Source organism: Acanthochromis polyacanthus, chromosome 12 (assembly GCF_021347895.1).
Source record: "Acanthochromis polyacanthus isolate Apoly-LR-REF ecotype Palm Island chromosome 12, KAUST_Apoly_ChrSc, whole genome shotgun sequence".
Lineage (NCBI taxonomy): Eukaryota > Metazoa > Chordata > Actinopteri > Pomacentridae > Acanthochromis > Acanthochromis polyacanthus.
Genome location: NC_067124.1, coordinates 2,452,401 through 2,596,579, shown reverse-complemented (window position 1 = coordinate 2,596,579; position 144,179 = coordinate 2,452,401). Strand labels below are relative to the sequence as shown.

Genomic DNA, 144,179 nt, shown 5'->3' with positions numbered 1-144,179 from the left:
CTGACAACAGCTCATTCAAGAGACGAACTGCTGGTCTTGAATTAGTTCAAGTATACAATATATACATGGATTTCTTCACATTGCTTTCTAACCAGTGTTTTTCTGCAGCTCTTACCTGACCCCCACCACCTGCACACCCAGCTCCTTTGCACTCTCCAGCAGATGCCTGCAGTCCTTGAGGGAGCAGCCAAACGTCATGCTCATCTCATCATCCGGGTTAGATGCTTCTGTGGACACCTGCAGCAGCAGCCTGAACAAACAAACAACCTGTTACTGTTTTGCTGGGAATGAAAATAATTTAAATGACATTGATTATAAAGCTATTGCACAAAATCACAACCTATTTGCAGCTAAGGCTGAACGTTTTTACAGCTTGATTTGATAGGAGCATTTTTGTCCCTGATGTGAAAAAGTGTAATGACTGAATCGTGAGTAATGACTGATAACGAGGCCAATTACTCGACATTTTTGAAATAGCAGCTTTCAAGTCACGTGATCACTGGTACTAAGACCAAGTACTTATTAGGGACCTACTTGGCATTGGGGTGGCAGCGAGAAATCTTGCGTAGCTCTGCTTCATTATCACACACCAGTAGGTCAATGCCATTCTTAGCCGCGTATTTAATCTGGGAGACTTGTTTGCAAACACCGCTGTAGATGATGTCTTCAGAGGGAATACCATGGTTCTGCAGCAGCTCAAGTTCAGACTGAAATACAAAGACAAGGGCAGAAGTGCATTTTATTGATTATACTACATATGAACAAGTCAACAGATATTGTATTTGCCTATTCAGCGTGTGTTACACAGAAATATTACATTTTAAACAGTATTTATCACATGGCAGTGCCTTTACTACTCTAAAGCTTCTGGACCAAGACTTGTCAATGTTAAACTAAATCAGTGAGCTCGTGTTTCCTCTGGTGAAAACTTTTATTTTCTATGGAGAAACCCTCACTGACAACAGTGCTCTAAAATGAAAGAGTACCTTATTTGTGCATACGAATCCAGTGCCAAGCGCACCAAGAACTTCAATCACAGCTGGACTGCTGTTGCATCTAACAGCATAGTACGGTCGAATTTGTGCCATGTGAGTTCGCCAGCGAACATGCTGCCTCATTATGACTCCCAGGTCTGCCACAAAGAATGCATTCTTCTCAGACTGAGGAAGAAGGAACACAGACAACACACTTAGACCATGTCTAAAGCCAACACCAACATTGTTTGGACATTAGTTCACACTGCAAACTTTCACAAGTGTGCCTGTATGTTATCTTACCAAGACTAATAAATAATGCGTTACAACGGTTTTAAGAAAATTCTCAGTCAGAAACAGGTTTATAAGTAAGTTTACATGATTAGAGTGAAAGCTCATACCAGTGTTTGTTCATAAATGTGATTGTCGATCACGTCACAGAGGGCTGTGCCTCCCTCCAGAAGGCCAACAGAATACTGTGGTTCATCAGCAATTCCTTTCATCCTCTCAACCGTTTTCTTCTAATCCGACAGGCATAAAGAATGTGGCTAGTCCAAAGTGGTCTTGCTCGCTCCCTCTCGAGCCCCTGGGGTCCTAGACTTATGCAACAAACTGTACAAGAAAAAGAAAGAAGTCAACATAACACACAAAGTTGAAGCAGCAAAACAGTTCCATCATAATTGTACAATGCATATTCAGTGATGTTGTCCAGCTTTTCCACAGATGGAGTCGAAACCCCTCTGATGAAATTCAGAATCAAACATCTCATTTTCCGTGAGCGTCCAATCAGAGCAGAGAACAGGTTCCACGTTACAGGGTAGCTTTGTGGAAGAGGTCTATTCTTCTAAAAATCCGCTGTGAAAACACAGAGTCTGGGGCACAGGGTTCATTTACTTTACCATCAATTACTCCCAACAATCACCACAAATCCCTGAGCTGGTGACCCGTAAAGGTTCTTTTTGATGGAATTAACCAATGTACAATACTGGCGGCGTCTGTGTCACAACTTTACTTTCAATAATTTTGCACAATACGTCAGCGAGACACTGGAGTCTGGACTGGAACAGATGTGAAATGATTGTGGGTTTAGAAGGTTACACTATGCTTAAAGAAACTGCTGTGCTGTATGCTACTTTGACAAGGCAAAACAAAATGAGTGAGCTCGCAGGAAAAAAGGGTTAATTTGTAGTTTCTCCTCTGTTTGGTTTCATTTTGAAGGATACTGTTTCTTGCAATTGTAATAAGCCCACTGCTGAACACCAGGTTAAAAATACACTAGGAGATGGCTCAACTCCATCATCTCAGTAAAGATCAACCAAGTTCTTTATATAACTTAGAAAATGCTTAACTGCCACTCATTCCTTCATGAAAAAAGTGATGGCAATAATCAAACATACAGTTTATGAATTATACACACAGTACAATATACTGCAGAAATAAACTCAGAAAATGTACATTTTGCATTTTCTCTGTATTCATATCAACAATCAAATAATTCTGTCTTTTACGGAAAATATCTAAGCAGGAGAAAACTACTGCGGCTAAAAGCAGACCTGAACACAGCGGTTCTGTTGAATACAAGGGCTGAAAATAGATCTGAAACAGCGGATCTAAAATAACAAGAAAGTATGTGATTTATCTGAGACATGCTCCGTATTCATTTACTTATTTATTTTTTATATCAGGAGTCTTAGTGAGACAATTTGATGCGGTGGATTTAAAAAAGATTATTCTTACCGTGCACACAAACACACTTAGTATATACATTAAAAAAAACACACACACACGCCATACAATCAAAGAGTGAGCATGCATTCTTCAGTCCCCAGCTAATTTACTCACATGGATGAGTCCTGGGATGAACTCGTCCACTATCAGCTAGGATCCCAAGGTGGCTCAGCGTTGAAGTCAAATGGCTCTCGGTATAGAGCTGCCCCTAGATCTTCTGGGTAGTTGTTGTACACCTGCAAAGGGGTAGAAAATAATTAATTACTGACGAAGAAACGACTGATGAGGAGGGCAAGTGTTTTCCCTGCTGACACATGCTTCAGTGCAACTTTATTTACATGTAGACAGTGGAAAACTAAAGTGGTACAAAAAAAAACATTACTACGCATCTTAGCAGGTAAAATCTTTAGTCAAGGGAACGGAATTAGGGCATGCAAAAAGCAAAAATGTATGGTGCGTGTGTGTAAATATAACGTCTGTAAAAGCTTTTGTATTGTTGGAGAAGTTATTCTGTGTAAACATATGTATATACGCTGCATAATAAATAAACAACTAGGTTAGCAGTTTTTAATGAATTAACATACATTACTGTGTGTAGTAGAAGCAGTATTTTTGGCATGATCAACCATAAACTAACTTGGCAGGTACAACATCAAAATCACATTCAATACACCTTGGCATCAACTGTGTAACATGTGGAAATTAACTAGCTTGCCATTTAACAGGTCGCTTTGTATTCATTGGTATGGTTAGCATAACATCTTAGCATTAGCTACATAGCAACATACGGTGTGAATACTGTTTTATAGAACAACTGCGTATTTATTCAGCCTTAATGCTACAAACAGTTGCGCTACGCTAAATATGTCATAGATGGCATTTATGTGGTGTAAGCAAAAACATCGCTACGTGGACAAGATAATTGAGCTAACAACATGCTAACAGGAAGCTAACAGCGCGGTTAGCTACTTACGTCTGCTGAAAACCCAAAAGAGGGGACAGAACGCTTTTTCTTTTTAGGCGGAATTTTTAAAGAGTGGTGGGGTTACTAAAAGAGAAAAGGATGACTGCCATGGACGTGGTAGGTTAGTTCGAGTTATTGTCGTTGGAGGTTTTGACAATTTAGGCTAGGACAGATCATTAGCTACTACGACCAAACGGACGACATCAGCGGAGGTCGAGTGAGCGGAGACCGGAGCGTCAAGTACACAACATTTGACAGGGAGAAATCCGGTTAATTATCAACATAAAATCCACAATTAAAAAAGATAATGAATTATACAAATCTCCAGCCGGAAAAAAACAAAACATTAACAGTAGTAGCGATGTGACAAGATATGTTTTTCCCAGATAATGTTCATTCAGCTTTAAATTCATGTAAGAATTAAAAATTATTCAAAGTATTTCCGGTCTCATTCTAATTAAGTATGTGGACATTGACTAATTTTGATGGACTAGAGGAGCTGTCAAAACCAGTTTCACTACATAGTGGAGGACAATTGGGGAAAATGTGGAGCATTTATTGGCAAAACCATCACCTATGACTCTGAGATTAGTGAAGATGATTTTTTTTCTATACAAATTCTAGAATTATTGCGGAAATCTTTAATAAATAACATTGCAATTTTGTTTACCAAAAGCTTTATAGTTCATATAAATGTCTACAAAATTCACAATAATCTGTACAACAGTAAAAATGTATTTTCTATACAATTTCTATAATTATTGAAGAAACATTTAATTGAAAAGCACTACAGCTTTGTTTATTTGAAGTTAGATGTATGATACATATCTTTAATATCTATAATAATCTGTACTGTGTGGTAAATTGGTCAAAGTCAGATTTCCCAAGAATTACCTGTGTTATGTCTTCATTGTATTTCCCATGGCTCAGTAATGAGCATAAAATGTTGTCCAAAGTTGGCACAATTGTCCTTTTTCTCTGTGGCCACAGTCAGCAATTGTAAAGCATCAGTCCCATGTAAATCAGCAGACGTATGCATGCATTTTGTCTTCAAACTCAACCTCAAACTGAACTTCCCTGTCCCTTTGCCTTTGTTGTTTTGACTTTGAGAAGTTGTGCCTGCCTCTGAAAATGCAGGGTCTGAGGCTGTGTTTTCTTTTTTTCCCCCCAAGAAGATAAATTTGCATGTCTCCCTCCTCAACACTGGAGGCGGAGGGTGCCAGGGAAAGCTCAGCTACTGTAGCCAGACAGAAGGCAAGTGTTTTCTCTGGGGCTGTTTTCACTCCATAGCAGTGCTCAAGTAGAAAACACCAAATATCTATCAAATTTTCAATGTGTCCTTTTGCATAGTGTGCAGGGTCTTTTTGCTATTTAAAACAATATAAATTAGTCGTAGTTATGTTCAGAAATATCTAAAATATGTTCATGAAAATGTGTGTCTAGTTTGCTGTTGCTGTTTGCATTTATTAAAATGATCCACTAATATCAGCTTCTGTTTTCAGCAGTGTTTTTGCATCATTTGGCTACTCGATCTTCTTGCAGAGTGACAGGACATAAAGTACTAATGAGCACAAAAATGTTCCTTGGAAAACATTTGCAAGCTGTACTCTGAGTAGACATTACTAAGCTTCCTAGCATCCAGCAAACTGCCCCCCAGTGCATCTAGAAGCCCTATTCCTTCATGGAAATCACGAGTTTACCAAAAACAAAACAATTTCCCTGAAAGTTTTGCCACCCCTATTGACCTACATCATATTTTGGATTATATAGAAGTTCATCATGTGTTGTTTTTTCACAAAACTACAAAATTCTTCAGAGTGTTAGATGAGCTTTGAGCACTCCTTGGGGGGAAATACACAATAGCAGTGTTTGTTTCACTAATAAAACTTGCTTGGAGTCCATTGTAAAGGCTGCAGAGGCAATGTCTTTTCCGTGGACTGCAACACAAAAGCTGTTCCGTGTTTTGTGTCTGTTTTCTCCAACGCTAAACGAGACTATGTATATATAAGGCTAATCACACATAGCATCTAAAGTGGCTTCCAGTAAAGCACAATGTTTGATTTCCATTGTTTGGATCATAATAGCCATCGCAACCGCTGGGTATGCGACAGAGGGACATGTGCACCACCCACTGTGAGGGCAAATACTCCAGTGGCTGCATTGTGCAGCAGGAATTCTTATTTGCAAACAGATTACATCAGCGCACCAACTTAGAAAGAGCCTAAATCAGTTCTCACTGCTCAAAAATCTGCAATTTTTTATGTTGTTTATTGCAAAAAGCAATAAACAACATATTCAAATTATGAAAAGATAAAATAGCAAAACACTTCAAACAAAACTGATTTCCTTCTACATTTTCTTCAATTATATGATACTGCTTGTGCATAGGCGCAATTAATAAATAAAAAACATTATTTTTCATAAAGAGACTTTGGGTCTACAATGCAGACCATCCATCTATCCATATTTATATAATAAGTAATTTATCTGTTAAGTGGACATGAGTAACTGACTAGATAAAAAACTGGTCTTATGCAACAGGCTCTTGTGTTGTTAAGTCACTCAGAAGTGCTTTCACCTCTTTTTTGCCAAAGAATGTTGCTAAGTAAAGAGGAACTCCAAACAAACTTCTCCTCACACTGATCTGAATCTTAAGCAGGGGAAATATAAAGCAACTGGCAGCAGGAATATCACAAATATGCACCAATCTCCTTAGAAATCCTAACACAAGAATGTTGGTGTATTTCTCATCTAACAGTGGCTGATAGATAGATGTGAAATTTTAATGCAGCTAAAAATTTTCTGGAAGAATGCTCAGCTTTTCCTGGACGATATGCCACCAAAAAGGAACAATCTTTATCTGTGGGCTTTCCCAGGACATGTCATGTGTAACAATAGTATCAAAGAGGTGGAGAGACACAGAGAGATATACCATGATGGACAAACAATAACTTAGTCTAAAAAATGATGCACATTTCACCCTCATTTCCTTTTTGCCAAGACAGATTGCCCAGTAATTAACTATATGTGGCTCATGACATAACTCTGTGTCAGTGCATGAGATTAAACTAATGCTGTAAAAGTTCTTGTGATTTTTTTTCAAATGAATTATAGGATATTTTAAATCCACTGGGTTTTGTGTCTGTTTGTGTGTGTGTGTGTTTGTGTGTGTGTGTGTGTGTGTGTGTGTACTTGTTTCTGCTATACCGGTGGGGACTTTGACCTGACTATTTGCTATAAAGGTGGGGACTTGTCTTAAATGAGGTCCCCACGGGTGGCAACACCGTTTTCTTGGCCATATTGTTGTTAATAAAAAATGTAAAAGTGCAAAAACGTTTGTTTAGGGTTAGGCATTGATTTGGTGATGGTTAAGGTTAGGGTTAGGGTAAGGGTTAGGAGTTAGATATGAATGGGAGTCAATGGTAAGTCCCCACCGGTATAGAAAAACAAACATGTGTGTGTGTGTGTGTGTGTGTGTGTGTGTGTGTGTGTGTGTATGTGTTCTTGTACTTGCTACATGGTGAGTACCATTTTCTACATTTAACTATCAAACTGAGGACATTTTTACAAAGTGAGGACATTTTGGCCGGTCCTCACTTTGAAACAGCCATGTTTGAGGGTGAAGACTTGTTTTTAGAGAACAGGTATGAATTGAGGTTTGGTTAGGGTTAGGGTCAGGATTAAGTTTAGGCAATCAGTTGTGATGGTTAAGGTTAGGGTAAGGCTCTAGGAAATGCATTACGCCTATGGATGTCCTCACTAAGATAGAAGTACAAACATGTGTGTGTGTGTGTGTGTGTGTGTGTGTGTGTGTGTGTGTGTGTGTGTGTGTGTGTGTGTGTGTGTGTGTGTGTGTGTGTGTGTGTGTGTGTGTGTGGATGTGCATGCATTGCATAAGTAATGCAGCACATTCAGTCACATTTACACAGATATTGGTCAGTATACCTGGAAACCACAGGTCAGTGTAGTCCAAGCTAGTTTAAAGATTAAACAGGCGATGTGGAGTGAGACAGTGTACACAAAGCATTTGGAAAGACCTTCATTCCTGGAACTCCTGAGTTATCCAACAACATTCTTTTGTTGTGCCTAACAAAGGTATTTTTGTTAATACCTTATTATTACTGTTAAAAAACAATTTTCCAAAGAAATGGAGAAAGAGAAGAGACAACAGAAGTATGTTTGCTCCAGTAGTTATAAGATATGCTACCTATTTTAATGTTTCTTTTCTATTCAAATGTCCAAACACTTTCAGGTCTCATGCACCTCTCATACGTTCAGACCAATCACACGACATGTGTGTGAGAAGCTCTGATGGCTGTAAATGCAAAAACACTATGTTGAGTGATGTGCATGAGAGGGGATGGCTTCAAGCCTGTAAATAGTTATTTAATGCTATTTATTGCTAAAACAACACACTCTCTCTCTTACTGAACCTGTGGAGGTCTCAGCAGTAGCCTGCCTTCTGCAGAAAGCCTGATTGTGGCGTGTGTGTGTCCTGATAACATCCAGCCAGACTGGCCTCCAGCCAGCCATGGGCAAACTCAACCCTACCGTTTGATGTCCAGGGTTGGCTCCAGGCAGACCAAGCATTGTGTCCCAAACAATGAACCCCAGACCCACTGAACTATAAACATGTCCCTTTGGGGGCGTTTTCCTCAGTTTCTGTACAGGAGACACCCAAAGTCAGGAAACCTGACCCGGCTTTTCTAAATTTAGTAACTCTAAAGCCTCAAATGCTGCTGACTTGGCACCCAACATCTGTCAACGTCTGCTTCTCTAATAAGGTAAGAATGCATTTGGAATGAGCCTTAAATCCGGGGTGGAAGTCTTGTCATTCAGGAAATTTGCTGAAATTCCATGTTTAAATAATTTTTTTTAAAGTAATATTTTGTTTAGTTTTCTATGGAATGTAAATGTCAGCTCTATTCTGCAAAATAAAGCCCTAATTCATGGCAATCTGTGAGTTATTCATTGTTACATAACAATAACACAGTCTTTATATAATTTCTCCAGAGTGCGGAAGCATTGCTTCTTCATCTGTAGGCTTCTGTCTTCAGTGGCCCCACTAAAGTATCTTTAAACCTCAGGATTGATAGGTGCAGAGTGTTATTATTGTAAAATGTGACCTGCAGTACCCAGCTGTCTGCCAGCTGTGGTCGCTGCTGTGTTTCCAACAGAGAGTGTGAGCAGCCTTCCTCTTCCTCCAGCAGATCAGCTGACTCTGATGCTGCTGTCAGGAGACCTCACGAACTGCACTTGAATGGCAACAATGAGCATTATCCAGCCATAGAAACACAACAAACAGATATATTGTCACTAATAACAGCCACATTTATAAAATACGGGTGAGTAAACTGCTTAATAAATTCAACAACCCCCTGTGTTGTTGTTGTTGTTGTTGGCAAAGCTAGCTAAGTGGCTAACGGTAGCTAATCCCTGCTAGATGCTGCTTGACCTTAGGAGATTCTTTGCTAGCTACGGTTTGTGTCATTTACGGCGTAATTCTCGTTTCTGCTTTTGTATCGTTAGCTAGCGGGTACGAAGCAAAGTATTGGTGAAACAGATACGTCTGTCAGTAGTGGACTAACATTAAATTAGCTCCTAGTGCTTGTTTAGCGTAATTTCTTTAACCTGCTTAGTAGTAAACACGCCTAGCACGCTTTATTACTCCCAATAGTAGCGAATGCTAAAATGCAGCTACGGACAGATTATATGTAAACACAGTAGTTACCATGTATAGAGGCTATATTGAAGTTAATTACTGTTGATAAAGAAAGCGTTTCTTTATGTTTTATTAAATGTTAAGTCTAATAATAATAACACTGGACACACTAGTCTAAATCCATTTTCCTTTCAGTTTTCTCGAGCTGCCCCAGTGCTGTAAACATGACAGAGTTTTGGTTGATCTCTGCTCCTGGAGAAAAGACCTGCCAGCAAACATGGGACAAAATGATGGCGGCCACCACACGTACCAACAACCTGTCCACCAACCACAAGTTCAACATCCCAGACCTCAAGGTTAGCATGGCTCCTGTCACAGTGGTATACGTTTTCCTCCTCGTTGCAGGACAGAGCCATTATGCTGCCGTATTTCTATAGCAGTCTATGAAAAAGGCCACAGTTTTCTCTCTTGAACAGTTCAGAATTAGCTTTTTATCCATTTCAACGGTAGTTTTAGATGTAACACGTGGCTAATATCAAAGTCGCTCACCTTGTGTATCCACTGTCAAGAATAAGCTGTTTGTGTGTGTGGGAAGCAGTCTCTACTCAGATCCATTGCATTCATGTTGAAGCGGTGGTCAGGTGAAGTTTTCATCCACAGAGCGGTGCAGCTCATCTAGTCGGGTTCCTCTCTGTGCTGAAGGTGATGTAACCCCGCTGACCTTGCTGCGACATGGGGCCATAATGTCCTCCTGGAACTGTTAGAAATGCATGAGCGGCTCTGGACAAAGAGGCGCCATCCTAAGCACATAGGGCCCCTGGGTGTCACTGCAGGCTGTTTGAACCCCTCATGTCGCTGTTTAAACACAACCCTGCTGACCCAACTTAAAACTGGCCCACATCTCAGGACTGATGACTCAAATGTTTCATTTTTTTTTGTTTTTGTGTCCAAAAACAGGTTGGGACATTAGATGTCTTGGTCGGGTTGTCGGATGAACTGGCCAAATTAGATTCCTTTGTTGAAAGGTATGCATCCTGCTGTATTCTGTCTGAACCTAACGTTGCTTTCTTGATGAATATTTTTGCACTGAAGAAAAACAAAAAACAAAAATCTAAGCAGGGTTTCTGATCCTCTGATGTAGCCGGTGTACCATTCCCTAATTCTTTCCTTTACCTTTTAACAATGAGGAATTTCACATGGACTTGAGGTTAGTGAGCCTCACAGTCTAAACTTAGCAATTTACAGTTAGCTGACACACCAGCAGTTCTTTCTTTAGTCATATTTATACCCGATGACTTATTTGCCATGAGTATGTTTGTAATTTATAGTGTTTTGGAAATATTGACATCCAAAACTCACACGCAGTCATCACTGCTTGAACTGGGTTTGCTTCCTCTGTGGATAGTTCCAAGACGGTGAGAAAGACCAACGTTGCAACACGGTTTCACTTGTTTGCCTTCAGCCTGTCTTTAACCCAGTTCCTTTTTGAAGTTTCTGTCCAGCATATCTGCAAAAAATACCGAATTCCTTACAAAAGTGCACTGATTTCTGTGTGTATTCTCTGTATATAAGATGACATGAACAGGATAAATATATTACGGATACCAAAAATTGAACATTAGCGACTGACATACTTTCTTGTGAACTTTTTATGCACCTGATGTGACTTGGCTCTCAGTTTCTCTGTGGCTTCACTGCTGCTTTGATGTGTGGCTGAACAGTGTGGTTAAAAATCTCGAACTCTGAATGTCTGCCGTATTATGAATTGCCTTGTCAGGAGATTACCTTAACGGGAGTGTGTGAAACCTTTTGATGTGTGTGTCTGTTTGTGTTAAATTTGGAGGAGTGGGATGGGTTTGTTTGTGGTGATCATGTGAGCCTGTGTGGTTTACAGAGGCTTTGTGTATGCAGTTTGTGTTGGCCGGGCATGTTTTGATGTCTCCTGGGTGTTCACAGTGTGGTGAAGAAGGTGGCTCAGTACATGGCCGACGTGCTGGAGGACAATCGAGACAAAGTACAAGAGAACCTGCTGGCCAACGGAGGTACGGTGATGGTTACGATGCTGTGCGTCCTGAATATGCTCGTAAAAATGACCTGTGATTATTAAATGGAGTAATGCAAAGCAGTTGGGCAGTGATGGTAACAAGTTGGGGCACACACATACAGATATTGTCTACAATGTTTGAGACATCCATCTCCTAGAAAAAGAAAAAATAATTTATAAACGAACAGAAAGAGCTTTTTCTAGCAGCAGTGCCAGAATAGTCTGGATAATGTAGAGACAATCTAGAGCTGATAGACAATCTAGACATCTACAGATATGCCAAAGGTTTTGTTTTAACAGAAATTATTTAGTTTTTTTCTCTCTCTTTTTTTTTTTAGAAATAGCTTAGCCTGCAGCTATAACTTTAGACATAAAACTAAACAGGGACCAGCCTGAAGGGTTAGTAAAGCTGGGCTATTTAGCATATAGCAATCTGCCACTGCCTAGCTTACTGCACAAATGTTAGATGGATATATATACAGCACTGGCAGTGTCTTTTAGAATATGAGGGTGCAGGTGAAATTGTTTTCATTCTAGATGCACATTGAGGATCAGTTAGTGAGGAGCAGCACCTGTGAGTGTCTGAACCAGCAGAGACAATTACTGCAATATGGCGTCTTTATTTAGGATGGAATTTATGGAATGCTGCATTCCTGTAAAAGGAATCAAAAGAATCTAAATCACATGTAAGATTTAAAACGTATTTAAAATCAGCACATTATTAAAATACAAAGAAATTAAGTAAGAGTTTCATCGTGTTTCTTATATTAGTGAGGGTGGCTGTGCAGACCTGTCAGGCATTATAGTTATGTAGTTTGTTTTTAATGCTCATTGTACACTGATTGTTTGTTATAAAGGGGAAGATTACAGAAGTTTTTTTTCTTCTGTCTGCTCCCTTTCATTCAGAAATTTGGAAAATTTTGTTTTTGTATATTTATATAATTGTTTTTTTCTTTTGTCTATAAATGAAATGGAAACTAACTTTATTTTTTTGGGAGGAGAAAGTGGAATTCAGGACTAACTGTTCTGACAGTGACAAAGCATTGTGGCACATTTAAAGATGAGAGCGTCAGTCAGGGCAGTAGAGAAGAAGGTTGATACGCCACATCATAACAAGCAGACAGGACCCATGTGTTTAGGCGCTCTAATATATGCTGTAACTACCCCGTTAGCTTTACCTGAAATCACTGCAATAAAATTGTAGCTTTACCCACCTTCTATCTTAGCATCAATTGATAATTAGCAAATAAAAGCCTAAAAGGTCTTTTGTTGTCTTTTTCCAGTTGATCTTGTCACCTATATCACAAGATTCCAGTGGGATATGGCAAAATATCCCATAAAACAGTCACTTAAAAACATCTCTGAAATCATCTCAAAGGTAGGTCCATCAGACCAGTAAATTCATCATGTAGGTATGTCAAAATCTGGGAAGATAAGATAAGATAAGATATGTAGAACTGGATATTTTGTTAATACATTGTCGTAGGGCTCAACACTGTGTTCCAGTTGCGCCCATCCATTCGTTGCCTCCATGCACTTGTGTTACTCTTAAGTATTTTTTTAATGTGTCAGAAAGGCCTTGCTGCACAGTTCTTTATTTGTCAGGCATAAATATGGCCAGCCATGTGTTTCATGTCTTACAGCAAGTAACCCAGATTGACAATGACTTGAAGACCAGAGCTTCAGCTTACAATAACCTGAAGGGAAACCTGCAGAACTTAGAGAGGAAGAATGTGTAAGTAATCCATGAGGACAAATAAGCACATCTAGCTTTACATTTAGGGGCTTTCAGTGTGGTGTTTTGTTTGTCTTTGGCCTGTATTTATTTGTAAGTCCTGCTTCAAAGAACACTGACTGGTTCCATTAATTTGTCCGCTTTAAAAAGTTACCATGACTCTGAAATGTTCAACACCAATCACCTGTTATTGTAACACTGCTGTGTGCCACCAGGGGGAGCCTGCTGACCAGGAGCTTGGCTGACATCGTAAAGAAGGACGACTTTGTGCTTGATTCTGAGTACCTCATCACTCTGCTGGTAGTTGTACCAAAGTGAGTGTTGATTCTGCAGTCGGTCACGATTAACAAACATGTGCTGACTGATTGAGAGCATTTAGATATCCAACACGTGGCTGTTCTGATCTTTCAGGACAGGCTACCCAGACTGGCAGAAAACATATGAAACACTTGCTGAGATGGTGGTGCCTCGATCCTCAAAGTAAGTCACGTCATTCACGTCAAAGCAATGAGATGAAAGGTTTTGCAAACACCAGTGTGACGTATCTGTATTTTTAAGGGTTTGTTTGTGATCCATGATTTTGATTTCTTACATATTTTTAAAAATAATTTCTGCTAATAAACATCTACAATTGCATTATGCTGAGTTGTTGATTTCTAGTTTGCTTGACCGTCACTAAAACAGGTACCTGTCCTTTTTTACAGCCTGCTATATGAGGACAGTGACAGTGGGCTGTTCAGTGTCACTCTGTTCAGGAAAGCAATTGATGACTTCAAACACAAAGCCAGAGAGAACAAGTAAGAGTTGTGTTTTTTGTTTTTATTTTACTGTGTAATGACTTTCTATTATTACACACCACTGTGTGAATGACAAAAAGAAGTGTGGGAAGTAGCTATGTGAGAAAATTAGATTTCAGAAGAAGCCAGTCTGCAGGGTGAATATAAATAACTATGAATATCCCAAGAGCAAGCTACAGGCTGCAGAACACACTTTATTTGTGTTCTCACATCTTAAATATGTGAGGAACCTAAAGTTGTTTAGAATATTTACTTCTTCATGCCAACAAATGTATCAGTGGTCAAATGAAGTCTGTATTTTATTCATAGGTTCACAGTGAGAGACTTCCAGTACAATGAAGAGGAGATGAAGGCAGACAAAGAGGAGATGACGCGGCTCTCCACAGATAAAAAGAAGCAGTTTGTAAGTAAAATGGATGCCATGGAAGTTTTCTTTGCATGTAGATCCATAGATTTCTTCTAGAGAATTGTTTTTCTGTCATTTTCATGAATGTTCTATGCTGATTGTGCTTGGAATGTCAATAGTAGTTTTAGACTTTAATCGAATAAAGCAAAAAAAAAAAAAAAACACATCCAAGTGGTTTGACATGTTGTATTGCATTTTCTACTGTGTAAATGTATGTACATTACTGATTCATTTTCCCTAGTATCATGTCTACTTTGATTTCTCACATTCTACACAGTTCAGGTTTAGTACATTACACAAATAAACTCACATCTTAGCCGTGTTTTCAGAAAAGCTAGTCCAGAGCACATAGAAAAAGCAATCATCTGTGTTGTAGAATGTGTTTAACACTTAAAACTCAGAAAACAAAGCATGAGCACGTCAGTAAACCGCTAAACAATCTCTGCTTACAACTAAATGATCTCACATTAATGACACCAACAGCACTGTGACAGAAAATACCAAAAACACTGTTTCCTTTGATCAATTAGCCACTTCTGACACGTTTCATTTATTGGCTGTCCTGAAATAAATACTAAATCTATAAACCCGTAGTATGCTCAGAAAATAGTTTACAGTAATGTGAAATACAAAGTTACTGTTTTGTGGATTGTTTATAAAAAATGAGAGGAATGTTTAATGTGTATTGAAAAAAATAAGTCACAACTAAAGGAGGGGCTCATAGGATTCTACTTTACTTTATTAATGTCTGTATTGTGTTGTTTTTGCTTCAGTGGAGAGCCTGATTGTGGATTTTTTTTTTTACTGTGTTCTGTGAAAAAATGTGTTTGCTTGTATCAGAAAACAACCTATTAGAGCTTGAAGCAATCTGAACGGTAGCTCCTGGGCAGGCTGCCATCGGTAGAGAACGCTGACCACACAAATCCACTGCAGGAAACAAACTGTTTCTTACTTTCCAGTGCTGTTGCATACAATGCTGTGTCTTAGGACAGAAAGACAAATGGTGCCGTCCTCTTCTACAGGACCCATTTGCCAGGTTTTAACAAGCCGATTTTGATAAAGCAGACATTTTGAGGCCCTTATTGCACATTAATTTAAGTTTGATATGTAATTCAGGATAGCCACATCCAATATAAATGACTACTGTTTCCCTTCTCTGCAGGGTCCACTCGTCCGATGGCTGAAAGTGAACTTCAGTGAAGCCTTCATTGCATGGATTCACATTAAAGCTCTGAGGGTCTTTGTGGAATCTGTTTTAAGGTACTGATATGACGGTGAAATCCTAACATCACCCATACATGAAGCTCTATTAAAGCTAAAGCATGACCTGATGCTGCTCGCCTTTTTTTCAGTGACCCCAAATGTTTAACCCTCCCATGGTGCTGAACCTAATCATGCCATGTTGCTTCTCCAGATATGGGCTGCCAGTGAACTTTCAGGCCATGCTCCTGCAGCCCAACAAGAAGACCCTGAAGAAGCTGAGGGAGGTGCTAAATGATCTGTACAAACATCTGGACAGCAGCGCAGCAGCAATCATTGATGTGAGTAATCCACTGCACTTACTACAAGTTCATAGCATTAAGAAATACTCTTTAACTTCATGTTCCAATATAAAAATGTGCCTGTGTTGCTTCAAATGTCAAACATTATCTCAGTACTCAGCCCAATATTGAGGTGTTAAGACAAACGGTGTTAAATGATTGAACCACAAAGCATCTCCTTAAGAAACAACTTCTCCTTTATTCTAAATTTCATTTTAAACATTTGCATTTGAAATAACTGCTAAAATGTACACAGTGTAGTCCATTGCTAAAGAAGAAATGAAGCATTAATTTCAGGAACAGGACATGTGGTGTTCCATAAATCCACACTGCATGCTAATACTGAACAGGGTTGAGTCTGTGGTGTGTTCACACTGCAGAAGTGACAAAATCCAGACTAAATGCAGTCAATTTTTGAGAGTTCTTCCATGATGCATCGCTCAAAAAAAACTAAGAAGCTCATGACAACCTGGAAAAAAATAATCACTGTTGGAAAAGTATTTTGTTTCCTGTCTTTCTATTTCATGGTTTGACCCACACTGCATCATAACATTAAATAATAAATGGTTGTATTTATATAGCGCTTTTATCCAAAGCGCTTTACATGATACATCACATTCACACACTGATGGTGGAAGCTGCCATGCAAGACGCTAACCATGACCCATCAGGAGCAATTAGGGGTTTGGTGTCTTGCTCAGGGACACCTCGACATGAGCTCGACGGGCCGAGGATCAAACCAGCAACCTTCCAGTTACAAGACGGCCGCTCTACCCACTGAGCCATGCTGCCTCTATTAATAATTACAATAATTAAAATAGTTTACTGTGATAGCAGTGGAGTCTCTACTGCAGCAGTCTCTGACTGTGCTCCTTCAACTCAATTAAATTCAGTTTTATTTATATAGCACCAATTCACAACATATGTCATCTCATAGCACTTCACATAGTAAAGTGAAGTGAAAACCTTGCAGGTTCTAATCAGAGAACCCAACAATCCAAAGTTTCTTTTGGATTCTATATGAGCAAGAAGTCAGAGACGGTGGAAAGGAACCAAAAAAACAAAACAAAAAAACCCACTTATTATTGAGGAGAAAGGGGGGGAAACCTCTGACAACCAGGCTCAAGGAAGGCGACCGTTGACAGAGGTGATGAGGAGGTGGGGATAGCAGGAAAGGTTTTCCTTTATAATGTCAAAATAAAACAGGTGCTCCCTCCCATGGCAGCTGCTGGTTACTGCAAAAGGGACATATCAGCTAGATATAAAGTACAGATTTACACATGAAATGATAATAAACTTCTTACAACAAATAGTTTTAGAAGCATTCAGAAAAGTTTTTTTTTTACAAGTTTACATTTCACAATTTGAAGTATAAAGGGGGGGGGACTGGTACGTTTAGATTATTTATATATTCCATCCATACAAGCTTGCAGGGATTCAGTGAAAACGGGCCCTGATGTTTCAAGATAAACCTCCTTTAGATATTCAAATGGCTGCTTCCTCACGCTGACACTGCTGCTTTTTAAAACACTTCTTGTCTTCTCCAGTCTGCGATGGACATCCCAGGCCTGAACCTGAGCCAGCAGGAGTACTATCCTTACGTCTACTACAAGATCGACTGCAACCTGTTGGATTTCAAACTGTAACACTGTGCTTTGTTTTTGTCCTGGCATTGAGTGTTGATTAAGTTATGTTTCTTCCTGGGTCAAACCTCTCCCTCCTCCACATCAGCTGCTTGAATGACAGTGCTGCATGTTCATTCCTCATGGTGAAAACTCATCAACAAGCTTCTACCACTTTTACAACCAAGGGACAAAAAAAAATACTTTTTTTTGTTTACAGTTTATTTTTCCTTTAAAGCCACACAGAAAATTAGCTTTTTTGTTGTGAAATGAATAAATAAATCATAATGGAGAGCTGTATATTTACTGTGTCATTCCACATGTGCTGGTGTGTATTGATAGCTGCATCTTCTGTATCGATGTTCACACATTCATGTTTACATATGGGCGATTTCATCATGGTACCCATGGCAACCACATCTGGTATGTGTTTCTGAGATTGCGGGTGACCCTAGCTGACATTGTGAATCAAAGATGTTATTTGAGTGTATGTTGTCATCTCATGTTGTGTGTGCATTTGCTGTCCACAAGAGATCTATATCTGAGTATTGTGTAAGCCATTGATTGATTGTTGAAATCATATGAAATGGGTGTGAATTGATTAATAAATATGGAAAAACTACAGCATCTGCAGTGATTCTTCTATTTGATTTGACAGAAAACCTTAGAAGACTGCATGTGACATGTTGCTGACATCACATGGTGATGTGCATGTGAGAGAAATAAATGAGGCTCATAATCAGTGTCTGCTTATGTGTAGTGAACACAGAAAGAACCTCTGTGAAACCTTGGAGTGACTCATGGTCTTGTGCAGAGCTGAAGGCAATTTCAAGGAGACTGTCTTTGAGCAGACATTGTTTGGAGTGTGTGTAGCTGCAAGGAAAATACTTAAATTTCACCATGAGGACAGCTGGTGCCAACAGCAGAGGGCAGTAAACACACTTGTGTCCATGCACAGTGGTGGAGAAAACACCCCATGCTTTTGTGAAATATTACATTAAGAATCACTCTTTGATCTTCAAGTGTAATTTGTTTTAGTATAGTCACAGCCAAAATACTAAAATCCTAAAAACCATTAAAAACTTAAAATTGATTGATTCCATAAAAATACATGAGAAATTTTGAGTATTGGGTCATTTCAGTGGCAGTGATCCACTGATGAAGGTCGTGCTTTTTATTAAAAGACTGTTTTTGTTGTTGTGCTTTGTGTCTATACAAAGCAGCACATTTTAAAGTCCTTCAGAGACTAAAAATTGATAAAACAAGGAACCTAACGCAGGAAACATGCCTGAAGATATCCAGATTCTCAGCCAGGAAGTGCAGATGCAGTCCTTCAGCAGTTGGATAAACTCTGCAGAAATACAGATAAACCAACAGCTTGGAAGACAAACCAAGATCTGGGCGTCCAAAGGTTTCTTCAGCAAGAAATGACCACATCCTGATCTCAATGTTCAGGAAAACCACTGAATGACATCACAGGAGCTTCAGCAGTAGCGGTCATAGATATACTAGATGCCTCACGCCAGGGCCGGACTGGGAAAGAAATTCAGGCCGGTAGATTTACAATCAGTCAGGCCACTTCCGCCACCACAAGGGTTGTGTCACGTGGGATAATGCACCAAAATTTTGTTTTTTTTCCTTCCAAAAATATGCCTTTTACAGTTGTTATAGCAGTTACATCACTACTAAACAGACAGTAAGTCTATTAAACACAACCATAACGACAGCTCAGTCCAGTACTTTTCTCTTCTGTAATCTCTTCACTACCTTCACCAATTTTTCCAATGTTTTCCTTTTCCTATTATTTATATAACATGTGGAATTAAAAAAACATATTATTTTGTCAGCAAATCATTTAGATGTCAGCTGGTCATAGCTAATAGTATATGCAAACATCAATGTTCATTTTATAACTGAAAATTGTAAGTCAACTGCCTATCCTACCTGAAGAGGGGGTCTCAAACGTTTTCAGGCTTCCTGCAACCCACCTGACACCTGTGGAGCTTATTTGGGCCAGACATTTTTTATTATATTTTGGCCTTTGAAGTCTGATGATTCATTTGTGAGAAGAACCGACCGTTTGTAAACTTACTTGAAGTAGCAGCATCATTTATTTTCAACTGTATGCTGCTGGACCTGGGCGGGGGTTGATGAAACGTGTGTTATTTTATAACACTTTGCCCCTTCCTCCTCGAGCAACTTTTTTTTTCTTCTCCATCTCCCTCTCATGTCCACCTTTTCTCTTCGTCTTTTCACGTTTTTTGCCGCCAGCTTTCTCAGGGTGCTCCATAATCTTCGCACCTTTCACTCTCTCCTGTCGCCTCACTCTCATATCACCGCTCTGCAGTGCATGCAAGTAGATGTGGCTGGGCCAAAATGTTTGTAAACAATCGAACAGCGGGCCAACCTGCGGGGGGCGGCGCTCCGATTCCGCGAGCGGGGGCGGGGGCGATACTGCGAGCAGCGGAGCCTCGACAGCTGTTCGCCGCTGCTTGGGACACACGTCTCAATTCTGATCACAGATGTATTAAAAATGAAGTGGTTTCAGAGTGGAACGCCAGCACGGTATGTGACTTTGTGTTTCGTTATTTACCAAGGTACAGTAAATTTCTGTGTTGGAATCAAGTCACAATGCTTGAAATACGTTGAGAACACCAGACCAGGAGGCCCTAGACCAGCACTGGCAGGGTTTTTCAGTGACTGCAGCTGAGCAGACTCTCCTCAGGAGAGCGCCCAGTTCGCTGTCATACTCATGGCTCGACATTCCCCCTGTGCCTGTGGTCTCACTCTGACCTGTGACGGGTGACAAGGCTATTTTTGTCATCAGAAAATATGTGTTAATGAACTAGAAATCTGTTTGAGAAGGTGAGCAGCACGGCATGATCATATCCGACACTGACAAGTGCATACGTCATTACATAGCACTTACCAGTTAACACTTCTGCTAGCTCCTTCAGTGCCACCAGTTTTGTGATTCCTTCTCTGGAATGTAAGTGAAAGGAAACGTGCTGACACTCACCTTGCAATCATCACATCATGAACCTGTTAATTTAAGTGTCTCTGTTGTTATGGTTTCAGGTGGATGTGGCTAATATCTGACCATGGTGAAGTCGTGTGCTGCCATCTCCTGCACCAGTCGATTTGTGCGTGGCTGTAATATTTCCTTTCATAAGTAAGTGGCTCTTTTATTTGGGACATTCTGCCTCAAATTTGCTCTGCTTCTTTGTTTGCAAACAGAAACTCCTTCTGACCTTGACTTGAGTGCTGCACTCAGCCAGTTTAGCTGAATCACTAACTGTACAGTGTAAGCTGGTGTGACTATCAGTATTCAATGACAGTCACAGTACATCATTGTCTATGGATGTATTATAATATGCCACACATTTCAGGTTTCCCAAGCAGTCCAAGGACAGCACACTGAGAGATCAATGGATACAGGCCATCAGTAGAGAAGCGGTGGGGACCAAAAGGAGATGGATCATAATTGTGTATGCAGCAACCATTTCAGGGAGGAGGACTTCATCCTCTCAAAACATGTGCAACACAAGCTTCTCAGGCCAGGGGCTGTACAATCCCTCAATTTGGGGAAACCAGAGAAAAAGGTTATGTTCTTGAATTGTTAATGGTTGCTCATTATTTCAATTTAGTTCTTTTCGGTAACACTTTCTATGAAGCCCACATTTATAATGCATTATAATGGCATCCATAATGCCTCATAACTACACTTATAAGCAAACATAATGCTTCCTGATGCTTTATATTAACGGTCATAAAACATTATAATGTCATTTATAATGAATTATAATGACTTGTTCTATGGATGCTCATGAATACTCATGAACACTATATCCATAATGCTTTATGAGGTATGAAGCCCCGACAATCACAATGCATTATGAGGGCATTCATAATGCTTCATAACTACACTCATAATGCTTTATGATGCACTATATCAACAGTCATAAAACATTATATCACTTATAATGAATTATAATGGCTAGTTATATAGATGCTCTTGAGTACTTATGAACACCTATATTATGCTTCATGAGGGTACTCACAGTGCATTATAATGCACTCTTCACTGACTGCTCAGAATACATTATGATTACCTATACACACAACTCAAGTCAACTGTAGTGACAACTCATAGTATGTAATAATAGCCTATGAAGTATCATTAGTCATCATTGTATGCATTAAGTGACATACATATGGATGCATTTATAATAATGCATAATCCATCATAACGCTTCATTGTAGGGGCTAAGTAAAGTGTGATGCATTTGGATGCATTTATAAGAATATATGTTGCATCTTAAGTGATTAGTATGCAAGACATAACACAGTAAATGCAGGTTCTGTAGAAATGGAAACTCAAGATATTCAAAATACATATTCAAAGTAAGAAAAAGACCAAATATATTTTTACAGTTTATTCAGGGTGTCAAACAAACTAGCCACTATTATAAGAGATATAAAATACAAAATTTAACCGAGGAACGCCCTCCCCCCAGAGGGACATTAAAGGACGTTTGCTTGAAGCAGCTTTTTAAAGTGCATCTTAACACTTACAGGTAAACAGTATACATATGTAAACACTTGGCCCATAAGGGCACGATCACACTAAAGTATGTTTGCCAGCTGGGATATGACCATGCCCTAATAGTACAAACAAATAAATTTATTTACAAATACAAGTTTATTCAGGGTGCTCGAACAAATAAGCAACTATTTAAAAAGAGGTATAAAACAATACAAAGAACCTTTCATAAATCCATATCAGCACTCATGAACATTAAATTTTCTAATATCATGAAAAAGGCACCCGAGAATGCCATTTCTATGCGATCTCCCAAGCCAGTACTAACACTCAATTACTCTTAAATGCTCTTTTAACAGCTTGGTCGTTTTGATTGCCTCCATGACGCCAAATCTCACATTTAAATGTTTGCCAGGCCCTCTCTAAGTTTTGTGTATGGGCTCTGGTTACAGAATCTACAAAGTGTCTCCTGTGGCAGACAGTATGGTGATCATAACCTTCCTCTGACAGAGCTTTCCACTCATCGGTCACAATGCTGGATCCCCTCCTAATATAACCCGGTCTCAGGGGGATTCGTGAAACTGTCACGTAAATTTTTGTTTCGGTTTCGTGCGCACTAACACGATTTCGTCATGTTTTTCGTGCCGCTCACCACGAAATGTTTTTCACAACGAAACCCGCTGTGGTAATCACATCTGAAAGTGGTTTATACCGGCGGATTCATGACGATCTAAGCTGTCCATCGGCGTATACTGTTTGTGTGATCACGTTTGCGGCCGTCGGACATTCTTTAAATTCCTATGCAAATTGGTAAGTGTACCACCGAGTTATGGTTAGGGTTATGGTTAGGGACGATGTCATGCAAAATATAGCATTGGATTCGCCACGGTTTTACTTTAAAAATATAATATACCCATTCGTTTGGAATACGTTCTGAGTGGCACGAAAAGTCCGCCGTTTAAAATACACTGGTGTGCATTTTGTGGTGAGCGGCACGAAAAACATGACGAAATCGTGTTGGTGCGCATGAAACCGAAACAAAAAATTACGTGACAGTTTCACGAATCCTCGTGAGATCGGGCTGTAATATGGCGGTGTATGATGGGAAGAAACTGCTCTTTGGAACGCTTTGCGACGATCTTGAAAATCGGTCTCCTGGTGGTCTGCGCTACTTCCAGCATACCAAATACCCATTTTTTATTCCGTCTTCATGCTGGTCCCATTCTTCCCCGGTTGTACTGTCAAACATATTTTTTGTAATTTTCGGATTAAGCGGCTTTGTTAAGGTGTATTACTATATCCAGCCTCAACTATGGTACTCAAAAACTAACTGTAAAGCCATGGTAGGTTTTGACAAAATTTCAAATCATGCAGCCCATCAGCATGATTTGAAATTCTGTTCCTATTAACAAAGGCTTCAATCATATTCCACTTTGGAAATTTAATTTGAGATGTTATTCTCCTTTTCACGTTATACAAATTCAATTTTGAATGGCCTGATTATGGTCCCCGCACATTTGATTCAAGTAGGTTAAATAAAAGCAAAAATGTGGTCTGTTTTTATACTTTTCTCAGAGATTAAGCCATCTTGGTTAAGGTCCTGCTACTGCCTGCAACACCATCTTCAAAAAGATCTGTCTGCTTCAGACGTAATCCTTGGGAGAACCTACAAAGAGATGAAAACAACTTCAAAACCACTTGCCCAATGGACAAAATATTCCATTAACAAAAGGTGGCTCATTGTTATTCTTATGAGTGAGCCACAGTGGCTTTTCATTTCAAATTCCTAGTGCAAGCATAGCTTCCCTGTAGTTGAATGAGAAACATTTAGTTATAAAGTAGGTAATCATTTTTTTCATAGAACACAAATACCCTTTTGATATTGACAGAACTTGCTAAAATGTGTTAGCCTAGCCATGCTACACCCATGTTTCTGACGGCACAAGGGTCTAGGGAAGCTCGACAGGGATTGAGGCGGGCTAAAAGGTTGTCTATCAAATCCCTCTGCAGCAATTGGGTAGGTATACAACCAATCAAGGCAATGAATAGGCTGACGTAGTTCCGAGAGCACCGGCGGATTGTGGCTAAGTCCCATTAGCTTCCCAACCAGCGGAGCCAACTGGTATATTAAGGATTTGCCATATCCCGTCGGCATAAGTCCCAATACGTCTTTCTTCTCAATGAAACACTTAAGTGCCGTCCTTTGTTTATCTTTCAAGTTGAATTTTAGCTTCAAATCTTTAAGGGCTGTGGCCAAAGCTGAGTCGAAAGATAACTGTTTATTGTGCTCTGGTTGTTTCTGTCAGAATCGTCACGCCTCTGTCGTCACTTCGTTACGCCCACCTTCTGACTCTACACTTCATGGTGATTGGTCCGGCCAGTTTTAGGAGAATCCAGCCTCAAGCCTTATGGAGGGTAACTAGACCCTCCCTGGCAGAGAATTAAATTCGTTGCCGTGGGTTGTGTAGCGCGGCTAGGCTAAAAATGTGTAGCTTTAGGAGTCCTTCATGATTCCATTTTAAACCAGCCAAAATAATTATTGCATAAAATAATTGTTTTCCTAATATCACATTTGCTAATGCTTCCCAAAAATGTGTAATATTGTGGCAACTTCAATATTAATCATAATTCAAGGAAATTCAAGTAAACTGAAAAATGCTTGGAAAAAATAATTTCAGCAATGAATCTAGAAATAATCCAAATTTTACATTTTCACATCAAATATTGTAAATGCAATTGCCACCTATTTTATACACCTGACTTGAAAACCTTAAAGCAGAAGAACAGTAAGATCAAAATAAAATATTGAGACTTAACCACCTCTAGTTTTTTATACTGTGTTTGTTCAGCATATGGCTAAAACACAAAACTTCATAGAAACTCTTCTCAAACAGAATAACATTAAGCAATGGTCGATACCACCAGCAACTGGACTGCTTGAACGACCACTGAGCCATCTTCTGTTGTTTTTTTTAATACCGTGAGACCGATATCGACCCTCCCCCACCCCCTGCACCTGCGATTTCAGCACAGAAATGATTCCCGGTTGAACTCCGGTCACCGTAGGAAAACGCTATGAGCCGCGGTTGACACCGCCCTGCCCGCAACAGCTATTTTCTAAATGTGCCCGCTTCAGCCCCGGTCGCCGGTCCGCCGCCGGACAACACAATAAGCCCCGGGAGTCGCCGGCGGTCGGGGCAAATGTCAACCGGGCTCATTATGTCGTCCGGCGACAGACCGCCTCCGCCAACAGCCGCGACGTAAGGCGGCGGTGGCTGTGACCGTGGCTACTTTGACATAATGAGCCCCAGAAACCGTCACAGCGACTTCTAGCTGAGAAACGTTGTCACCGTTAACTACTAACGAATATCAGGTTCAGTTAGCCAGGTACTTGCTAGCTAAGGTTAGAACAATGTATGCTAACATTAGCGCTAGCTAAAACATGCTATCACACACACGCTCTCGATCGTAAAGCCAATGTAAAAAATACTAGATTCAAACCTAAAAAAACATTTGATTCAGTGATCAACCAAATAATTTTCAGTTATTCGAATGTGAAAATATACATTAAATGTACAATAGCTTTGTTTTACTTTTTCAGTGCATAAAGCATTATGAGTGTAGTTATGAAGCATTATGAATGCCCTCATAATGCATTGTGATTGTCGGGGCTTCAAACCTCATAAAGCATTATGGATGTAGTGTTCATGAGTATTCATGAGCATCCATGGAACAAGTCATTATAATTCATTATAAATGACATTATAATGTTTTATGACCGTTGATATAAAGCATCATGAAGCATTATGTTTGCTTATAAGTGTAGTTATGAGGCATTATGAATGCATTATAATGCATTATGGATGCCATTATAATGCATTATAAATGTGGGCTGAATAGAAAGTGTTACCTTCTTTTCTTGTTAATTTGTGTGGCTATGAAATTGATTCAGGATCGGTTTTTGGCTTTCATAGTGATTTGCAGCCATTCATTGTGATAATGTTTTCTTTCAGGTATTGGTGAAACAGAAACAAATCTTTTGGGAATTTGCCATGTTAATTCTTTTATCGAATGTTGTAGATCGCAGTGAGGACAACCCAAACCAGCCAGGCAGCAATGGCATTCGATCAGCACATCGACATGGAGGCTGAAGAGGGCAGTGCTGCTGTTACTGAAGACCATGCATACTGTACAGACATCGACAACCTGAAGAGGAAATATGACGATCTAATTGTACTTGTTTAGAAGTACATATGAGTGACATGCAGCATATTTAAATATAATTGTGTAACTGCACATTGCTCACCCACACAGTGCACTAGAATTGAGATCAGTGTTTGTTAATGCTTCATGAGATGATGACTGGTTCACAGATAACTGTACTTTTGCCTTCCACAACATTATCTAAACAATTTTGCGGCTGTGATACCCAACATTCATGTGGAAACTATCTAAGCTATTAACTATGTTTGACCACACTTAATTTTCAAGTACAGGTAAATTGATGTTGATAGACCCTGTTTCTTTACCAGAATAAAGTCATTTGTTTGTACAGTGCCTGGTGAAAGTATTCGGCCCCCTTGAACTTTTCAACCTTTCGCCATATTTCAGGCTTCAAACATAAAGATATAAAATTTTAATTTTTTGTCAAGAACCAACAACAAGTGGGACACAATCATGAAGTGGAACGAAATTTATTGGATATTTTAAACTTTTTTAACAAATAAAAACCTGAAAAGTGGGGCATGCAATATTATTGGGCCCCCTTGCATTAATACTTTGTAGCGCCACCTTTTGCTGCAATTACAGCTGCAAGTCGCTTGGGGTATGTCTCTATCAGTTTTGCACATCGAGAGACTGAAATTCTTGCCCATTCTTCCTTGCAAAACAGCTCGAGCTCAGTGAGGTTGGATGGAGAGCGTTTGTGAACAGCAGTCTTCAGCTCTGCCCACAGATTCTCGATTGGATTCAGGTCTGGACTTTGACTTGGCCATTCTAACACCTGGATACGTTTATTTGTCAACCATTCCATTGTAGATTTGGCTTTATGTTTTGGATCATTGTCCTGTTGGAAGATAAATCTCCGTCCCAGTCTCAGGTCTTTTGCAGACTCCAACAGGTTTTCTTCCAGAATGCTCCTGTATTTGGCTCCATTCATCTTCCCATCAATTTTAACCATCTTCCCTGTCCCTGCTGAAGAAAAGCAGGCCCAAACCATGAGGCTGCCACCACCATGTTTGACAGTGGGGATGGTGTGTTCAGGGTGATGAGCTGTGTTGCTTTTACGCCAAACATATCGTTTTGCATTGTGGCCAAAAAGTTCCATTTTGGTTTCATCTGACCAGAGCACCTTCTTCCACATGTTTGGTGTGTCTCCCAGGTGGCTTGTGGCAAACTTTAAACGAGACTTTTTATGGATATCTTTGAGAAATGGCTTTCTTCTTGCCACTCTTCCATAAAGGCCAGATTTGTGCAGTGTACGACTGATTGTTGTCCTATGGACAGACTCTCCCACCTCAGCTGTAGATCTCTGCAGTTCATCCAGAGTGATCATGGGCCTCTTGGCTGCATCTCTGATCAGTCTTCTCCTTGTTCGAGGTTAAAGTTTAGAGGGACGGCCGGGTCTTGGTAGATTTGCAGTGGTCCGATACTCCTTCCATTTCAATATGATTGCTTGCACAGTGCTCCTTGAGATGTTTAAAGCTTGGGAAATCTTTTTGTATCCAAATCCGGCTTTAAACTTCTCCACAACAGTATCTGGGACCTGCCTGGTGTGTTCCTTGGTCTTCATGATGCTCTCTGCACTTTAAACAGAACCCTGAGACTATCACAGAGCAGGTGCATTTATACGGAGACTTGATTACACACAGGTGGATTCTATTTATCATCATCAGTCATTTAGGACAACATTGGATCATTCAGAGATCCTCACTGAACTTCTGGAGTGAGTTTGCTGCACTGAAAGTAAAGGGGCCGAATAATATTGCACACCCCACTTTTCAGTTTTTTATTTGTTAAAAAAGTATAAAATATCCAATAAATTTCGTTCCACTTCATGATTGTGTCCCAATTGTTGTTGATTCTTGACAAAAAATTAAAATTTTATATCTTTATGTTTGAAGCCTGAAATGTGGCGAAAGGTTGAAAAGTTCAAGGGGGCCGAATACTTTCACAAGACACTGTATCTGTAGCAAAGAGCACAGCGATAATGTGAAGTTAATATAAGCTGACCTTCATCAGAAGTTTAAATCCTCGGTTCTCTACAACGGAGAATGGCCGTAGATCTGCTGCTATGAAAACACCACGGACTTGGTTATTGCTTTAGACCGTTCTGAATTGCTAGGCAGGGTTTGATGAAATGATGTTGAGAGCATCGTTTGTACGGTTCGCCGTATTTTCCTAGCAGTGGGGATAGCTACGCTTGGATGGAGCTTTTTCTAATGTGTGTCTAACTTTGATGTGTTGCTGGATGCATAGCTGAGGACCGCTTCACAGTGTCGGCATACAGCTGTCGTCTTGTCCACTTGTTTTTCTACTTTTTAGTACTTCACTGGGAAACTGAAGTGATCCCAAACGGGTGATTTTAATGACGCTGGAGCGTCTTCCAGCTCTAGCTTCTTCTCGTTGTTGCTAGCATTAGCCATGAAGCACCGGTGTTGTGCTAAATCGTGCCTGCCCATCGAGATCTGCATGTAGATCCAAGCTTTCATGTAGTATCTTTTCATTATCAAGAAGTACTGTGCCGTAGAAAACAGTTTGGCGTCTCATAGTTTCCGCTTTAGCGGAGCGGGCCTGCATGCAGATCTTAGCGGGCAGGCACAACACTGGCAGGAGAATAAACGGTCCCTCACATCCTGTGGTTCCCTGGAAACTTCTACTTGTTTTTAGTTCTGCAATACTGCGCGACTGTGAGCCGGAGAACATCCACCGCAGCTGTGGGCACTACGGAGTTTTAGGTTTCGCAATTAAAACAATTCTGTATGTTCTTAATAGTCTTAAAATTTTCAGACCACGGTACACCTCTGTACCGAACGGTTCGGTACGAATAAGTGTACCGTTACACCCCTAGTAAGCACTGTGAGAACCTGAAAACTATTCAAAAGAAGCCCATTCCCAATTAGACCACATAGTCTTCTTTATTATGTATTAAATGTAAAACATATTTCAACATGTTTTAACATATTTAACGTGCAGGACCATTTCAGTAAAACCATCTGCGAAATAGCAGCAGTATCAAATGTAATGGAAATAGGCCCTGACTATATTTTAAGAAGGGATGTGCAAATTTTGTGCTACAGTCTGTGCACATTTCTCAAGATGCATAGGCCTAACATTGTCAAACTACTGGACATGTCCCAAACACTGAAACAGTTATACTTCTCCCTACTGTAAGGGGCCTACTTAATCTTGGCCTACTTAAGGAGAGGTAGGGTTTTCTTAATGAAGAGCAACATTTCAGCTTTCTCGCTTGTGATCCTATTTCTTTTTTCATCTACGACATTTGACGCAGCAGAGAAGAGGCGTTCGCTGTCCACACTTGTACATGGAGCTGAGAGGTAGTTGCATGCTGCCTGGGCCAGAGAAGGGAAGCGGAACATGTTGACCCTCCAGTATTGCAGTGGGCTCTCAGTTCTAGTGATGGGGCGCTCACTCAGATAACTGTGCACCTATTGAGATGTATATAACTATACAGATCATGAAGATGATGTCATTAGGACATTATAACATTAAAGACAATAAATCTAGAGGATGAATGGTTCACACACAGAATTTAAAGACTTGATTATTTTAATACAAATTTGGGTATTAACATACTTGTACAACTGTTGGGCTGGTCAGGCCTACCTGTCCTCCTGTATCTTCCTCCTCCTCCTCCAGAGTTTCATCAAACATGTCCAGCAGCGAATGCTCACCCCCATCACTTTTCTGCACGCATCTTCTTTTGTTGTGGCTGTTCACCTGTGTCTTCCTGTTCAGGTTTCTCTGTGGCAGTGTCACTGTTGCTGCACATCATCCTCTCTACTTCCTTCTGTAGCATGTTTATTGCCACCTGCTTGGTGTTTGTGTCAAAATAGTGGTCTTTGTACCTTGGGTCCAGTATTGTTGCCAAGTAGTAAAGCGGTTCAGAGAAGGCATTTTCAAAGCGGTCATTCAGTTTCGAGCAGAGTAGGTTTTGCAGTGAGGACCTGACTGTCTGTTTCAGCTTCCCTGCTTAGCAGCTGCTTCAGAGCCACAACAGAGGGAATCATGTCGGCAGCAGAAGCCCGATGAGAACTTATTTCTCTCATCAACTGTTCAAAAGGTGTGACCATATTTTCAGCGAGGCCCCACTGGTGTGTGGTGAAAGACGACGGGAGCTTGTGTTCTGCTCCATACTCGCTAAGTGCACGCTTCTGGTCCAGCAGACTTCTCATCATATAAAAAGTACTATTCCACCTGTATAATTATTGGTTGGCAATTTTTGAAACTCTATCAGAAGTAACTGGGACACTTTTACAACCTAACGCAATGACTGCCTTGTTTGGAATATCTTCGGTGCCCTTACCTAAATTGCAACTAGATATAATCGCCTTTGCCACTTTATTGGCTCGACGCCTCATTCTTTTAAGGTGGAAATCAACATCACCCCCTTCTCACACAATGTGGGTTAAAGAGATTTTTAATAATTTAAAACTGGAAAAAATTCGGTATACATTAAGAGGATCCTCACGTAAATTTAAAGACGTGTGAGGCCCTTTTCTTGTTTACTCAGAAAAGATTGTCTTCCCAGTTGTTCCTGAATAGGATTCTGCTTTAACCCGCTGTAAGCCTCTGCTTGTTTACCTAACCTCTCATTATTGTTAAACTATAATAATGTCACCTTTTCTTTTTTTAAGTTTGAGATTATTATTAGTATTATATATACTAGCATGGCCTTGATCCACTGTAAGACCAGACCAACCACCCTGTTTTAGTGTTGCTGTTTCTGTTTGTTTTTGTATGATTGATGAAAAGCCGTAAACACTGTCACTTACAAATACTGTGAACCTCTGACCTTTTTGTGTAAAAAATTTAATTAACAAAACTGTGAAAAAAAAAGTACTATTCCACCGCATCGCGACGTCTTGTTGAAGCATCTTGGTAGTCATGCCCAGCTCTTTCTGTATGTCTTCGAGCCTGGAGGTAGCAAGAGAGGAGTGCTTGAAGTGCCCGATTACTCTCCCTCCGATAGAAACACAGAGATGCTTCGCTAGTTAAATACTCCGTCATGTATCACTAGCTCTAACGTGTGAGCCATGCAGCCCAAGCTCGTCCAAAGCCTTCTTCATATTCTGTGCATTGTCACGAAGCACTACGTGCACGTTCTCTTTCGGCATTTTCCATTGTGCTAACATACTGTCAAATGCATTAGCGATGGCAGTCCCTCTGTGTGAACCAGGGAATTCTTTTGCATTCATCACAACTCTTTTTATTCCAAAGTTGTCATTGATCCATTGAGCAGTGAGGCTTAACATACTCATCTGACTGACGTCGCAGCTCCAGATGTCCGTAGTAAAGCTTATGTGATCCAACATCTCGTGGATGTGTGTGGCTACCACGTCATGCAGAGCAGGGAGAGCGACATCCGAAAAGTACCGCCGGCTTGGAAGGTCGTAGCGGCGTTCAATGTGCTCCGTTAACGGTGGAAAGCCTTGATTTTCCACGATTGTAAACAGCTGGTCGTCCAGAGCAATCATCTCCATTACTTTGTTTGGCATGTCCTTAGATTTTGTACTGTCCTTGGCAAATTCCCGTGTTTTGTTCAGAGTTTGCTGTATGGACGTACCATCCGTGGCGCTTGTTTTTTGTAGCTTCTGAGAGTTAGCAGCTAACGCTCGCTCTCTGTACTGTGCGTGTACACCTGGGTGGTTGTTTTTTAAATGGGTAATTAAATTGTTGGTATTAAACGATGTGGCATGGCATCCTCCTCTCATAACGTCACTTTTGCAAGTATTGCATTTTGAGAAGGAGGAAAAGGAAAGGGGAAGAGGGAATGAATGAATGAATAAATAAATAAAATAAAAAATATATAAAGGGGAAAAGGAGGAAGGGAAATAAAGGGGGGGAAAAAAGAAAAAAAAATAGGTGCTGGGTTTGGGCACGGCCTTGCGGTGGGGTGGTCGTGCCCCTCTGCCCTGCCCCCCCGTGTGGTTTCTGTGTGTGGGGATTGTCCGGTTTCAATCACTTGTTTTGACAATTGTTATGTTTTCTATTATTATTGTAATGAGGTAAATAACTGTTATTATTCATTGATCTCCTTATTTATATCACTATCATTATCAGCATATATATTATACATCATATATGGAATATGCGCGAACACACTCGCACACACACACACATACACACACTCCCTCCTTCATACACGCAGAGAACAGCTATTTCTGCTTTCATTTCCATTTATTTTTTACCTTTCTTTTCTCCCTGTTTCGTCTTTGTTGCATATATAATCGTTATTACTCATTATTATTGTTTGCTCTCTACTTTGTTTAACACTATCTTCTATATTGTAAAAGTGACCTGTTTGTATGTCTTTAATGTTCACTGTTGTAATAATAATAAAAAAAAAAAAAGGGTAATTAAATTGTTGGTATTAAACGATGTGGCATGGCATCCTCCTCTCATAACGTCACTTTTGCAAGTATTGCATTTTGCAATTCGTGCATCTTCCTTGGACAAAGTTTAATACTCCCAGACTGCAGACATGTCTTCCTGTTTACATGTAATCAATCTTCCCACAATACTTTGCTGTATGACTTAACTCACTTCTGTGCAACTCAAACAAACTCAGAGCGGTAGAGAGAGAGAGAGAGAGAGAGAGAGACACGAAGGCACTAATAATAGAGAAAATCATCGGTTTTTCACATTGGCTAATTTTTCTCATGGGTCTGATACACGGGGAAAAACCCTGATATCGGCTGATGCCATCGCCAATATATCGTGCATCCCTAGTTGATACGTTTAGTTGATAGGGTAAGGTGAAAAGCCTTTAAACAAAACACAAAAGAACAATGTTCACATTATTGCATTCAGCAAATAGTAACAGCCATTCCTTCTGTACATTTTCACCACATTGGCAAATGTTATTCCACTCAATTTATGTTTGTCAACCTCAACAGCACATAAACTGAAGCAACAAACCATGGCATGAGCAATATTCAACCCAAACCTGTACCACACATGAATTTACCTGCATTTTAAAGAGTTGATTTTAAGTCACATTTTAACAGATTTACTCTTAACATTTTAACAAAAAAGTAACTGTTTTTATACTTTTTAATTCATATTTTTGAAATTATTTAAAGTGCATAAAGTGACTTTTAAAGTGCAATCCTTTCCAGATCCAATAAAGAAATAAAGTGCATAGTACAAACCCACATTACAACAGAATTAACTGATCTTTTAATCTTAGCTGGAAATCCTCTAATTAGCACCATATAGCCTGCAATTTTATTTTCAACTGAGCAATTACAAACCACATGGCAATTATTGGCATATAGACATAAGAAAGTTGACAGCAAGTCGCTCGTGGCCGATGCCAATCTCTGTGGCTAATGCTAATGTTAACACATACTGCAGTGGCACACACCGGCAGCTTAAACGGTCTCTTAGAGTCTTCATAATTCTGCTCTTACCGGCTGCAACCCGGATTTTGTAGATGAAAGCAGTTGCAGATCTTGACGCTTTTCCCAACAGAAGTTCACGGCCACTTTGTTTGAGCGAGGTCATTCATTCTCAGTTCCTCCTCCGTGCTGTGTGTCCCCTTTTATGCCGCAGGTGGCAAACCTGCAGCCGTAGATTGGTCCCGCCCCAGCTGAGTGTAGCACCTGTGTGTAAACGCTTCTCTTTCTTTGAGTTTTCAGCTCCTTCCTGTTTGATTTCAGTTTTTAGCTCCTTCCTGTTTGATTTGACAGTGAGCCTCAAGTAAGTCTCTGTCACAGCGCTCCTTTGTTAGCTAAGGTTCCACAATGCTCTGTGCTTTCCAACACAGAACAGTCTTGAGGGTTTGGCAAGAAGCTCCACCCTATGGTGCAACTAGGTACTGCAGCTCATCTACAATAGCTGATGTGTGTATTATGGAGGCATGAGCAGATGCTAAGTATTTAGTGACTCACCTTGAATGGTGAGCCAAGTACTTTATGGATGGGTCCTTACTTTAAACTTCTGCAGCCATTTTCTTTCTGTATGAGTGTTAAAGGGATAGTTCGGGATTTTTGACATGAATCTGTATGGCATCCCTGTCAGCAGTGTTGTTCATTCACACAGACTTACTGCCGACAGCGTCCAGTGAGCAGAGCTCCTGTCTGGTTTTGGTCCAGACGAAGGTAGTCTGGCAAGTTTGCTGGGGTCACGAAAATAAAGGGTTTTCTTCTCAAACCAATATGTGTTCAAAAGAGTGATATATTTGCATTACAAAACCGTTGTCCACGAAAAAGTCAGACCTCGTAAACGCTTGGCACTATTTTCTCTCCCTTCATATCACTGCCTCCAGCTGGCAGCCGCGCAGGTTTCACTTTGTTTACTGCTCGTAAAGTTAACAACATGTCTGACTAGGACAGCGACGATGAATTTTGGCTTCAGTATATTCGGGTTCATAAAGATATCCCCTTGGCTGAATGCTGAAGTCAAAATATTCATCGTTGCTGTCATAGTCAGACATGTTGTTGTTAACTTTACGAGCAGTAAACAAAGTGAAACCTGCGCGGCTGCCAGCTGGAGGCAGCGCGGAGTGATATGAAGGGAGAGAAAATAGTGCCAAGTGTTTACGAGGTCTGACTTTTTCATGGACAACGGTTTTGTAATGCAAATATATCACTCTTTCGAACACATATTGGTTTGAGAAGAAAACGCTTTATTTTTGTGACCCCAGCAAACTTGCCGGACTACCTTCATCTGGACCAAAACCGGACCGGATCTCTGCTCACTAGACGCTGTCGGGGGTAAGTCTGTGTGAATGAACAACACTGCTGACGGGGATGCCATACAGATTCATGTCAAAAATCCCAAACTATCCCTTTAATCTTTGTGGAAGCTCAGACAACTGAATGTTAAATTACAAGAGGTCAGAGTGTCTTCAGATGTCAGCAGTGTTGCTCTGTATTTCAGGCAAGGCATCAGTTGTTCAATGCTGCAGGAAAGCTGGACTTCCACTGTGTTTGTTTTCCAAGCAGAGCGGCACAGATCTGCACACTGGACACAACCTGAACGCCATGCTGAGAAGACTTCCCTATGCCGAGTTCAGTCCAAGTTCCTGATGTCGTCCACAAACTTTAAAGGATCAGCTCCTCCTTTGGCCTGAAGTGAAAATAGTTTTGATAAAATTGTTGTTTTTTTGTGCAATTTTAGTTCAATTTTAATAGTTTTTTGGGGTTTAATGTTGAAAGAATGTTTAAAGATGTCAACTTTTATGTAATTTTACAGCTTTTTTTTAATGTTTAAATGTTTTATTAACGAGAACTAAATGTTAAAATACTGTTCGTTGTTTGACCAATCAGTTTGTGGAAAAAAAAACAAAAGTTGGGGATTATAGCTGCAACTGAGACACAAAAAAATGTTTTAAAGTCTGTTGTTGAGTTTCACAGGCCTGTTTTGTGTTTATTTGTATGTTTTTTTAAATGCCATCAAATCTGGAAAATCACTGGATTTCCAACTCTCTGACAGTAGCTGAACAATACGTGTGATATTTAGTTCCCTTTAGACAAATTAACCAAATTGAAGCTCAAATTTTTATATTTTTTATCAAATTCATATAATTCTACACAAGTCTTTTAATAATCCTCCAAATATAAACCATTTGCACCAACCAGATTCTGTAAAAAAACAAACAAACTTTTAGGCATGTTGTGTTTTTTTTGTGTCTGTTTTGCAAAAAAAATCCCCAAATTGCACCATATATCAGAGCCAGAAGTTGTAACAACAAATAAATATTTAGATTTTCAGCTCTCCAATGGTCCTCGAACAAAACGTGACGTTTAGTTCCATCAGGAAAATTCACCAAATTTAAGCGTAAAATTTTTATATTCACTTAATTCTACCTGACTCCTTTCAAAATCCTCCAAATATAAACCATTTGCTGTCATAAGATTCTGTAATAGACTAATAGTAATAGTGTTGGGTTCAAAACCTGAAAAACAGAAACAGCACAGAGAAGGAGAGACAGAACTCGAGCTTTTGTATTTTACTTGCTGCAAGGGGAGAGACACCAGCTGTACACACCGGAGCATCAGCCACCCAACTCCAAAGAGCCTGTGTCTCCCCTGAGTCTTTTTATTTGCTTCAGACAGGAATGTAACATAGAGGGTGGTACCATGACTCAGCATGAGATGACAATGGAAGAAACCTTCTTCACAAGCAGTAAGATATTAACAGAAAGACCTTCAGAGGCAGACATGTGATATTTGTGTCTGCTTTCTTTATCTTCATCACCTAGAAGGCCTAGTTCTGGTCGCCTCTCGGTATGTGCTGTGTCTACATGTTCCTGCCATAAAGTACACGTAGAATCACGGTTCAAAAGGCACATATGTTTCACACACACTCAATGATAAATAAATGATAATCTAAAAGCAAGTATTCTATTCTAAGTATCTTAAGTGTATTTCTTCTAACATAAGTACTATAAGTATTCTAAACATAATTCTTCTAACAAATAGCAATAGTTTTGAACTCCTCCAGACTGGTTGTTGGGTTGTTGTGACGGCGTCCGGTCATTTGGGGGCGCTGTTGAGCTGCAGAGGGACGAGTCTAACCTCTGGAATATTCAGACAGCTGCAGAAAGGAAACTCTGACGACTTCTAACTGATCCTGACACTGGAATGAGCCTCTCCACCGCCAGCTCCTCCTCCTCACCTGATCCTCTTATTGCCTCCTTTTGTTGCCCTCCTCCCCTTTCTCACAACAGAACCTGCCCCGGCTCAAGAACACCAACATAAAGGAGTTAGTTAAAGGCATTATGGAGGATGTTTTTGTTGTTTAATTTGTCTGATTCATATAAAATGAATATACTGACCTTTAGTGGACTTGTATGTATGGTCTCTAAAAGAATAAAAAATTTAAAAAAAATAGCTGTGGACATGGCAGGACCTGAAAAACATCAGCCAATCAACGCGCTCGGACCGAGGAGTTTGGTTTGCTCCCTTTCCTGTCAATCAAAAATCTTCCGGCTCAGGCCTAGTTACGTAGATTACGTACGCCTTGGACTTACGTGTTTTGTGTATGTGTTGCTTTGGTATGGGAGACGCCAGTATTTACAAACAGTGACGTCACGAAGTCACGTGATTACGGCGCTGGTTGGCAAGAGGAACCAGAGAAACAATGGCTGATGATAACAATGCGAACTATCCTTCCGTGAAATTGTCCGATTATGCTCAATCCTTATCACCTGAGGCCCGACAAAGATACGTGAGTAAGCTGAGATATCAGGGAAACAGTAAAACCTTGCCAGATCCCTACAATTTGAAGACTGGGTGGATTGATGATCCTTCATTCACCGCTGGGCAGTTCACCCACCCAAAAATATATAATTATGAATTAAAAATAATATATCTTCTGTTAATCTTCAACAAGATGTCAAAGAAACGTCAAGAAGTTGCTGTATTTTTTGTCTGCAGTATGGCTTCTACAGTAGTGTAGTGGTCCCTGGAGAAGTGGGTATACTCTTAATTTTCACCTTTTTTTTTAATTAGTCCAGAAAAACGCCCAGTTTTAGAAACCGTGACATAGAAGACTACTCTATTCAATTTATTCAGTCATTTCTACTTGCCCACTATTATAAAATTATCATGACTTGATTAGGAGCAGTTTGTAGTTATTACTGGTCACACAAGCAAACTGGATTAATGTAACATGTATTTATCATGAGGCAAACATGGTGTTTCAGTTACTTTTGAACATTTATTTAAATAAAATACTTCAAATATGAAGTTGACAGTGCATCCTTGTTCATATTTCATCATGAATAAAACCTCAATATTGTTTTAGGTCGAATCTTAAACTACCTGTCCCCATTCTTGTGTTTTTACTTACTTCAATCAATCATCTACCAGCCTAGAGGTTTTCCCACATTATCCCAATGTAGCTAGCTTCAGAGTTACGTTAGCCTTTCAAAACGTTAGTCAGACTCGCCCGACACTCAGTTTAACCCGTTGCGCTTCAGTTACGCTTCAGTGTCCCGCCCGCGATACACTTTGAGATCTGCATAAGCAATTTGCTAAATGTCTGAAACCGCAAACGCGATTATACAAACACTATACGCCGATGGAAAGCTTAGATTCTCATGAATCCGCCGGTATAAACCACTTTCAGATGTGATTACCACAACGGGTAATATAAACACATTTGTCCGACAAACAACGAATATCCATCCATCCGTTCTCTATACACGGCTTCAACGTACACAGCGCGACTCACATTTCCGGGTTCATTATTACACACAGATGAAAATATTCCACAAAAAACGGCCATAATCCAACCTTGGACATCCAGACGAAACAAGCCAGTAAACTATTTTGTCCAAAACATGTCTTGAAGACGGTATATGATCCACGAATAGGTCGTTTTCGAGGAAATGCACCTCGCAATGCATGTCCAATATTCCTGTATTTCTCGTCATATTTTTATTTACAAATAGAATATTAGCGATTTTTTGTACTGAAAATGGCTGGAATTGAATGCAGCTTTAACCACTGGCGACAAAATATCCTCTCCTTGAAATGTGCAGTCATGTTGCCAGTAGTTTAAAACAAAGATTCATTTGGAAACCATCTTAAAACTTACCTGAGAATTATATCGTCCATGAAAGTCGGTTCGCTCAATACGTGCCACTCACTTGAAATGTGTTTATTCTGACTTTCTCGCATTTCCGCGCATCTTTCAAGCAGACCTGTCAATCAACTGGAGTGCCACAGAGGTGTAGAAAAATTTTCCTCTGTATGACCCGCCCTACTCTGCCTCTGATTGGCTCATCCCTAAAGTTAACCAATCGAATCAGTGAAGGTAGCATGTACCAGCCAATTACAGGCAGAGGAGGGTTGTTCATGGCTTCATCATCCTTAAGGAAAAGAGGACTACCTGGCACACAGATATTACTGAATGATGCGCACCAGAAGTGGGTATACGCAATGCTAACTGAAAAATAAGTGGGTATACGCCGTATACCGCCGTATACCCTGGACTACACCACTGGGCTTCTATGTAAGAGTAACAGACCCACAGCATTGGTAATCGAAAATAGGACAATTCTAAAAAAACGATCGCTAGACGCATACAGAAACAAATATGGTTATAAATATGAGGCTGCTGGCTTAAGGAGATGTTATTGAATATGCTTCATTCGACTTTAGTATACTTTCATCGCCTAAAAAGCGATCGGTAACACATGACAACACTGAACCAAACCGAAAGTGTAGAGATCGCTTCACGCGAAGGATGCGACACTAAATCAATATCTTTTGGTAAATAAGCTCAAAGTTGGACATACTAAACATGCTAAACTGTTGAATAGTTTACCTGAAGAAAAGTGGGAGCCACAAACATGATCTCTGCTGCTTACTGGGGTACAATTTGTCCTGTTGATGGCTGAAGCCACCGCCATCTTCTCTCTCCTGAAATCAGTATTCGATGAAATTTCAAGCCTGATCCCTTCTCAAAACGCTTCGTACAACCAACAACTACACACGCTATTACCATTGTGGTAAATACATGTGCAATTTCGTTCATGAAAAGCGATAACTTTACGTATTTGTTTCAAACCCGATACCGTTCTCGTAGCAAGCCGTTATGTTACTGCCGGTGTTCTTGCCAACCAGCAGCGGTCTTGTACCACGTGACCGTAACAAATGACGACACGCTGGCGTCTCCCATAGCTTCGTAGTTAGCTGGCGACTTGTTTTGCTCATCTTTTTTTACATAATGGCAGATAAAGATCCAGGGGGACCCAGCCGTAAAAGAAAGTCATTTTTTGAGGTCAGAGAAAATAAAAGAAAACTGGATCGCAAAAATGCAAAAACAAAAGGGATTATTGGCGAGTCATTTGGGCGATGGCGTCAGCTCAAGCGACAAATGGACCTAAAGACAGATGCCTTGGTTGCTAAATTCCTTCTGGACAGGTAAAATGTATTATTGTATTATACTGCGGCTGTAGGCAACTTCATGAGTCCTAGGATAATTTCTGGAGGGGGGGCGTTTCTTCGTAAATGTTAAGAGGGGGGAGGTTAGAGGGGGGTGAGGGAGAGGTTGTATGTGCGCATGCGCATGCGCATGCTATGTTCAAAGTCGTAGGAAATTAAATCTCCTCCAATGCCTTTAAATGTGGGTAATGAAGAGTTCACTGATGGAACCTCTCAGCTCCACAAAGCGTTTCAGGAACGGTCACTGCTGGAGGACGGCGTTAAAAACACACTTCACACACTGGCATTTTAGTGTCTTTAAGTGACATTTTTGTATCTTTTTGTGTCATATTTGCATCTTTTTGTGTTATTTTTGTGTCATTTCTTTGTCGTTTTTGCTTCTTTTTGTGTCATATTTGTGTCTTTTGTGTTGTTTTTGCTCTTTTTTGTGTCTTTTAGTCATTTTTGCTTCTTTTTGTGTCATTTTTGCTTCTTTTGTATCTGTCTTTCTCAGGCTGTTTGTTAAAACAGAAACTATGTATTTTCACCCTCGTTGAAATCACAAGGGCTCATGCTTGTATTTTTTCCTTGGCTTCCTTATAAATTGTCTCAAAGTCAATTTAAACACAGAATCTGTGAAAAGAACTCAACTCCAGTTTGACCTTCATTACATAAACGAAGCGTAAAAGCAAGTCCAAATGAACTGTGGGGTATTTTTTTACTCAAAGACGCACACAATAACATGATCATACAACAGAAATCAGCCTTGCTGTGCGACTGGATGGCCAAACATTCTCAGTTTGGTTTTGGTTTGACGCTTTTCCAGTTTCCTCTCCTGGTGCGGCTCTTTCTTATTTGAGTTATCGCCGTCAGCCATCTTGTGCTAGGTCAAAATGGCTATTACCCCAATCACCAGGTGAAGCAGGTACAGGGCGACACGGAGACGAGTTAGCAGCAAGGAGATGCTTATGGAAGCAACACACCGAGGCAAAGCCAAGAGCAGCAGCAGGGAGGAGAAGATGGACAGGACCAACCTGAACAGCACGGAGGACAACCAGGAGATCGGAGGAAAGATGGCTCATGCCTGAAAGAGAAAAATGTGAGGACAAAGGGTGATTTATAACAGCAATAAACAGGAACTGATGTCTGTTGCAGCAACCAGAGGCACAAAACAGCAATATTATTGATTTGTAGTGTTTCCATTCATCATACGAGCTTTCTTTTTGCTCTGTTTTTGGTCTCCTCCACCTCTTTGTGGGCTTCTTAGCTGCTAAATCCAATTAGTTTCTTACTGTGTCTGAGCAGGTAGTGTGCAGTCAGCTGCTGTCCGTTGTAACACAGTGAATATTAACCAAAACAGTGATATTGTAAGCTGGACCCCTAAACAATGAGGGGAGCTGCAGGGTCAGATTATAAGGGTTTGTTTCAGTCATTGTGAGCGTTCACATACAGGTTATCTTGTCATTTAGTCTTAATAAGAACTACTGAGTGCAGCAGTTTAAAATTAAGTTGTTTACACTTTTTTTTGCCACTAGTTAGTTAGACAGACAGGAAACAGGTATAAAAATGCTTCCATCTGAACCAAAATGAAATGCTCATCTTTCAGTTATGTGGCAAAATCTGCAACTTATTTAATTTAAAGGATTTTTTGTGGTGCAAAGAGGCAAATGTCCAGTATTTTTTATTTTTATATAAAATGTTGGAGAAAAAGTTTTAAAAACTCAGATTTTTCTGAAACTCACTCAAATGTAGTATCATGGAAAAAATGATCAGACCACCCTTGTTTTCTTCAATTTCTTGTTCATTTTAATACCTGGTACCACTAAAGGTTTATTACCTGAAGAATACAATGAACAGGACTTTAAATGCAGCTGATTCCATAATACTTTATGTCCGACTGACCATCTTCATTATCCAATCTATGGTTTGACATTGAACCTCATGTGTGTCGAATTTAAGAATGATAAAAGAAATTCTATATCTGTGTATCAAAGCTTAAATGACACTACAGAGCCTGTGAGCATATGCAGTGGCTGTTTTTGTGATGATGACTTCAGCGTTTCATACTTGTAGGGGATCTAATTCACAACGAGAAAACGCAGTTCATGGAAAGATGAGGACGTTTCCAGCTTCCCTGCTAACACAGAGGTGAATGCTAACCATGCTAACAGGGAGGTGAATGCTAACCATGCAACAAGAAATGTGAATGCTAAAAGGGAGGTGAATGCTAATCATGCTAACTGTACCAACCATGTTAACTATGCTAGCATTCACCTCCCTGTTAGCATGATTAGCATTCACATTTCTTTTTGCATGGTTAGCATTCACATTCCATTTAGCATGATCGGCATTCACGTCCCTGTCAGCATGGTTAGAATTCACGTTTCTGTTAGCATGGTTAGTATTCACCTCCCTGTTAACATGCTTAGCAACCCAATTTCTATTGACAGTGAGGTGAATGCTAACCATGCAAAGGAGAGGAGAGAGTAAAAAAATACAAGGATGGGATAAGAAGAGCATGACAAGAAGACTGAAGGAAAGGAAGGAAGACAAGAGGACGAGAAAAAAATAATTAGGGAGAGAGTGAGGGTAACAGAAGAAGAGATGAAAAAGAACAAGTAGAAGAGGACAGAAAACAATGAATGGACTTGCTCTTATATAGCGCTTCACTACTCATCAGAGTACTCACACAACAATTGCTTCCATTCAACCATACTCTCACACTCTAGGGCGGACGGAAGCGTGACTGCCAATCCGCGCCTACAGCCCCTCCGACCACCACCAACATTCACACACCAGTGAAGAGCACTGGAGGCAAGGTGGGTTAAGTGTCTCACCCGAGGACACAACAGAACATGACTAGGTGAGAGCGGGAATCGAACCGCCGACCCTTCGATCATTGGACGACCCGCTCTACCACCTGATCCACAGCCACCCCCAAACAAACAAGAGTAGAGGAAAAAGAAGGAAGATGAGAAGAAAAGAGTGACAAATAGCGGGTTCATTCTTCCTCTATTTGTGCTAGGCATGGTCTGACCCAGTGCAAAGTCTCACGTCAGATACATGTCACTCGAGTCAGACTCTCAAAAATTTATGATGTTGACCCCACTTGTGATAGAGGTCACCAGGCTCCAGCTACTCATCTTCATATGTTTTGGTCATGCCTGTTATCTTCTTATTGGTCACCAGTATTTGAATCCATTTCAATTTGTACCATGACACAATTTGAACCGACAGCACTCACATTATTATTTAGGTTTTGCCCCCTGCTCTGTCACTCCCGAAATATGAGGCGGACTTTGTAGCATTTGTCACCCTGTTAGCTAGATGCCTGATTTTGTTGAAGTGAAAGTCTCCTATTCCTCTCTCTCATGCTTTATGGATCAAAGACATTCTTTACTTTATTAAGATGGAAAAGATAAGGAATGTTTCTCTTGACAAATTCAACAAAAGCTGGAGGCCTTTCCTCAAATACGTAGAGGTACTGGTGTTTACTGTTGTTCCGAGCTGACTGCTTTTACTATATGTCCGGGACTGTGTGTATGGTGCCCACTTGTGTGCATGGGGTGGCGATGGAATGCTTTTCAATTTCAAAATTATTTTTCAACTCTGTGCATTTTACATTTAACTCAATCATTGTGTGGTGACCGGGTGGGTTGTTTTGTTGTTGTTGTTTTGTTTGTGGTACATGCTTTTTTATTCTTGTCACAATTTTGGAATCTGTGATAATACCACTTGCAATGATTATGTGATAAAAACTCAATAAACAAACTTGAGCAAAAAAAGATATCATAGAAGGAGAAGAACAAAAGAATGAAGGAGATTGAAGATGGACAGAAAGAATACACAAGAAAATGGAGTAAAAGAAGTTGTGCAAGGAGACAATGAAGAGAGGAGAATAAACGAATGAGAAAAGGAGGAAGACAAGAAAGACAAAGAAATAAGACAGTGGAGGAGAAGAACGGAGGCAAAGACAAGGAAGAGGGGAAAGAAGACAAAGATGGAAGGAGTAGAAAGGCTAAGAAGAAGACAGACTACGAAGAGGAGAAAAAGGGAAAAGAAAGGAGGAAAGAATAAGAAAGTGAAGGAGGTGGAGGAAAGGACAGAAAGAAAAGGGAAGTGATGATTAAGAAGATGACAGGAGGAAGAGAAAGAAAAGATGGAGCTAAAGAAAAACAAGAAGTGGAATGAGAGAAGAAGGTGACGAAGAAAAAGTAGTGGAGAGAAAAGAGAACATGAAGAAAAAAGTAGAATGAGGCAAAGAAATGGGAGAAAAAGAAGAGGAGAAAATGGAGTGTAGGTTTCAATTAAAGAAGCAGATAGCTTGACGCTGTGAACATTCCTCTCTTTCCAGAAAAAATCCACAGGGCCACTCTTAAACGTTTCACTGTTTACTGAAATCTTTACTGAAATTACAGTGTGCAAGGTAATTCTTCTGTTTCTTAAATCCAAAAAATGAGAAAAACAGAGGTCAAAAAACTGTTGTTCCCCTCTCTGTGCATGACAATAGAATACCTAGCCACACCCACGTTTCCCAAAACTGAAGTTACTGCACTTTAATCATCACACGTTAACGCATTTAGGCTCCTACATGGAGAAAAAAATGGAGGCAGTAGAAGCAGTACAAAGGGGGGAAAAGAAGAGGACAAAATAAATGGAAGGAAAGGCATGAGATGACAAGAGAGGAGAAGGAAGAGGAGGAGGAAGAGAAGAAGGATTAAACGACAGACAAGAAGAAGAGTATTAGGAGAGGATGAATGTGGAAAGCATGATGGAAAAAGAACACGAGAAGAGGAGGCAAAGAATAAGGACAAAAAAATAATGCATTTAAAGAGACCTGAGGATGGAAAACAAGGGTCAACAACACCCTTATCTAATGTGTGCATGACAGCTCTGCTTCAGCAGCTTGGAGGACTCAAAGCCGTTCAGTTTAAGGTCTGTTTATTGATTCACCAAAAAGATGACAATGTGCTTTCATATTTGCATGAATGATGCCAACATTCATCAGTCTGGATGGTTGTGAGCAGCGAAAGGGACAGAAAGTTAAAAAAAATAAAAACCCCACTAGAAAAGGTTGAAAGAAAAACACAGGTTTCCACACCATTCAACACAAGAACAAAATCTTCAGTCAGACATTTAAAACACTTAAAAGTCATGTAGTGTGTAATGATGTCTTATATCTGAATAAAAACTGTCCTGAAAGCTCTGATGGAGTTCAGGATTCATCCAGAATCAGAACATTATTTACTATCAGGTCCAGTGTTAAAGTGTGTAAACACAATCATCACTTTCAGTTTGAAGAAGCACTAATAGTTTCTGCTGCTGAGTAAAGCTGAAGGTATTTAATAATCAAAAGAAAAAAATGTCATCCAGTCAGCTTCAGGTAGTAAATATGATATCTGTAGGTCGAATGATGTTTCTGATAAATCCACAATATGTCGCAGTTCCGCTCCTCTGTCCTGTCTGTCTGTCTCTGTCTGGTTGTCTCCCATCCGCTCCTCTGCCCTGTCTCTCCCCTACAGCTCGGTGCCTGAGTGGAGTCTAGCTCCTCAGCTGACTCCACTCAGGTAATCAACTACCTGCACGGCTCCCGGACAGCTGATGATCATTCACTAACGACTCACCTCTGCAATAAAGACCGGCTCAGCCTTCCACTCCCTGTCAGAGCGTTAAACAAGAACCACGCAGTTCGGTTTGCTCTCTAGCCACATACACGATCTGTTTTTTGAGTTTCTGCCACAACTTCTGACCTTGTTTTCTCCTGCCTCCCTCAGTTCAGCTGTCTGGGATCCCTCGCCATCCTCCTTCCCCTCCGGCTCTCCCCGACAAACCTTCACCTGTTTCTCCTGCCTGGACCCCCCACTCCTGCCTGGACCCCCCACTCCTGCCTGGACCCCCCACTCCTGCCTGGACCCCCCACTCCTGCCTGGACCCCCCACTCCTGCCTGGACCCAAACTCCTGCCTGGACCCCCACTCTTGCCTGGAACCTCCCGCTCCTACACCCTGGTTTTCCCCCACCTAGCCACCATTTTCACCCCCAACAATAAACCACTCGCATTCAGCCAGCCCTGGTAGTGTGGCTTTCTGCTCGGGTCCACCTGCTCAGTCCGTGACAGAACGCTCTGGCCAACAAACGGACCCGGAAAGCACTACCAGGGTTTGGACCAACCCTCTCCTCTCACAGTCGCTGCCAACCCTGCAACCGGATTCCTTCTGCTCTGCCCCTCACCTCATCTCCGGATCCTACAGTTCCCATGGCAGGTTATGATACATCCTCTCCCTTCTGGGGAACCCGTTGGGCAATAAAACTGCCTTCCAAGAGGCACCATGGTTCCCTGGGTTCTGCCTCAGCGAGACCGCACTCCGGCCCTCCGTCTCCAGTCCACACGGGAGCCATCTTTTTGACCTCTGCTCCCCAGAACCGGACCCCGACCTCTGCTCCCCAGAACCGGACCCCGACCTCTGCTCCCCAGAACCGGACCCCGACCTCTGCTCCCCAGAACCGGACCCCGACCCAGACCTCTGTTTCTCAGAACCAGACCCAGACCCCAATTCCACCAACTGAGGACCCTGACTCCCTGCCCTGGACCCAGGGCTCCTCCCTTGTAGTTCTCTTCTCCTGTTTGGAGAACAGCATATACTTTTATGCATTACGCAATCTACACGACGAGTGGAGGAAAGAACCCAGGGAGGAGACTGTGGCCCAGGGCCTTCGACTGGCGGTTCAGCGACCTGGTCTGATTAATTATCTACCCGACTACATTCAGCAGTTCCTGGACAGCCCCGTCACACTTCCCCATGGCAGCCACTCGCCTCCAGTTCCCGCGGTGGTCGACGCACCGCCTCCAGTTCCCGCGGTGGTCGACGCACCGCCTCCAGTTCCCGCGGTGGTCGACGCACCGCCTCCAGTTCCCGCGGTGGTCGACGCACCGCCTCCGGCCCCCAGGGCTTCAGCGGCCTTCGAAAGGCTTAAGGCCTTCCCTCCAGCTCCGCCCCCGGAGGACCCACCGGACCCGGCTCCGCCCCCCGGGCCGTCCGCCGGAGCGGCCCCGCCTGTCTGTCCGGGCCGTCCGCCGGAGCGGCCCCGCCTGTCTGTCAATCCCCAGGACCGTCCTCTGGAGCAGCCTATACGGGCTTTACCGCCCCCGGGCCGTTCCCCTGAACGATCCACCCTGAACGATCCACCCTGTCTGTCAAGTCCTGGCCCGTCTGGCCTCCAGGCCACCCTCTGAAGCGGGCCCTCCGCCCGGTCCGGTCTCGGCCTGTCCCGCCTTCGGGCCGTCCCCCGGAGCAGTCCCTCCGGCCCACTCATCCCCAGCCAGTCCGACCTACGGTCCGCCCGCCGGAACGAACCCTCCGCCTACCGGAACGGACTCACCGGCCCACTCATCCCCAGCCAGTCCGACCTACGGTCCGCCCGCCAGAACGGACCCTCCGCCCTGTCCATCCCCGGCCTGTCCAGCCTACGGTCCGTCCTCCGGAGCGGACCCTCCGCCCTGTCCATCCCCGGCCTGTCCATCCCCGGCCTGTCCGTCCTCCGGAGCGGACCCTCCGCCCTGTCCATCCCCGGCCTGTCCGTCCTCCGGAGCGGACCCTCCGCCCTGTCCATCCCCGGCCTGTCCGTCCTCCGGAGCGGACCCTCCGCCCTGTCCATCCCCGGCCTGTCCGTCCTCCGGAGCGGACCCTCCGCCCTGTCCATCCCCGGCCTGTCCGTCCTCCGGAGCGGACCCTCCGCCCTGTCCATCCCCGGCCTGTCCGTCCTCCGGAGCGGACCCTCCGCCCTGTCCATCCCCGGCCTGTCCGTCCTCCGGAGCGGACCCTCCGCCCTGTCCATCCCCGGCCTGTCCGTCCCTCAGCTCAGTCCAGTCCGGTCCTCAGCTTCGCTCAGCTCAGTCCAGTCCAGTCCGATCCGGTCCTTTCCTTCGCTCAGTCCAGTCCGGTCCGGTCCTTTCCTTCGCTCAGTCCAGTCCGGTCCGGTCCTTTCCTTCGCTCAGTCCAGTCCGGTCCGGTCCTTTCCTTCGCCCAGTCCAGTCCGGTCCTCAGCTTCGCTCAGTCCAGTCCGGTCTTAGTTCAGTCCCTCTCCCATTTCTCTCCCTCCCGTCCCTCCTGTCGTTTCGGTCCCTCCCGTCCTTCCCTCCTGTCTGTTCCCCTTGTTTTCTGCCCTTCCTGTCCTTTTGGTTCCGTCTGGTCCCTGTGTCTGTATGCGTGTCTCTGTCTGCTCCTTGGTTGCCCCGGTGGGTTTGGTTGGGTCCATGGGGCGCCGGGAGGCGCCCGTTGAGGGGGGGGTACTGTCACAGTTCCGCTCCTGTCCTGTCTCTCCCCTACAGCTCGGTGCCTGAGTGGAGTCTAGCTCCTCAGCTGACTCCACTCAGGTAATCAACTACCTGCACGGCTCCCGGACAGCTGATGATCATTCACTAATGACTCACCTCTGCAATAAAGACCGGCTCAGCCTTCCACTCCCTGCCAGAGCGTTAAACAAGAACCACGCAGTTCGGTTTGCTCTCTAGCCACATACACGATCTGTTTTTTGAGTTTCTGCCACAACTTCTGACCTTGTTTTCTCCTGCCTCCCTCAGTTCAGCTGTCCGGGATCCCTCGCCATCCTCCTTCCCCTCCGGCTCTCCCCGACAAACCTTCACCTGTTTCTCCTGCCTGGACCCCCCCCACTCCTGCCTGGACCCCCCCACTCCTACACCCTGGTTTTCCCCCACCTAGCCACCATTTTCACCCCCAACAATAAACCACTCGCATTCAGCCAGCCCTGGTAGTGTGGCTTTCTGCTCGGGTCCACCTGCTCAGTCCGTGACACAATATCTGTGAAATTAAAACATTATTGTTTTACAAATTAATTTGAAATCACAGAGTTTGAAAAGAGGGTCAGCTTATTTTCATGACACTATGTGTACTGTGTTTACAAGCTGAGGACACATCCTCCATCAGCTCTACAACCCTGATGCAGTCAATCAGCTGCAGTGTCCAAAACCACTCAGAATAACTCTGAACTTTGTTGACATTATCAGCACTCAGCAACAGGCCTCACTCGAAATAAGCAATGAGTTCACCACACAAATCTGACGGTGTGTTCTAAACAACATCGTAACATCTGTTAACAAACAGGATCAGCCCTGAACTTATTTCCAACCAGCTAAACTCAGCTACCGTCTCTGAGCCTGGACCCTGTGACGTCATAAAGCATAACCGTTTCCATGGATTCCACTAATAAACACTTGGAGCATTTTTTGAAAAATGGCCTAGATTCCATTTTGTTTCCAAAAGTTTCAACACCAAATTCTAGAAAAATCCGTGTCCTCAAACCAAAATATTTTTTTTTTGAACCGCTACATCTTTATTAACACATTGCACATATTTCCTACAACTTTCCATACAAAATAAATACTGAGTGTACTCCACGAAAACGTCCATATCACCCAAACTGTTTTTCAAACAGTCAAACATTCTGTTACTTAACAAATTTGAAATTCAACAATTTATTATTTTATACTATTTATTTTTTTCCTCTGAAACTGCGTCCAAAGTGTTTCTGGAGGTCAGATAAGGAGTCGTGCTCAGCAGAAACACAACTTTTATTTTCTTACCTGTGTGCTGACTGTCCAGGTCTGTCTGTCAGGCCTCCAAACAGCAGCTGCTCTTCTGTCCGATCCGTTTGTCCAGCGGGTTAATTTTCTACTTCTTCTGTCAGTAATCCACTGTGTTTGTTCTTCAACAAGGTCCATCCTTCAGATGCTTTCCAGCGCTCAGTTCCTCCTGCAGGTTTGCTCCAAGTCCAAGCACAAAATGATAGTGGAAAGATCTGCAGGTCTTTTATAGGAGGTTGGCTGCGTGTCATCGTTCTGTTTCCATAGCGTCAAGGTGACGTACACATGCGCATGTGCGTGACAGACGTTGACATGAAATTAAACCTATGATCTACTGTCAGATTATTTGTTTCTAAACGATATTTTCCACCTATATGCACGAATATAAAAAAAACTACAGGGCACAAACTTATCTTAAACAACCAGTGAATTATATTTTTCCAACAAGATCAGACTGAACGACAATGTATTGATATACAAACCATCTGCTTGTTTGGGTTCACCTTCAAAATAAGAGCCTATGGCTAGTAACAAAGCTTAGCAAGAGGCTCTACTTTAACCTTGAACATTATGTTTTTTCTTAGTTCCTTTCTTTTCATGACCAAGAAAAAAAATGGTAGTGACAGAGAGCTACCAAGACTTGTTGAAGTATGCCAGAAAGAAAAAGAGATGAAAAAGGAAATTACCAGGGTATGTGAAATATCCTGACTTTTGAAAATAAAATGCATTGTTTTTTTAGCATTTCAAATGATATCTGCCATCACGTGGCATCTTGACACGGATTCTCGGACATGTAGGCTTTGCCAGATTTGGAGTAAGAAAAATCTAATTATATTCTTCCAGCAAAAATCTCTCCAGAAGAAAGAGTTTGTGGAAGTGAACTGTATTTCCCAGATTTGAAACCAGGCATCCTCTGAAATGTTGATATTTGCTTCGTTTTCCCAGCCTTGTCTAATATACTCTGTTGAATTCTTGTTAATCAAAATAAGGATTTTGTAAAGTTTGCCAATTATACCTTTAGAGGTTTTTGAATTATAAATATCAATAAATATCTGTATGATTCTGGGGGGTTCAAGTAAATCAGGGGTCTGTATACTGTTTTCAAAAAAATGGCGGATCTGTAAATAGCGGTAGAAGTCCTCTTTGTCTAACCCAGGGGTCGGCAACCCGCCGCTCCGGAGCCTGTAACATCAAAATAAAACGTCTTAATTTTTGTCTGTCAAAATATGTGTCCCAGCCGTCAATCTCTGACTCATTTGGAGTCCTGTTGATCTTTGGATCCCAGTGTTTGCTCTGCATTCATTCAGCAGTGACGGGGCTCCATTCCTAAATCCTAGCCGTCGCTCCTTCAAATTTCTTTCTTTTTCTTATTGTCACAAATACACCACCGCTGCACGTCTCCACCTTCACAGCAGAGTCCTGCATTGTGTCGGGTACTCATGAGTACTAAGGTAAACTACGGATAACTGTCTTGCTCAGTATCTACTCTTTTATATGTCAGGTTAATACAACGTTACTCGCGAGAGCACGGCTCGATGTGACATCCAGCATCCAGGCAGCAGGTCAGAGAGTCAGAGGAGTGTCGTCTTGGAAAATAGGGCAGAGACTTACCGGAGAAAAGTTATTAGCTTAAGATGAATAGATTTTACAAGTTAAATAGACATTCGCAAAGTAATGATTTCCAGCTAACATTACGTAACATATGAGGTCCAGGAGCAAAAATGACATTAACCAGGTAAGATAAATATTAGTGGTAGGACACAATTTAAAAAATGAATAATTAGAGGCTTTGTAATTAATTAATCACAACTGATTAACAAGGGCATAGAGGTAAAAAAGCGATATATGCAGTGTTGTCTTCATTTTAAATGCCAAAAGGATTTTGCGGCTCCCAGTGTTTTCTTTTCTGTGGGAAACGGGTCGAAATGGCTCTTTGGGTGTTAAAGGTTGCCGACCCCTGGTCTAACCCATAAGATTGACGTAGGTCTTCAAAACTTAAAAGGTTTCTGTTTTTTATAATCTTACAGAAAGAAGTGATTCCCGCCTTAGCCCATAGTTTGAACCTATAGTCCCCTGATGCTGGAGTGAAGTGTGGATGGAAAGCAGGCCAACTCAGAATTCTGACCTCTCTGTGTAATTGAAATCTCTTAATCATTTCTGACCACATTTTTAAAGCAAAACGTATTCAATGATTTTGTAATTGGTTTACTTCAATAAGACTGCCAGGGCAGCCCAAAACTGACTGAATGGGGATGTCCATTAAAGATAACTCAATGTCTTTCCATTTTGCTTCATAGGCCCGATTACACCAATATACCAGAGGCCTCAACTGGGCGGACAAGTAATATTCTTTAAGACAGGGCAGGGCCATGCCCCCCCTCTCCCCCGACAGCTGTAATGTTGAGTATCTCACTCTTGGATGATTATTGTTCTAAATGAATCTTGAAAAGTGTTTATCCCACTCCCTAAATTGTTTAGCAGGAATTTCTACTGGAAGGGCTGTAAATAAATATAGCAATCTTGGGAGAATGTTCATCTTAATTATTCGAATTCTGCTGCCGAGGTCAAGGGGAAGTAGGCCCCATCCATCTAGATCATCATAGATTTTCTTATTTATGTGTTCATAGTTCACCTTAAACAGCTGTGAAAAGTTTCTTGTTAATAAGACACCCAAATATTTAATTTGCTGTTGCTGCCAGTGGGCCTGCACAGTGGCGTAGTGGTTAGCACTTTTGCCTTGCAGCAAGAAGATCCCTGGTTCAAATCCCGGGGTGGGATCTTTCTGCATGGAGTTTGCATGTTCTCCCTGTACATGCGTGGGTTTTCTCCGGGTACTCCGGCTTCCTCCCACAGTCCAAAAATATGCTGAGGTTAACTGGTTACTCTAAATTGTCTGTAGGTGTGATTGTTTGTCTGTATATGTAGCCCTGTGACAGACTGGTGACCTGTCCAGGGTGTCCCCTGCCTTCACCCGAGTCAGCTGGGATAGACTCCAGCACCCCCCGCGACCCTAGTGAGGATATAGCGGTATAGAGAATGGATGGATGGATGTTGCTGCCAGTTAAATTGGTGTCTATCCATCAATTGTTTTGAAGGAGCAAAATGAAAGGACAGGACTTGGGTTTTTTGAATGTTTAGGGTATACCCTGATTATTTTCCATACTTTTCCAGGATGTTCATTAGCAATTGAATACCAGAGTCAGGGTTTTTAATTGTTACAAGAACATCATCTGCGTATAGGGAGATTTTATTTTCAACACCTCCTATTGTAATGCCCTCCAGGGCAGTTTCTTCTCTGACAGTTTGGGCAAGTGGTTCAATAAAAAGATTAAAAAGCAATGTGTCACGGCGAGCTGGTGGACCCGAGCAGAGAACCACACTACCAGGGCTGGCTGAATGCAAGTGATTTATTGTTTGGAGGTGAAAATGGTGGCTAGGTGGGGGAAAACCAGGGTGTAGGAGCGGGGGGTTCCGGGCAGGAGTGGGGGTCCAGGCAAGAGTGGGGGTCCAGGCAAGGGAAACCGGTGAGGACTTGTCGGGAGAGCCGGAGGGGAAGGAGGATGGCGGGGGATCCCGGACAGCTGAACTGAGCAGAAGCAGGAGAAAACAACGTTAGAAACACGGCGGAAACTTAAAACAGATCTTGAAGAGGCTAGAGAGCAAACTGAACTGAGTAGTTCTTGTTCAATACTCTGGCAGGGAGTGGAAGGCTGAGCCGGTACTTATTGTAGAGGTGAGTCATTAGTATGATGATTGTCAGCTGCCCGGGAGCCGTGGAGGTGGTTGATTGCCTGAGTGGAGTCAGCTGAGAAGCTAGACTCCACTCAGGCACCGAGCTGCAGGGGGAGAGACAGGGCAGAGGAGCGGATGGGAAACAGGCAAGACAGGCAGGGCAGAGGAACAGGAGAGGGGGAGAGAAGCATGAAAGGGAGGAAACAGATGGGGAAAAGGGGTATTTGGGGATGTCAGGTGGGAAGGACGGGGGTGAGGAGGGAGCCCTGACACAATGGGCTTAATGGGCAGCCTTGCCTACATCCTCTCTGAAGCTTTACTTAATTTGAGAGGCATCCATTAATTTTTATCCTTGCTGTTGGAGATGAATAGATCGCTTTTATACTTTGTATGAATATGTCGCTAAAACCAAATCTTTCTATGACTTAAAATAAGAAGTCCCATCCCACTGAATCAAACGCCTTCTCAGCATCAAGGCTGAGAAGCACTACACTCAAGGTTTCTTTAGAGATATGATTTATAATATGGAGGGCTCTTCTTATGCTGTCATGTGTTTGTCTATCACTTATGAATCCTGTCTGGTCTTCGTCTATCAGGGAGGGCATTACAGTGTTTAGTCTTTTAACTAATATGGCTGCGTATCATTTATAATCAGTATTTAAAACACTAATTGGTCTATACCCTTTACAGTCCATTTTATCCTTACCCTCCTTCGGTATGACTGAGATAAATGCCTCGTTCCATGAAGGTGGGATGATCCACTCCCTTAAAGTGTAATTAAAAGAGGTCTCCAACAAAGGGAGCAATGATTCTCTCATACACTTAAACCCCTCTGGAGGGAATCTATCGCAGCCTGGAGATTTATTGATGCTAACATTTGAGATTCCAGAATCATTTTTTTATCATTTTGAATTTTGCCTATAGAGGGAAGGTCTAATGAGTTAAGATATGCAAGGATTGTGGATCTGTCTGCTTTATCTGGCTGGGTGTACAGTAGTGTATAATATTTTTCGAAGACGTTTTGAATTTCATCTGGTTTTGTAGTCGTCCTGTTTGTTGCTGGATCCTTAATTTTATGAACTGTATTTGCCACTTGTTGTTTTCTAAGTCTCCAAGCAAGTAGCCTGGAAGCTTTAGGTCCTGCTTCATAATATCGCTGTTTCATCAACCTTAATTTTTTCTCAACTTCTTCACTAAGGATGTTATCTATCTCCTGCTTAACAGGTCTCATTTGTTCTAGTATTGAGGAATTATTAGTAGCAGAATGAAGTTTCTCCAGATCTTTTAATTGTTCCTGTAATCTGAATAGTTTTTTAGCTCTCGTTTTTTAGACTGGGACATTTAGCAATAATTTTTCCCCTAAGAAATGCTTTTGCTGCATCCCATAAAATAACCGGACTAACCATTCCATTATCATTGTGTTCTAAATAAACTTTTAGTTCCTTTGTCATTTCAGTTTTAAATGCATTGCTATTTAATAAACTTGTATTCAGCCTCCATAAAGTCTTTTTAGAATTTGTATGAAGATTAAATGTCATAGTCAATCTGGAGTGATCAGAAATGTCTTTCTGACCAATTTTGCAATCCTTCACTGTGTGGTAATCTCTATTAAACATAAAAACATAATCAATTCTGGAATAGGTGTTATGCCTTGCGGAGTAAAAAGTGAATTCTCTGTCAGATTTGTGTAGGTATCTTAATATATCGATAAGTCCTAATTCTTGCAGGATTTTATTCACTTGTTTTTCCATGAGACTCTTTCTTCTCCCTTGACTGGTTGTATCTAATCTAGGTTTAAGAACAATATTAAAGTCTCCTGCACATATACAGGGACCATATGTTTCTGCTGCAATTAGGCTGAATATTTCCCTAAAAAAATGTGATATTGCTACCAGGAGGGGCATATATGTTGCACAGAGTAAGTTCTTTATGTTCAAGTTTTCCTTTAATAAGGATGAATCTCCCCTTTTTATCTTTAAGTTCTGAAATAAACTCAAAGCACACAGCATTTGATATAAGGATAGCTACTCCTCTTTTCTTTCCTGTTCTATGGGAGGAAAAGAAAATGTTTCTAAAGCCCATTTTCTTTCATTTTTCATGTTCTGTCAGACAGATGTGTTTCTTGAAAGAACGAAACATTGATTTTTTTTCTCGTTTTAACTTTGCAATTATTTTGCTCCTTTTAATGGGGTTGTTTATACCATTCACATTTAAAGACTGTATGTTATAGTACTGCATGTACATTAGTCATCCTAAGCATGCTTTCCTGTACCTGTGGGAATCTGGTCCTCATCCTCAGAACATACACAGAACAAAGTAGAACATTCATTGAACTTGTGATAGCAATAGAGAACAGGCCTTCCAGTTCAGAGGGTCTAATGTTATCCCTTTTGTGGAGGGGAAGAAGCCACTAAGTGGGGCCCCTCCACAGTAAAGAAAAGGTGAAAAAAACTCGGGAAAAAGGGGGAGCGAAAAGAATAAAAGTGTGGTGGCTTAATGAGAGTCACCTGCATCGAAGCTTTGCTGTAATTTAAATAAAAAGGGAGGTCACTGTGTAACATTCTTAACTATGGCTCTTAATATCCATAAGTAATTAGGACATTTGAGTGTGTGAATTCAAGAGTCATTCATCTTACAAGGTAGAGAGAAATAAGCATGTCTCTGTTAGGAGAGAGTAAAAACCTTCACTTGTCCATTGTGACGTCCCCTCTGTCTGGCCTCTGGAACACCTTCAGCCTTTCCCGTGCGCTCTCCTGATAGTCGTGCGTTCTGCCCGCACGTCGAGGCCCCGCCGTGCTCCAGGGTAGAAGGTTGTTGATGGTCTCCACAGTGATGTCCTCGGGTTTTCGCGAAGATAACAGCCCCACTGTGAAACCATGTCTCCTTAAATCCTCCGCGGCGTCCTCGGCGTTGTTGTACTTGACCGGACCAGAGTCGAAGTGCACGCGCATCTTTGTAAGAGGAGTTTGAGTTTGAAAACGAATCCTCTTTTCCTTGAGTACTTTCTTAATGGGGTTGTACTCCTTCCTCCTTTGCTGTACCTTCTCGGCATAATCGTGGTCAAAAAACACACGTTTTTCTTGGATGTAGATGGGTTTCTTCCATGCAGCTCGGAGGATTTTCTCCTTGATGTTAAACTGGAGGAAACGGACCACTGTTGAGCGTGGAGCTGTGCCCACAGGTGGCTGCGGTCCCAGCGCCCTGTGCGCTCTCTCGATTCCCAAACTTTGCTCTCTGCCCAGGTCCGCGGTGTCTCCCAGCTCCATCAGCATCATATTTTCCACATATTTTAACATGGAGGAGTCCTCTGCATTTTTGGGGATGCCGTAAATCCTTATGTTATTTTGGCGAGAGCGCCCTTCTAAGTCTGTTACCTTCTCTTGAAGTAGCTTTTGGTTATTAATCAATTGAAATAGAGTATCTTTAACTCCTATGTCCCATTTCTCCTTCCCAGCCATGCTCCTCTCCATTTCTCCCAGTTGTGCAGCCACCTCCTCTATCTTCCCGGTAGCGGCGCTAACTTGTTGGTCGATTTCGGTAGTTAGCTCATCGAGCTGTATTTTCATATCCTCTTTAAAACTCACTCGCATCTGTGACTTTTTTTTTCATCTCTGATTTAAGATCTTGCATGCCCTCCGCTACGACTTCGCTCACTACCTTTCTCAGTGAGCCAAGGGCAGCAGATGAGTTCTCCTCCATCCCGTCGCCATTTTCACCCGTTCGTGCTTTGTTAGCAGCGCCATCACCTCGACTTTCCAGGTCGGTTTGACTCCGAGATGTGACTCTCACCTTTTTGTTTTTGTCCCCGCTCATTGTTCTTCTGGTATAGAATACATATATAGGATTAAGTACTCGAATTACGGGGTATCATTTCTTTCGATGCGAGAGCTCCTTTCTATGCTGCCATCTTAGTTGCCTGGCCACCGGAAGCCCTCAACAAAGAGTTTTCTTATCACCTTTATCACCTTACAGATTACTGTGGACTAGGCTTGTCAAAAATATCGATACTTCGGTACTTACTCGATCCTGAACATTGTAAACGGATACGATACTAGCTTGCCGTAGTATCAATACTATCGATACTCTGCTCCTATGGTCTGCTCCTCTCGCTACAGTCCACGCCCCCCCCCGCATGTCCAGGCTTGTTAATGTCTGGCTACTACCGGCAAAACATGATGGAATGAAGAAATATAACCATGGCAAGTGTCGCAGCAGAGCCTCCGCGGCCAGTCCTGGTCGACAGGGAAAAGAGTAGAAGTGCTTTTTGGAGGTATTTTGCCTACGAAGCAGGTGAACGCGGAAAGGCAAAGGATATAGACAAACCGATATCCAAACACTGCTATTGAGTTGTGCCAACCAAGAGTAGCAGCACGTCAAACTTGTCTAAGCACCTTAAAGACCGACATCCCAGTCTATTTAAGGATTTTCGTGAGGTAAGCTCCCGTTTGATCATGATTGAACTGAGTTGTATTTACATCCTAAACGGCAACGTAACGTTGCTAGGGCATTAGCTGACTAAGCTAGCTAGCTAGCGCTAGTCCAAAACATAATGTTACATGGGGCTTTTTGCTAATGTTAGCAGGCATGCCCGCAGCCCGCGTAATCCTAATTGACTGCTTTAATTTAACAAGATACAAACGTATTTGTGTCTGCTAAGTGTGATGTTTCTCTTACAGCTCCAGAGTGGCGCTGAGAGTGGACAGACACTGAAACACCAACAGCCTTCGCTAACAGCAGTGTTTGACCAGCAAAGACATTATGATCCAAAGTCACGAGAAGCAAAGAAAATAAACAGGGCTGTGACAGAGTATTTGTGCATGGATATGGTCCCCATTTACACAGTAGAGAAATCTGGGTTCAAACAACTTCTTAAACAGCTAAATCCTAGGTATGACCTTCCCTCACGTAATCATTTCATGAGCACTGAAATGCCTACATTATACGATGCAACAAAACAACTCATCATGGGTCAGCTTTCAGAAAAACCATACTTTTCATGCACAACAGACCTTTGGACCAGAAGAGCAGCAACTTCATACATGGCAGTAACTTTACAGTTTATAACTGAGTCCTGGGACTTACAGAGCTGGTGTTTGGGTTGTGTAGGGCTGCAAACAGATCACTCAGGGTTGTCAGTGTCATTGAGGTTAAATGCTCCCCACCATAGCTCCTTCTTCTCCTCTGTCTCCTACACCTCTCCACAGCTGCAGCCACTTCCCTTCTAGCACCTGTACCTTCTCTGTCACAGAGACAGGGGTGATGTTGGAGCTTCAGAGACTTTGCTCTGGGAAGGCAGCTGGTCCAGATGGTGTATGTCCAAGACTGCTTAAAGACTGTGCTGCACAACTGTGTCAACCTCTCCACAGGATCTTCAACCTAAGTCTACAGCTGGGGCAGGTGCCTGCTGTACAGAAAACATCCTGTATTGTACTGGTACTAAAAATCAAATGTCCGGCTGAACTAAATGACTACAGACCGATTGGCCTGACCTCACACATCATGAAAACTCTGGAGCGGCTGATTCTACACCTACTGAGGCTTGAGGTCAAAGACAAACTGGATTCCCTGCAGTTTGCATACAAAAACACAAATGATGCCATCCTCTTCATGCTTCACCGTGCCCTGTCTCATCTGGAGGAACCTGGAGTTTACTGTATGTGAGAATCATGTTCTTTGATTTTTCAAATACATTCAACTCCATCCAACCCACCATACTCAAAGACAAACTCACAGTGATGGGAGTGGATCCTTCCTGTGTTTCTTGGTTCATAGATTACCTGACAGGAAGGCCACAGTTTGTGTTTCTGGGACATTACTGAGCAGTACTGTAGTACAGCAGTCCAATCCGCAGAGTGACAGTTGATTCAGCCATTTGGCTCTTTGACCTTAACTGGACCAACTAACAAGTAAACAGTCAGGAGGCAGGCTGAAGCCTCTGATTGGACAAAGTACATTTATACTACTTTGTTTATTGGCTCTTTGCCACACTCATCACAGGAACTTTTTTTGAAATCAGATACTGTAATGTGTAATAAGAACCTATTTACTTTTTGGTTAACATCAATAAAATACTAATTTATTCATTTTACTTTTGCTTATCCAACCGATCGCTACAGCTATTTCATCTATCTACATGATTATCACATCTCCTTCAACTCCTACCAGCTAAGTAGTGGCTCACTGTGCTTTGTTAAGACATTTTTAGCATCTATAACATGTGTTCTGATTTCTGACAGCAAAACTGAGTCTTTGGTAGCATTTAAACCTCTATGTATTTATTTTATTATTTCAGTAAGATTCAATTTTTCATTTACAGGGTTGATAGAATTATTAATGTTTAAATCAGTTTGTCTGTCTGGTTATGCTGGGTAGTTTATTCTTTCCATCATCAGTAATACCAAGAAAAGTGTAAGTGTGTGTGTGTGTGTGTGTGTGTGTGTGTGTGTGTGTGTGTGTGTGTGTGTGTGTGTGTGTGTGTGTGTGTGTGTGTGTGTGTGTGTGTGTGAGGGGCAGAGGGAGGGATCATGTGATGGAGGAGTGAGCTGTGCTGTGTCGGGATGTGAGACAAACACACACTCCGTTCATTCCACGCTCGCATCCACGCACCGTCTTGTGACTGCTGCTGCCAGAACCTGAGCGTCGGGCGGAGAAGCTGCAGCCACCACAGAGCTGCTTTCTCCTCCTCCAATCTGCTGCTGCTGCTTCCAGCCGGACCATCAATGCCTCCAGATTGCTTCTCGCCCATCGGCCTGGACCTGTTCTCGACATCGGGCCTCCTGCGCTGAGAGAATGAAAGGATGGCCGAGCCGCGGTGCGGCGGGGACCACGGAGGTCTGACGGATGCTGCTGCAGCGACTCGCCGGGATGAGCAGCAGCATCACAGCGCGATGAATTCACCGGAGGAAGCCGGAGCGGAGGACCTGTCTTTGGAGGAGATACTGAGGCTTTACAACCAGCCCATCAACGAGGAACAGGCATGGGCGGTGTGTTACCAGAGCTGCAGGACGCTGGCCAAGAAGCACCGGGGCAGAAGGAGCTCTTCTGCCGCCGCAGCCGCCGTCGGAGCCTCGTCACCGGCGGGTCCGAGGAAGATATCTGGATCTGGGGATGTTAGGATACAGAAAGACGGGTCTGTGAGGGTGGAACACCAGGACTGTGAAGGTAAAACATTATGTAAGAGTGAGTGTGCTTAAAGCTGCTCAGATCTGGGCCAAGCCATCACTTGCATTTCAAATAAGGATGTTGTGATTGTTCTCAGTGTTAAAGCTGTACCTAAAATACACCCCAGGAAAGCAGGACATCCTATAAAACTGCATTACGAATAATAGCATATCATGGTGATACAGTGCAATGTCCTACTATAAATAAATGCAGATTTTTAGCTCGCATGCCAAGCCTGCTAGATGCTTTTCGTGATTAGGTGCTTAATTTGCATCTCAGGATTAGCCTCCTCTGTAATCTGTGGCCGGATAACAACAACCATTAGGGCTCCATTACACATGACCAGATCACTGACACACAAAGGAATGCCATCACAGACCCCTGCTGCCTCTGGTGTTTCCACTGATTTGCCCTGTTTCCTTACCACCAGAGGCACATGTTCCTGGGCATCATGTGGTTTCATCTTCTAGCTGCCACTTCATCTCAGATCAGGGTGTTCATTCCACTTCACCCCATTAAAGCATGTGATTACAGGCTGAGATGTGGGCACTGATCGGATCGAGGTGTGGACCGATGCCCACGGTGAATGGAAGAGGATGGGCACAGTGTTTTGCGTTGTTGCTCCCTGTCACATGTGAGCCCCGATTAATAAGTATAATTAATGAAGTGCAATGAAAATGAAGAGTTGGAGCCCTGCTAGTATCACAGAGCTTCTATTGTCAGGCTGAAAATATCCAGGAAAGTCAGAGGAGACAGTGTGGCAGCAATGTGTGCCAAATGAAAAACCTGTGCAATATTCTTAAGATGTCCCTTTAGGCATTCACAGTGTGTCTGTGGTGCTTTAACGTCCACTTTGTCGTGCTTTATGGTAATTTGCCTCTCTCATGGGGCAGAGCTACAGTGCTTCAAGGTAATTTTTCTTGTAGAGTAGATTTTTCTAAGTAAGAAAGAAACCAGGATTCAAATGAGAACACAGCAGATGGCACTGCGATGTGTATATCTGGCATGTGTTGTGCATGTCTGGCCTCCGTGGATGGGCGTTTCTGTGGATGTCAACATGTTCTTAAACCAAACGCTTCATGGGTCTTGTCAGATGAAGGCTTGACATGTTCATCGCCTGCTCTAATTACATTTGCAGAGTGCAGGGCAGACTGACTAAATGCCTACTATCTATCTTTCTCCGCCTGTAATGGACTACCTGAGGGCCTGGGGGATGCGCTCTTAACTCAGCTACAATTTACTCACTCGGTATGCAACACTGCTGAGTCAATGCATTGGCCTTTGATTCAATAAATGCACAGCAGGCTTCGTCCAATCACGTTGTATGAGCAAATCTGAGAGACACAGCTGGGATGATGATGGTTGCGGCCTGTATGTCTATATGGCTAGAATGAATGGGCTATTTTTAGGAGCATGGAAGCAACCATTGGAGAGGGGAGGCTGGGCTTTTATTCCTCTGCTGCCCGTTTAACGTCACATCATGAGAAATGTTTTCAGAATGTCTTTAACTGCACTGCTTTTAGATCTTTTTGGGCGTTTTTTTCATGCAGGCTTTTAATGTTTGATGCTTGTTTTTGTTTGCTGTGTACTGCTTTAGTAATCTGTAACGGTGCTATTCCACAAATGAACGTGCTGGTAGTGTCTGACCATTTGAGTGGGTGATGTAGGTTAATGTCAGTTAACTGTGAGGAAGTGGAATATAGAGAGGTGGATTGTTTTTCAGTAGAAGGTAAAATTGTACATTAGGGTAGCGTTTTCCAATTCCTTTCAGTCTCATGTATCAGCAAGGCCCCATTAGATGAGTTCAAGCATTCCTTCACCTGCCATTTCCCAAATGTGTTCATTTCAGCAGATTTTATCACTGTTGATAAAAGGGATTAGTCCATAGAACAGTTGCTATCACATTTTTGGAAGTAAAAGAGTTTGAGTTGAAATTTCATGTCTGTCAACAACATTTAGTTACTTTCAGTATTGTATTTTAGACATTTATATCTGTCACTATTAGCTTGTTTATAAATGTTGGTCCATTGCATTTAGCTAATACTAGCAATTCATTACTTGTCTTTCAACTGTGTACCCATTATATTTACTATACATTTTAGCCATTCGTTTGGAGTGTTCTTCTCTTTTTCCCCACGAGACTTCATTTAGTTACTTTTATCCTTTACTTTTACAAATCTCGTTTAAATCTGTTCGTTCATTACATTTGGCTACTTTTAGCTAGTAGACTCACCCATGAGTTGACTTTTTAATCTGTGATAATTAACTATTTTTTGGTACAAATTTAAACATTTTTATCCTCTAGTTTATTTTTTCCAGTGGTTATACACGTCATTTACTTTTGCCTACACATTTTTGTCAGTTTAGCCTTTTAGCCTACATTTGGCTGCACATCTTGAGCATTTTCTCCGTTACTTTGAGTTTTTTCATCTGTTTCACTGAGCTGCTTTTAGTGACTTTAGTTGTATTCAATTGTTTATCCATTGCATTTAGCTACTTTTGGCTACATATTGTAGCCATTTTATTGGTTGCTTTAGCTTTTTCATCTCTTTATTCACCATATTCAGCTACTTTTACAATCATATTTTAACTGTTTTCAGAGTTTTTCTTTTTATCTGTTATGTTAAGCTACTTTTAGCGGTTCATTTGATCTTTTTAAAAATACATTTAGGTTTTTCAACTGTTTGTCAATTACATTTAGCTAGTTTTAGTGACCATTAAACTTCTTCCACTATTATCTACACCTTTAGCTAATTATTTCAGGGGTTTATCCATTTATTTTAGCCAGTCTATCTACAGTATTCCAGTCATTTCTATTTCTTCAAGCGCTTGTATATTACTTTTACCTCGGTGTTTTTCAACTGTTTAACCATTACTTTTTAGCATTTCTCCACATTGGGTAATCACACACTTGTGATCACAAATGATCTTTTCTTCAGTTTACTTGAGCACACACTTTTTCCACGCACCAGCTGATCGCTTTAGAGCTACTCCTCTGCTGGGAATCACATCACACCATGGCTTTAGGCAGTTCTAAGTAATTGTTGAAGCATTTTCTGGGTATATTGATCAGTGAAAACACGCAGTTAGTTTCAGTTTTCAAAGTAGTTTGTTGGTCTAATTGCCATTTATCTGTGCTGCTCAGCACACACTCTGTTTCCAGGATGCATAAGCTTAGCAAAGCAGCCAGAGCCATTCATGTAAATAATGAGAGAAATCTGTGGCAATCGTAAGGCTTCTGAAGCTCTCATCTGCTAAATTGACTTCAAGTTAAATCCAGAGGAAGTTAGTTTCAGACCCTGTTGTCAGTCAGATCCATGTCTGCCCTAGCCTAGCCGCGCTAGACCCATGTTTCTGAAGGCACAAGGGTCTAGGAACGCTTGACAGGGAGGGAGGCGGGCTAAAAGGTTGTCTATCAAATCCCTCTGCAGCAATTGGGTAGGTATACAACTAATCAGCGCAACGAATAGGCTGACGTAGTTCCTAGAGCGCCGGCGGATTGTGGCTAAGTCCCATTAGCTTCCCAACCAGCGGAGCCAACTGGTATATTAAGGATTTGCCATATCCCATCGGCATAAGTCCAAATATGTCTTTCTTCTCAATGAAACACTTCAGTGCCGTCCTTTGTTTATCTTTCAAGTTGAATTTTAGCTTCAAATCTTTAAGGGCTGTGGCCAAAGCCGAGTCGAAAGATAACTGTTTATTGTGCGCCGGTTGTTTCTGTCAGAATCGTCGCGCCTCTGTTGTCACTTTGTTACGCCCGCCTTCTGACTCTACACTTCATGGTGATTGGTCCGGCCAGTTTTAGGAGAATCCAGCCTCGAGCCTTATGGAGGGTAACTAGACCCACCCTGGCAGAGAATTAAATTCGTTGCCGTGGGTTGTCTAGCGCGGCTAGGCTATGTCTGCCCAGTACTCCTTTATTCAGCTGTTTATCTGGAGAACCCGACACTTTCTATCACGTCTGACTCCATCATGAAAGCAAGGCCCTTCAGTAAATGCTTTTATGTTACACTTGTGATAAATAGATTTAATTTCATGCTGGTGTCCATTATGTTTTAGGACCATAAAAAAGGCACATTTGATTATCAGCTCACCCTATTTGCAGTACACACAAACACACACATTATGCATCCTACTGTTGCAGATGGCATTTACCTCTGCTGATGCAAGTTGAGGTCATGAGATGATGACTGAGCGGTTGTGATGTTGCATTGCTACGTATCACAAAACAAAAAAGACATTTGTTAAGAGGGTCATCTGTGATCATGCTGTTTGTTCATGAAGTAAAAGCTGAGCTGATGTAGCCTGAGGAGACAGTAAAGTGGATCTTCAGTCTGAAGGGAGCACATTGATGAAACACAGCTGCTCGGAAAGAGTTTTGTCGTCACCGGTCACATGCTACTACAAATAATAAATTAGAAACAGAACAGAACATTTAAAAACAACATTCTCTGTTTTTTAAATATTATATCTTGTACAACGCATACTCTGTACATTATCCTGTTGTAAATAGTCAGCAGAGCATCAAATTTGTGTTAAGCAGGAGCTGGAAATAGTCACTAACACATCCACTGTTTCTTCCTGTTTGAGTCTTGGTTATCATTAAACATTTTTTGTCTATTCAAGAGCCTTTTAAGATATCAAATATTACATTTCAGTGTATTTATAAGTAGTTGGTAAAGATTTATGCTCCTTTATGCTGGATTAGAAGAAGTAAACTGACTTCGGGCTGTGAGCCACAGACAGTGTGCAATACTCAGAAAATATTGTCAAGCTGACTAACCTTTGTTGTTTTTGGTATTTTAGTGGAATTGTGTTGCTGGTAGGACTAGTATTGTCCTTTAAAGTCTCACTTTGAGGTTTAGAATTGGTATGTTAGCATTTTGTGGACATGTTTTTCTCCTATTTAATGAGATTTAGATTTAGTGGATCAAAATCTTTAAAAAAAGTGCTGGACTGCAGATTCTTGAATCCTGATTTATCTCAGTAAAGTCCTCACTCAGTCTTTATGCACAACTTCCTGCATCCTGAGTTTTATTATTCATGATAATAAACATGTCACATCTTAGTTCACAGCGGGTCCTCAGTTAATGCATATCAATAATGCACACATGTGCTTAAAGCTCTTCAAGTCATATATACAGTATTTATACAAAGCAGCTGAACCAGGTTGTGTAAGTTGTCATGCATCTGTGTGTATGAGCTTTTGGTTTAGTCTTGTTTACTGCTTATTGTAACACTGTTTTCCTGTTTCCCTGCAGATAAATACAGTCCTTGCACAACGACAGAGGTGAGTATCTCCACTGTAATCCTATTGTACCAGTTTTATTTCATCATCACACGGTTACAGAGGTTTGAGTATGTGGATATTTTTACTTGTGTGTAGTGTCAAAAACACACATACCTGCTGTTTGTGAGAAAGAAGTACATGCTGCTGGATGGGAAAAAAGGGAAATGTTTTGGCCAAACAAAAAGATTACTTTGCCTGTAATTGGTTCTGAATATTGTTTGCTTTGCTTTTACTGCTCAAAGACTTCAGCAAATTCAGTGTTTCTGGAAAGGAACCAACAAGGCAATTAACAAAATATTTATGAGGGGAAATATGTGGCAGTGCAGAGATAAGAGGTGGCTTTATCACAATAACGACTTGATTTCCTTTTTAATTATTTACCCTCCATGGGTGGTTTCCCTGCATTAGCTAGCTGCAGCAACAACAACACTGAATTTAGAATAGAGTGGGCACCCCTGCAGGATTACCGGTATTTCAAATGCAACCGGTGTCAGATAGTGCTGTGGTTAAAACTGTCATAAGCTCTGGGTGTGTTAATCCTGATGCCTGCATTGCAGCTGTTGCGGCTTGCCTGCTGCCTAAAATATATTGCATTTTCTTCCAGTAGGCAAGATGGAAGTTGTACATGCACAAAAAATAAACATCACAGCAGTAAAAACAAATACCAGGCAGTAAATCTCCTGTGCAAGGTGTTGTTGTAGAGTTTGTGGCTTTCAGCAGCAGCAGCAACAGCTGATGTCATGATTGGCTAGGCTAGGCAATTAGCGTAGCTTAGCTTAAACACTGATATCAGGTGGAAACAGCTAACCTGTCTCCCTCAGATGTTATCGTTTTAGATGGACTTGTTGTTGAGATGTAGTAATTAGTCTGTACTTGTACAAATCAATCGTTTGTTGAGGTGCTAGTAGATGTATGTCTTAAACTTACTGTGCAGGTCTCGGCTGGCAGTTAAGCTAATATAAGCTAGTTTGAAGAGAAAAGTAAAAAAAAACACTAAAGTACCTACCACAACTTTGAACTATTCCTTTAAAGAGATACTTTATTAATATATAATTCCCTCAATAAAGTTGGGCTAATTGCAAGAGATTCAGCAAGATAATGTGACTTTTAGCCTCTTTGGCTCAAGTGTAACCATGCACAGCAACACTCTGTCACTGGCTGGTCCAAACCCCTCGACTCTGCGTTGTGTATGTTTAATAAAGGAGTCAAAAAGGCTGCGCTGTGCCGTTTAATGCTGGTAAAACAAAGGAACCACTGGTCAGCAGGTCAGTTGTCTCAAGCACGGTACACTAAAGAAAAAGAGCACATTCATTCAGTTAATGATCGCTACATAGCTAGCTCACCGTGTGTCTCATGTCCAAACACATATAAGAGAACACATAAAAACATAAAACATATGAAAACACTCTCCACTTGTTATCCGGATGATCATATTTAACACATACTCAAAAAACAAATAAAATAACAACACGAAAGACAAAATTTGTGATCCCGTGCTGTGCTCTGACCTACCTCATTGACGTCTCTCTGGAACTGACGGCGTGCCCCCAAGACCAGCCACACAACAACAGCTCCAGAGAGGGCACCACTGAGCCAAAAACAACAAACAGAAGCAGCTTTCTGCAAGTGGAATTATCAGGCGTGAACTAACTGTGACATCACCCGTTGAAAAGTCCGGATTTTGCTACTTCCTGGTCGCCATTTTGGATTTTTTGGAGCCAGTGACGTAAAAAGCGTCATCAAACAGACTGGACCAGAGAGCAACTAGGGGCAGGACCAGTCTATGGGCGGGCCAGACTGAAGCCAGACTGCTGAAAGCATCGCTCTAAAGGATCTGTCAATCATTCCAGACAAGACTGTCTATCAAGTATAGCCACGCCCCCTGGCTCCGCCAACTTTAACGATTTATTTAAAATTCAGTATTGATTTATTTTAAGATCGGCCACCTGATCTCTCATTTTGACCATGAAAACTAACGGGAAAAAAATCCTGAGCTGTAGAAAATCAGTCTATCAGATTTTATTTTTTCTGGTGATGAATTGGGGTCTATGGAGCAAAAGCCAACCCTATCGGACGTTTTTGACACTTCCGGGTGGGCTTATTTTTTGGAGCCAGATGCTACGTCCATCTTTATATACAGTCTACGGGAATTATATATCACATGTACACTGTTACAACCTGTCCAGGGTGTCCCCTGCATTCACTGAGTCAGCTGGGATAGACTCCAGCACCCCCCATGACCCTAGTGAGGATAAAGCGGTGTATAGAGAATGGATGGATGAATGTACACTGTTACACAAGCTCAATCAACACAGCATCCTACACTTCCCACAATGCAACATATATTGTTAAACCTTCTTTGCTGAGACTTTCTAAACTCTCAATTTCTTGCACAATTTCTGTTCTAAAGCTGTAGCCTTTAATACGAAGCCAATCGGGGATATTTTCTCAAGTCTTGACAAATCTCCTTCAGAGTCTCAGAACATATTATACAACTGTTTTCACTGGTTGAGCAAGACTGATTGACAATGCAATTAATGGGCTGCTGCTTTAAAACACAGAACATCTAGATCAGCTATAGTACTTGCTCTGTTTGCCACAAGTTAGATCATTTGAATGTACATATCTGTGAATAGTTTATGTCTATATGGAGAACTGGTTGTTTCCTCCTTCAGCCCCCCAGCTGCAGTGTCTGATTGACTGGTTGGAAATGTCAACCAGCGAGGCCTCTTGTTTGATGTGGGCTCTGCGAGAAGTTTCAGACCTAATTAAAGGGCTTCGTAAAGTCGGCCTTCCTCCACAGCACACGCTGTCTCTGCACTGTCCTCAGCTGCTGTTAATGATTATGATAAATGCTTGTGAAAAGACATCTTACAGTATGTGGGGGTTAGCTGCTCTGCTTTTGTGTTTTAGGAATATTTTGCTCGGCTTGTACACGGAATAATTTTACTCCTGCTGTAATCTCTTTGGTGTATTTTGTGCATGATGCTGCACACTGACTGAGGATTTCCTCAGGGTTAATTAGAGACAGTGTGCAGTACTTTTCAGGGAGTTCTGGACTTGGATTACTGTGTAATAGACAGATGGACAGTCAGTGAATAACTCAAGCACATACACATACAGTCAACTGTTGAAGCAGTGAATGTGAAACTGTATAGACAAATCCCTACTAAGCAGCTTTGCACCAGAAATGAGTTCTCACAATGCTGTGTGTGGCAGAATGGCTGACAAATCTACAGGCAAGTTGGTAGAGTTTGATGCTTGACAGAATTGAAGGCGTTCTGCTAGCGTACAGCGTGGAATTAGCCCAGAGCTGGATGAACAGCAACACACGTGTAGCCGTAGCTGACACACATCATGTGCACATAGATGCAAACAGTGTGAACTCCTGCAAATGATGCGGCTGTACATGTGAGATGATGCTGTTTTCTTCATAGCCAATGATCCGAGTTGACTGGCACAGCATGCTGCAGCATACGGTTCTTTGTGCATTAATCGCTACAGTTAAGATCACTGAAAATGGATGAAATTCGTTAGAACTTTTATATGCAATCAGTGAAATGTAATAATTTGGTATGCTGGTTTTAACAAGGAATTTGTTGATGAATCTTCATCCTGTGATCCCGTGCTTTATCACGATCCCTCCTGTCAAAGTTTAACTATGTATGCCCCGTGCTCCCTTCATGCTGGAGCTTTAAAGTCTGGAAAAGGATTAGAGTTTCATGTCACATTCAGCGTTTAATGCAAACAGAAAATTCAGTCAGGAGTCAGTTCTCAGCAGGTTTAATGTTCAGTAGCATTTCTGCTCTCTACAGGGTTTTTGCATGCATGAAAAACAGAGTAATTTAGAATATAAAAAAATAAGGCAGATTATGTATGTTTTTTGCTCCAAAGCTCTCTGTTTTGAACGTGAACACATGTGGATCCTACATCTGCTAGAAAAAGCAGAGCAACCCTGCCCAGTCATATAACAGTCAGAGGTCACAGCAGAAGAACCTCAGAAAACATTTATTTGACTGTTTTCATTATTTAGAAAAGCTGCTCGGTTATAGCAAAAGGTTATATTTTTAATTACATCGGTCAATATTGGGATCACGACTATTTACCACGATTACTCGCTGACTTTTGGAACATAATGCAGTTTCAGAATTCTAGACAGAAAAGTCTTTTTTTTCCAAACAGTTGAACTGGTTTTATCTTTCTTGGTAACGAAAGGCTTTCTTTCTTTCTTTCTTTCTTACTACCATCTTGGCTCAAACTGAACAAAAGATATCACAGTCTGGACTTTTAGAGAGGGAGAGAATACGTACCGTTCTAAAGGAGACTTGTGCACTGCATTTATAACGCCAAACAAACCAACATGAGAAACAAGAATTTGATGTAACGCCTTTGTTTTTTATTCAAAACTTTGCCTCCTGGTGAACACTAATGAAGTCACGTATAACAGCGTGAACAGTGGACTGATTCTAAAATCACGTTAGAGACTTGTTAGATGAGGAATCATGAATGCCTGATAGTTTCCTGTTGTTGCTTTGGTTGTTTAAAATCTCCCTTAATATGTCCAGTCTGGACTATTTATATTGTAAAGACGCACTCTTTATCCAAAATAAAGAATGTTACTTTAATTTTATTTCTTTGACCCAGAGAGTTAAGTAGCTGAGATTTTTGTATCATTGCAGTTAATGATTATTTTTCTATGTTGATTTTTGGTAGTGCTCTTTACAAATCTACAGTCCATCTGTCTTTTCCATGAGCAAAAATTTATTATAATGTCCAATTTAATCCATTTACATCTTAGAGACACATGTCAGTGGGATGAAAAAACATGACAATGCAAATGATTTTTATGCACACTAGCATCTGTAAGGATGTGATTTTGTTCAGTCCCCCCGTTCGTGAGTGAAATAATTCAGTGTCTGTTTGATATATCACCACTAACGTTTAGTGACACATTCATAGTCCTTGTAAGATGAATCTTCATGACTTTACTGAACCTCTGACCTTTTAAATGTTTGACTTTAAAAAACTTAGTTGAATGTTTTGTTTTTTTGTCCTGCAAAATGAATGACGTTCCCTGAGCCTCAGTTGTACTTCATGTTATTTTGTGAACATTAGCGCGCTAACATGCTAAGCTAACTAATAGTGAGCATGATAGCCTGACTCACCAGATGTAAACTGTAGGGATAAGTCGGACATTTCCACAACACATTTCATGTAACATTCTCCTCATGTTGTGTAATTTGCATATTACCCTTTTCAAAATCCCCTTCCTTATGGGAAACAACAACAACAACCTCTGAGCAGCCATCTACACGCTGGGAAAGACAGGTTTAACCAGAGATTTGGATTGTGCAATAAGGCCGGCCTGTTTGGTTCTTTTGGTGGATTAACTGTTTTAATGGAAGTGTTTGCATTCCTGAGTGCAAGGATGGTGGTTTGGTGGAACATCAGCTCCCCCAACACTATTTTGCAGGCTCAACTTTGCTGTATCCTGGGCTTAGCGCCACATAGAATGATTGTGGTTTATTTAAAGAAACACAGAAGAGGGTTTTTTTCCCCTGTAATGGAATGAGTGTAGCCAGACCATTCTTCAGCGATGTGGATCTAAGTCTGGTTATATGAGGCTAGGAACATGGTCAACATTAAACATGTGGCATGCTCGTGCTGGGGCTGTGTTTTCCTGCTGATGTCTACATTTAGTGTAACTCAAACCATCACCTTTAATGTCTTCAGTTTCAGCTGAGCAGTTTGTTTTCTCTCTGGTTAAACATGCTTTACACATGTCAACTGGATTAAAAATTAGGGTACTCTTTGTTTCACATTTTGTTACAGTGCATCTTTATTTATGGCGCTAACCTTCATCTTTATAATTGAATAAAAAGAAACACTAAACTGTTCATTAGTGTCACTGATAAAAAGAAAAGGCCATCATGTGTTTTGGCACTGATCCTAGATCTGTGCTATTGTCATCAGAAAAGTGTACAAAAATAATCAGTTATAACTTAGTTTGTGAGACAAATGCTTTAAGTGACTACAGTCTGCTGTAGAGTGGTTGTTCGTTTGTCGGCATCAGTTCCTGTTTACTTTCACTGTGTGACCTAATTTCTCTGGACTGACTAATGAGGAAATATAAATGCCTTTAATCCCATCTTTGTTTCCACAATCCTTTAATTCAAACTGGTTTACCAGGTAATTATAGCAGTTCTCTGCTGCCTGGCTTGCAGTCATACATGGCTTTTGCATATGAGAGAGTAGATCTCTTAGATTTCAGGTGTTTAATTGGAAAAGTTCTTGTTTGGCCACACAAAGCTGCATATCTAAAAATAAAATATTTCCCAGATTCTTAATGAGTGTCTATTTCCATGTTCAAAGAGATCTCCTCAGTAAAACTGTGTCGTCATGAGGTTGGTTTGTCTCAACATATTTCAAAGCTGGATTACATGATGTGCATGAATAGACTGAAATGATTTCTGTACTGATTGTTTAGACATCAGAAAATAAATCACGAACAGTTGGATAACAGATTCCTACTGTGTCTTTTCTGTATCTGTAGCTTCATATTTTTATGATACTTCTCAATATCAATAAGATAAATTAGCTTTGGTCCTATCATAGACACAGACTGTTGATGTTTAAATCATTTGAAGCAGTTAGCTCACATCGCCTGGTCTTTGCTTGGATTAAATGTTATATTGGACTTCTGACTGCAGGAAAATGTACATTCTAAACACTGAATGTATGGAAGGAAACACCTGGCTGTATTCACCCAAACGGCCCTGTTACATCATGTGTAGCATACTTTAACTAGGACAACGTCTAGATGTTACTTGTACTCTTAGAAACACAAAGCTCTGTGGTCATATCATCTTGCTGGGTGTTAACATTTACAGCTGAGGTCATGCTGCTTTGCAAAGCTGTAGTGAAATCTGACCTTGACTGAAGTGAAATCTGACACCTGAACATAACATTCAAGTGCTTCTTAATGAATAACTTCAGTCTTCTAGGTCAGAACCGTCATTGCTTGTGAGTGGTAGTGTTAGTTATGTAGCTGGATGGTGGATGGATATGAGCTGTATGTTGGACAGAAGGGCACTAAAAAAACTTCTGTCTTTCACCATCACAATTTCAATATTTGTTGACTTCATGGGGAAATTTGAATACCATTAGCCTCTTAAGACCTGCCGTCCACATATGTGGACATGTTTTTGTTTTTTGATTTATTTTTTTCCAAAAGGATATATTGTTAATACTAATAATAATGCTAATGTTACTGCTTCTACTACTACTACTACTGCTTATAATAATAATAGTAATAACAATGTAAATCTTGTAAAAAATAAAAAATAAATATATATATATATATATATATATATATATATATATATATATATAATGTAAATGTAATACACATAATAATCAGATATTAGATATTATCCAGTTATTATATTTATTGGTTACTCCTTATCCCAAGTAAGTAGGAAAAAACTGAAATACAAACCAAAGCTTGGGTCTTAGGAGGTTAAACATGAAATAAGAAGAGTAAAACTTTAGTTTCATCCAGTCTGTTCTATCATGGGGTCTGATGAAAGGTTCAGGTGAGGTTACGAGGTATTTGCTGGACAACAGTGATTCAGTGGCCTCAGGAAAACCAATGTGACGCACATTACCCTGTGCTCTAAATGTTTTGGATTTTGTCCCTTTGGTGCCTTTGCTGAACCTCTACGTGACAGGAATCCTGGAATTTAAGCCCAAACGGTTTGATGCTGCTCTTGCCTTAGATGATGGCTGCTGCTGTGACTCCGCAGCCCCGTTAAATCTCCTTTAGTTGACATCTTCATCCTTCTCCTACTCTTTCTCCTTGTCCTGTTCTTTTTGTTTTATCCTCACCCTTTCCTTCTTTCCATCCCATCATTCCGCTTGGTCGCCTGGGAACCAGTCGGGGAGACTTTAAAGTAGAATGGAGACATGTTTGCTTTAGCCTCACAGTCACGGGAACTGCTCTTATTTCCTACAGTTAGTTGCATGTTGCACTTAATTATTTGTGAAGAAATTACTTTATTAAACTTGTGTGACAGCTGCAATGTGGCCAGGGCACAGTTTCACACACTTTTGTAATGAAAAAATAGACAAATGAACCCACCGTGCATATTTTTTAGTGGCACACTTACATCGATACAAACAGGAGGGAAATGGAGGCCCACTAAATGTGAAAATCTGACACATTTTTGTGATATATTTTCATTATTTTGTTTTAAAATCTCTTTTTGCTGTTGCATCACAAAACAAAATGGACCATGAGTCAACAACATTTTCATGTGAGGTGCACGTGAAACACATTGTTGTGCTTTGATCTGTTCTGTTCTGATGATTTTATGCCTGCATTTTAAAAAGTGCTACATAAATAAAGATTTTAATTATTATTATTGCATACTATGAAACAAAAATGCAATGTAACTGCAAGTGGACACAAGCCAGTGTCTTATTGTGCCGGTCCCAAGCCCGGATAAATACAGAGGGTTGTGTCAGGAAGGGCATCCGACGTAAAACTTTGGCCAAATCAATCATGCAAATCAAATGTATGACTTCCATACCGGATCGGTCGAGGCCCGGCTTAACAACGACTGCCATCGGTGCTATCGACAGGGTGCCGGTGGAAAATGGACGACTGTTGGTCGAAGAAGGAGGGGAGGAAGGAGTGTTCGTTGGAAGAGAGAGAAGAGGAACATCAAGAGTCTAGGACTGAGAGTAGGGACTTTGAATGTTGGAACTATGACAGGAAAAGGTAGAGAGCTGGTTGACATGATGCAGAGGAGGAAGGTGGACATACTGTGTGTCCAGGAGACCAGGTGGAAAGGTAGTAAAGCTAGAAGTTTAGGAGCAGGCTTCAAGTTGTTCTATCATGGTGTAGATAGGAAGAGAAATTGAGTAGGAGTTATCTTGAAGGAGGAGTTTGTTAGGAATGTCCTGGAGGTAAAAAGAGTGACAGATCGAGTGATGAGCCTGAAGCTAGAAATCGAAGGTGTGATGTTCAATGTTGTTAGTGGATATGCTCCACAGGTAGGATGTGAGCTGGAGGAGAAGCAGAAATTCTGGTCGGACCTTGATGAAGTGATGCAGAGCATCCCTAGAAGTGAGAGAGTTGTCATTGGTGCAGACTTCAATGGACATGTTGGTGCAGGAAACAGAGATGATGAGGAGGTCATGGGCAGGTTTGGTATCCAGGAGAGGAACGCAGAAGGACAGATGGTGGTTGACTTTGCAAAAAGGATGGAAATGGCTGTAGTGAATACTTTCTTCCAGAAGAGGCAGGAACATAGGGTGACCTATAAGAGTGGAGGTAGGAGCACACAGGTAGACTACATCTTGTGTAGACGGTGTAATCTGAAGGAGATCAGTGACTGCAAAGTAGTGGTAGGTGAGAGTGTAGCCAGACAGCATGGGATGGTGGTGTGTAGGATGACCCTGGTGGTGAAGAAGATGAAGAGGGCAAAGGTAGAGCAGAGGACCAAATGGTGGAAGCTGAAAAAGGAAGAGTGTTGTATGACTTTCAGGAAAGAGTTGAGGCAGGCTTTGGATGGCCAGGAGGTGCTTCCAGATGACTGGACAACTACAGCAAATGTGATCAGGGAGACAGGTCGGAGAGTACTTGGTGTGTCATCTGGAAGGAAAGGAGATAAGGAGACTTGGCGGTGGAATGAGGAGGTGCAGGAATGGATACAGAGAAAGAGGTTAGCTAAGAAGAAGTGGGACACTGAGAGGACTGAAGAGAGTAGACAGGAGTACAGGGAGATGCAGCGTAAGGTGAAAGTAGAGGTGGCAAAGGCCAAACAAGGGGCTTATGATGACTTGTATTCTAGGTTGGACAGTAAGGATGGAGAGACTGATCTGTACAGGTTGGCAAGACAGAGAGACAGAGATGGGAAGGACGTGCAGCAGGTTAGGGTGATAAAGGATAAGGATGGAAGTGTGTTGACAGGTGCCAATAGTGTGATGGGAAGATGGAAAGAGTACTTTGAAGAGTTGATGAATGAGGAAAATGAGAGAGAACTAAGAGTAGAAGAGGTGACTGTTGTGGACCAGGAAGTAGCAAAGATTAGTAAGGATGAAGTGAGGAGGGCATTGAAGAGGATGAAGAGTGGAAAGGCACTTGGTCCTCATGATATACCTGTGCAGGTATGGAAGTGTCTCGGAGAGGTAGCAGTAGAAGCGTGTACAGGCAGGCTGGAACGGCTGGAGAAAAGTGTCAGGTGTGATGTGTGATAGAAGAGTGTCAGCTAAAATGAAAGGAAAGGTTTACAAAACTGTGGTGAGACCAGCCATGTTGTTTGGTCTGGAGACAGTGTCCCTGAGGAAAAGACAGGAGGCAGAGCTGGAGGTAGCAGAACTGAAGATGCTGAGGTTCTCTTTGGGAGTGACCAGGATGGATAAGATCAGGAATGAGAACATCAGAGGGACAGCACATGTTAGAGGCTTTGGAGATAAAGTCAGAGAGGCCAGACTGAGATGGTTCAGACATGTCCAGAGGAGAGAGAGTGAATATATTGGTAGAAGGATGCTGAGTTTACCACTGCTAGGCAGAAGGCCTAGAGGAAGACCAAAGAGGAGGTTTATGGATGTGGTTAAAGAGGACATGAAGGTAGTTGGTGTGAGAGAAGAAGATGCAGAAGACAGGGTTAGATGGAGGCAATTGATTCACTGTGGCGACCCCTGAAGAGAAAAGCCGAAAGGAAAAGATGATGAAGAAGAAGACTATGAAACAAAAATGCGAAATTGAATTGATTTAAATGTGCAACAAACCAGTGTTTGAACAACACTAGTGTTTTTGTTTTAAATAATCTAAGTTTAAGTAAAATCTTCTGATTCCTAGATTAATGTCTAATATTTAACCACACTGCATGTCTGCTGACACAAATTGCAACCTTAATATTTTTAAAGTCCAAAATGTCAGTGTTCTAATAAAAACTTGTAAAGACGAGACACCATGACCAGATTAATCTGAAATTTTCTGTTGGGCTCCAGGGTCCAGAACAAAAGAAGCAGAACACTGTGGAGAAGGAAGCAGTTCTATTATATTTTGTTATTTGATGAAACGTAACTTGATTTAAGAAAAATGCATCATGTGAACAAAATATAAACAATTTTTAGGAATCAGATTACAAAAAGCATTTGATCTAAGCTGGTGCTATACTTGCATGAGGGTCACATCTCCATCATCAGAGGGTGTACATAAGGGTCTGTACAGATTTATGTGCACCTTTTAATTTTTAATGACTTTTAATGTGCACATTGCGGCCACTGTGCTGGAGGGGCATCAGCTGTGCATGTGCTAAGCAGCCAAAATGGGCTATGATCTGATTTGTGGTGCGTGTGCTCAGAATACTTAAACGCTGATCTCCCTATTCTGTATGAAACAAACAGAATCCAGATGGACTAGAAAGTAGTGCATTAGGAACAACTATGCATCCTGGTGTCTGCAGCTGTCAGTTAGCAGACCTTTACAGTGGATCCTTCAGTCGCTGATGTTTCAGACTATCACTGTTTTATTTTAGTAAAGAAATAAGAGACCCAGCTACACTCTGTTAACCATAAACATGTCATTCAGCCTGCAGTCTCAAAAGGGAAGAAACAGAATTGGTTTAAAAAAAAATGAAGGATATGGAATGTAGGAAGATCCATCCATCATCTATACACCGTTTAATCCTCATTAGAGTCATGGGGGGCTGGAGTCTATCCAGCTGACTGAGGGTGAAGGCAGGGGACACCTGGACAGGTAACAGTCTATCACAGGGCTACACATAGAGACAAACAATGATGGCCCCTCAGATAAACCTCAGCATGTTTTTGGACCGTGGGAGGAAGCTGGAGAAGCTGTAGGAAACCCACATATACACGTGGAGAACATGGAGACTCCATGCAGAAAGATCCCAGGAAGGTCGGGATGCAAACCAGGGATCTTCTAGCTGTCAGGCGATGGCGCTAACCACCAAATCCACTGTGCAGCCCAATATAGGAAGATGTATAATGTATTTTTAAAGCTAGGAAGTCATAGTTATAAAATCTATATGTTATTTACTGTCAGTTTTAAGTTTTTGATGTACAAAGCGCAGGCTACAAAACTTGTGCTAACAATGAGCTAAAACCTAAATCTCCTTGATTTCAAAAGAATGCTGGTGTCATGACAAGGCTGGTCCATTTCTTTCTTTAACAGAGCAATGAACATGCCCTGACGCTGGGTTAAACACCAGGGGCACTAACATAAAGGACCATAACATAATACAAAAGGAGCATCTTTTTAATCTTTGCTGTGAGAAAACTGAGTGAAAGGTTTTCAGGTAATTTTTTTCTATTTAATCTCTTTGCAGGTCAAGTTCTGTTTCAACCCTTGACTGAATTCTTGAAAGGGAGTTTTTATGATAGCTAAGAAAACTGTAGATAGGAAATAGAGGCCCCAAAATCCACATACTTATCACATAAATCCATTCACTGTACTGGGCAGGTGGGGATAATCCACATCTGTCATATTGTCTACTACATGCTGTGTCTGCTGAAGGGGAATTCTCTGTGATTGCCTGAGGTTAAAGCAGGTCCCTGGAGGAATACATGGATGTGTGTGTGGTTGCAAGGTGTCATGTATCACTGAGTGTGTGGATCCGGGTGGAGCTCAGACAAAGAGGCTGCATTCAGCCGTTCCCCCCCTGAGGAAGCCCAGCTCTAATGGGGGGATCTCTCATATGACTCCTCCCCCCTCCATCATTGATCTGTCCTGGAGCTTCATGTCTGCACACACACCCTTTACGGCCCCCTTTCTCTCGATTTTGCCCCTTTGTTTGCCCTCCTTGACCTCTCTTATCCCTCCAGTGACTCGCATCATGTCGTTCACTGCTTCCCCCACGTTTCCTGATATATTTATCCCTCTGATCTGTGTCTTTCTCCCCCCTTCCATCCCCCATCGTATCATTCAGTCCCTTTTCCTCACAATCTCTTTTCTCTCGGTGGTTTGTATGTTGTCTCGCTCCCTCTCTGCCTTTTCTGAGTGCTCAGGGCTGCAGAATAATCCCCTCTGTGATTTCCCACTCTTGCCTTTTGTCTTGGCTTTGGCAGCACCAGCTTTATCCACCATGACTTTCACAATTCCAGAAGAGTGGTACAATCAAACGCTCCATCTCCTGACCCACATACATCCACCCCTGAAATAAGAAATAGTGTTTGCTTTCTTAGTATATTCAAGAAAGCATTTTCTACCGTCCAGACAGCCATTACCTGAACATAATGTCTCTTACTTGCAGTATTGAGCCTTGCTTGGCATACTTACTCATTCACTATGAATTTAGTTGTTGCTTTTTGTCAAATCTGTGGTGTTGTTGAGTAGTGTTGCCGTTAAAATGATACGTTATCGTTCAAAAGCTTGGCATCACCCAGGTAATTTCATGTTTTCCATGAAAACGCCCACTTTTATCCAATCAGCCGTTTCCATCTAGAATTTACCACATTAACAAAGTCTGCACTGGATTTATCATTCATTTAATGTTATCTTCATTGAAAGAAAACTGCTTTTCTTTCAAAATAAAAGGACATTTCTACAGTAAGTGACCCCAAACTTTTGAATGGTAGTGTAATATTAATAATAATTAGAATCTTTATTTATATAGCACATTTTTTAAACCAGCTTCAAAATTCTTCACAAAGCAAAAAAAAAAAAGACGGACTCGCAAAAAATCTGGAGAATTTAAAAACAGATGGAAGCACAACAATTTGTTTTACGTGCCCCTCACATGAAAAGGTGATATGCTGTGGACTTATTTCTGTTTTGTTTTGTGCTGCAACAGCAAAAAGACATTTTAAAGCAAAAATAATAAAAATATATCACAAAAATGTGTCCAGTTTTCACATTTCATGGGCCTCTGTAAGTGTGACACTACAACCTATGCACCATGGTTTAACTTGTCTGTTCATTCACAACAAAACTGTGTGAAACGGAGTCCGGCCACATTGCAGCTGTCACCCATGTTTTAATAAAGTCATTTCTTACACATTCGTCACAAATAACATTTTGAGCGGTAGTGTAGGTTCTACAAGATACTAATGCTTATTTATTGACTGTCCCTTATGTAATTATTGTATAGCCAGCTATAGCTCACACTCTTTTATAACTGGTTAACAGCATTAATGGTCTTAGAGAGGAACAACTTCCTGTGAATGAAAAAAAAAAATTATTGTTTACGTTTACATTCTGCTATTAAATATATTTTGGGCATTTTTTGTTTAAAAGATGAGTTAAAACTACATGTATCTATGCATTTTTAGGATGATTCCTGCAGTAGTAGTAAAAGGTTGTAGCTGCCTGATTACTCCTGAGTAGTATGGAAGGTTTTAAGTTTTTACACCTCTTTGGTTTGCGGTTACAGCCTTACTATTTTGGTTCATTTGCTCTGCTCTCAACAGATGGAGAGTTAAACCAATATAAAGCAAAACTGTATTTTAGAATGTCAGAAAAATGACCCTGATTGACTTTCTGATGCTGAAAGCTCGGTGGATTATGATTTTAAGTTGTTATATTTAAAGTCAAACAAACAGCAGATGATACTTTCCTCTGTAATAGCTAAAAGCACTGACTTGCTTGAGAACTTGTATGGCATGAGGATGGTCTTTTTCCTCATATGTCACTTGATCACAAGATCAACAGTAATCTGCTCCCAGGGTCGACCTGTCAAAGGCCAGCCAGTGTGTTTGTGTGAATGCTGGAGGAGAGTCACGAGGTCAGAATATTACAGATATTCAGCTTAGGCTTGACACACAAAAGAGGATCATATTACATAACAAAGGCTCAATCCATTTTTTTAATCATGCGGCAGATGAACAACAGAACATACAAAGCAAAACAAAAGGCACGTAGACAATAAATAATATGTAATATTAGTTTCTGTATAATACATTTTAAATAATAAGATACTTGTCAGGGACGAGCGGGTGGACCCAAGCAGAGAGCCACACTACCAAGGCTGGCTGGAATGATAGTGTTTATTGTTGGAGGTGAAATGGTGGCTCGATGGGGGGAAAATCCAGGGTACAGGAGCGGCTGGTGTAGTGGGGGGTCTTGGCCAGAAACAGGGGGGTCCAGGCAGGGGCAGAAGGGGTCCAGGCAGGAATGGGGGTCCAGGCAGGAGTGGGGAGGTCCAGGCAGGGAAAAACCGACGATGACTGGGCTGGGGAGAGCCGGAGGGGAAGGAGGACGGCAGGGATCCCGGACAGCTGACCTAGGTGAGGAGGCAGGAGAAAACAGCGTAAGAAAACAAAGACAGGAACTCAACAGAAAATGCAGAAGGCTAGAGAGTGAACTGAACTGCGTGGTCTTAGTTCAACAATCTGGCAGGGAGTGGAAGGATGAGCCGGTTCTTATTGCAGGGGTGATAATCAGCGTGATGTCTCTCAGCTGTCCGGGAGCCGTGGAGGTGGTTGATTGCCTGAGTGGAGTCAGCTGAGAAGCTAAACTCCACTCAGGCACCGAGCTGTAGGGGAAGATACAGGGCAGAGGAGTGGATGGGAGACAGGCAAGACAGACAGGGCAGAGGAGTGGATGGGAGACAGGCAAGACAGACAGGGCAGAGGAGTGGATGGGAGACAGGCAAGACAGACAGGGCAGGGGAACAGGAGAGGGAGGAAGAACCAGATGGGAAAAGGGTATTGGGGAGGTCAGGTGGGAAGGACGGGGGTGAGAAGGGAGCTGTGACAATACTGATTTAACTTGCAGTGTGTGGCACATTTGTACACTGTAGGCTTTTCACAATGTTAGATCAACAGATGAAAGTAAACATCTATTTATACTCAAAGCTAGCTGTGGCATAAAAGCCTGGTTGTCTCCTGGCCTCCTGCAGGTGATCGAGTCTCTGGGCATCATGATCTACAAGGCTCTGGACTACGGGCTGAAGGAGAATGAGGAGAGGGAGCTCAGCCCTCCTCTGGAGCAGCTCATCGACCTCATGACCAACATGGCCGAAGTCGAGAAGGACGCCTGCCCTGACGAAGGCTACGAGGCCATCGAGGAAGAGGACGAGGCAGAGGATGATAACATCTCCACTGCTCACGGCTACAGAGATATCCTAAAGGTAAGTAGTTCTGAGAAGTGATTGCGTTTTTTTTTAATGTGATGTTGTGGCTTAAGCTTTAGCTTACCAGCCCCTCATTTGTCTGATTCCAAACCTTTTTAGTTATTAGTGGAAATGCAAAACTGAAAACTGTATATAGAAGATGGGGATAAGATCCTCTTTTGAAAATGAAGCCAGTAAGGAAAAACTTAGACTGTGTCCGAAATCGCATACTAACGTACTACATACTACATTCTCAATGAGTATATACTGTATACTACGTACTATAAGTATGATTAGAATGCCGACCGTTCACACTGTAGTATACTACTACGTTTCCCATAATGCATTTCAAATCTCCGACGACAAAAACTGGAAGTACGGCTATCAAATATCTTCAGGTCCGGCTTCAGGTCGATTTTACGCTAACAAACAGTCGCATAATTAATGTGGCAATTTCAAGCCGGCACTCCTCATGCAGTTATTAGCCAGATTATGTGAATCATTTCAATTGTAGCTGCAGACTACTGGAGGTAGCTGCTACTTGTTCTGTATGCAAAGCGAGCTGCTGCAACTAGCTGCTAGCATTCAGTAGCACGTTGTGAGGCGTCTGACAAATTTAAAACGTTGGTCAGAAAACGCCTATTTCTCACATCTGTGGGGTGATTAGGATGACTACTTAACCACATAAAATAAAATAAGATCCTGCGGAGGCTTCCATTTCGGTGGGTAGCTCGCAAAGCATTATTGGGCGGTTGAGTATGACTAGTGTGGTCACTGCGCATACTTAAAAATTTTCCGGATATAGTATACATCCGGGTATTTCTCGCGTACTCAATCTTTTCATACTATCTAATGTGAACGCACTACATACTTATTTTGACATCACACTTAGAATGAGTACTACGTTAGTATGCCATTTCGGACACAGCCTTAGACTTTCTTTCTTTCTAATGGACAGCAGAGGGCGACTTCTCTGGTTGCACAAAGATGTCTGATTGTATAGAAGTCCATGAGAAAATGACCTGACTTCTCCTATGATCTGTTACTTAAGTAAACATTTTCCTAATGAGTTTGTGATCTCAATTGCTAGTTTCAAGACTATTTTAATACAGCATCATGTTTATTTTGCTTTCAGTGAAAAATAGGTAAAATACAGTGCAGAGGTTGTCTATTTAGTCTTGCAGTATTTGATATACTGTAGGCCAGGGGTGTCAAACTCAGTTCCTGGAGGGCCACTATCCTGCATGTTTTAGATGTTTCCCTCTTCCAACACCTGATTCAAATGATCAGCTTATCATCAAGCTCAGCAGAAGCCTGATAACAAGCCTGATCATTTGAATCAGGTGTGTTGGAAGAGGGAAACATCTAAAACATGCAGGATAGTGGCCCTCCAGGAACGGATCTTGACACCCCTGCTGTAGGCTAACTACGAGCTGGGAGGAGAATCATGAACTCATGACTTCACTGGCTCCAGTAATGGAAGATGTGGCTATATAAGTTGGTAAACTGCTCTAAGTAATAGTGTCAGTAAAATTTAATTTACTCCTTTGCTGTTTAACATCCTGCGTTTAAAATTCACAAGTAATTACAGAGGTATTATCAGAAAATTATTCTGATTTGTACTGTTAGATGCTAACTGAACATTTAGATGTTTTACCTGGTTGAGGAGGAACTATTTCTAGATATTGGGATGTTTGTGCTTGTCGAGTACAGTGTTCAATTTTTTCTATGCAATATTACAAAGTTAAGTTCTTAATGTTCCATAATCTGTGAAGGGATTCTAGGAACGCTAAAATCAGAGTAGTAACTGTTCAGGATAAGGTGTGTGTCAGAGGGAAATGAAAATGTTAAACATGACTCTGAACACAGAGATTACAACCACAGCCTGCCAGCCTCATCCATGCTGGGAGTCATGTATGTCTGATGACCAGCGGAGCAACACACACACACACACACACACACACACACAGTGCTCTCCAAGGAGATGTATTTGAGCGGTTTGGCAGCCCGGCTGACCCAGTCTGCTCCCTCCGTTTATCTTTTGTCCTTCAGTCCTGACCCTTAATAACACTATTTACTACTTTAGCCCTCAGAGCCACATTTATCAGTTGGCACTACTGCATTTTCATGTGAACATAACAAATTTATTGTGAATTAACTGAATCCGTCTTTCTGTTAATCTCACACTTGGAGCAGGATGTGAGCAGGATTACATTCACAGGAGGCAGTTGACTGGTTTTATCTGTGGCTAGAAACATTTTTACAGTCTGGACAGACGGATGCCAGGAGCTTGCTGGGCATTGACCAAAGATACCTTCTGTTGCTCAGAGAGAAACAAGGACATATTCTGTTGTCACTGTTGGTGTGTGTGTGTGTGTGTGTGTGTGTGTGTGTGTGTGTGTATGTGTATGTGTATGTGTGTGTACGTGTTTATCTATACCGGTGGGGACTTCAACCTGACTATTGCGATATAGATGGGGACTCGTCTCACGGTGGGGACCTAAAATGAGGTCCCCATGGGGGGAAACAGTGTTTTCTTGGCCATGTTGTTGTTACTAAAAAAGTAAAAGTGCAAAAAAGTTTCTTTAGGGTTATGCATTGTTTTGGTGAAGGTTAAAGGTCCCATATTATGCTATTTTTCAGTCATGTCATATGGGTCTCAGAAGCCCCAAAACATAGTATTTAAGTTTGTTCGCAGTCAGGGGGAGGAGTTAAATCCGCTTATTTCGTCATAAGCGGACCCAAATCAAAATCGGACGTTTGAGCAGACATTTTCACAAAATGTGGTGTAGCAAGGCAGGGAGGAAACAGACAGTTTTCAAATTCAAACCTCATAATGAGGCTACTGTAACACACACTACTATAAGAACACTTTCACAAAGTGAGGTTTGCATAATATGTCCCCTTTAAGGTTCGGGTTAGGGTAAGGGTTAGGGGTTAGATATGAATGGGAGTCAATGGTATGTCCCCACAATGATAGAAAAACGCAGTATGTGTGTGTGTGTGTGTGTGTGTGTGTGTGTGTGTGCGCGTAGCAAGGCTTCAGACAGTTTGATTTTACTGCCTCATTGTTTAAAACCTGGATACAGACAGATATGTTCCCTGAAACTGTTGTGCTGTTGGTAAAGCTAACAAGAAAACAGTCAAAATATGCAAATTAGGCCTACATCATGACATCTGACATACCATTCTAACTTCTACTAGTCTGATTAACAGTTATCTATGCAAATGCTATCGTTTGTCAGCTATAAAGGAGTCATTGTTTATGAACTAAAGTATTTAATGGTGTAATATATGACATAAAACCTGATATGATTGTCTTTTTTATCCCTTCAATGACATAAACAGTCTAACATAGTGAGTACTTTACATTGAACAGTTAATTTTTTCTCTCTTTTTTTTTTTTTGTCATTTTCATGATAAATGCAGTTGTGTGAAGTATGTGGAGTAAATACTTTACTTTCTCTGTTTCAGCTGTGTACAGCTCATCTACCCAGTCTGTCAGATGCCCCCAGTCACTACCAGGCAGTGTGCCGGGCTCTGTACACAGAAACCAGGGAACTACGCACCTTCCTGGAGAAGATCAAGAGTGCCAAAGAGGTGGGTCCTTATTATCATCGTCCTTATAGCTGTGAGCTCTGGAAACTCCCTCCTCATGGACATTAGTTGCAGTTTAGACCATCAGATATGTATTTTATTACACATTATACAAAGTAAATTATTTTGTAGATTTGGTGAATGCATTCTGTTTTTACGTTACATTAGACTAAACAAAGCCTAAACTTCCTACGTCTAATAAATCTTAGAGGGTGATCACAGACCTTTACAAAGGACACAGTCAGACATCCCATCAGTGGGTGTGGGGCTGTGACCTTACATGCCCCGTGCATCCAAATAACCAGCATGACCCTGACTGTCTGTGGGTTCCACTGATGGAGCTGCCAGGGGCCATGTTTGTGTTGGAGAGCAGCTGATACCTCTTGGAAAAAATAATCTTTCATATAACATTGTTATATAACAGGACACGTGATTATGTGGGGTTTCAATCCAAGACACTGCATTTATAATATAATTTATGTAAATTTAAATGCTGTTGCTATTTTGTTAATATATAATTTACAGTATTATAAAATGTTCCAATTCTGTTAACTGAAGCCAAAACAGTACGTACAATATTATTCAAGCTATGGATACAGAAAACAACTTTCATGTAACAAACAGAGTGACCACAGCAGCATGATTCTCTCATCTTGTGTATTAAAGGTTCAAATGAGCAAACCAGTGGAGCGTAGCAGTCCTATCTGAGTGATCTATCCTTTCTGTCTCAGTTATGAGCCGTAGCTTATGCTGGATTGTAGCATGTGATATGCGTGGACATAATATAAAGACACACGGAGGAACGACCACAGCGTTCGTATTTGTTTCCCGTGTGACAGAGCAGCGGCAGTCAGCTGATACAGCGAAGCATCGGTGATAATGGCTGTGGATAAAGAAACTAATGGAATGTACACATGAGCGCACACCCTTTATTACTCATCCTATGACATAACATCCCATAAAACACAGCTTTCACTAGCAGTTTATCCTCATCACTTTCAACCATAATTAATTGATTTTAACATACTGGGATAAATGGATAAAACCAGAGATGTTTTATCAACTCACTTTTACCTAAAAGCCTAAAATCATGTCCACAGTTTAACAGATTACAATAAAATACACCTAAAGCTTCAAATTTCCATTATTAAGCACTAAAATGAGCTATTGGAGGCCTTAAAGGGGAATAAGTAACAAGTAAAGGGATTTCTTTGGTCTTTTACTCTGTTGTTTTACTCCTTTAACTTAGTTAACACATGCCACTCCTACCTTAACATTAAAAGGTCAGAAAAATGTGTGTGAATAACAACCAAATATAAGCATGAGTTAAACCATGTTCAAGATGCGTTTTAATGGGATTTTGTTGAAAAATGCTGTTGCTATCTGTCTAGTGCGTAGTGCGTATAGGGACTGTATGACAGTTGCATAAATGTGGAGATTTTTGCTATTTGTTTCTATAGGTAAGAAAAACACAATCAGTTGATGATACAATAATGAAAGGAAGTGTCTACAGATACGGACCCGTACCCGTAGCCTGTGGCCTACGGATACGGCAGCTTCCATTTGCCAGACAGATACGGACCCGTACGTGAGTCTCGCGAGTCAAGAAGCTGCTAACCACTGCAAACTGTTGAAAGGTAAGCAAAGGTTAAGGTTAGGGTTAGTTTTCGGGTCAGGTTTAGGGTCCGTACCTGTAGTACCGATGCTACGGGTCCGTACCGCTAGCATCTACCGGGAGTCACGTGACCAGATCTCGCGTATCTGATTGGCAAATGGAAAGTGCCGTATCCGTAGTCCACAGGCTACGGGTACGGGTCCGTACCTCTAGCAATAACCATAATGAAAACATAATTGTAAATATTGCATTCCATTCCTGTTCTGATCCTCCTAAATCCTCCACACTAGAGCTTTAAGATAAGGTTTAAACTAGGGTACCTGATAAAACAACTTCAACCATTATTACTTTTTCTAGGTCAAAAAGCCAGTCTAAAGACACCTTACTTTAAAGTGAAATATAAGGTCCACCCGCCTTACCTGTCATAGTAGTTTTTGCAGAGTCACTTCCAAGAACTGATTTCATTTAGATTTATTAATGTGAGGCTGCACAGTGGATCAGTGGTTAGTACTGTCGCCTCGCACCTGGAGGATCCCCAGTTCACGTCCCAACCTGCGCCTGGGATCTTGAGGACTTAGCGGTGTATAATAATAGATGTTAAAATGAGAAAAGGTTTAGTTTTGAATCAAAAAAGTCAGGCAAATGATTTTAAATGTTGGGTATAATTTAACTAATGCTGTCTAATTTAAGCTTCTCTCTGATTACACCAGTGTCTTATTTAAAGAAACTATAACTCCAAAGGTTTTCCTATTCCATTTAAAAATACGACGATTTCACGTGAGGATGTAGAAACTGTTTAACCCTCGTGTCATCCTGCGGGTCAAATTGACTCGTTTTATAGTTTGAAAATGTGGAGAAAACAAAATGTTTCACAGTGAAACTTCTGATGTCCACATTTTCAACATGTTTGGGAAATATTTGAACATTTTATGGAAGAAAAAAAGAAATATTAAAAATGTTTAAGAACATTAACAAAAAATCAACCAAAATCCAGCGAATTTCCTTGGATTTTGGTTGATTTTTTTGTGAATGTTCTTGAATATTAGAAGTTTTACTGATACATATGTAATCACTTTAGATATTTTTAGGAATTTTTTTGCAAGGTTTTTACTCAGTTTTTGACAATATTCACAACAATTTTCTTGCCAAATTTGGGGGATTTCTTATAATAAAACTTTTAAGGGAAGCTTTTAAGGAATAATTGGAATTTTCTTCCTGAAAATTTTGCAAATTTTCAGAAATTTGGGGACTTTTTTACTGAATTTATGGATTTTTTTCAGACAAGGAAACAATATTTTTTGGTGCTCGTAAATGAAGACAGCAGGAGGGTTAAGAGGATTTTCCAACCTGGCATGTGTACATTTTCAGCATGTCGGTGGTAAAGCTTGAAGAAAACGATGACTATAAGGCTAAAAACACCAGCTATCGTCAGCTTTGATGCAAACTGGCCCAGCGTTCGTCATCAGTGTTAGAATATGGTCACAGTGCGAGGCGGCCGTGCAGGGTTTGGATGACAGCTGACAGGTTGAAATGGGCCGCTGTGGAGGCATTGTGACGTGTTTGTCGTGCATGTCAGACATAGATGACAGTATCTGCAGACATGCTGACTCTCCTTCTGCCAAAACTGCTGAGTTCAGGCTCTCATGTCAGTCATTCAGACAGAAGTGATTAAAATAATCATGCATGAGGGTCCTGTTCTGGTGATTGGTGAGTCTGTGACATTACAACTCAGTATTAAGGCTTCCCTCAGTGTAACATGGGTTTGGTAGCTGCTACAGGTCAGGAGTCTATTCAAGAAGAGGGAGGCGGCAGGTTATTACTATTATCTTCCCAAGTGATCTGTGATTAGCAGCTCTGCAGACTCGCCATGAAATGCTTTCCACTTGATGAAAAGGCTTGACAAGTGTCCTAGGGAGAAAATGAATGTGAGTTGATAGTCTGATTATTTCATCACAGGTACATTATCGACTTACTCCTCATTTCTCCCAAGTTCACATTCAGGCTGTTCTCTCTAAACTCAAAGCCCGTCTTGTTGCTGCACATTTTTTACTCTTCCGGCCGTTCATTAAGATCCAGCAAAGGACTCATTTTGGACTTTGTTTCTCCTCAGGAGCATTTTGGAGCTCAGCTGTGTGTTGGAATATTTCCCTGTGAGGAGTGGTGTGCGTGTGTGCGTGTGTGCGTGCGTGCATGCGTGCGTGCGTGCGTGCGTGTGTGTGTGTGCGTGCTCCACCTCAGGGGTCCTTCCTGCTATGCACTACTGCCACTGCCCTTTTAGTGCGTAATGCATCTGCATGAATAGAGGGGATTTGGTTGGTTACATAACTCGCTGGTAGGGGAGAGAGGACTCTTATTACACGGTGGAGAAGGCTGAGAAAGATGCTCTAAACCGAGGAAAGTTTGGGACTGCAGTAATTTGTAATCTGAAGTGTCTCAACATCTCCATTTACCATTTTATGTAACACTTCATATGCAGGTAGCGCAAATAGCTTGTTCAGTAATCTAAAGAAAATAGACTATACTACAGTCTATACTGAGGTATAGTATATGACTTTGGTATCATATAAACCATAGTATAAAGTCTAGAATATGCAATATCAAATACTTAAAAAAATAGTCATCTTCCCATCAGCCCCAGCTGCTCTTTGTGTTGTATGCAGGAGTCAGCATGCTAAAATGCTAAATTGGGACATGTTGCACACTGTGTAATAATACATGTAGATTATACCTGCTATATCCATCCATCCATCCATTATCTATGCTCCGTATAATCCTTATCAGGGTCATGGGGGGCTGGAGTCTATCCCAGCTGACTGGTGGGGGGAGGCAGGGGACACCTGGACAGGTAACAGTCTGTCACAGGAATACACATAGAGATAAACAATCACACTCACATTCACACCTACAGACAATTTAGAATAATGAATTAACCTCAGCATGTTTCTGGACTGTGAGAGGAAACTGGAGTGAATGCAGAAAACGCACACATGTACAAGAGAACATGCAGACTCCATGCAGAGAGATCAGGGATCTTCTAGCTGCAAAGCGATGGTGCTAACCACTGAGTCACTATGCAGTTCTATCTGCTAAATGTCATGTAAATGTTGTTTTTATGATCATTTTTGCATGTTTACATTTGCCATGTCTACATAATATCAACATAATTACTTTCCCACTTGTCAAAAGAATTCATGTCAGCATCCAAGTAGTAATTATGTTTTGTTTCTGAAAGATCCAATATAATCTGACAAGGCACTAACAAGCATAAACTGGTGTGACATATCTTTTAATGTCCAATGGAAAAGTATAGAGGAGAAAATCTTTCCTTTCCCAATACAAGCAACTTTGGCTGATGCAAATATTCAAAAATATATTGACACTACTGATAACCTTTGGGTTCAATGCACTCCCTCTATATGGAAAAATGTGATTGAAGAATACAACCTGACAAAAGAGATTGTAATATTAAAATGGTATGCTTATGATTCTGACTTTCCACCAAACAAATTGGACTCAAGATTCAATTTTTGGACCTATAAAGGGATAACAACTCTAAGTAAGTTGATTAAGGATGGTGAAGTTATCAGCTTCGATACACTTAAGCAAAAATATGGACTGGAAAAACAAGAGTTTTATCGTTATTTACAATTACGTCATTATATAGAAAAAAAAGTAGGTACAGTGTCAGAGAGTAACATGGATTTACTGAAATTGTTTAGAGACTCATATGAAGGGAAAACGAATAAGAAGCTAATTTCAATTCTGTATAAATGTCTGATGAATCATAAGTGTCATTCCACTGAACATGTAAAGACAATGTGGGAGAAAGAAGGAGAGATGACTATATCAGAGGAGGAATGGACTGCAAAATGGAAACTCCAGTGGAAATGCACAAACTCACAGAGATGTAAGGAATATGGATAGAAAGCCTTAATAAGATACTTCATCACTCCATGTCAAAGAACACATTATGATGGAACTCCTCCTGTGTGTGGAGACCAACGTGCAAACCATTTTCACATCCTATGGGACTGCCCACTTATTAGACAGTACTGGAAGGATGTTCATGGAGCACTACAAGACATTTTTAAATGTATAATTCTATTTGGAATAAAAACTGTTTATTTTGGATGTTAGAGAACTGGAGAAAAAAGGATAAATATCTATTGAGCGTTTTGTTGGTTGCAAGTAAGAAATTGATAACTAAGAAATGGCTATTGCAGGATATTCCTACCATGTCAGCCTGATGGGATATAACACTGGATATTTATAAAATGGAAGAGATGACAGCATTTGTAAATCAAAAACAAGACTGGTTTGTATCATGTTGGGAAAAATGGGTTGCTTATATATAAATTAAAAAGCCCAAATTAATTTTGAGTCTAAAAGCTTAATGTAATGGTCACTCCTTAATGTTCACAAAGATGTTCATATTTCCATTTATTTTATTGTATTTTATTTTCCTCTTTTGGGAAATTGTTTTCTGAAAAATAACAGTGATATTGTGCACAAGCAGGCACATGTGAATTGTACCCATCAGTAAAAATTTGATAAAACTGAAAAATAAAGAATTATAGAAAAAAAGATTATTTATTTTATTTATTATGAAACAACCTAAAGTGGTAACTTGAATCACTGACAAATGGCCACAAATCATCTCTTTATGATGTAATTGCAGCATTTAGTCTATGTTGTTAGTTGGTTGTAGACTGTAAATATATAAAAAATACATTTCTACATTCATATTCATTTTCCATCAAGTAAGACAAAAATGCAATAGACACAAGGAGAAAATGGCATTAGAAAAGGAATGAATTGTCTTTGTGTCAACCTGTGACTGTCTCTGCATATTAATGCCCACATGGATGAATTTACACACACGTATGATCAGGATGTGTGGGAGGGTATCTGTGTATGTCTCTTGGTCCGTGTTTTTGTCTGAGATTCTGCATGTGTCCCTGTGTGTGAGTGTTTGTGTGTCTCCTGCATACAGTTTGTGTGAGACACTCCCTCCCTCATCCTGGCCTCGAGCTGTGTTGTCCCAGAAGGTCTTTATCCACCCACTGCAACCAGCCACTGCTGCCAAAGAGTTCTTTTGTCTCACCGCAAAGACGTCTCCTGCTGCTGCAGATTCACAGAAAAGCAGCGAGATTAGCGGTGATTCACAGAAAAAACTCTGGCTCCTATTTGCTCACGGATAAGTGCTTCTTGTCAGCAGCTGAGAAGGAAAATGAATGAAATGAGCAGACAGAGAGCAGAATTAGTGAGTTTGTAAGGGCAGTTGGCAGTTGCCCTCATTATTTGTGTGGCTGTACAGCAGCACAAATGTCGGTTTTGTCCACATGAGGGTCACTCTGCATGATTTACTGAAAGTACAGATAATGGTCTATGCCCAATCAAGCTTTTGAAATGGAAATATGTGGCTTTGATGCGATCTAGAGCCATGCTGCTCATCCAAATGAGATAATGGTGTTTAGAAGTGATTGAACTGAACTGTCTTTATGTTCTTCACTAGCTAGATTAGCAGTGTTTTAATTTGATGGGCTGTTATAAACCAATAATCACTGCAGCATGGCCTTGTGACACCAGAGTGCTGTATATACTGTAGATACGCTGACCTGTGAGGCAGCAAAATGCATCATGTTGTGAGTGGTATTATGTAAGCAGTCAGTGGTGACAGCTGTTCCCTGGTAGAATGATGGTGAATTGTGATTTCCCTCTGGGTTGAGGTTTTAACTCTGCAGACTCCCGTGGTTGTCTTATCACAGTTTCCTCCGCTGCGATGTGACGAGAGCAGTCTCACCGCAAATATTAACCCGAGGGAACATATTTTCTGTCTGCCTGCTGTTTCAAAATACACTTTTTGTTACATTTTGCTGCCTTATCTCTTCACACACAAATACAGACACATACACAATGGTGCTGTCGCCTAGAAAGCAACAAAGGAACGCAGGTTTGGCTCCTTGTTTCCCACAGATTGGCTGTCAGTCGGGCTGACAGTGTGTTACAACACTCTAATGGCTTCACGTTGTGCAGGTTCACACAGGTGTCAGGATGGAAGAGCTGCACTTACAACTGACTGCCTGAGCTTCATGTCTTACCTCTCTATATTTCTACCTTAAGTACAAAGGTTAGACAGAGTTTTCTGTGTGGTGCTTGTTTTTCAAGAACAAGCTAGCAGTTTTTTTAGACTGTAGCATAACACAAAATATAATAAAAAAGAAAAACAGTCCTGTGAGAAAGTTTAAAGACGAACTTTTATTAGTCATTGGCGTAAACTTAACAATTCTCAGCCAAAGGTACAAATGGTACCTAAATGGTAGTACTTGGTTAGTGGCGTTATGCTAAAATTCTCACAGGGACAATGCTAACGTGCTACTGTTTAGTGGCTAATGTGCACTTTTACCTTAGCATTTTAGCATGATAGCATTCAGTGACAAACACTAGGTGTTGCTGACAGTGAATATTTTCACTAACATGTTAGAAAAGATGCTACTCTGGAGTTGTTTATAGCATTACTCCAGTATGCCAGCATGCACGACACCAGGACACCACAATGAAAGCAGGAATTCAGCCATTATCAGTGTTTTTAATTTACATCTGAGCTTTTCCCACTCTGACATATCCAAATGTCTTCAATAAAAGATGTCATGTGAAGCTTTACAGCCATGCTAGCTGCTTAATGACGATACAGAACTCATTGTAAGAAAGCAATTACTGAAAAAAATAGTAATGAAGTCCCATATAAACTGCTACTTCTTGTCATGTGAACCTGCTAATGTTAAGTGTTTAACTCTTTTGGTTATTGTTTAGCTTAGTTTTGCATGTTAGCATGCTAACATCTGTTACCATGCTAAGCACACAGTACAGAAGAGACAAGCTGTAGGTGAAAGGACAGTAAAGCTGGAGGAGCCAGTGTTTTTTGGGGGACAAAAATTCCTTAATAACCTTTCAGCATATACTCAAATAGTGTGATTAGAAATTAAACTCCTGTACCTCCTCTTCACTTCGTTTTTAGGCTTTAGAAAATCCAGCTCATTACGAGAGATTTCAGCCAATTACAAGTCTTTTCAGCCAGAACAGATGAGATAGTGTAAAAGGAACACAGTCAGCAGTGAGGGTGTGTGGTGGTAGAACAGGCTAGATGGTGGATCATCATTCAGGAGAGCCTCAAAGTCACAAAGAAATGCTAACTTTTATCTTCCCTGTCTTTGAGTGTTTGTGAGCTCATCTGATGGAAGAGCTTGGAACAGTGAGGGGAGGGTTTGTTTGTTTTTTGCCTTCTGCTGCCTATTGCAGATTTATTCAGGGCATAAGAAGAGAATCTGGTCTGACGATGGTGTAAAAGAAGATTAAAAAAACAGGAGATAGCTAAAGTTAGTTTTGTTTATTGCATGGGAAGAAGAGTTTCTGTGCCTAATTTCATGCCATTCCAACCAAATGTTGAATACAAAAACAAATACTTCATGTTGCCCAGAGTTGTCTTTTCTGCATGTCTACAAGCTCTGACTACCCTGTCGTCCAAGATTATACATCAGCCAGCAATATCAGAGTTATAATTATTCAGTTTGGTTTTATAGCCTCTGAACGCTATTTTTAGCTGCCATGATTCATATGACAATGCAGTTTTTAGGGGATGATTGTGACTGGCACCACACACTAAAAGCTTGTTTTAGTTTCGTGTAAGCTGAAATATAATGACTATGGTGTCTCCAGAGTCAGAGAAACATTTTTCAGGTTTAACTGGAGACAAACCTGTGACTTTACCGATCAACATGCACTGCCTTTACATCTCTTTTGTTTTTCTTCTCGATACAGGATAGTTTTTCAGAATTCTTACATCTCTTTTTCCATCAGAACCTCCGTAAGATGGAGGAGGAGACGTCAGAGGAGCCTGGCCGAGATCTGAATGAGCTCCAGAATGCTGACTGGGTAAGTAGCCAGACGTCTGACCTCCCACCCCCAGCCTCAGCTCATTTGTTCTTATTAAAGTCTAACTGACTAATCTGCACTACAGGCAAAAATCAGAGCTCTTTTAATGTACTAACAGAGGTTCTCCAAGAATGTATGTTCCACATAAACAAATCTATGTTAATGCATGTACTACTCTAAATAGGCATTGATTAAAGAACTTCTCAGGATCCATGTTTAGATGGACAGAACCACTTACCTTCATAAATCCCTCCTATACTGTCAGCACAGAGAGCTCACAGATGATACTGTTCAAAATGAAATGAGGATTAAAGAGGTTGTGGTATTTTCTGCTTCTACATCGTGGTCCCGTTTTAAACTCTGCCCTTTGCATCTTCTGTCAGGCTCGATTCTGGGTTCAGGTGATGAGGGACCTGCGTGAAGGAGTCAAGCTGAAGAAGGTGCAGGAACGTCAGTACAACCCTCTGCCCATCGAGTACCAGCTCACTCCTTATGAGATGCTCATGGACGACATCAGGTCCAAGCGATACAAACTGCGCAAAGTCATGGTCAGTGCCCAGAAATTTTTTACAGATTATTGTATGATTAAGTACAACGGTAGTCATTAGCCTCATTGAATCAGACTGTTTTCCCAGTGTGAGAATGTGCTGCTTTTTACTGTTTTATGCCATTGCTAGCTGAATATGACAGGGTTGTGGACTGTTGGTTTATCAAACATGACATTTGAAAATGTCAGTTTAGAGACTTTATAGTGAGCACTGACAGACTAATTCATAATGAAAACAACCATTAGTCACAGCAGCAGCTAAAAGTTTTGTTTATAGTGCTGGATGATGTTTTCCTGCAACAGACAATTTTAACATCTTATGAAACTTAAAATTTATGTTTTGTTTATTTCAAGCAGCATAATTGACCTTTTGATGTAACATTAGATCCATTTAGTACATGACCTCCTGAAACAAGCAGGTTTTATCATGAAGTAATTAAGGAATCAATCCATTTTCTGTGGATGTGTGCATTTTGTGTACTTTGTTTGCTCTTTCAGGTCAATGGAGACATCCCACCAAGGTTAAAGAAAAGTGCTCATGAAGTCATCCTAGAGTTTATCAGGTCCAGACCACCTCTCAATCCTGTGAGTACAACTAATTAAATAAACTTATTTACAGTTTGTTTAAGGCAGTAAAAGATATGGGTCCTAAATAGCTCCACCACAGCTGTGTTAATATCCACCCAGAGCAATTTGAATTGAATCTGCTTAAAATGTTCCCACTGAAGATGCTGACTGATAGCTTAGACACCATCCTAATTTTTTTCCCCAGTTTTTATTTTAGTAACATGAGAACATAGAGAACATAAACAACATTTCCCACACAGACATCAAGGTATTAAGAATGAAACACAGACACGTGCAAACATGCAGATGGCATACAACATAGGCACAAAAGGCATTGTGCAGAGTAATACCTCAAGGGACATCAGATACATTAACCAGACAGTGGCAAGCTAAAAGTGAATGTGCTCAGATATTTCAGTCCATGCTAGTCCATATAGACCCCTCCGTAAAATCTGGGCCCCATCCTCGCCAATATAGTCGGACACCATCCTAATTTAACTTTATTAACTAAAAAACTCACCTCGGTTCATTTTAGCTGAAACAAACAGATTAGATGGGAAATTCAAATGGAAAACTGCTGGTTTTCCTTACCCCACTATAAATCAAACCATCAGAATTATAAACACTACTGTTCAAAAATTTGGGGTCTTCCAGACAATTCCATGTTTTCCATGAAAACTCCCACTTCTATCCATGTGCTAGCGTAACTGCACAAGGGTTTTCTAGTCATCAATGAGCCTTTCAACACCATTAGCTAACACAATGTAGCATTAGAACACAGGAGTGATGGTTGCTGGAAATGTTCCTCTGTACCCCTATGGAGATATTCCATTAAAAATCAGTTGTTTACAGATAGAATAGTCATTTACCACATTAACTATGTCTACACTGGATTTATCATTCAGTTAATGTTATCTTCATTTAAAAAAGTATTTTCTTTCAAAAATGAGGACATTTCTAAGTGACCCCAAACTTATGAACGGTAGTGTATGAAACCAGGGTCTGTAAAGTATAAAAGTTGCAGCTGTCTAATTTAACTTCTACTCCAGGCTGAATTCAGTAAAAATGCAGCCTTCATCAGTTCTCTGTTGATATAAATCTTGCAGCAGGATTAGCAGGGAGCTGCTTCAGCAGAGTTCACCTCTCGGAAATCAGGAGAACAATTAGTCAAAGAGACAAGTAGAGTTGGAGAGGAGTGGGCCTGCTGGCTCTACCTCTGTTTGTATGAGTTTCTGTTCAGCCTTAGTTGACTCTCTGGCGTTTATCATCACCCCGTGCAGGTGTCAGCTCGTAAGCTGAAGCCACAGCAGCAGCCTCCTCCCACCCTGCATGAACGGATCCTGGAGGAGATCAAAGCAGAGAGGAAGCTTCGCCCGGTGTCGCCTGACATGGTCCGCCGGGGAAGGCTGGGTAAGAAAACTCCCCCCTCTGTCGGCCCATCTTTTCTTATTTTGTTGAACACACACACACACTCTGCTGCACACGCAACCATACTTCACTCTGAAATGTAACGTTTAAGCTGAAGTATGGAGCTGATGCTTGCAACTCAGAACTCACATGAGAAATTTGCAGTAGCTTCACTATTTTGAACCATGTTTCAGTTCTTTTTTTTACACTGTACTGCACTATTATTTGTGTCTCTGCTCTTTGCTACTGTAGCTGATGCTTTCTAACCTTTCATATTTATGTTGCAACTAATGCCTATTATTGTTTTGTTGACTTTTGCAGTGAAGTAAAAGTACACAATAATAACGCTAAGTGTCTGCAATTCTATTAACACTAATAGCAGTAAAAACAATAGTGTTTTTGAATGTCAGTAATCTCTCGCCATTGGCTGTGGCTTATTTTAAATCCTATTATCTCCCATCATGTAACTGGTGAAACTTTGTGATGTGAAACCAGACAATCAGCATGCTAATTTCCTGTGTTATTTGCTAAATACAAGCAGATTCCTTCCTCTTGTATGTGTTAAGTCTTGCCTTAATCTACCAATAACCGTGCCATGCCGTTACTGTCTCTCGTTGCAGTAATTCGGCCACTTAGCATGTCTTTCAGTTTTGATGCGTCAGGTAAAGTCTCCCTTGCTGCTTACCTGGCTTTTTATCTCTTTCTGTTACCCTCCTAGTTGTGGCTGCTCATCTGCTCTATCGACTCACACACAGACACACACACACACACACACATGAACACACTGCACACATTTCATACCATGCTTCAGTGTTTGGTGGTGGTTGGCTGTGACCTGTGGAAGTGAAACATGGTGATGTGGGACACTGGTTAGTAGGAGGAAGCAGCTGAGAGCAAACTTATGGATCAGTCCAGAACTGGAGGACATTTGGGCTTCAAACGTATTGAAAAATAAACCTTCTCTTTTATAGTTTCTGCTCCACATTCATCATTAATAGGTAATAAACTATCAAAGGCTGGATTGGCTCAGCTTACACATCAATGGTAGCATTTTTATTCCATGTTTTCTGTGTTGTTTGCTAACCCTACTCTAATCACAGTAACAGAGTTGCTAATCCATGCTAATGTGATCTTTTTCTCAGCAGTAGAAGCTAGATATTTAGCTAGCTGTTACTGCTGACCAAGAGGACAAACTGACTGATGGAAAACAGTCCAAAGAATGAGTCTGATCCTGATAATATGAGGTAGAGTGAGACATTCAATCAAGGCTGACAATGGATGAAAACATGAAAAACAGAAGAGAGGACAGCTTTGCTCTACCCATTCTTTAGGAAAACTGTTGAATGAAGTTAATTCCAGCATTTCATGTGACTCACTGTTTTCTTCTTCTTCTACCAGCTAAAAGATTACGCTAACAGGGTTGTTGTGGGACACACATTCCATGCATTAAAATTATTATTTAAAATATTATGTTGATTAAAAAAAAATGTTTCCACAATTACTAGACACAATGAAAAAAATAATACCAAAAACAGGATATTTAAATTTCTCTTCACAGTTTTTTTAGATTGAATTTGGTCATCAGGGGGTGGGACAAGAGAAAAATGTCATCTTAGGGGGAACTCCAGACTTATCTAGTATTTTAAAAAATATTTTCAAACATTCTTTTCTCCTAATTTTTTTGGATATGGTCTCAGGACAAGTACATTTACACAACTGCATGTTTTAGTATTTTGTATATGGATTATTTAAAATTTGACGTAAAATATCCTCCAATTCTGCAACAGCCCTCATGAGTCACATGCTGAGCAGTTAACAGTAAAAATGGAAAATGTGCTTATGGTGGGTATTTTATATGCTGCTCAATTTACTCATATTTGACAACTTTATTGATTTACAGTGTAATGTGGGAATTGGAAATTCACAGAAAATACAAATTTTAATAGGTAGAATCCAAACAAAACCATTTACTTGTCTGGTTTAGGTTGATTAAAGCTCTGCGATTGAACTTTTTATATTAGCAGTGGTTCAGGTGAGCATAAGTGGTATGAAAAGTGTCACCTATAGTGACAATCACATGGACAATCTGACATTTTAGTGTCTTTCAGCTCATTTGTTTTGGATTTTTGACCCCCACATTCTCGCTTCAGTGTTTTTCCAGCAGCAACAGGCAGATGTTTGCAGTGGAAAACTCCTAATAAACCCGCTGATGCTGCCTTCCCAGCATCAGCAGACAACTTTAGTGACTAACTAGTGAACGTGTGAATTGCTTAGCAGCTAAAGGTCAGACATTTCTCTCAGAAGCTAAAAAAAACAGGCAAACACAGAGTGGCTATTAGACTTTTAGACGTCAGATGTCCGGAAACATGACTCCAGATAAATCTGCCAAAATGTTAACAGCTTTATGTAGTGATCATGCTGTATGGTGGTTTGTTGCCCCAAGTAGCCTAGAAACCAACTGAGATCTCCCTTCAATCTTAGAAAGTTTATAATTTTGTTAAAAACATCTTGTGTTGTGGCCTTCAAAAACAAGCTGCAATCACAAGACTGGTGTTAAATGTTATTCTGTCTGTTTTAAAGTGTTTAATAGAGTCACATTTTGTCAACTTTAGCTTCTGCTCAGTTTGCTTTGTTCATTCTCAACAGATGCAACTCAAAAAGACATGTAAGTTAAAAAAAGAGTAATCATGAACAGTGGTGAATCCAAAAACAACAGCAGGCTAGAGCATTAGCTTTACATCCCTTGTTTTTGTGTTAAATTGACTTCTATGTGCACTGAAAAGGTTACTGGAGTTGTTCCTCCTGTCAGTTCTGACTGAAAATAAATCCAGTTGTCATATAGGAGCAGACAGATCCTCAAAGTCAGTTCTGTCTAAGTGCAGCTTAAGTGTGAAGCTGCACCAGTGTTTGTTAGACCAATGAGATGAATGTTTTATGTAGAAAAATCTGGCTTTGTGTTTCCTTTCCTTTGCTATGACTGTAGTTTTTGTGTCTCATCATTTAAATAAAATTGACATATAAAGGCAATTTATATGTAAATCCTTAAATGCCAAATCTAACTTTAAAACAGCAATTAAATCCTGTGACGGTATGAAAGATGTTGACTTTTTTTTCGATAAAAATGCATCGCTGTTGATGTGTTTTTTGAATGAATAAGAGCTAGTCTTCATTTTATATTTTGCAGACCAACAGAGGTCGAGCTGATGGTTATTTTTGTAGTAGCTGGGATCAGGTTCATCGCATGCAGCCTACTCACTGTCGGTGGTTTTTGTCACAAGAGGGAATCCTGCCTTCCCATTAGCATCTGGCCGTACTAAAGGGAAAAATGAAACTCAGCTCTGTGGCTTGTTGGAACAGATCACATTGCTTCACAGCCAGATTGAGACATTAAATGGTTTTACTGCTCTTGAAGTGTTTAGATACTGAAGTAGTGGCCAGGAACAGTTTAAATTGTGAAAAAATATCCAGCTTACCTTTTATTTTTTTCCAATATTGTTTACTGTTGAGTGCAGTTTACATAGAAATCTGAACAAGGTGTTGCAAAATTGCATAACCGTCTCCTTAGTAAAGTAGAAATCTTTCTTTTCCTACTGACTGATAACAATTGCAGTTTTAAGAGGACAGTTCACGTAATCAGTCTTATGTATTTTCTATCTTACATAACAAAAATGTTCCTTGTTGTTGCTTCTGATCTAAACACTTAAGAAAAGCATCACCTTTGCTAAGTATGTAATCTCCTGTAACGTGAATCTTAAATAGAAGTGAGCTGCCAGCCGTCTCATCAAGCGATGAACAGAAGCAGCTAAAAGAGTAACCGCCACCTCAGTGCCGCCAAAAGAGTCTTTCGTGTGCCACCGTGACTTTGCAGAATTGAATCGGGGTGCAGGTGGATCAGCGTGCTGCTTCAAAACGCTGCACAATTCAGCTTCAAAACGCTGCCCAGTCCATCAGGATGAGCTACAGCCTTCTTTACCAGCACTAGCCTGTGATTAGCATTAAATAAAATGATGCGATTTTTATTGAAGTGACAAAGAAACACTGCTTATGCTGTGTTCCACTCTCCCTCCTACTGAAGCCAGTGTCTCTCATCACACCACCAGCTTTGCTCCCTTCATTCATGCTGTCTGATAAGTTGTATCTATGTGTGTGTACAAACTTCCCCCTCCGATGGATCATTCCCATACGATGTGAGGAGTTTGATTGCTTTGTACTTTATGTGGAGATGGTACATTTACACTAACACGACTAAGATTTTAATCAGGAACCACAAAATCCTGTTTCAAGGAGAGAAACATTTCAGAAGACTGAAAACAACATTGTGTTGGCAATGTATTGTGTACATCTGGTGCAGTTTTGCCATGTGGTGGTGTTTTCTCCAGCCAAATTGAAATGGTGCTGTGTCTCGTTTGTATATTTATAATACTTAATCAGTTTAAAAGAGAAATATTTCTCCTTTGACTCCAACTAAATTGCATCAAAACCTTTCAAAAAATGGTTTGACGTTCTGTTTTTTTTTGTTTTAGTTGCTTTTTTGTTTTAGACTAGACAATGAATACCGCTTTGTACTTGTGTTGAGTTCAAAGCCACTTTCAGCAGGTGATTAGCTTAGCTTAGCTAAACTGGAAGTTGGAGAAAACAGGCTTTCCAGACTCTCTTCAAAGTTTAAGAATCCAAAGAGCAGCTCTAAAGGTCTAAAAGCTTTCTTGTTTGTTTAATTCATACAAAGACAGAAATGCTTGATGTGACTTGTTTGCTTCGTATTTCAAGGTAATGATGAGTCTCCAGCACATCACTACTCCTGGCTGTTGTTTCTAAAAATTATGTAGCTTTAGTAGTGTTGATAGGTGGGTTTTTACAATTTAGACAGAACCAGGCTACATGTTTCTACCTGTTTTACCCTGGAAAAAGTGCCCCTCTCAAAACAAGAAAAAAACACTTTTTTCACGGAACTTTTACCTTGAAACAAGTGAAAAAAATCTGCCAATAGAAGAAGTGAAAAATGGCTTGGTAAGATTTCTTGAAGTAAGATAAGATATTTAGAATATTGAGATCTTAAAATTAGACGGGAAAACTTATTTTAAGCTATATTTTACTAGGATTGTCAAGATTAGGTGTCTTAAAATAAGCCAGACATGCTAAACAATTGTAGTTTTCTATTTAAAAATAGATTTTTGCTTTCATGCAACTTCCTAATTTGAGATGTATTAAACTTATTTTGAGTTTTCTTGTAAAATACAACTCAAAACAAGATAATTTCAAGATTGTTTGACTTAAGATATTTATGTCGTAAAACAAGTCCCTACATCTTGCTGAAATGTCCCTTGTTAAGTGATAAAGATACTTTATTAATTCCCAGAGGGTAAATTCAGGTGTCCAGCAGCCCACAGTGTGTGACTACAATCACATTCATCCATACACAGTTTAAAAAAAAGATAAATAGTACAAAACGATGAATAACAGGTTAAAAACTACTGTCTGCAGTAATAACAACACATTAACAAGATCTGTTGTATAGCCTTATTGCGGCTGTTACAAATGACCTCCTGAACCTCTCAGACCTGCAGCGCATACAAAGGAGATGTGCACTGTGGCTGCTTTATGTTAAATCAGCTGTGATGATAGCCTAGCCGCGCTAGACAACCCATGGCAACGAATTTAATTCTCTGCCAGGGTGGGTCTAGTTACCCTCCATAAGGCTCGAGGCTGGATTCTCCTAAAACTGGCCGGACCAATCAGCATGAAGTGTAGAGTCAGAAGGCGGGCGTAACTAAGTGACGACAGAGGCGCGACGATTCTGACAGAAACAACCGGAAACAACTAGCCTAGCCGCGCTAGACAACCCACGGCAACGAATTTAATTCTCTGCCAGGGTCGACAACAAAAACGACAACAGTCGTTGAGCTCCATTAGCACCGACTCTGAATAATCTTTCTGTTAACATGTCTGTAATATACTTGAGCTTCACCCATTGACTGTATAAATAAGGCTTCACCAAACTCCCGCATCCTCTGATTTCCGGCGCTCTAGGAGCCTATTCGTTGCGCTGATTGGTTGTATACCTACCCAATTGCTGCAGAGTGATTTGATAGACAACCTTTTAGCCCGCCTCCCTCCCTGTCGAGCGTGCCTAGATCCTTGTGTCTTCAGAGCATGGGTCTAGCGCGGCTAGGCTACTGTGATGAGACATTTTGACTAAAAATAAGACAAAAAGAATTGGTAATATTTTGAGTTTTTGCAGTGTAGTACTTAGACTGAAGCTAAGCTGATCACCTCCTGGCTCCACTTTCAAACTTGACAGACGTGTGAGCGATATCGATCATCTCATCTCATCGCTACGAGAATGAATAAGAGCATTTTGCAGTAAAACTATTTCTCTAAAATCCAATAAAATCTGAATACTTTATGTCAGGTTTTGACAGCAGTTCCTTCAGAATCAGAAATCAGTGACTTCTTCTTTGCAGAGCCTCATTTGACATTCAACAGTCACACCGTACACAAAGAAATCTAGAAGAAGAAACCTTTTCCTCCAGCAACAGAATGCAGTGAAGCAACAAGTAGAATTTTAATAAAATTGTTTGAACTCAAACAGTGTAAGAACACACTCTCAGACTGTTGATAAGCTCGTGCAGCCTCCTGCATGTGAAGGCAAGCTCGACACCAGTTAAAAAGCATGATAAAAATGTACAGTAAATGGACAACAGGTTAAAGAAGGATTAAAAGTAAATTATTATTACATTTTTCAGACACACACTAATGTGTTTACTTCCACATTCAACACTGAATATCTGGATATAAAGTGCAGGCTTACAGAGTGGTGGAATCTCCATGTAGCCATCCTAATGAAGGAAGTGTCCCCTTTTAGGTTTTGGCAAAACTCGCAGTATGCCACAGGATTTGTTCCGTACAGGAATAGGTAACGTATGAGCATCACTGTGGACTGGAAGGCCTCGATGCCTTTAACCTGCTGGCCTTGTCTGTCTCCCTCCCTGGCTGTAAACTAATATCTCCTCTAGTAGAATACATGAAACTGAGTAGAACAAGGCTAGAGCGATGGCTGAATGGTTAAACGAATGCCTGGTGATGTGTTCTCTCAGGAATCTCAGTTAGTTCTGTTCAGCAGTAGGAACAGAGCTCCTGTTGAGGCGATGAGCTCATGTGGATGTTTTTCCCACAGACAAGAGACTGAAAGGAGAATAGAGAGAAGTTTCAGGATCCTCATAGATCCTATCAGCTGTCTCCTGCAGCATTGCTTCTTCCCTCCTCTCACAATCCCTCCCTCCTTTCAAACCCTCTTTTCAGGTTGTCTTTTTGCTTTACCTACTCCTTCCCTCCCACAAATTGCAGCTGGAATCAGGCAGCTTAGCAGGTAGTTAGTCATCGTAGACAGTGTGACAGAGTTACCTTTTTAGTGAAGTGGTGCATTTGGTTTCAGGGCCAAATATTTAAATATTTCAGAAAAGACTCATCCATGATCTGTGTGTAACACTGGCCTGCTCCTTTACCTCCCCTCAGACCGACTCAGCTCCCCTTTCCTGACCTCTTTCACCTCCAGATGGAGCTCAGAACTGTGCATTCATTGCATCCTTTCACTTTACCTCCCCTGTGATTCCAACAAGTCTGTTTGAGATAATAAATAAAACTCAGCAAGGATGCAAGGAATTGCAAGAGGAAGTGTTTTGGGATTCATCTCAATTGTTTTTTCCTCCTTATGTGTGAATGATGGGCTCATATGCGGCTCTGTGCAGATGAGTTTAGTCCGTACATGGGCAGGAGGGCGTCCAGCACTCTGTCTCTGATCAACGGATCGGCTTCTCCCAGAGTGGAACCATCCGGATCTCAGTCGGTACCTCAGAGGAAGAGACTCCTGAAGGCTCCCAGCCTCGCTGAGCTGGACAGCTCCGACTCAGATGTAAGTGTGTGTCTGGATTGTTTTTTAGGAATTCTATCTGTCATGTGCTCAGTAAATAGTGACTGATGTGCTTCTGTATTTCCTACATTCAGGATGAGATTGTTGGGCGCACATCAGCCAGCAGCTCCAGTGTGGCGACGTCTGTGATGGATGATACATCCCCAGAGTCTGCGCTGGGGAAGAAAAGTGAGTCAGGAAATAGTTCTGCACCTTTGCCACAGTTCACTTCCCTCCTCTAACCTGGCAGTGATTGATGAGTTTTAATCCCTCAACCTGTTCTCCTGACTCCTTTTTTTCTGACTGTTTATGATCATTAGTTTTTGAGCCCTGAAATAATCAGTTAATCTGCCTTTTTATTCTCTTTTCTCCTCCATCTCTGAACACCAGCTCCACCCATGTTCCTCCCCATCTCCTCTACACCTCAGCCAGAGAGGCGTCAGACCCCCCAGAGGAGACACTCCATCGAGAAAGAAACACCGACCAACGTCCGACAGTTTCTACCACCCTGCAAACAGAACTCCAAGTCTCTGGTGAGGGAGATTTTTGTGCATCATTCAGCCCCATGAAGTGTCCTAGCAAAAAGTAATAGAAGTTTGAACTGTAATCTGAACAATCTCATAATGCCTTAGTTTTTAAGAAAATGGCATGTGTCAGTGTTTTTCTGTGGCCTGTGTTGGCTGGGGAAGCCTGATTTGGTCACTGTAGTCCAGTACCTTAACATACAGACGCAGAGAACATGGCGAGATAAGAAGAGCGAGATCTGTACAGAAAATGATGCGAGAAGGGATTGAAACTAAACACACAGTACCATCTGTCTCAGCCTTTTGTTTGCATTACACGGCTCTTTCTCTGGATCTCGTCCCTCGTTCTGTTCTTCCTCTCTCCAACACACTTTTCTCGTTCAGGTTGGGGTGATAGCCTCATTTCACTCCTGGATTCCCTTCTTCCTCCTCCTCCGCCCCTCTCCCTCCACTCTCCAGCCTTTGTGGAGCTGCCACCCTGTCGAGGCGTTTGTGTTGGGGTTGGTGAAGGCAGTCTGTGCTCTGTGCAGAGGCGTTTATATGAGACGGAGACAGTCAGCCAAGGTTTGCCAGTCACCCTCAGTCAGTCCTGGCATAATAATAACTGTAGCTGCCCATCCTGCCTTAATGCTCCACTAGAGGTCCTTCCTTTTAGGACAGGCTGCTGCCATTAGAGACTGAGCACAAATATGTAATCAGCTAGTGGCTCTCATAATTTCATTGCTGTGGATAACAGTTTAACACTCATACATGTAGGTAGATGTGACTAAACTCCAGCTTAACCTGCTTTAATTTGCTAATTAGCCCTTGCATTGCATTAACTATTATTTGAATCCATTGTCTGATCTGTTATATTTTGACCTCTGTACATTATTTTTCTGCCTTTATTAAGCTTGATGGGACAGAGAAAACAGAAAATGACAGGAAGTAGTGACGGGCAACACCAGGCCTCGATTTCTTGGTCAATGGTTTCATCGATTCAAAACACTATGACCTTTTTTATTTGTTTTCGAATACAGAAAACTCAGTTTGAAGTTGTCTGATGTTTCCGATCCTTGTGTTTGCTCACAAAGCAGTGTACTGTAGCCGTCAAGAGTCACAAGATCCGCAGGAATCACAAGGCATTAACTCACACTACAACAGTCAGCGGCTCATGATGAACGCCTGTTCAAAGGCCTGTTGTCTCCTGTACTTCCTTCTTCCTTTTTTTTGATCCAGTAATTTCACTGTAATTTTTTCAAAATAACCAGACTGCTCTAAAGTTCACCTAAAGTCTTCAGCATCAGAGAAGTTACAGTTTTCTAGACAAACTTTTGCTTAGCTTGTCAAACTTTCACACTCCTGCCAACGACACGATGCAATACAAGCTTTGTCAACTCAGAATGAGCTGAATTAGTTCTGGATCATGAGTTACCTGCAATATAAAGCTATAAAACACCCGAGAGACTAAAGACAGCAAATGTAGAAGCAGGAACACTTAGTAAACCATTTTGGCAAACAATTAGTGTATGAAATGCAGAGGCAGACAGGTGGACCAGAGCAGGAGTGAGTGAAAGGTCCAGAGAAATGCAGGAACAAAGCAGGAAACCAGTCAAAGAGTGTGTAGAAGTTGAGTCTGAGCTGGAGTTTTATTGAGAGTGTTGACTGCTGTGGGAACTTGCTGCTGATTAGACAGCAGCTACTTAGACGGGACGAGAGGGAAAGGAGGAGCAGAGACTGTAGGAAATAAGAGGCTGAGGCGCTGAGAATAAGATCAATTATAAGTCATTAATTTATTTGTAGGGACCAGACTGATGCTGTACTGTAACTGTAGTTAAAGTGCCCCTCCTGCTTGATTATGTCTTCATTTATGTTTTATTTATGAACAATAAGTGAAACTCACGCAGACCTAGTGCAATTAAACAATGAATGTATTAATATAACAGGGAAAAAATATGAAGCAAAAATGTTTGTAGACCAAAAAAAAGCCCTGTATTCCCACTTCAGACTTGATCAATGCGTCGTTCGCAGTTCTCAGCAGTGGAGTTTAGCACCGCGGCTATGAAGCAGTTGTGTCTCTCCATCTGGGCATCTTCAGTGTAGCTCTGTCTAACCTTTTCCTGAATAGACAGGACTGTGTTGTTTCTGACAGAGCAGCAGAGACCTGGTCCTGAACTGCTTTCATTACCCAGCAGCCATTTCACTGAGCTGCAGGCAGGCCTGTTGAAGGAGGCTCTTTGATATTTTTCATCCTGGCTCATGATCTTGGGATGCCCGTAGGTTACAGCCATTCATAATTTGACTGTGCTTTTACTGCTATTGAATGTGTCAACTATAACTCACTCCAGCTGAGGAGGTGGGGCCTCTGGTGAGTTGAGCTGCCTTCTGATGTTCTCCTCCCACACCTGAAACAAGGAGTCAGATATGGTAGTGGAAATCAAATGGTATGTAACAAATTCCAAACTAGTGTTGAGTCTTTTTAGGATTGTGTCTTACTAGCCTGAGAAGTGATCTGGCATCAGCCTCATAGCAGAACAGCAACACAGTACAAACCTGCACTCTGTTCAGAAGTTTGGGGTCACTTAGAAATGTCCTTATTTTTGAAAGAAAATATTTTTTGAATGAAGATAGCATTAAAGGAATCATAAATCCAGTGCAGACATAGTTAATGTGGTAAATGACTATTGTAGCTGTAAACAGCTGATTTTTAATGGAATATCTCCATAGGGGTACAGAGGAACATTTCCAGCAACCATCACTCCTGTGTTCTAATGCTACATTGTGTTAGCTAATGGTGCTGAAAGGCTCATTGATGATTAGAAAACCCTTGTGCAGTTATGTTAGCACATGGATAAAAGTGGGAGTTTTCATGGAAAACATGAAATTACCTGTGTGACCCAAACTTTTGAATATTTAACTTTTTGTATATTTAACATATTCCACAACAACCAACAGTATCTTTTAGTGACCCCTTACTGTCTATTAAATACATGTCTATAAAACAATCTGATAACATTAGCATGACCTGGATGACTGAGAATCTTCACAGACAGTTTGATGACATCATCATGATTAACCACGACAGTTTGACTTTATTTAGTTTTGTCCCTCTGTAGTACGAGATTTAGAAAAGAAAAAAAATATTTTAAAGCAGCATGTGTTTCTCAGTATTTGCCCTAGATAAGAAAGAAAGTAAGATGATGTACCACATGAGACAACAGCAAAATTGTGAGGCGATACACATGAATGTAAATTGCTACAGAAATGTGAAATAAACAAAACCAAGAGTCCAGTACTCAGCTGCACAGTTTGGGAAGCACGGCTGCAGGATTCCAGTGTTCTCTCCTGTTGTTTCCACATCATGAACGCTCTCTGATCTGCTTGTTTCTTCACTGAACTATGAGGACAGCTTCATGATGCAGCCTGGACACACTCAGGCTGCTCTGACGTGCACAGGAAGGCCTGTCTGAACTGAACGAGACTCTGAGTCCTGTGTGCTGAACCTGCCACCATCACTCACCTCTGTGTGTGTGTGTGTGTGTGTGTGTGTGTGTGTGTGTGTGTGTGTGTGTGTGTGTGTGTGTGTGTGTGTGTGTGTGTGTGTGTGTGTGTGTGTGTGTGTCCGTGTGTGTGTGTTTGTTATGGCAGGAGGAGTTCTGCTTCCCTGTGGAGTGTCTGTCTCTGACGGTGGAGGAGGTGATGCACATCAGACAGGTGCTGGTGAAGGCAGAGCTGGAGAAGTTCCAGCAGTACAAAGACGTCTACACCGCTATGAAGAAGGGAAAGGTAACACATTTTTTTCTTTACACACATTGCTTGTATCATGTACAGTATGCAGCTGCTTTTTGACACTGTTTGTGAATGAGTAAGGCTGAGTCGACTACACCGTGACAAAAACAGTAGATCTATCTTTCTCCTGAGGATTTCTGATGCCTACGTGTGTTTGCAGGAGTTCATTTTTATTCTGATGTCTTGTTTCTCTTTTTATTGCAGCTTTGCTTCTGTTGTCGAACCAAAAGGTTTTCCTTTTTCACCTGGTCCTACATCTGCCAGTTCTGCAAAAAGTAAAACATCTCGAGGATTATCTGTCTTATTTTACATGGAATATTACTCTGTATTTTGGAAAGTGTAGCTGATTTCACTCATGTCTTCCTCTGTTTCCTCTCCCAATCTTCTGTTTGTAGACCTGTGTGTTCACAGTGCTGCAAAAAGGTAAGTCATGGAAGAAACATTCATCAGCCAATCAGCCAATCAGCTGCCCGTGCTGCTGCTTTACATCTAGTCTGATTAAAACAGTGTGGTCCCATTCAAAGAGTATTGCTTCCTTTTTTGGAAGCAAGGTTGAAATATAATAATTTAGTTTAAAAATCTCTCCTGCTTAGTATCTTTAACATATTTCCAGATGTGAGAATTAAAATTGTTATGGTCAAAATTGCTCTTGAGTTATTATGTACGAACAGAAGTGGTCATAATACCGTCATGTTCCTCAGTATTGTTCCTCAGTATTAACATTCATGCCTTCCATCTCTACCAGATGCGGCTGCCCTCCAAACCCTATTCCAGTTTGCCCATCTACTCCATTGGCTCGACCAACACTCTCCCCAGGCAGAGAATAACTGCCATGGCTGCTGTGGGACAAGGACTCTCTGTGGCTGAGGGACCGTCAGCAGTGGAAGGAGCCGCTGCACCTCCCGCTCTGAAAGGAGCAACTAAAGCAGCATCTAAAGGAGCTGCTAAAGCTTCTGGAGCAGCAGAAGCAGCAGCAGGGGCAGCAGCTGCTAAATCAGATAAATCCTCCAGTAGCCCGCAGCGCCACAGCATCCAGAAGACCATGTCCAAGTAAGAGCAACAAACGGCATTATCTGCTCTGACAGGGGTGTGTGTTCATCCTCATTTCGACAGAACAGTTTAGAAACAAAAGCACAAATATCAAAGGAAACCTACTCCAAATGCTGCAAAACTAAACTCCAGAAGTTAAGAATCACAAACAGCACATGCTCCTCATCACAGACTGCAATACTGAAACATAAACATAAAGCACAAAACAAAGGCCTCACTGATTGTTTTTGCTGAATTCGATCACATGATACGTCCAGCTTGCTTCTTTGGACTGTCAGTCACTGACATCTAGTGGATAAAAATAAGACTACTACACTTGCAAGTACCTGACTATAGACACTGATTAGCATTTCACCAAGACACCCCCGTCTCCTCATCATATGACCAACAAGAACATGTATATATATGTGTATGTGCACTGCCATAGATATTCCATTAAAAATCAGCTGTTTCCAGCTACAATAGTCATTTACCACATTAACAATGTCTACACTGGGTTTATCATTTATCTTTCAATTAATGTTATCTTCATTGAAAAAACTGCTTTTCTTTCAAAAGTAAGGTCATTTCTAAGTGACCCCAAACTTTTGAATGGTAGTGTATGCATGTATTAATGTTAGTTATGTATGAATTTGTTTAGTCATATGATTACCCCTGCATCTAAAATCACAGAGCATTCATTGTATATTTTCTATTCCTTTTATGTACATTCTAAACAAAAAAAAATATTATACCACAGTCACAGTTTAACTTCTACATGATGAAAAAAAATTGAATTTTCAGTCTTTGCAGTTCTGGGTGAACTGACCCTTTCAATAATCCATAAAATTCATAAATTAGAACAGTAATGTAAACTGTCAGTACCTTAAAACAACACTAGGCTCTGATCCTGTTTAAACCCAGTTCCCTTGTTTCTCCTCCATGTAGGTTTTCGAAGCACGGCTCTCTAAAGTCTCACGAAGAGCTGGAGCTTCCCCCTGAGATGACGGAGGACTGGGCCTCCATGGAGGTGTGTGTGGACTGCAAGAAGTTCATCTCTGACATTATCGCCTCCAGCAAGCACAGCCTGTCCCTGGCCACCAAGAGGGCTCGCTTAAAACGCAAGACGCAGTCCTTCTACCTGTCCTCCCCTAAAGGAAGGGAGGATTACCGGCCCTCCGAACGAACAATCAAAGAAATCTAAAACTCTGTATCTCTCTGTCTGGCTGCTTCCAGCTACAGCGGCACAATAATAAAAACTCAGCACTGGGTTTGATCTTAGTGTCGTCTGAGAAAACAGTCAGAATGGCTGATGGTGGTTTTTGTTGCTGTGTCCTGATCATCGTGTAAAGCTCCTCCAGAGAACAGCATACTGTAGATCAGCCAGTCTTTTTGCTGTTTTACAATTTCATCTTGAAGAATATCAACGAAGATCCTTTAATCCCTGACCACAGACATTTGACTGATCAGAGAAGCAGAACTCAAAGTGGACAGACTTCCCTCCCCTCTGATCCCTCTGATAGCTCGGCAGTGTGGTCCTCCCCAACTCACGTTCAACTCAAAGCACAAAGCAGAAGAGAGATCATGTTGTGAACTGAGAGTGAAAATACAGAATATTAAACTGTACGTTTTGTATGGGTTATACTTTAGTTTTTTACATATGTGTGTACAGTAAATGATTGTTCGATAAAATGTCACCTGCTCTTTTTAGTTTGGATTTCTCCTCTCTGATGCTGTCAGCACTCTTCAAAGCATGTTTATGTTTTTCATGAGGAACGCTCTCCATGTTTGATTTCAAATCACCAAATGATAGTGCCAAATGATACCTTTATTCTCATTTCTCACTGTGTCATGGAAGGAAAGGTTTTTTCCCCTTGATGGACATGCAAAGTGATCTTACAACAAAATTGGCCAACACCTGCTCGTTAAACCTCCTCTTCACAGCATTCTTGCTATTTAATGCTCATGAACTTAGTTAATTTGTTTCATTAGAACTGTGTAGATGTGGTTTGGTTTGATTTAACTGATGGCATTCTGCTGCGCCACTGATTTAGTGTTGCAAAAAATTTAGTTTTTTTTAAAAGAAAGGCCAAATTAACACCACTAAAGAGATATTGCTGAGATATTGTCCTTTAAGCCCCCCTAAAAGTGTAGCTGTCTTTAGTTTAATCATCCCTGACTGGTAAATGTGCATGTTATACCACAGTTTTTCTGTAGTGAACTCATCTGAGTCTCAATCTTAGTATGAAACGACCCAGATTTTATGATACGACTGTTTTCAGAGGTTGTGAAGATTTTATGTGTACAATCAGTGCAGTGCTTCTATGAGCGAACCTCCCCAAAGCACAAAGAAAGCATCTTTCATGTGAAAGACCTAACACTTCAATGGAGCTGATGCAGAAGCAGGTTGCTCATACTTAGAGGGTTTTTGAGGAAATTTAGTTTTAGGGCCTTTAAAGCACATTGCTTAACCTGTATTTACTCGTACGCACAGCTGAAATTAAACATTATCACCTACAGTATCATGTGTAGGATTTTCAACTTGCCTTTTAGGAATTTACATGAAAAATGTATGTATTTTTTCATTTTTTAAAATGTACCTTTACATGGATCAATATGAAACCTATGTTAAATCCTTCACTTTTCTTTATGTTAGCTTTTCCTGTTGTGTTTGTGCTGTGTAACTATGACTCATAATTAAATGCCTCATGTACAAATGATAAATCCAAGTTCACTGTAAAGGCAGCAAAAAATGATAACGCTGTCCTGCTTTTTAACACATAAAGCAAGTATTAATATAATGCCTTTATGATTTCCCTTTTGCCATTCAGATTCTCACAGGCAGGAGTTAACATCTGCACTGTGGGCTCGGTGTTTGTTTTATGCTTCATCCCATTCCTCATCTTCCTCCTGACATGTTTCTGCCTTAAAAGTTGCCTTTTATTGTCATTCTCACACGTTGAACAGTCATCTACTGTTACTGTACATACTTTGTTTCTACTGGTTTGTTTGTAGATCAGGTGTGTGTTGCCTTGACGATGACGTCTCTGAGAGGGAGTCGTTCCCAGTACAGCGTGTTCAGGTCGTAGTTGAGGGGAGGCGTGGGAAGGAACCTCACAGTGTGACAGACAACATCATGCATGTACTACAGTGTAGCTTGTACCTTCAATCTGTATTACCTTCAAGCTGTAACTTCCTGCAGAGAGTGCAACAAATGATGACTACAACAATAAACTGTAATGCAATACCTGAAAACAGTCTCTCTGTCTTGGATTTAAAACAAACAGGAAAAAAAATCATTTAAATGTCAATAATTAAAATCTGCATCACCTTAATGTAACTGCAGTGCTTCTATGTTGACCAAACTTTTCATCACTGAGTTTCAAGCTGGAATATTCTTCTGCTAAGCCTCTGTAGACCAGAATCGTCTTGTCAGCTGGTATTTTGGTATTTCCACCACAGACATGGTGCTACACTGTTGCTCCAGAGTTTGGGGTCACATAGAAATGTCCTTATTTTTGAAGGGAAAGAACTTTTTAAAATGTAGATAACATTATATGAATGATAAATCCAGTGTAGACATAGTTAATGTGGTAAATGACTATTGTAGCTGGAAACGGCTGATTTTTAATGGAATATCTCCATAGGGGTACAGAGGAACATTTCCAGCAACCATCACTTCTGTGTTCTAATGCTACATTGTGTTAGCTAATGGTGCTGAAAGGCTCATTGATGATTAGAAAACCCTTGTGCAGTTATGTTAGCACATGGATAAAAGTGTGAGTTTTCATGGAAAGCATGAAATTGTCTGGGTGACCCCAAGCTTTTGAATGGTCCTCAACATCTTGTACACTCCTGCAGCCCCATATCACTACACTGTTCTTCACTGTCAGGACTATGCCTACACTGGCAACCGTATTCGTCCTGATGTCAGTTGACCAAAAAATGCACTCCCAGTGCTGATCAGGCTTCTTGTTGTGTTCTTTAGGAAAGTTTCAGTTAGCGTGTTTGTGCTAAAGAAGTCTGCAGCACTTTCCCATCTGTTTTTAAACCTTACTATTGCAAGTAATATGCAGTGTGAGCGTGTGAGTGTTGAAATATGTGACTTGTAGAGAAGGATTTGTGCACCTGTAAATATGATTTGTGCACCTGTAATTACGATTTTGTGAATGTGTATTTTTGTGTTGTATTTGTGGGAAGAAAAAAAATCGACACACACAAGAAATTATTTTACAAGTACACAACTCATAGAGTGTGGGAATTCTGATTTGCTGATACACATACAAATTCAATGTACACAACTACAAATTCAATGTTACAGGTGCTCAAACATTTTGCACCTGAAATACCTTCATAAGTTATCTGTGCTTTCTGATTACCGCTTCAGCTATGTTTCAATGATTTTTAGTTGGTCACTGATTTTCCTGTGTCCTTATCCATCTTATTAAAGCTCAAAGTCTTATTTTTCAGCTCTTCTGGCAACTCTTTCCCATGTAGATGTGTGATGCAGACATGCAGAGATAGACACAGTCCTTCGATTTAAAATTAAGAAAGTTCTGGCATTTACAGCTAATTTTAAAAAGATGTCCATGGAATTGGGGTATTTGGAAATTACAAATGTACTCAGTTTGGTTTCAGTGACCTTGTTTTTTTTTGTTGTTGTTTTTTTTACTTGTGTCAGTGATATCAAGTGTATTCACTTATGTTGCATTAGGTTTCTACTTTGTAGCCTGTATTTTCAAAATAGTCTAACATATTTGTTTTCTTTTAGCTAAAACTTACTGGTGTCTGGTTTGATCGTAATATAAGTTTTGAGCAACAAACCACAAAGCTTCAGTGTTTTTCATTAATTTAGAAAAGATAATACCATCTCAGCTGTCAAATCAATAGATAAATAAATAAATCAGGTCGGCTGGGTCAGTGGATAGTTTTAGGTCCATTTCCTTGACTTTTAATCTATTTTGAATTGTTTTGTTTTCTTTCAGTAACACTAAAACTAACACTGTGGTATTTCTCACAGACCTTGTTATGTTTTATCTGTTATTTAATATGATGATTTTAAGATTTTTCTGTTTTATTTTATCACCACTTACTAAGAAACTTGTTATTTTAGCTTTTTACGTTTGTATTTTATTTTATTTTGAATATTAAGGCACCTTTAGCTGCATGTGTTCCATGAACGGTGCTAAACATATACATCCTTATTATTATTTAATACTACTAAACCATTATTCATCCAGACAGAGCAGCTGCAGGTCTACTCAGCCACATTATACATTACATAAAATAAATAATGAGCACAAAACGCACTATGTAGCACCACACCATGTCTTTTTTCTATTATTAGCAGCATAAAACACTAATGTTGTATTTGATTGGATCAATAAAGTTATGAGGGAAAAAAACGGCGCCCTGTTACCATAGTAACACGTAAACTTTGCGGTTAACAGCGTTAGTAAGTTAAAGTGATTTCTCTACAGGATAAACTGTTACTAACCCACACTGAGAGTTGGAGTAACAGGGGAAATTTAAGTAAGTGACTGTTTTTACTTGTTACAACTAATTAAACAGCTTAATTAACCGCGTTTTTCCATGACAGGAAACGGAACGTTAGCTAGCACCTTAGGAGCGTTCAGAAGGGTTAGCTAACAGACACCACAGTAAATATATAGTTAAATAATATAAAAATACATGTCCTGTGAACAAGAACTCTCTTTTTGTAAATTTTGCTCATTAAAGAGCACCATGCTATCACCAGCTTAAAGAAAAAATAGCATATAGTTGACTCTACATGTCTACATAAACTCTTAGAGCAGCTCAGACTCGTCTCCTGTGTTTTCCACAGAATGTCTTTATCCAGGACTCAGAGCCTCAGAATGACCGCTGCACTAGAGGACTGTTCAACCAAGATGGACATAGTGAGACATTTACTGACGGTGCAGATCAGCGGGGAGCCAGCTGCACAGGTGACTCCACCGTTTATCACCTGTTCATGTTCCCAGCACAGTGCAACATCTGTCCAACAGCTGTCTGCTGCTCTGATTGCATCCTGATGTGGATCTTTGTTTGTTTTTTCTCGGGTTATTCTTCCTTTCATGATTTACTGACTAATATACTGACTTAAATGTGTGTCTGTGTGTAGGAGAAGGTCAGGCTGGCCAAGCTGACAGGAGACTGGTGAGTAGCGCCAGAACAGACAGAAAAACACTATGTCGCACCAACCTCTTCTCTGAGTTCCTTTCCCTCTCTGCAGTCAGTACATCTCACTACAGATGTCCACGCTGTGTTTGGAGCTGAGGGAGAAGCAGAGTTTTATCTCTCTGCTGCAGGTTGTGGAGGAAGAAGAGCAGAAGCAGAAGGCTGACGTCAAGACAAGGTTCATAGCTGCATTATTTTTAAACAATATTAATAATACTAACTTAAATCCCAATAAGAATGCATAGCTAGACAATATGTGGTGTGATTTCTGAGCAGAGGAATGTTACATTAGTGAAAGAAAGAAAGAAAGAAAGAAAGAAAGAAAGAAAGAAAGAAAGAAAGAAAGAGGTTAGTTTGTATTCCATCAGTAATGTAAGTTTCTCCCCTCCCAGAGAGGCAAAGATAGAACTGAAGTATAGAGAGCAAGCCCTACAGATGCAAATGGAGGCGTTCCAAATAAAAACTGACAAACTGAAGGTAAGGAACTAAAAGATAAAATGTTCGATATCGGGGCCCAATACTACCAATACTCACTGCCCTTCAGGACATGGAGCGCCTTTGCAGAGACATGGAGAAACAGCACAAAGAGCAGTTATCGAAGATTGCCAACAAAAAGAAGACTGAGGAGAGAAGTGCTGAGCTGCAGCTCCAGCTGAGACAGAAAGAGACGTGTCATGCAGAGAAACTGCTGGAGGACCGGCTGGAGGTGGGTCCCACTGTCCATCCAGTCACCTTCAGCGTGGGTTAGTCCCACCAACTAGGCCTGACATGACAAATGTTCTTACATTTTTAGAAGTAACAGATTAGATTCATAGTTTTTTGTCTTTTCTTTTCCCTTTTTCTCTGTCAGCTGCTGCAGAAACAGTTGAAGGAGGAGATTATGTTACACCAGAAATCTGAGAAGTTCCTGCAAAATCAGCACGAGGTTGGTACAGCTACATTACTACAAATGTCAGATACTGTTATACAACTGGTTCTCTTCTGAGGCTGTCATTAGTGTAGCTGCACATCAACACCTAAACCCCGGTGTTGCACTCTCAGAAGCTGTGGTCTAAACTGTGCATTCAGTTTCGTCTCAGTGCCACCCCACATTTAAAGGCCCCTGTTGCGGCTTTCCCTTACCAAGCCTCATAGCTGCTGAGAGTGTGATGTCGGGTCCTGGGTTCGTACATTTGTGACGCGCAAGAAGTTTTATAGACACAAATACGCTCAGATCCTCAGATACGTTTTGGTGCATTTATTGCAAGACAAAAGGACAGAGCTATCAGAGCGCAGCAGTATGAACAACGTGACATGAAACCATATAACTAAACTGTAAAAAATGAGTATGGAAAAATGAGACACGGTCAACAAAAAATACGGCTATGCCCGACCCTGACTCTCCCTCTGTGCCATAGGTAAGTGCACACCTTTATGCACAACCTTCCACACGTGCACATGCCCACTCTAAGTGAAGCACCACCTCTGCAACACATACACACACACATGTTTGTAGTCCTGCCTCCTCACTACTCCTTCTTCCAAGGTGAGCGATTCCAGAAGCCTTAAAATCTGCCAGATTTATTGACTCACTGAAGCTGCTTCAGCTACAGTTGTGCTCATAAGTTTACATACCCTGGCAGAATTTGTAAAATGTGCGCCATTCTTTAATGAAAACATGAATGATCAGAGCAAATACAATTGCATTACAATAAATAGCTTTGTCTGAACACCAGCCCTAAATGAAAGAAAAATGTTTCCATTAACAAACATATTTGCTAAAAAAAATAAAGGACAATATTTCACAAATTTGGCCAGGGTATGTAAACGTATGAGCACAACTGTAACTCTAAAACGCTTCAGCCACAAGAAAAGTACGCCAAAATGCTCTCATGTTTGCTGCTAAAGTGAGCACAACAGCTATCATGCACTCCCAACGCCTGAGAAAAGGTCCCCACGCTTGTTGTTAACACATTGATGACTCATGTGGCTAACATTAGCTCTGACCATATGACCACAGGTCAGAGCTCTATGGATGACTGTGATGATCAAACATATGCTGTTGATCAGAAGATGAAGATCATAAAGTTTTAACGTCTTTCATTAACTAGTGTGTCATTGCAATTATTCACTGATTTCTGACAATACTGACTGCAACTGAAAGTCACACAGAAATAGCTCCTTTTGGCAGCTGATGTTTTTGTTTTCAATACTGCCATTAAAGCAGGTCAGTCTTACTATTTTTATTAGTGTTGATATTTACCATGTAGAACAGCTAATCTTATGTTGTGGATCAGGAGCTGAAGCAGCTGTTGGACAAGTGGGAGCAGCGCACAAAGCAGATGCTGCAGGAGAAGGAGAGGCAGCTCAACACTGTGTGCTGCAAGAAAACGCTGAACTTTGACAAACTAATGGAGAGGAAGAGGCAGGTGAGCACTACTGAGCAGCTGCTGATGCTGAACAGCCCAGTTACATGGATGCTAATTAGCCGCTGATCTTAGCTCAAGGAGATGGAGCAGGTGGTGATGGAGGACAGGGAGGAGCAGAAGAAACTGCTCCAAAAGCAGAAGGAGGTCAGAGCTGCTACCAAGGTAACAACACTGGTCAAAGCACTGATCAGTGAGCCTCACCAATGCCTTTCACTGCTTTAGATCCACCATGCTGTTGGCTTGTTTAATGGATTGATCTGTCTCTGGACTGATGTGTGCAGCTGCAGGCCTGGTGGAGAGGCTGGATGGTCCGCCGAGGTCTCGGCAGTTTTAAAAAAGCAGAGGAAAACAAGAAAGGCACAGCGAAGAAGGAAGGAAAGAAGAAAAAGAAGAAGTGACTTTTCACTGCAGTACTGCTTCCTGATAGTGGCAACATGTACAGAATTTAATTACAACAATAAACACTAATGATACAAGTGAAAGTTCACTTCTTTGTTCTTTTTTAATAAGTTTTACAACAGATTCTTGAACTTTTTAGCATACGACAAAAGTCAAAAAGTCAACCGAACATGCAATAATAAAGAACATATACTTCAGGTAACATCAGGTCAGACAAGGATTAAACAATATCAAGCATAAATAAGAAGGAAATCAAAATGACTTTCAGCAATGAACACTCCTGAGTAGTCTACTGTTGACTGACCATAGGCCATACAATTTACGCCTTTATCATGACATGATAAGAGATTTCAATCACAGACACACAACATCTGTGTGTCTATGCAATCACACAGTATACAGCGAGCTGAGAAAACACATTTCACAAGTTATCTTCCCTATCAGCACTGAAATTCAGTTACAGAGAGATGAGTCATTACAAACTCAGCAGAGTAAAAAAATTTCTTGCTGCTCCCCAACTTTAAGCCCCCACATCTGACAGAGGAGGAGAAGTCCCAGCATGGCCAAACAGGAAGCACTCTGAGGGAGGAGAATTATTTTAGGAAAAGGTTCTGAGGAGCTGACGTTTGTTTGTGCGCACTGGAACTTTTACAACACTGGAATGATGGAGCAACTGGAGCAAAAACAGTGATGTCAGACTAAAAACTCATGTCAACAAAGAGTTAATCAGCAGTGGTTAATTCAATTGTTTGACACATTTTTCACATTAAACCAAACGTTTTGCATATATTCATAAAATATGCTGTTCTCTGATACTTTAGGATCAAACAAATAGGAACCTGAGTTGCAGCCCTAACGAGTAAAAAATAAATTAAAAATAAGTGAAGTAGACGGAGACTGGGTGTAAAAAAAAAACAAGTGTTCTGGGGACTGAAAACGTCTGACCTATAACTGACTTCACGGTGTGATCCTGCCAAAGGCTCCAGTGTTGCTAGAGTGTGTAGTGTGTGTGTCCGTGCATCAGCTCCATGTGGACAAAGCATCATACTTGTGGTTCTTTCTGCTTCAGTCGAACGGTTGGCTCTGCTCAGCGTGCATGTAGTTGTTGTCTCCAATGATGACACAGTTGAGGTGGGAGCTGTGGACGGTGACATTCAGATGCTCTGCTGACAGAGGGAGAGGCCAGAGAGGAGGAGGTGGTGGAGGGGGAGGAGGAGGGGAAGTCCTCCGTGGTGCCTCTTGCTGTCCACAACCACAGCTGCTCCTCACATGACCTGAAACAGCAGCAGGTTTGTACTTCTCATGAGTGCAGGCTGAGTGCTGTATTTCAGTGATAAACTACTACATTATTTGGTGCAGCTACAGCAGAAATGTGTACATAATGATATGATATTAAATTTGTGCCTGCGATATTTGACCAAAGCTATAAATATTGGACAACTAGGGGAGTTACAGCTTGGTGTGTTGTGGAGAATAATAGGAAGCTGGAGAGTTTCCATAACCTGAAACAAAATTACCAACTTGGAAAACATGATTTTTTGCTATCTTCAAATGAGAGACTATTATAAAAAAGAACTCCGGGTAGATTCCTCTATGGAAGAGAGCGATATGGTTCAAATAATGACCAAAGCATACAAAGGCAGCAATGTTAGGACAATGTCAATTCCATATAAAGCTTTAGTAAATGCAGACAAACATACAACTAAAAACGTTAAGACAAAATGGGAAAAAGAATTCAATATAATAATCAAAGAGATAGATTGGCTGAACTTCATCACACGACAAGTTGCTCTCGAACGTGGAGGGAGTTTGCCTGGAAAAATATCATATGATTTTTTTTTTTTTACACCAAAGCTAAAAGTAAACAATTACAGATACATCAGAAAAGCTGGAGAGAATGTGGAGGATTAGATGTCCACCATTCACACATTTTCTGGAAATGTCCAAAGCTTTCAGAATTTTGGAAAATCATCTATAATGTCCTGAGAAAAGTACTTGGTTATACAGTCCCGAAGAAACCTGAATTCTTTTATTTATGCAATTTTGATGATGGTACTGTTCATGACTGTGATGAACATTTGATAAAGATAACGTTAATTGCTGCAAAAAAAAAAGCATAACAAGGAAATAGGGACAAAATACTGTCCCATCAAAGAAACAATGGATAGCCACAATTGAGGACATATTCATCATGGAAAAACTAACCCACTGATTCAGACTACAAGAACCACAAATGGACAAAAAATGGAAAAAATGGACATTCTACATACAAAATAATTAAGACTGCAACCCAGACACTTTCTTTGTTTGTTTGTTTTCTTGTTTGTTTTTGTTATTGATGTATTGTAAAATTTAATAAAACATAAGTGTCAAAAAAAACAAATGTGCACATCACACACCACAACTTAGCATAAAGTGCAGCTTGAAATTGTAGGGATTGCTGTATGAGTCAGGCTGCTACCCACCGTGCACATGGAGCTCAGATTCCTGCATCAGAGGCTGACGTTCTGTCACAGTGGACGGGTAGCTCTCGTTTCCGATGACACAGTCGATTAAGGTGGAGTTGCTGATGTTGACGATCAAAATGGTGGACGGTGGACTGCGGAGTGCAACTATTTATGAGTGGGCGAGGCAGAAAAAGGGGAAAGGGAATATGAGAATGAGAAGTTATTGTTCCAGAATGATGTAATACCAACACTGTGACATTGTCAAAGTTTCCTTCAAGTTCCCGAGTAGAGCTTTGCTTCACAAACTGCTGATGTGTGAAAAGCCAAATATCAGAGGAAAAATGAAAGAGCAAAAGGAAATGGACATTTTATGCCTTGTTTGCGAAATTACTCAACGCAACTTTAGCTCAAACTGTTCTTATTCCTGTAAAACAACTACGCATGGAGCTAGTTGGTGGCAAACTGTAGCACAAATTAATTAAAAGTTGAGTCAAAGCTTTACTTGTCACATTTTGCCCCGAATGTAAGGAGAAATTATGCTGTCTGAATTTAAAAGTGTTTTATTGCAAAGAAGAAAAAGTCATGCAAAAAGCTGAGGTTACCTTGTGCATTTGTATCCTCCTCGGGCTGATGGCTTGGAGCTGTAAAGGCAGTGAGAGTGGAGAAGACACAGTTTTACTAATCATGAACTGTCTTTTGGCAATATGAGTGCAGAGAAAGTGAGCATTTGAGTCGTAAAGACAACATTTGTGTCTCAAAAATTGTTGATGTAATTATAGGCATATGCAGTATTTCTAAATTTAAAATCAAAGAAAGTGATCTTACCTGAACAGCATGTGGCTTTTTCACACAGCATCGGTTCTAAAGGCAGGCAGAAGAGCCGACAGGCTCTAAGGTAGCTCTTCTCAGCCATTCTGTGCATCACCTGGACGACTCTCTGCATGCTGGACGGTTTAAAAGTCACTACCTGGAGGGTAAGAACAGACGTAAGGAGTCTTCTTTGCTGCCTTGTTTTAAAAATGAAGACAGCTCAGTCCGTAGAGACAGACCAGGTGGCTAAAGCGGGATTTTTTCTCTTGCAGTGCTGCTGCTGCTTTGCCAGGTCACGTACGGCAGCAGGTGAAGCGGGGATTTTCAGTTATCAACAGAAAATATATGCGGAAATGGTGTTATGTTGGAGGATAAAGTTTTATCCTTCAGCCAAACTAGTTGTCAAGCATTTCTTTCTACCTTTGAAAATAAAGACCCCTCTGTATTCTATCTATTACAGGCTACATAATATATAACTGCATGATAAATACCACAGACATACTCTCGTCCAACTTGTATACTCTATTGTCAAAAATATCTCCAAAGATTCTCACCTGATTCAAAGGACTTCTTTCTTTCATCTTTTCAGTATTATGGCCAGTGAAGGGATGCACGGACTGAGGGTCTGAGTTGTTCATCTTTCGAGTAGTTCAGATTGTATCGCTCTGAGAGCCGCAGCACTGGCTGATATAGACTGGTAGCTTTAGAAAAGTCCCCGCGCATGCGCACAGCAACTCGGGGTTTCCCTTAGATCGACTTACCAGAAAATTGTCCTCAGGATGAAAACACTGAAAACATTACATCACTCTTTGCATGTTTTGCAGCTACGTTTATTAAACGCTACATACCGTCTGTCAAAGAGTTTGTGTGTGATAGTCACCAGTTTTTCATGTGACTGACACAACAATAACACAGGAAGTACTGTTAGGTTTTAAGTTGTGTAGTTATTTCTTATCCCAGCTAAACAAAAACTGCATTAGTCTTTATGCCAAAATTATCTTTATTATTCTGCTGTTGTTTTCCAAGTGTATGCAAATGCAACCTTCATAACACCTCGTAGATGTTAGTTTCACGGCAAAATACACCACTCAATGTTCAGACTTAGTTATCAAATGAGTGAAAGCTGATCATGCGGAGGCATGTTGTTTTCAGCTCTAACCTGTTTTTCACTGAAACCTCAAAATGAGGTGGAAGAAATGAGGTGGAAGAGATGATGCAACTGGCATTCTTGCTCTAAATTCTCATATCAATCTCTTGGATTATCAAATCGAAAAGAAGCTGCTACTTGCACTCTTTTACAATAGCTAGATTGGGGGTGCTATGAAAACTAAGGATCAAATGAGTGAAAGCTGATCATGCGGAGGCATGTTGTTTTCAGCTCTAACCTGTTTTTCACTGAAACCTCAAAATGAGGTGGACGAGATGATGCAACTGGCATTCTTGCTTTGTGGCAAAGAAGCCCACAGTCAGACTTGAACTTTAACTTGTTGGGTAGTAGTGAAGTCTTCAAAGTGGAACACCTTTGAAGTGAAATGATATGATGGTAACATGAAAAAGTCAATGGTAAGCCGACATGGTAAAAAAATAAAGAAACAACTTGTTGAGAGACACTCATTATAGCTGTGGATTGAAATAAACCATAGGTATGACAAATACAAACATATGTATATATTCAAACACGAGACATGAGACATCTTAAATAGGGAGTGGCTGTAAGTCTACAAACCAGTGATCATACCCCACATATTAGAGAAGGAAGCAAAGCACCACTCCACCGAATGACAACTTGACAACTCTCATAATGTGTGTGCGTGTGTGTGTGTGTGTGTGTGTGTGTGTGTGTGTGTGTGTGTGTGTGTGTGTGTGTGTGTGTGTGTGTGTGCCCATGTTTTTGCTATATTGTGGGGACCAAATGTCCCCACAACTATAGGAAAACCGAAAACTATGTCACTTGTGGGGACCTCATTTGGGTCCCCACCAGTTTAAACAGTGTTTTCTTGGCCATGTTGTTGTTACTGAAAAAAGTAAAAGTGCAAAAACGTTTCTTTAGGGTTAGCCATTGTTTTGGTTAGGGTTAGGGTTAGGTTAAGGTTAGGGTAAGGGTTAGGGGTTAGATATGAATGGGAGTCAATGGTATGTCCCCACAATGATAGCAAGACACACACACACACACACACACACACACACACACACACACACACACACACACACACACACACACACACACACACACACACACACACACACACACACATTATGAGAGTTGTCAAGTTGTCATTCGGTGGAGTGGTGCTTTGCTTCCTTCTCTAATATGTAGGGTATGCTCATTGGCTTGTAGACTTACAGCCACTCCCTATTTAAGATGTCTCATGTTTGTACTAAGTCATTTGCCTGATGCATGTCTAACACTAAAATGTTGCAAATAAAAGTGTGCCCACAGTGTGCCAGAGTCTTTTTGATGCTTTTGGAAATGTATGTACATACGTACTAGTCAGTGTAGTTTGCGGCCAACCTGTTACTGAATTAAAAGAGTCAAGGGTGATTATGGAGAAGTGCATCTGATGATGCACCTAAATGAGGAATTTAAAACCATTAACAACATATGCATGTCAGTAATACAGCTTATGGAAACAATACAAGGCCTCTGATTGGTGATCATGTAATACTATGTAAGGTAGCATTCCACTCGTGCAGCTACTAAGTTAGAACAATAGTTTTACTTCTTTTTTAGTTTTTACCACCTATAAACTTTGGAAATCCCCTCCAAAGTGTCACAAAATATATCTGAGACATTGTGAGAAGATTAATAAGTAAAGACAAAAGAAACAAAGAAAGTTCCACTATACAAAAATGCCATGTTGAATTTCCATCCTATAATATATGCTTTGTGTGAGATTTCATTTAAATATTTGGGCATACGTTTGACAAATTTAGTGGGTAAATGTATCCTTGATGGGACTGCTGACTTTCTGTTAACTCACAAACCTACAAATTGGTCTGTCTTATAAATGAACAGCTTGCTGTATGATTAAAATTCATATTTTGACAGTAACTAGTAACTATAGCTGCCAGACAAATGTGATGGAGTAAAATTATTATCCTAAATGTAATGAAATAAGAATATATATCGATACACTGAAGTGGATTACTTCCAAGAGCATTTTATGAGTAGTATGATTCTGTGACATTACTCACTGCAGAAGTTGGGTTCACCAATCCTCAACTCCTGGGAATTCTGTTTACAAAGCTCAGCAGTCAAGTTCAAACTTAGTTTTATTTATTTTTTGTCAATAGGTCAGTAATCATTAGTTAATAAGTATGCTTGTTCAGTACTGGCCAACCTCCAAACAACACATCCTAAGTCGGAGGACCAAACCTAAACATGTTATCTGGGGATTGCTGCCCAAAAAAAACAAAACAAAACAAACAAAAAAAAAACATTCTAGTGGATTTATGGAGTCATTTTGTTCCCAAAATGTGAAGTTAGGCACACGGGCACCTGGTGGGAGAGCAGAAAAAAAATCCTGATCCAAAATAGTAATAATAAAAACAACACATCCTAAATTCTCATATCAGCTAATCTCTTGGATTATCAAATCAAAAAGAAGCTGCTACTTGCACTCAGAGAATAGTTATCTTGGGGGTGCTATGAAACCTAAGGATGCCTCATCAACTGTAATTGGATGTAGTTGTAATTGGATGGCCTAGGATAGGAGATTATTTAAGAATGACTGCTATTTGAATTTAAATCGATGTATTACAACATGGTAGTAGGTTGTAGGTTCCTAGTCCACCTTAAAGTACAAACAATTAATTTAGAATAAAATAATAACTTGGATTATTGCACATGGTTAAACAATGATAAACATCAACTATTCTCAATTCACACAAGTGTAATATCTGCAAACAAAGTATCAGCAGCTCGAATCAATGAAATAGCCCCATAAGAACTATTTCATTTTACTCACAGCTGTTTGTTTCTGTTGGTTGCTATTCTCAGAGAGCGTTGCTGTTACCATAGTAACCACACCACAGCTCCTGCACGGATTATTAGAGACTACTGCTGTCGGTGTCCTCTTTGAACTTTAAGGTGAGCATTTGTCCTTTCGCTGCATTAGAACATGAATGTAAGAGGGTTTAAAAAATGTCATTTGTCTTTACTTAGTGCGTGAGAGCTGAAAGTCCTCAGTGGAATATATAAACACTGCAACATCACGTATGAGATAGATTTGTTGTTATTTACGATCTACCCTTAAGAACAATGTCTGTGTTGTTTTAATGTATGTATATATATTGAATATCAATATCACAAGTACAAAAGACATGCATTTTGAAAGTAACCTAATGACATTATAATAGAGTACCACTTTGTTATTATATACAACAGCGATGCTTAGCTAACACTAGCTAACAATTCAAGCTAGCTAGCTATTGCTACAGCAAGTTTATATAGCAAAACATAGTTTTAAATAAAGTCAGCTTATTCAGACTTTTAGACACATGATGCATCTTTTTTTTTTTTTTTTTAAACTGCTGGTTAACTTTTATGCTGTTCTATACGATAATGGAATATAGAATTTATCTAAAATCTAAACTCCAGTATTGAAAATTATTGATGTCCATGAGGGGCTCCTCACCCCATGGCCCTTAAAAGCCCTTCTCTTATACTTTTACATAACATGACAAAAGTATTTATATTTTTGTTCAAACTACTGCACACCACTCTCATTTCAACAGTAAAGAAAAGCGTCTACTTATATATAAGTATGGAATGTATATGTACACTCACTGGTCACTTTATTAGGTACACCTGTTCAATTGCTTATTAACGCAAATAGCTAATCAACCAATTAAATGGCCACAACTCAATGCATTTAGGCATGCAGACTGGTCAAGACAAGTTGCTGAAGTTCAAACTGAGCATCAGAATGGAGAAGAAAGGGGATTTAAGGGACTTTGAACGTAGTTGGTCTGAGTCTTTCAGAAACTGCTGATCTGTTGGGATTTTCACACACAACCATCTCTAGTGTTTACAGAGAACAGTCTGAAAAGAGAAAACATCTAGTTGTGTGGATGAAAATGCCTTGTTGATGTGAGAGTTCAGAGGAGAATGGGCAGACTGGTTGGAGATGATAGACAGGCAACAGTAACTCAAATAACCTCTCGTTACAACAGGAGAATGCAGAAAACCATCTCTGAACACGCAATATGTCCAACCATAAAGAAGATGTTCTACAGCAGCGGAAGACCACACCAGGTGCCTCTCCTGTCAGCTAAGAACAGGAAACTGAGGCTATAATTCACACAGGCTCACCAAAATTGGACAATAGAAGATTGGAAAAACATTGCTTGGTCTAATGAGTCTCCATTTCTGCTTCACAACATGAAAACATGGATCCATCCTGCCTTGTATCGATGGTTCAGGCTGCTGCTGGTGGTCTAGTGATGTGGGGGATGTTTTCTTGGCACACTTGGGCCCTTTAATACCAACTGATCATGGTTTAAACACCACAGCCTACCTGAGTATTGCTGCTGACCATGTCCATCCCGTTAGAACACAGCGGATCATCTTCTGATGCTACTTCCAGCAGGATAATGATCCATGTCACTAAGCTCAAATCATCTCAGACTGGTTTCTTAAACATGACAGTGAGTTCACTGTACTCCAGTGGCCTCCAGAGTCACCAGATCTCAACCCAATAGAACCTTTGGGATGTGGTGGAATGGGAGATTGGCATCATGGATGTGCAGTTGACAAATCTGCAGCAACTGTGTGATGCTATCAGGCCAATATGGACCAAAACCTCTGAGGAATGTTTCCACCACTTTTTTGAAAGTATGTTACGAAGAATTAAGGCAGTTGTTAAGGCAAAAGGGGCTCCAAAGTTTTACTAGCAAGGTGTACCTAATAAAGTGGCCAGTGAGTGTAAATGTATGTAATCTTCTTTTTTTTAAAAAATTCAGACACTTGAGTTCAATGATCATTTTACGCCATGACATTTGTAATCAAAATGGTTTTTCATTTAGTTTACTGTTTTGTCATTTTAAGCAACATTATTCTGTGATATTTTTGTGAAATGTATGTAATTTTCTCATCGTTGGAATTGTAGAAAAGTCTCCCTATGGTGTCTATCTAACCTACCAAACCCCAAATCAAATTTATCACATATTAGGAAGCTAGCTGTACTGGTTCAGCCAACTTGCCTACAAGTTTTACAAGTTTAAAACATAGACAGTCTATGATTTTGAAATTATTAACCAACGATGTTTGAAAAACCCAATTTCCATGTATCCATCCTTTTTCTTCCACTTACATGCTTATAAAGCAGCACCTGCATTACTGCTGATGCTGCATCGATCCTTATGTGTGCAGCGCCCCTAAGTTTTTCCATCATTCATGAACATGATCCTGACAAACTTAAACTCCTTCATGTGAGGCTACAACTTATCCCCAACTCAGAGGAAACAATCCTCTGGTTTCTGTCAGAGAGCCATGGCCTCAGAGTAGGATGTGTTGACTGAACCTGGCTACTGAACCCCTGACTGCAGGCGGCCCCAGTGTGAGCTGAAGGTCAAGGATTCATGAAGTCAACACAACGACATCATCTGTAGAAAGCGGTGAGGACTCTGAAGTTCCTAAACCAGACATGCTCCTTACCTGGGCTGACAATATTACACTTAGCCATAATCTGTCCAGTAAATGTTTTAAAAAGGGGTTGAACCCTTTTTTCCCCAGCACACTTCAATTTCAGAATCAAAAGGAAAAATGATCTCGAAAAACATATAGTGCACATCGGACTGACCATCAAGTCTTTAATGGTTTTAAAAATGTCAGCAGCATTATAAAAAAATCTTAAGGCTTTATATCAGCATTAAAAGAAATAATTCTCTGTCTCTGTGTTCCAAATCAAAAACATGAAGGGCAGAAAATGTTGCTATCATCCAGCTCTTTCAATTTGGTAATGCAAACATTTCAACCGAAGAGACATTTATGCCACACATTACAGCACTGTAATAGAATCTGAGCAGAACTGTTTCCGAAAACTACACAAATTAAATCCTGCCAGTATTAACTGATCACACTGTAACTGGAAATATCAGATAATTGTTGCTAATTCATGGTGCCAAAAAATCCTGAGGTTAATGTAGTACTTCACTACCGTTAGATAACATTAAAAGAATGATAAATCTAGTGTAGACATAGTTAATGTGGTAAATGACTATTGTAGCTGGAAACGGCTGATTTTTAATGGAATATCTCCATAGGGGTACAGAGGAACATTTCCAGCAACCGTCACTCCTGTGTTCTAATGCTACATTGTGTTAGCTAATGGTGTTGAAAGGCTCATTGATGGTCAGAAAACCCTTGTGCAGTTATTTTAGCACATGGATAGAAGTGTGAGTTTTCGTGGAAAACATGAAATTGCCTGGACGACCCCAAACTTTTGAACGGTAGTGTATTTGTGTGATACTTCCGGGTGACGCTAAATTTCCCCGACTGTCCGTGAAGGCAGCACTGAGTGAAACTGCCAGCAGGAGCAGTCGAGAGCGGAGATCATTAGAGAGCAAACACAGCTTCCTGGATGGAAAAGAAACGCAGGGGCAGAGCCGAAACACACCAGGACACACACACAGGCCAGACAGCAGCGAGCAGGACGCTTAAACATGCTTTTAGTTTCTCTTTAGGCCCGTTGCGGGGGTTAGAAAGGCGCCGTCGGTGCGGTCGCAGCGGTGTTAGGCGTTGACAGCAGCTTGTTCCAGCAGCAGACTCGATCAACACATGTGTCTGTGTCTCAGCAATCAGAGCACTGCGGCTGTGCATCTGGACTCCTACACCCAGCGGTCCATCAGCAAGGTAGGTCCCCCTCCGTTATGTGGCTTTTCTCTGCATAACTATGGACCATCCATCATCAAGGCTGTTTGTGAAATCACATCATAAGGTGAACACATTTTAAATGTTGACCTATGCGAGTGTGCAACCTTGAGGGGGATGCAGATGGGTCAGATTTCATGTGTGGTGTAGCTGAATGCACTGCAACAGATTCGATTTTCTTGGATAATAAATGTGCGTATGTCACCGCAAACTGGGATTATAACTGCCTTTAAATCACATCTGTCAGACAGTTACTGTGTTTAAGCTGATCTGCACTAGATCAAGACAGATTTTCAACTTTCTGTGTTCATTTTGCACTAAATAGCACACACTGTCTGTTAGGCTGGAAATCCTCAGTCAGACAGCAGACAGGGAGTGTTTGCAGCTGTACAAATGATGCCAGATGAATCCTGCTACACACTTCCCCAAGCACACACTCCCAGCTGCCTCTCTTCACAACACAGTGGCAGTCTGTATAAAAGTGGCAGCAGCTTTTCACCGGGCAGAACTGGTTTTCTGTTTCTGCCTCTCCGGTCAACAATGATGCTTTGATCCCCTCCCCGTTACCCCCCGTGTCTGGAATGCCACCTAGACCTTGATCCACGAGGACTGCTAATCACCGGATGGTCAGCTCCACACCTAAAAAGAAACCGTTAGTAGTCAAGGGTGTTTTGATTAACAAATTGCTCCAACAGTGAATGCTGGAGTGTAAATATAGGCTGTTTAGAGGCCGGGACTGCAATCAGGATGAGGTTTGATATCAGTACTTAAAGTGACGTCTTTTGCTTGAATTGCTTCAATTCTGGGTGTTAGGAGTTTGTATTGACAGTCAGTGTGCTTAATTTCCCTTGTTTGTGCTTCTAAATTAGCTTTCTAACTATGATCCAATCCTCAAACTTCAATCTGATCGCTGGGTTGCACTCCAATCAGAACTTAGAAGTATTTATGGGTTCTGAAGTTCATTTTTGGAGTCGAGCAGCCTATGAGTCTCCCTCATAGCTGTCATGCAGAGGTGTTCACTAGTGATAAACACACTTGTGCCAGTCTGATCTGTTGACAAACGGTCACCCAGGTAATCTCAAGTTCGTCTAAACTTTGAAGTTGCCCAGTGATGAAAGCGTTGCTCTGTTATTAATTACACATCGTAGTTTCCACGGAGGACAGCGAGCAGACAAGAAAGCTGTTATTTTCCCATGAACAAAAACAGGGTGGTTATGCTCAGGCAGGACGGGACAGGCTGACAGCCCTGTGGGATGATGACTGCAGCCGGCTCAGCTCGTCTGTCTGTAAGCACTGCATGAGGATCGACTATGACTGTGCAGAAATAGCAACGTGAGCTGCTCCATAAGCTCAACAAGCACTCCTGTCAGTGATCTGCATGTATGCCGCCGCTGATCGATGGCACATTATCAAAGAGCGCTCAGTGAAAAATTCAGGGCACTGCTGGTGATGGTGGCTGTATTGATTGAGTTGCTCCAAAGTTTCTTGCCAACTTTAACAGTCTGCTGCAACAGAGAACATTGTGTGTAGGATAATGTGTGATTTCAACAGCCGCTCAGGCTTCACAGTGTGTTTTTAACGCCGCGGTTTCCTGTGTGACCCTGTTCTGTGTGCAACCACTGTTATCCACTGGATTAATCGCAAATCCCAGATTATGGCCACGTTATTTCTCATGCTTTTGGGTATGGACAGAACCAGAGCAATGATTTTTGGGTTCCTGTACCACCAGGTTAGATTTTTATTTTCCATCCACCTGTGTCCTTCTGTACCAAAATGTGTAACTACTGCATAAAATCTGATAAAAAAAGAGGAAGTTACATTAAATTTATGCATCATGCTGTGGTTGAAGAGATCTTTGCATAATTCTTTCGCATTAGTCCATCCTTATGTATGTCCCAATAAATGCTGTAAGTCTTTGTCTTGAAAGTCTGTGCAGATAATCATGGTTACATTGCTTTTTCATGTACGTAGAAGGTCCTCAAACTTGCAAAACCAAAGTCTTCTCCAAAACGAGTTACTCTGCCACGTAGAAAGCACTGCTCGTCATCTGCCTGCCCACTTCCCTTGACAAATAGACAGAAGTGGCTAAATTCAGTTCTGTTTTGACATGTGCTTGAGCAGTTTTTCAACCTTTTCAACCATTTTGATCTTGTTTTTAAAAATTGGCGTGACAATCGACAGTCAATTCGTCCGGTCAGAAGAACTGACAGCTGGTCAATAGCTGTAGGCTTGATAAACACAGACCTTGGACTCTAGCCTTAAAAATGTCATCCATAAATAGAGAAACAACAAAGGATGATGTTTAGGAGTCAATATTATGCAGTAATTACACACAATTCCATTTACTTAGTGCGTGTTTAAACAATGACTAATTCATCTGCCAGGGAGCAAGACGATCACTGTGTATTGTGCAGGGAGTTGGTATGCTAGAAGGAGTTTCAGTGTTTTCTGAAGGGGAAGGAAAAGCAGAGTAACACCCTCACTGGATGGACAAATACTTCAGTGCTTCTTCTGCTTTTAGGAACATGGAGGCTGTAGCTCCTCTCTGTCCCCAGCAGAAGGGCTAGGAGTAGCCTGATTTCTCCATCCTTCTCTCCCTGCCCGGCTGCTTCGCCTCATCATGGCCAGCAGGAGTCCCACCCTGAGCCGGGAAGCCGTGGATTCGGCTCCGGAGACACCTGAGGCTGCCGCTGGCCCCCAACCAGAGCCCGAGATCTTCTGCAAGCTGTGCCTCAGTGAGCAACCATCTGCAGCCACCAAGGAGCTGCAGAGCTGCAAGTGCGTCTTCTGTACATCGGTAGGTAGAGATGACCAGTTTATTCAACTTATTTATATTGGATAATGTTCATATCCAGGTTTTGTTTGAGCAGTTTAGGACACATGAGTTCTTATGGCAGTCAACCCCCAAGAGAACAGAGCTTTTAAGACTGCATTCAGACTTGTATTACTCAAGCTTTTAGTCATTTTGTGTAGGCAGCAAAGATTTCACAAAAGTGATTTAACACCAGACCTTTCAATTTGGGTAATTTAGGCAAATGTCCAATGTTTAAATTACTTGGAATGGGATGATCTCTTTCATTGTGGCACTGCTTCCCACTTTAAGACCTTAAAATAGATCCTGGGCAAGGCTTGCATATTTCCATTTAAGTGAAACAAAGTGGTTTCAACACAGGAGAGACTTTCTCTCGCACTTGGTCTCTTTGAGTTGTCCTTGGAATTTTTTTAGTGATTTATCATTGCTGTTGACAGTTTCTTAACAACTGACAGACATGACCTGAGTTTCAATTTCGGTCCTTTTATGAGAACAGAAGCGCTATCTTTAGAATGCACAGCTATATTATTTATAACAGGAGTACAGAGGTCTGCTTGCTGCTGCTCTCTGCTCATCTAGTGCCTTCCTGCCTGGCACATCAAAACCGAGTGGATTCCAGATAGTGGCAGGTGTTAATCTCTGTTCAGGCTAGCTAAGTTGTCAGCGTTGGACGCACAAGGTCACACAGATAAAGCACACACGCATGCACAGAAGAGCAGTGAGGGACACGGATGTTGTAAACTCTGCTTATCTCGGTTGTGTGAATCTGAAACATCTCCTCCGGTGCGGTTCAAGAGAACACTCCATCGCTGGTGTTTTGATGTGGTCATTTCTACTTGCTGTATGAGAACACAGCTGATGAGCACATGTTTGCTCATTCCAGACTTTTGACATAGATTTGTTTTCTTCCACAGAAAAGTGATATTTAAATGGTTGGATTTTCTGTTCCTCAAAACTGTCTGCCTTTGTGCAATGCTTACTGAGGTCCTCCCACGTTTTCAGATTTCATGGTTGTAGCAACATATGACTTTTGACGTGTGAGCGCTGATAAAGAACTTGTTTATGTGACTTGTAGATTGCCCTGTTTTCACAACAGCTCATTTTCCCTTTCCTCTCTTTGCCCTTTACTCTTGTCACGAGCACGTTGTCCTGTTTGAATGTGTTGTTTATCATTTTTCAGCCTGGATAGACAGTAAAGATAAACTGCTGCTTTCCAAGCCAGTATTTATTTATGATGCGTTGTGGTACAGTTCTCCCCATGAAATGTCAAGTCTAATGCTGCCATGTTGTTCTTCCCTGTCCAGTGTTTGCAGCAGTATGTTCAGCTAGCCATAATGGAGGGTGGGGGTGCACCCATCACCTGCCCAGATATGACCTGCCAAAAGACTGGAGTGCTCCTGGACTCTGAGGTATGCCCTGTTTAAAACCAGGGATATGTAGGTCATGAGGGAAACCAGAAACAGCAAGGAGTTCTAGATGAGGTAAAAGCCATGTTGATGTGCAGATGTGCAGGAAACCGCAAACATGTGTCTGACTTTTGTTGCAAAACATTCCTAGCATTTTAAAGTTGCTGGTTTTACCAGTTAGTTTCCAGGCCTGAGAGCTGCTCCCACACTTCTGCAGAAACCTGAAGTGGGATTTTCACCCTTATGATTTTACAGTTGTGTGGGCTGGATTAAGAGTTGTGTAAATGCTGCGTCTGAGGAAAGTAGAATGCAGTAAAGTGATACCACACAGTAAACACTGCAATGAAGAAGCTTAAACTGCTGACTGTAAAAGAAATGGAAATTCTTCTGTAATCTTTTTCTCATCTGAATGCATCTGGATTAAGACACTTACTGCAAGAGGAACGTCTTAACTAGAGTTTGTTGCCCTTCAGTCTGAATTAGAATTGTTTGTGAAGTTAGGCAGGCGTTAGACAAACACAAAGTTAAAACACACACTGCTAGTTGTAATACTTAATTTAGTCTGTGTTTACTCCTAAACAATATGAGTGATTTTTACTACAAATAACATTAAATTCCATTCAAATGTTGTAGTCTTTTTATGTCAAAGATATGACAATCAATCCGTCTTTTTCCCAGTGTCTGTTCATAGAAAATATGCAGCTGTGCAGTTGAGTGTGATCTGTACTGATCTGTAGCCACAATACTGGTAAAATTTCAGTTATTTTTCTGAAGAAATTTGAGGTTGTTCATAATGTTTTGTAAAGAGATTAGTTTTGCACTAAAACAAAGGGAAATATTTGGAGTTGTTGTTATTTATCGGTTATTATGCTCTGATTTTACCGGTCCAGCCCTCTTTAGATCAAATTGGGCTGTATTTGGCCCCTGAACTAAGAAGAGTCAGCCACCCCAGTCCTTAATGATCTGAAGCATCGTCTTCTCAGGAACAGCTTCACTTTCATTTTGACCACCCGGTATTTTTGTGCCTTGAAAAACATGCTCTGTTTTGCAAACTTCAACATAAGCTCCATGAAGATGAATACTGCCGGTGATCAAAGCTGTGAGCAAATGGAGCGTGACTGAAGCTCCACTCTGTGCTCTGTGATTGCAGATAGCTGGCCTGGCTGCAGCAGATCAGGCTGAGCTGTATCAGCGTCTGAAGTTTGAGAGAGGTAGGTACTGTTGCATTAGCAAGGCTGATGGCAGGCAGCAGCTATTTCAGGTCACGCCAGCAGCCCCACTGAGTGTTGAGCTTCACATGCCTGGGATATTATGGGGCCTTCTCTCCCTTTTTCTTTTTCTGCTCTGGTCCAGTCTTACCCCAGAGGTTACTGGAACTCTGCCCTTATTACCTTCAGCTGAACTATGGATAATCAGCAACATATAACAATAGTAAGAACAACAAACACTGCAGTGATAAATCTGAAGTAATGAGATTTTCAGTGCAAATAAATGATGTGACCACTGTCTAACTGATTGCACCAGAAGTTTCAGAGATGTTTGTGAAGGCTGACGGTGTCTCTGCGCTGCACTCGAGGCCTGCGACTAGAAAGAATGTGGAAATAGCTTTCTGTTGACATTTATAAATTGCAAACTGAGGTTAGTTTGCCTTGCAGCTATATTGGTCTTTTCCAGTTGCACAGTAACAATACGCTGTGGAGCCAATAATGGTTATTGTTTGCTGTAGCCATAAATCATAAGACTCATCTTATTGGAAGTATAAAGAAGTGCAAAGTACAGACTGTTTTGCAACAGTGTTTCCCTTCAGTTATGATTCACAATGAAAGTATGTGCTGGTAAAGGGTCTGAGTCAACATTCAGTGGCTGCTTTTTGTTTGGTTGTGACATTTCAGATTGCATTTTTATTTATTTTTTACTTTTACACTGTAAGTCGTAGTCTTTAGAAGCCTTCTAAACCCTCTAAGAAAACTGTTTGCATTGTTAGATACAGAATTATAAAGGAGAAGAATGAATTTGTGAGATGTTTCTCGTCTTGCTGTGGTTTATGTCTTTACCATCAGCTGCTCTTACTAGAAGCAAATGCTCATGAGCTGATTAGGAACATGATAAATGTTACCAGCCTAACATTGCCATATCAGTGAGAGCAATAAACAGGAACTCACTGACCTGCTGGCATGTTTTTTTATCAGTAGTCTGAGTTTATCTGTTTTCTTCATCTGCTGTTGTTTGAGGTCAGCTGTGTAGTCATAGCTGGGTCTCAAACTGACTCTTCAGTTAACGTGTTGGATGCACTCAGTTTACAGTTAAAGAGAGAATCAAAACCGCTGCCTGAATGATGATGGATTTTTGAAGCTAATATTCATATCACACCGAGGAAGTCCTTTACTAGAAATCACACACAAGTCTGTCAACTAGTGAATGCTAATTATCTGCTAATAAACAAAGATGACCTGATAATGAAACAAACAACCACTATAAACTATCAAACTACTCACTTTCCAGTTAGTATCTTTAAATATCTTTTGTGAGTAATGTTTTCTGGCATGTACAGATTAAATGATGGTGATGCGGATAGGAAACCAGTTTATTTTTCGTGTAGTTTGTTTCTGAATACTATATTATAAAATCTTCTAATCCCATCCTCTCTTTGTCAGAGGTGAAGCTGGACCCCGGTAAAGCCTGGTGCCCGGTGCTTGAATGCCAGGCGGTGTGCAGCGTGCAGCCGAGCACCGAGGGCCAACCTGCCGCTGTGCCCTGCCCGACCTGTGGCACCGTCTTCTGCTCGGGCTGCAGAGGACCGTGGCAGGACGGCCACACCTGCCCCGAGCGCCAGCCAATCATGTCCTCAGCCTCTCATGAAAGCAGGTCAGTCAGCTGGCAGTTTGCTCAGCTGCACTCTGCCTGCAGCCACAGAGCGCCACTGTGAAACTGATACTGTGATAAAAGCAAGAGGAGTGTGTTAGATCAGCGCCGTAAACAAATCCATATTTATCCTTTTTTTTAAACATATGCTCTGCAGGAAAGTCCCATCCCTCCATTTCCAAAAACACCTGACAGTTATTGGGTAAGGATATTTACAGCGCAATGAGTGGATTATTTAAGTGATGTAAATGGTTGTATTTATATAGCGCTTTACATGATATGTCATATTTACACATTCACACACTGATGGTGGAAGCTGCCATGCAAGGCTCTAACCACGACCCATCAGGAGTAATTTGGGGTTAGGTGTCTTGCTCAGGGACACCTCGACATGAGCACGATGGGCCGAGGATCGAACCAGCAACCTTCCAGTTACAAGACAGCCGCTCAACCCACTGAGCCATGCCGCCCCATGATGTGCGGCTCCTCATCCCTCAGTAGAGACCTTGTGCTGAATAAAAACATTATTTCAGGATTAATAGCTTCATGTTCCTCAGCAGTGCCCTCTGTGTAGTCCCTGTTGTAAAGCTACGTTACTGTGCTGCTCTGAGCTGTGCCGCTGCCAGACTGACTGATGTCATTGGGGAGCCACTGAGTTCTATTGGAATTCCATTGTCTCAGTGCCAAAGGGAGGAGGAGGACGGGCACCGAGCCAGTTAGCTCACTGTACAGCAGGACCTGGTCACTGCAGAGAAACGGTGGTCTCTGCAGTCTGCTGTGAAGGATGGAGCAGTGGGCGAGGAAAATGTAGAGAAATCAGCTTTTGATTTGAATTTTTAAGAGCATGATATGCATTTGCCTCAACCAGCAGATCTGTTTGTTTTTCCAACAACAGTTTAGCCAGGACTTTATAAAATGACTTCAGACACAGTTGATTGTCTGAATGTTCAGTTTATTTCTACATTTACAACTCATTTACTTGTATGTTCTGTAATTTTCATTTCCCTGCAATAATGCTCCATTTGTTCTTTCAAAGGTCGCCCCATATTCACATTCAATTCACTTTCTCTAAATGTTTTTACTCTGACACTGTGTTCAAGTTTGTATTTTGCAGTAGCCCCTAAACGATGCTATTTTCTGTGATAAGCACTCGCAATGACCACATGACTTAATAGTTTTCATGTTAGCAAATAAGAATATCCTGATCTAAGAATGTCAATTTACTACAATCTGTATGGGCCTGTTGAGTTTCTTGCCTCCATTTTTGTGCTACTTTTTTGGCTTATTCAGTGGTAGGTGGTGACAGAGGTCATGCCTTCAAAGTTTTGATTGGCTCAGGGAAACAGCCTTCAGTGGGCACAGATCTATAGTAATGGCTACTAAATCTGTAGCTGTGGCCAGTGTTTTATAGATCTCCAACCAGGCTCGCTCCACATTACCACACAGCAAAAGGAGGTCACATTTAAAGCTGCTCTGATCCATAGAAATATATGAGAGGTTGCTGAAAATACTACTAAATATATGAAAGGTTCATCATCTGACTCTTCAGTTCTACATTATGTCTTATTGTTTTGTGAAATGCCTAAATTCTGAGGCTCACATATTTACTGTTTTAGCTCGGTCTCACAGCTCTCTCATAATAGTTACCAGCTGCAACCTGCTGTCAGCAAGGAAGCTCATGTCCACCGATTACACACGACCAGTCCAGCTCACAGGCAGAGATGCAGGCCACAGAGTCACGTATTTATTTTGTTGGTGACCCAAACAGAGCTAAAAGTTGTGTGTATTGGACCTACATTCATCCAGTGGCCTGAAATATGACTCTGACTCCTTGTGTAAACATGCGAATAGCCAACTAACTTCAAATCTTAACCTTAACGACTACCAAAAATGTAAATTTTAAAGACCCCGAGTCTAAAAGCATTTTATCAGCCTTGTGTAATTAGTTTGTAAGTGTAGGATGTCACTTCATAGCAGTACTGAAACCTCCAAGCATGACTTTAAGGTCAGTAGTGGATAGAGCCTTGCATTGTACTTGGAGAATACTACTCTCATACCTTTAGTTCCCAAAATAATTAACCCAGTTCAAAGTGAGCACTGACCCTTCACACTGCAGCTAAATAAAGATGTCACACATTGCCTGGAAGCTCCTGAGGCCTTCCTGGCTTCGTACTCCAACATGCTCCCATTAATGGCATTCCGAATGTGTCTTTCTCCAGGGCCCGCTCTGACAGTGACTCCGACATGCCCATCAAGCAGTGTCCTACGTGTGACGTCTACATCGAGAGGAACCAGGGCTGTGCACAGATGCTGTGTAAGAGCTGCAAACACACCTTCTGCTGGTACTGTCTGCAGAATCTGGATGTGAGTCTCTGCTGCTACCGTCCTCTCTGATGGGATTCATGGTGTTGAACACAAGTTAAAAAATGAATACACTACCCAGCCCCCTAATGTGTGTGTTTAAATGCAGGGTGATATCTTCCTGAGACATTATGATAAGGGACCGTGCAGAAACAAGCTGGGACACTCCAGGGCCTCGGTTATGTGGAACAGAACGCAGGTGAGGCCTCCTGCAGACAGCAGAGCAGACACAGCATTAATTTCAGGCTTGTGGTGAGGCTGCCGTTGTCTGAATGGATTAGCCTGCTGAACCACCCATCCGTAAGGGCTAGACTGTTGCATGCATGGGTTTAATTTTAGTGTAACTGTGCCATCACACCACCACAACTGGGCGTCTTCCCAGCCCCGCTGTTGGATAGAAACGCTCACCAGTAAAATTACACAAATCTATGCAGGGCAGTAAGGTTTTTGTGGCACATTTCTCCCTTTATTGAGAATTTCGGAAAAAAATGACATCAGCGTGTGACTTAACCCTCATTTGGTATCAGACATGGTAAACATTTAGCTTCCCTCTGCTTATCTGCTACATTCAGTATTTATTTATTTATTTATAGTTTATTTAATATGGACCAGTGTATACAATAAACAAGTATAACACTATAACATTTATAGCCAGAGCTAATTCGCAAAGTCCGTCCCTAGAAGGGCTTTTACAGAAAAAACCCCAAAAAACAAACAAGAACAACAGCTTTAATACAAAGACGAATACATTAAAGTTCCCCTTAAACACAGTAAAGTATGTGTAGCTTGCTGTTGGTGTTTATTTTCCACCAGTGTGAACAAGAGTTCCTTCAGACTTTACACTGAAGTCTAATCTCAAATTCCTGCCCTGCAATGACGTGACTCATTCAACAAAACAGTTACAGTTGGCCACCAAACCTGCTTTGTTTCTGCTTTTCCCTGCTCCAATTCCAATATCACATGATTCGTATCAGGTTAGCTGTGAACCTCCTGACTGCGTCTACTGAGACGTCGGCGTACACGTTGTCAAGTGTCTGGAGAGTCCAAGAGCACAGTTGTTTGTTGCCAAGCAGCTCAACTCAGACACGGTTACGCCCCTACCTTACAGGTCCTCTAACGTTTACAGTCTGCTTGGCACTAATTCCTTTTTCCACAGTGACATTCTTTGCTGCTTCAAAACACTTAGGTCACATTTATATGTACGTGTCATTTGATCTATGTGCCTCTAGTTTTAGCTGAAAGCTCTAAATATGTGTTTACTTTTTGAGATATAAGGCAATACCAACCCATATCAGAAAAGCACTCAGAGAGGGGGGGTACTCCACCAAGGCTGCTCAGTCATTGTATTATTTCCAATGGCTGAAATCTTGAAAAAATTTGTGGCAGAAACCATGGCAACATAGAACGTGTCAATTTAATATAGATGTACCCACAAACAAAATGGCCTGGTGCTGAGCACAGGCGTGTGTTGTTCATGTGTACGTTATGTACGGCTACCGAATCACATGACCTAAGTATGTAGCAGGAATTGATGGAACCCAGAAACACCCCCACAATTTAATCAGTTGTTCCTTGGATCATTTCCATCTGACAAGTCCCAATAAGTCCTCAGTGATGGATTTGTAGTGGGATCACAGTCATGTGATCATCAGCAGGCAGCTGATGTAGTGTTCACTTGTTGTCATGGTTACAGTGACACTGCGCTGCTAACGAAACAGAAATCTTTAACAAATCCATGGATCCAGACTATAAGCTGCATCAAAATCTGATCACTTGGTCCTTGTGTCATTTCTGATCTTCCCTGAAAATTTCATCCAAATCCGTTGGTCTGTTTTTGAGTAACATTGCGAACAGACAAACATACAGACAAACGCACATCAATCGTTACATAACTCTGCTGTTCCTTGGCATCATGAACCATGAATGATTTAATACCAGGACTGGTTTCATGTGTGTATATTTGGTCAAACTTAACTCCTTCAATGATTTAAAGTGACAAAAAACACATTTGGGAGCAGGAGAAAATGCTGTGCACGCTGACATAGTGTCACCTTCAGAAGCATTGGTGCTACACAGATGCGCGTTTTCACATCCAACTGACACAGAACAACATTAGAATTCATTAGGACTCATGTCTCAGTCTGTCTGATGGATGCAAGGTAAATATTCACTTCTATTTGTGGTTCAGCACCTGAGACATGTATGTGTCTGTTTGGGTGCTGAATTCTCTGCATTGTTCACCAGCTAGTTGCAACATTTGTGTGTTTCCTGTTGAATGTGGAGTAGGTGATGTTTGGAGGGTTTTCATCAAAGTAAAAACCATGAGCGGAAAGATGCTCTGCAGTCAGAACTTGCACACTGTTGTTTAACCCAGTGTTGACCTGAAGGATTGATGGGTGCAGCTTTAAACATGTTGACATGTTGTCGTTCAGGTGGTGGGCATCCTGGTGGGGGTCAGCATCATTGTGCTGGTGACATCTCCTCTGCTCCTGCTGGCGTCGCCCTTCATCCTGTGCTGTGTGTGCAAGCCCTGCAGAGGGAAGAAGAAGAAGAAGAGGAAGAAGGACCTCAGCCAGCCCGACTCCTCCACATCATAGCAGCTCTCGCTCCCATCTGCCTGCCCAGGATCACGCCACTAACCTCATGAAAGCCAAGACAAGTGCTGCATGGAGGAAAAGAATAAAACTCATGGAACAATGGAGTACTTTTTTATTTCTCGACAGACTGGAACTGTAAGTGGGTCATCCGGATCAACAAGTACAGACTTTTCTATGAAGCCTCAGTGAGAGAGCTGCTCCAAGATAACTCTGGAGTTAGACGTGTAAATATATGAAGAATGAATGTAAGTCACTTTCCTAGCTAATTTTCAGAGGCATAGCAGATAGTAAGTAGATTGACAGCTGTGAGAATTTTCCTGCACAGGACTTTCTCTCTGTAACACACACACACACACACACACACACACACACGCAGTTCAAAGTGCAACGCCACCCTCATGTGCCAGACGTCATGATGCCAAACCAGAGGTGTTAGGTGCTCAAGTGCCTCGCTCTACAGTGCCTGGTGCTTGGTTCGATTTCTTTTGCCTTCCATTCTATCTTTATCTTATGCAAACATTTTTTTAACATTCTGAAAACGGACGACCGTCAGGATCACACAGGGTTGTAAATCCCTAAACGATGCAAAACATTCTCTGATAATGGGAGAAGGCGGACGGCATCACGTGTGCACTGTTGATTCTGTGCTGATATGAAACATGATAGGGCTGCAGTGGTGCACAGAGAACTCTTCCTCTGCGGATGTTTGTCGTCTCCACCTGGCGTGTGTTCCAGACCAAAGGCTCTAAAGGATAATGTGTACTTTTCTAAAGTGTGTTAGTATGTATTTATGGGTTATGTGTGTATGGTGTCATTTCTACGTTTCTGTTGATGTTTCTGCATCAGATATTTTATAAAAGCGCCATTGTAAATGAAAATAAACAATGTATTGAACATGCATCAGACGGTGGGGTTTGCCAGTGACATTCATCATTTCAGGACACAGATGGAAGCACCTGCATATACAGCGTGCACACGGTGTGTTTTTAGTTGAAACCAGAAGTTTACACACACCTTTTTTTTCTCACCATCTGACATTAAATCAGACTAAACTTTTCCTGTTTTAGGTCAGTTAGGATCACCAAAATTATTTCTATTTGCTAAA

The 144,179-nt window shown here is 41.1% G+C and overlaps 5 protein-coding genes and 2 long non-coding RNA genes across 10 annotated transcripts in view; 5 read left to right on the top strand and 2 right to left on the bottom strand.

Moving 5' to 3' along the window:
• Positions 1-4,807, bottom strand: part of LOC110951167 (antizyme inhibitor 1) — a 7,740-nt gene extending 2,933 nt beyond the window's left edge. The window contains exons 1-6 of one of the 2 annotated variants that reach the window (XM_022194109.2): positions 4,561-4,807; positions 2,817-2,938; positions 1,376-1,586; positions 987-1,160; positions 535-707; positions 116-250 (exon numbers count right to left, since the gene is read on the bottom strand). In XM_022194109.2, coding sequence (XP_022049801.1) covers positions 116-250; positions 535-707; positions 987-1,160; positions 1,376-1,477 — 584 coding nt within the window. In that variant the 5' untranslated portion in view covers positions 1,478-1,586; positions 2,817-2,938; positions 4,561-4,807. Of the gene's footprint in view, positions 1-115; positions 251-534; positions 708-986; positions 1,161-1,375; positions 1,587-2,816; positions 2,939-3,675; positions 3,908-4,560 lie in introns of those variants that run through there. The other variant, XM_022194108.2, reaches the window with a different exon arrangement.
• A 4,066-nt stretch (positions 4,808-8,873) lies between these two features.
• On the top strand, positions 8,874-18,097 carry atp6v1c1a (ATPase H+ transporting V1 subunit C1a). The gene is made up of 13 exons (XM_022194111.2): positions 8,874-9,011; positions 9,524-9,684; positions 10,286-10,353; positions 11,285-11,370; positions 12,656-12,750; positions 13,016-13,107; positions 13,323-13,421; positions 13,519-13,587; positions 13,812-13,904; positions 14,214-14,307; positions 15,473-15,570; positions 15,725-15,851; positions 17,399-18,097. Exons 2-13 carry the CDS (start codon positions 9,553-9,555, stop codon positions 17,495-17,497), a joined length of 1,152 nt encoding a protein of 383 aa, XP_022049803.1. The 5' UTR covers positions 8,874-9,011; positions 9,524-9,552; the 3' UTR covers positions 17,498-18,097.
• A 1,847-nt stretch (positions 18,098-19,944) lies between these two features.
• Positions 19,945-21,069, top strand: LOC127536494 (uncharacterized). The gene is made up of 3 exons (XR_007945483.1): positions 19,945-20,038; positions 20,552-20,645; positions 20,863-21,069. It is a non-coding gene; the product is annotated as an uncharacterized LOC127536494 (long non-coding RNA).
• A 38,967-nt stretch (positions 21,070-60,036) lies between these two features.
• On the top strand, positions 60,037-114,156 carry spire1b (spire-type actin nucleation factor 1b). 3 transcript variants are annotated; one of them, XM_022209816.2, is made up of 18 exons: positions 60,037-60,631; positions 65,896-65,924; positions 81,797-82,027; positions 85,484-85,609; positions 95,079-95,153; positions 95,537-95,701; positions 96,199-96,285; positions 97,548-97,677; positions 98,295-98,336; positions 105,420-105,583; positions 105,676-105,769; positions 105,971-106,113; positions 106,489-106,668; positions 109,732-109,869; positions 110,077-110,147; positions 110,268-110,295; positions 110,618-110,922; positions 111,850-114,156. In XM_022209816.2, exons 1-18 carry the CDS (start codon positions 60,268-60,270, stop codon positions 112,103-112,105), a joined length of 2,628 nt encoding a protein of 875 aa, XP_022065508.2. In that variant the 5' UTR covers positions 60,037-60,267; the 3' UTR covers positions 112,106-114,156. The 3 variants fall into 3 exon arrangements, with proteins under 3 accessions (XP_022065508.2, XP_022065509.2, XP_022065511.2); XM_022209817.2 differs by lacking the exon at positions 98,295-98,336 and having other exon boundaries at positions 60,039-60,631; XM_022209819.2 differs by lacking the exon at positions 106,489-106,668 and having other exon boundaries at positions 60,041-60,631.
• A 2,156-nt stretch (positions 114,157-116,312) lies between these two features.
• Positions 116,313-119,989, top strand: iqcg (IQ motif containing G). The gene is made up of 10 exons (XM_022209826.2): positions 116,313-116,433; positions 116,747-116,867; positions 117,044-117,078; positions 117,155-117,277; positions 117,492-117,576; positions 117,644-117,805; positions 117,950-118,024; positions 119,376-119,507; positions 119,580-119,669; positions 119,789-119,989. Exons 2-10 carry the CDS (start codon positions 116,748-116,750, stop codon positions 119,903-119,905), a joined length of 939 nt encoding a protein of 312 aa, XP_022065518.1. The 5' UTR covers positions 116,313-116,433; position 116,747; the 3' UTR covers positions 119,906-119,989.
• Positions 119,990-122,381: 2,392 nt separating this feature from the next.
• LOC127536455 (uncharacterized) lies at positions 122,382-123,846 on the bottom strand. Its single transcript, XR_007945446.1, has 4 exons — positions 123,718-123,846; positions 123,179-123,320; positions 122,956-122,994; positions 122,382-122,518 (listed from the first exon to the last, which is right to left on the bottom strand). It is a non-coding gene; the product is annotated as an uncharacterized LOC127536455 (long non-coding RNA).
• Positions 123,847-130,072: 6,226 nt separating this feature from the next.
• rnf144b (ring finger protein 144B) lies at positions 130,073-143,974 on the top strand. The gene is made up of 8 exons (XM_022209820.2): positions 130,073-131,018; positions 133,558-133,833; positions 135,153-135,257; positions 136,405-136,465; positions 137,909-138,119; positions 140,336-140,480; positions 140,587-140,676; positions 142,910-143,974. Exons 2-8 carry the CDS (start codon positions 133,657-133,659, stop codon positions 143,072-143,074), a joined length of 954 nt encoding a protein of 317 aa, XP_022065512.2. The 5' UTR covers positions 130,073-131,018; positions 133,558-133,656; the 3' UTR covers positions 143,075-143,974.
• Positions 143,975-144,179: the final 205 nt, after the last annotated feature.

What these genes read in the sequence shown, in the direction of transcription:
- iqcg (XM_022209826.2), top strand. Translation starts at nt 116,748, where the DNA reads ATGTCTTTATCCAGGACTCAGAGCCTCAGAATGACCGCTGCACTAGAG. An exon ending in TAAAAACTGACAAACTGAAG is followed by an intron (nt 117,577 to 117,643) that starts GTAAGGAACTAA and finishes ACTGCCCTTCAG; the next exon opens with GACATGGAGCGCCTTTGCAG. An exon ending in TCCTGCAAAATCAGCACGAG is followed by an intron (nt 118,025 to 119,375) that starts GTTGGTACAGCT and finishes GTTGTGGATCAG; the next exon opens with GAGCTGAAGCAGCTGTTGGA.
- spire1b (XM_022209816.2), top strand. Translation starts at nt 60,268, where the DNA reads ATGGCCGAGCCGCGGTGCGGCGGGGACCACGGAGGTCTGACGGATGCT. An exon ending in GGAACACCAGGACTGTGAAG is followed by an intron (nt 60,632 to 65,895) that starts GTAAAACATTAT and finishes GTTTCCCTGCAG; the next exon opens with ATAAATACAGTCCTTGCACA. An exon ending in GTCCTTGCACAACGACAGAG is followed by an intron (nt 65,925 to 81,796) that starts GTGAGTATCTCC and finishes GGCCTCCTGCAG; the next exon opens with GTGATCGAGTCTCTGGGCAT.
- atp6v1c1a (XM_022194111.2), top strand. Translation starts at nt 9,553, where the DNA reads ATGACAGAGTTTTGGTTGATCTCTGCTCCTGGAGAAAAGACCTGCCAG. An exon ending in TTAGATTCCTTTGTTGAAAG is followed by an intron (nt 10,354 to 11,284) that starts GTATGCATCCTG and finishes GGGTGTTCACAG; the next exon opens with TGTGGTGAAGAAGGTGGCTC. An exon ending in AACTTAGAGAGGAAGAATGT is followed by an intron (nt 13,108 to 13,322) that starts GTAAGTAATCCA and finishes GTGTGCCACCAG; the next exon opens with GGGGAGCCTGCTGACCAGGA.
- rnf144b (XM_022209820.2), top strand. Translation starts at nt 133,657, where the DNA reads ATGGCCAGCAGGAGTCCCACCCTGAGCCGGGAAGCCGTGGATTCGGCT. An exon ending in GAGTGCTCCTGGACTCTGAG is followed by an intron (nt 135,258 to 136,404) that starts GTATGCCCTGTT and finishes CTGTGATTGCAG; the next exon opens with ATAGCTGGCCTGGCTGCAGC. An exon ending in TCAGCCTCTCATGAAAGCAG is followed by an intron (nt 138,120 to 140,335) that starts GTCAGTCAGCTG and finishes GTCTTTCTCCAG; the next exon opens with GGCCCGCTCTGACAGTGACT.